Source organism: Ictidomys tridecemlineatus, chromosome 2 (genome assembly GCF_052094955.1).
Source record: "Ictidomys tridecemlineatus isolate mIctTri1 chromosome 2, mIctTri1.hap1, whole genome shotgun sequence".
NCBI classification, from domain to species: Eukaryota; Metazoa; Chordata; class Mammalia; order Rodentia; family Sciuridae; genus Ictidomys; species Ictidomys tridecemlineatus.
The window spans coordinates 144,436,083-144,579,814 of NC_135478.1; the positions used below are offsets into that span (position 1 = coordinate 144,436,083).

The window sequence follows — 143,732 nt, forward strand, 5'->3', positions numbered from 1 at the left end:
ACTGATATGTAGCCTAGGAAGGGGAGGGGGCAAAAATTAGGCTACCTGCCTTATGTGCAGAAGAAAAAAGAGACTGTAGGGACAGTTGAACCACTCCTTCAAGTGGTTCTTGAATACAGATAGTGCCATTGGAAACAAATGGATGCTATGGAAGTCAACTTTCTATTACTGTATAAAATATTTGAAACAGCAGCAGATATAGTTAAAAAGTCTATTTTTAACAAGCTTGGAGTTCTCAGTCCATGACTGGTTGATCCCATTGACTTAGGGTCTGTGGTGAGACAATATATCATAGTGGCAAAAGCCATTCACCACATGGTAACAACACAAAGAAAAAGAGAGATACCGGTGTCCCGCAATCCACTTTTGAAGTTACATCCCCAGTGACCTAAAATCTCCCAGTAAGCTCCATCTCTTAAAGGGTCCACTACTTTTCAATAGTGCCAAGCTGAGGATCAAGCCTTCAACAATGGGCCCTTGGGGGGAATTTCTAGATCCAAACGACAGCATGTGCATTTTTAGTTGTCGAAATGTCTGGTACTATCATTAATGAGGAGCCAGAAATGCCAAATAGTCCATAACAGACAGGGCTATTCTATTTCATTAAGATTGATCCAGCATAAAATGTCAATAATGTCACCAATGAGAAACTGTTGGAGAGACAGACTCTCAGCCAACTGCACGCCTCCCTCCACAACCATTTCCTCTCACACCGACTTTCATTCCCATCAGCTCCTCATCCTAAAAGACCTCTGAGTCTCCCACCTGCAAGCTGATGCTATCCAGTGTAATGGGCCCCTTTTGGATTTTCTGAGGTCTATCTTCCCTGATTTATTTTAACCATCAATGGGCTTCACATTTTTTATTATCCTGAAACTCTGTTGAAGTTTTGACCTTGTCACTTAAAAATTGATACAATAGCACAAATCTTACTGTTTCTTGCTTTATAAAACTTTTTTCCTCGTTTTTACTCAATATTTTTTAAAACCTCGATTCAAGATTGCTGAATGTGATTTAGTCCATTATTTCTAGCTGTTTCATGGCATTCCATGTTTTGCATAAAACATATTTTATTTATCCATTTTCCTATGTTTAGCCACCCAAAATCCTAACAAATGTCTCCATGTGACTATCAGAGGGCTTCTCTCAGTTATACATGTATAAATACAGTTTCTGGGACTCACTGGACATGCATACTTAACTTCATTAAGTACAAATATGTTGCTCTCAGCAGGAGCAGCAGTGTTCATGTTGCCAAATCCAAATGTCTAGTCTCTGTTTCCATCCTAAATCTTAGGCATTTACCAGAGTTATTGCCTCCATTTGGAACCATTTATTATTTGGGTTCCATAGAGCTACAGTTTCTCCTCTTTCACTAACCACCTCTTCTCAATCATCTTCTCCTTTTGCTGAACCCTAATAGAGGAAAGCTCAGACATCTGCCTGAGGAGTGGAACATTCTTCTTTATTATTAATATACAGACCACAGATGCTTGCAAGTACTTGCATGGCTTTTCATACCATCTACATGTTAAGTGCCCTCAAATATATGCCCAGCCTCGGTCTGCTTCCCAAACACCAGACTCATAGAGATGACTGCTAACTCCATGTCTCCATTTGAATTTCTGGCATCTAACAACGTTACCAAGCCCACAACTAATTAAACCAATCGAACTCTCGGTTTTCCTCTATAATCTGCTCATCACCTTTGTTCCTCCATTCAATAAACCAAACCGCAACTCCATGTTTCCCGGTGCTCATGCCAGAGTCTTTGAGCATCTTTGATTCCTCTCCTGTCCTCATACTCTGCATCCAGTCTATTAACCAAACCCTGTCAGCTCTACTCTCAAAATATGTCCCAGGGCACCCCTGCTCTCCGTCTCCTGCACTGCCCTCATGGGGTACCATCTCTTCCCAGAGCTGTAACAGTTGTCTCTAATGTTTCTTTGCTTCCCCTTGTCCTGGTCCAGGACAGTTTCCATCCAGAAGCCAGAGCATTTCTGCTGAAAAGCAAGTCAGGGAGCCTAAGTCCTTCTCTCAAAACTCACCCATGGTTTCCAATGCACTCAAAGAATGAGGTTGAATTCCTCAGTATGCCATGATACTGGACAGGCATACTGAGAAGTGGAGCACTCTTCTTTATTATTAATATACAGACCACAGATGATATACAGATCACAATCTGATCCTTGGTTGTGCTCAGCCTCTTTCCTACCTTTCCTGCCATCCTTCCAGTTCACCTTCTTCCAAGCCTCCCTGACCCTCTTGTGGATTCTCTAACAGAGCGACACTGCTCCATGATAGGGCCCCTGCACTTGCTTTTTCCTCTGCTACTTTGCAACTTTAGAATAAAATCTGCCCACTGAGAATACATATTTTTTTTAAGAAAAATACCTGTCAAAACACAGTAGAGAAAGGTCAACAATGGTCTTCACGGGCACCAATGGGGACAGAAGCTTTCTATCAGTCCTACGCCTCTAGGGCCCTGGATTCCCTTCCCTACTCCAGTCAGCCATTGCTGTTTTCTCTCCCCCTAGGGCCTGAAGCTCTTCACTGTTTCCAAGGGTTTCTCATGGTATTTGTTTTGAGAGCTGAAAATGGCAATGAACTCCAAAGCCTCTCTGCCTTTCCCATGGCACATTGTGGGACAGACCCCCAAACATGTGCTGATCAGCTATCTCATTCAGATGAGTATGGAGTTGACCCAGTCATTTTTTGCAAGAAAACGCTCCCTCCAATTGAAATGTTTTGCTGGGAAAATGAGTTTTTTTTTTCTGAGCAAACATGTATTTTATAGAATTAGAAGAGATAAGAATATGAAAGCAGTTTATAAACTGTATATATGTGTGTGTGCATATATATATGTGGGGGGGAAATATATATATATATATATATATATATATATATATATTAGATATGTTATTCTACCTTGAGATATTTGACAAAAACAGTCTCTACTGACCAACAGCCTTATGCAAAAATCAAGAACTATTGCTGTTAATAATTATAAAACCTCAATATGTAAAAGCTATACTTGGAAGCCCAAGCAGGTTATGTATGTAAGATTCCAGCAAGTTATGGTAGAGATGGATACTTAGGCAAAGGAACCATCCTGCCACAGTGAATGTGGGAATTAGCCAAGGGAAAGGAAAGCTGATTCAGAACAGACCTGCTCTTCTTCATTGGTTGAAAGTATTTGATTTTTTTTTCTTTTGGCAATACTTTTTATTTTGAAAGTATTATTTTAATTCCTTTAAACTATTCATTAAAGAGAATGAACTGTTAATAAAGAAATGATATTGGTATTTCATGTGGTGTTGCTAGAAATATGAAAATGTGGTCATTAAATGCATAATAGAAGACTGGTTGATAAAAGCAAACCCTCCCTTCTCTCAATAGCTTCTGCAGAAGTTTTTCTGCCAAAGAACCATCTCAACAGATAGTATAATTGAGCATGTGGTCATTATGCAGGGAGAGTTCGATTCTCCTGCAGTTATCTGGCATCCAAGGCATATAGTATGAATGTTGAGAGTGTCTTTGGATGCTCAGAGATGAATTTTTCTACTTGGAAATCTGACTGCTTATGATCTATCTGGTTTCCATCTTGCTGCCTATGTTTCTGCTGGCAGGTGATGCTTGGTGATGTTAGGCAAAGACTGCAGGCAGGAAAAATGCAGTGTTGTGGGAAGAAAATGATCGCTCAGAGACTCCACTGTTGAATATTGCAAAAGCTCAGGGGAGGGGTGCTTGAGAAAAGCGGGCGAGCAAACCTCATTTCCCCATCCAAGTCAGTTCCAGTGCTCTGCCTGCATTTCCCAATTTCCTTCAGGGAAAAAGAAACATCCCTTCAATGCCTCCTCGCACCAGGTCTGAAGCACCTAGGGAAGTAACTCCCAACAGGTTAGATCACAATGGCTTCTGCAGTCAAAATGAATTGGTTTAATAACCTTAATTGCTGGAGTTTTTGTTTTTGTTTTAAAAAAGTTGATTCCTGCATGTGAATGAAAGTTTATATCTGGGCAGTTCCCTTTCTCTGCACAGAAGGTGCAGGAGACCTTAAATCAGTGTTTCTTATGCTTTTACGAGGTTATGGGTTATACCTTTGAGCACCTATTAAAAGTTACAGGCTTTCTGCAGAAAGTAACAGGAGCACATGTGTGCACAGACACACAAATTTAAACATGTTTCACCTTAAAAACTCCTGCTCTAAATCATTTCCCACAGTGGCTCAATTTAGTTTGATAACATTTCGAACATGTTCCCATGTACTAATACACATAATAGCCACATTAAAGCTATCCCCAAGAATCATTGCAGTTAGCACTCCTGGCATGCATACAAGTACGAGTTAAGAAAGGAAGCAAGGTGTAGGTGAGCAGGATGGCACAGACTAGAGGACAGAGCTTGGTGTCCCTGCCACCATCCGCTGTGTGATTTGGAAAGGTACTTAGCTCCGTTATCTCTGCTGGGATAAGCAGATCAGAGAGTACTGCCTCCCAGGATCCGTACTGCCCACCACCCCAAGCACCATGCTGGGCATGGTGATGAACGCTTGTAATCCCAGAGGCTCAGGAGGCTGAGATGGGAGGATAATGCATTCAAAGCCAAGCTCAGCAACTTAGCAAGGCCCTAAGCAACTTAGCAAGACCTTATCTCAAAATAAAATATAAAAAGGTCTGGGGATGTAGCTCAGTGGTTGAGTGCCCTTGGGTTCAATCCTCAATCCCCAGCCAAAGGAAGGAAGGAAGAAAGGAAAGAAGGAAGGAAGAAAGGAAGGAAGGAAGGAAGGAAGGAAGGAAGGAAGGAAGGAAGGGAGGGAGGGAGGGAGGGAGGGAGGGAGGGAGGGAGGGAGGAAGGGAGGGAGGGAGGAAGGAAGGAAGGAATAGATTCATAAGAGAACTAAGAGTTCTGCCCCAGGATCTTCCAAACAGGTGGTCATGCAGTCTCTCCCAGAATGGTTGTGAGATGACCTCTAAGTTCCTTTAACATCTCCATTCTCCTGAGCCAACACTACAGGAAGCCTTGCCTTCTTCTAAGCAGCCCCTTCCAATTGAGGATAGGTCTATATTTAAAGACAGTATTCTTTTATTAAGTTAACTCTCCCTCTGTAACTTCCACTGTTGTCCTAGTTCAGTGTTTAAAAGCACATAGAATCGATCTTGTTTTCCTTCCAGCATGAGAAGAGTTTACAAGGCTGGGATATATTCATGTTCATCTCTATACACCCCCAGCACTATGCATGGTGCCCAGCTTGGAATTGATGCTCAGTTTTTATTTAATCCATTCAGGCTTTAAATACTTGGAAGCATCCATGAGGTACCACCATAACCTTAAATGTCCTATTGAAAGTTAAGTTTCCCCTATTCCTTCCAAACCCCCATGTGTTATGTTTCCCTGACTATTTATCAGCAGTCCTTCAGTTGAGCACATAGTGTAGGGGCCGGCTGATCAGGTCAGAGAGCACCGCCACATACCTTCCTCTGTTCACTCCATTCATTCACTCATTCTTCAGCTCCTTCAGCCAATGGAGCCTGCTATGCTTGTTTTGACCCTCCAGATGGATAACAGTCTGTGTGCTTCATTTTTGTCACTTGCAAAGTAGAAATAATAATGTCCACTCCTACAATCATTGCAAGAAATGAATAGGATATATAGATAAACTGTTTAGGACATAGTAAGTACCCTCCACATAGTGATTTTTAAAGAATAAAAAAAATGTTACTTTCTGGCTTACATATTTCTGTATTGTTTGAATTTTTATAATAACTCTATCTAATGCAAACTAGAATCCTGGCAATTGTGCCTGAAAGTCTTGCACCTCTTAAATGTTAGTCTGTGTTTTCCTTCCCTTCCTGTGCCAGCTCTTCTACTTTGCTAAAGTCTCATACATAGGAGTATGCTGTATGGAGTCTTGTGAGCATGATCACTGCAGGAATTGTTCTGAATTAAAGATTTAAGAAATGCAACAACCAAAGGCAAGTGTGATTTCTAGATTTAAACAAACCAGCTATTAAGAGCATTGAGGATATACAAAGAACTCAAAAAAACTGAACACCAAGGAAACAAACAACCCAATCAATAAATGGGTCAAGGAGCTGAACCGACACTTCTCAGAAGAAGATACACAATCATTTGAAAAATATATGAAAAATGTTCAACACCTCTAGTAATTAGAGAAATGTCAATCAGAACTACTCTACGATTTCGTCTCACACTAGTCGGAAAGGCAGTTATCAAGCATACAAACAACAATAAGTGTTGGAAAGGATGTGGGGGAAAAGGTACACTCATATATTGCTGGTGAGACTGAAAATTGGTGCAACCATTCTGGAAAGCAATTTGGAGATTTTTTAGAAAACTTGCAATGGAACAACCATTTGAGCCACCATTTGACCCTCCTCAATCTATATTCAAAGGACTTAAAAATCAGCATACTATAGTAATGCAGCCACATCAGTGTTTATAGCACTGATATTAATTCAGAATATCTAAACTGTGAAACCCAACCTAAATGTCCCTCAAAAGATGAATGGATAAACAAACTGTGGTATATATACACAATGGAATATTACTCAGCATTAAAAGAGAATAAAATTATGGCATTTGCAGGTAAATGAATGGAATTGGAGAATATCATGCTAAGTGAAGTAAGCCAATCCCAAATGTTCTCTCTGATAAGTGGGTGCTGATCCATAATGGGGGGTGGTGGGCATGGGAAAATGGAGGAACTGAGATTGGGCAAAGGGGGAGAGGGGAGGGGAGGGGAGGAGGCACAGGGAGAAGGAAACATGGTAAAATGAGATGGTAGGCATCATTACCTTAGGAACATGTATGACTGCACATAGGTGTGACACTACATTGTGTACAACCAGAGAAATGAAAAGTTGAGCTTCAATTGTGTTCAACAAATCAAAATGCATTCTGCTGTCATATATACCTAATTAGAATAAATGAATGAATGAATGAAAATTTTAAAATAAAAAATTGAGGAAATTTGAACATGACTGTTTTAGGTAATGGTATTATATCAACATTAAAAGTAATGATTAGTTTGTGCTAATGTAAGAGAAAGTTCTTGTTCATAGAAAAATGTATGAAGAAATATGTAAGGATGAGGTATCACAAATCAACAAATTGCTCTCAATAGTTTTGGCATATATAAATGAATAAATAGTACACATTCACTTATAGATGAAAATATAGACCAAAGGTAGTTTTAAAAAATGTTAAATGAAACAGACAGATATTCACTTTAATAGTCTTTTAATTTTTCTGGTCACTTGGAATTTTTTCCAAATAAAAAGTTTATTATTTTTCCAAATAAAAACTTTATTAAAATAGTTAATATATTTTAAAATATATATAAAAATTATACTGAAAGGACACACTGATGTTGGGAAAACTTACCCAAAATGGTCAACACTAAGATATATAATTTCATTAAACCTTGAGGAAAACAAAGGTAAATTTTGCTTATCCAGACCAAAAAAAAAAAAAAAGTCACTGACGAGGGAAAGAGAGGCAAATTGGCGTTTTATTTTTGATAAAAATCTGACATGCCAAAGACTATTGAGTAACAATAATTCATAATACTTAAGAAAAATAGATAAACCTAAGATTCCATTTTCATGTGGCAAACTGACCTAAGAAATAAAGGAAATATAAATTATAAGGGTTCGTTTTGACATAATTTTATAGTTTTACAGAACAGTTGGGGGGGGGAGAGAGAGAGAGAGAGAGAGAGAGAGAGAGAGAGAGATTGATTCTGCATATCTGTTGCCCAGGTTGCCCTTTTGCTCAAACTTTCTAAAGGGATAGTGTAATTATCAAAACAGAGAGTTAATACAGACACAATACTGTGAATCCAACTATAGACTTTGTCTAAAATTTATCGTTTTCCCCATAACCATTCTTTCTCTATTCTGAGTTCTATTCCAGGATCTTACATTGCACTTAGCTATGACTTCTTCGTGTCCTCCAATTTTCAGCAAGTCCTAAACCTTTCCTTATCTCTCATGGCCCTGACATTTTTCAAGAGTCTTAGTTAGTCTGTTATTTTATACAAAGTCTTTCAACTTGAGTTTGACTGGTTTCTCATGGTTATTTTTAGGTTGTGCATTTGGGGCATGCACATAAAGACATCAGTGATGTTCTGGTTCATCAGACCAAGAGAGGCATGCCATCAATCTGTCTTGCTGCCTCTGATGTTAACTCTGGTTACCTGGTCAAGGGTCTATCTACTGGGTTTCTTCACTTTAAATTTGCTATTTTTCCTTTTGTGACTAATAAATATCTTGGGGGAAAATACTTTGAGAATAAGTAAAAGAGTTGGGGAAATACCATATTTCTTTGTGCCAGGAGGAGGCTCCAGGGCAGTGAACACACAGTGGGTTTCTTGTCAGCAGCTGTTTAGATGGAAGGAGGGGGGTGCATATTGAGTGTGACAGGTCATACACCCCTGCCGCAGTCTGGCTGGGCACAATTAACCGAGCCACTTGTCAAGCACAAAGGAACTTTATTTTTAGAACACATGCTGGACCACAGGAGCTCTTCAAGAATTCCCTCAGAGCCCAACTGCCACCACTGGCTTCCCATGAGCCTCTCAAGCCCCTACTCCTCCTGCTCTTGAGGCCGATTGGCTGGGTCACGTGGGCGGAGCCAAAAGAGTCCCCCAATGAGCAGCTCCGTGGTCTGAAAGGGCGGGGAAACAGCCCAATGAGCATCACTGCAGAGGAGCCAATCAGCTGGCAGCTGGAAGTTTGCTGGGGCCGCTGTGAGCCAATCAGCTGGAAGTTTGCTGGGGCCCCTTTGGCTCTGGCTCTCAACACACCCCCATGGTGGAGAGTAGCCCTCTGTGAGGAAGGAACAAGAGAAGAGTAGAATGAGAAATATGTCCAAAATCTCTTCTAGGCTCACAGTCTCTGAACCTTTTAACCTCCAGGCCAGCTCCACCTGTAATTTCCACATCTGGGTAAGTGTCCATAAGTCCTGCTTCCTGGCTTGAGATAATTGGTGCTGGGTTTTTGTCTCTTGCAACGAAAGAATCCTGACTCACATAATTGAGACCCTATCTTTTCCTAGTACTGACAGAACCCTTAATTCGTTGATACTTTTTTTGTTTATACATTTTTTAAAACCTTAATTTAGTGAGGGAATTTTTAGAGTCATTTTTGTTATATAGTAAACAAAATTTGGCAAAAAGTGAATTTCTGATTATATATGGAGATTTTTATGTATCTATTAAATCAATCAGAATAATTTTGAAGCCATAGAGACCCTCCCCGTATTCTTGCTTTGGGATTAGGGATCTATCAGAGGCCAAAGAAGGCTTATTAAACTGTCCAGTGCCATTTCATGTCATTTGTCTTCCATATTTTTAATACTATATTTATTTTATATGATACTGTGTCATTCTGTACACCAATGTTCTGGATCATGAGCATATATTTTTATTATGGTTGGGTCCTTTATCAATGTACTGATTCTTGCTTTATTTTGGATAAGGATTTCCTGATGTATTTCTATCTATTACTTTCCTGGTTCCCATGGGTTTAGATATTTCCTTTGAATATCGCTCATGGTGGGTTTCTAGCTTACTTTTTAAGCCAATCTGAAAGTAATTGTTAAGGGATTAACTTGTTTAGATTAATAATTAAGATGTTAGTTACTTGATTGAGTATTCTGCCTTGAGATTTTTCTTTTATTCCTAAGTTATTTCTTTTGAATTTTTTCTTTTATGCTGCTGACTCTAGAGTTTCTGAAATATTAAGCGTTAAATGTTATAAATCCTCCCTTTCACTGTGTCTATTCCTCTGAGATTTTTGTATGATACCATTTTTAATGTATAATGTCACGGTGTGCTAAGTATCTTTTAATTTCTACTAGGTTTTCTACTTTGATCTATGCATTGTTAAAAGGTATGTTTTTTATTTCAAATGTGAGATTTTAAATTTCTAAAACAGCTGATGTCAGAGAATAAAACGTTCTTATTGAAATGACTGTAAATGTACATATTTCATTGTATTTGAGAAGAAAGCATGCTCTCCTTATCAGATGCAGAAACTTTTACAGACCCTGTTAGTTCAAACTTATTAGATTGTGTTGTTCAAATTTTCTCCAGATTCACTCATTTTTTTTGTCTGCTTATCCCTAATGGAATGACCTGTGCTGTCTCCCATGATGAGGCCGACTTTGTCCACGTCTCCTTTCTGACATACACATTGACATTTACATAAGTTTATTTCTCTAGAATTATGTCTATAATTCACCTGGAATTGCTCATATATTTATATTTTTCTAGAATTATTTTCTTAGATACATAGAACCTGTAATGGTTATGTTTTCCTGACAATTAAGATTTTCATCCTAGGGAGTGAACCTCTTTGTCCTGAATTATTCTATTTCACTTGAATTCTGTTTTGTCCAAATTTAAAGTTGCCACTGAGCTTTCATGTGGTCAGTGTTGCAAGGTTATCTATTTTTCTATCCTTTCACTGTCAGAGTTCAAGATTCTTCTTTTTTTTATTCTTTTTGAAGGAGACAAATGGCCATATTTTTAAACTTTAACCCAGTTTGACAAATTTCGTCTTTTAACTGGTGAATTTAGCTTATTTTCATTACAATTCATGATATATTTTGATAGTAATTGATCCTTATTTGCCCCACCTTTTTTTTTTTCTGTACCAGGGATTGAACACCCAGGGGTACTCAAATACTGAGATATATCCCTAGCCCGTTTTTGTATTTTATTTAGGGACAAGGTCTTGCTGAGTTGCTTAGGGCCTCGGTGAGTTGCTGAGGCTGGCTTTGAATTCACAATCCTCCTGCCTCAGCCTCCCGAACCACTGGGATTACAGTCATGTGCCACCACGCCCACCTTGTTCCATTTTCTCTGTGCTTCGTTTCTCTTTTATTTTCCCCACCCTTTTATATAATTGGTGAGCCTTTGTTCATTCTTAATTCATTTTGCTCTTCTACTGGTTTGGAATTTTACACTCATATTTTGAGTCTGTCTTTCATTAAACTCCATAAATTATACACTATTATTTATTTAAATAATATGTGTTTGGACTTATAAATTTATTTATTTATTTATTTATTATTCCTCCTTTCCTTCTTGTATCTTAGACTAGAGTCATTCTAGTATCATTTTCTTTCTGCTTGAATCAATGTTCTTTTAATGGATGTCACTTTAAGCAAATTACTTCTGTTTTGGCTTATTCGAAAATCTCTCGCAAGACAATCTTGTAGGTGGTACTTGTTTTCTATCAACAAATTGAAAATATTCCATTACTTACTGTCTTCTACTGTGGCTGCTAACATCTGCTGTCAATCAAATGGCCTTTCTTTTGTAACTCATGTCTTCACTTTCTAGCTGCTGTAACAGTTACAGAACACAAAGCCCCTGACCTCATGTAGGTCACTTTCTAAATCTACTAGGCCCACCTAGTAGATAATAAGAAAAAAAAAATGACATCACAAGATTTAAGTGCTGAGCTGAGGATATTAAGTGATGTGGAAAAAAAAGGATTTAAAAAAAAGCTCAGTGAGGGGTCTGAGGCTGTGGCTTAGCAGTAGAGCGCTGGCCTGGCACATGAGAGGTGCTGGGTTTGATCCTCAGCACCACATAAAGATATCGTGTACGAGGAGAAAACATCTGGTGAGGTAGCACTGAATCAGAGTATATGTATCCTCTTAGGACATTATAAGGATTTTGAAGCGTTTTACAGTGAGAATACCATGAACTGAACTGTGTCCCCCCAAATTCATATGTGGAAGCACTAAATACTACTGATTTGGAGATAGGATTTCAAGAGGTAACAGGGTTAAGTGAGATAATAATAGTGGGACCCTAATCTGATATGACTGATGTTCTTCTAGCAAGAAGAAAAGACACATGATATTTGCATGCATGAAAAAGGCCTTTAAAGACAGCAAGAGACATCCAAATGTAAATCCAAAGGAAGAGGCCTGCAGAAAACCAATACTGACCACGCCTTAATCTTGAACTTTCAATCTCCAAAACCGTGAGAAAATGAGATGATGAAGCCATTCAGTGTGAGATACTTTGTTATAGCAGCTGAAAATCCTAATACAAGAAATGACATGATCTGACTCCATTCCCTCGCTCAGTCTATTTCTCCCAGTTTCTCCTCTTAACCTATGGTAACTTACTGTATTTCTCTCAGAATCTTCATCACTCACATCCAAAGATCTTGAATTTCTTGGAATGGTTGAAACCAACTGATTCTATTCTGTCTTCTTTAAACTGGCATTTTAAATCTTGCGTACAATTCCTGCATGCTTCTGGCATAAAGAGGAAACTTCTCTAGTTCCCAGTATTGCTGAATTTTTGCCCCTTTTAAAAAAAATATTCAATAGCCAATTCATTGAGAATCCGAAAAGGTGCTATTATATAAATGCACTTACTCCTCTTGGAACCCTCATGAGCAGCCTTCTGAAATGAACCTGGCTATAAGGACAGGTTTGTTAAAGGTTTCTTGATGTATCAAGGTGATGCATTTAATAGTCTTTCTAGTTTATGAAAATCTTCTAACCTACCTGGTAATGAAGCAGCAGACAAACAACATCTGGGCAGATATTTATCTTGTTAAGTTAAACATGCACCTGGCCCCTTAATTATCAACTGTAATTGACAACTTCATCATTGCAGAGCACTTTTCTGTCCATGCCACAGTGGTGCAAGTAATTAGGTAATAATTAATGATTCTTTAAGTGCACTATTTCCTGTGAGTTCAATTTTCACTGTACGTATATTTAAAGAGCAACAATTCTGTTTGTTTTCCCCGTATAGACAAATGTTAGAATGAATGAACATTGCTGTACTTACCATGCCCCTCTCCACGGTTCATCTATAATCATTTCCAACCATCTTTTCAACTCCCATATAGTGCTTAGCTTTATTTTCCTTTACTCCATACCAAAGAGTCATAAAGTGTTAAAGCTGATTAATTGTAGGGGCTCAATGTGTATACAGTCACAAAAATTCTCATAACTATGTTTTATATTCAAAGGAAATATTGCAATATATAAGTGGCCAATATTTGGGGAAATAGCAAATGAATTAGGGTACATGAACTAAACAAAATAATATGTCAATTTTAAGATAATAATTTCAAAGGCCATATTAAAAAATATGAGAAATATTTTCAAAATTTCTATCGTTTGAATCTTACTATCACCCAAGGATATAGGTGTTAAAGACTTGGCCCCAACGCTGCAAGTATTGGAAGATTATAGAAAGTGTAAGAGGTGGAGTCCAGCAGGAGGTCTTTAGATCATTGGGGCATGACCTCAAGAGAATAATGGGACCATAGACTCTTCCTTCCTCTTCTCTCTTTTGCTCCATGGTCATGAGTAACTGATTCTGCTCACTAATCACTGTCACCTTACCACCAACACAAAAATAATGGGGCCAGCTCATCATAGATCAGAACCTCCAAAAGCCAAAATGAACCTTTTCTCTTTATAAGTTGATTATCATGGTTATTTTGTTGTAGTGACAGAAAGCTAACAATATCAAGAAACCACAAAATTTTCTGGTTATAATTTTATAAAATATATACTTTAACAAACAAGAGGTAGTATAGCAACGCTCACAAATGAAAATTATTTCACGTAGAGCAGTAAAATGCATGTTCTTTAAAAAATACTTTGTTCACATTTTGAATAGGTAATACATGTCCACAATACAAGAGCCAAAATACACAGAAGCATATGTGTGAAAAGTTAACATTCAGCTTAGTGTGGTGGTGCATGCCTATAATTCCAGCAACTCAGGAGACTGAGGCAGGAGGATCCCAAGTTCTAGGCCAGGTTGGGCAACTCAGCAATACCATGTCTCAAAATAAAAGGAGCTGGAGGTAGAGCTCAGCCATAATGTACCCCGGGGTTCAATCCCCAGGAAAAAAAAAAAAGTTAATGTTCTTCTTAGACCTGTCCCCCAGTGATTTTGTTCCATTCCTTGGAAATACTTTCTCTAGAAACTGGTAGCATTTATTAGTTTTTATACATTATTCCAAAGATAGTTTATGCATTTATAATAATATGTATACATCTTCTCTTTCACACAAATGGTAGCAGTGATACCACACACATTGTTTTACATCTCGCTTTTCTCACTCAATAAGTCTTGGAAGAGTTCCATGTCATTACACAGGAAGCTAACCTAATTATTTTTAATTGCTATGATGCTGTATTAAATGAATTTATCATAATTTATTTAACCATTCTGTATTCATGTACATTTAGATTAATTCCAATCTTTTTGCTATTTGAAATAATGCTCCCCACAATAGCCAGGGCGATCCATTTTAAATGAAAATGAGATCAGACTTCTGATTTGAAGACAGCCTTATAAAGGTAGAATTTCTCCATTCACTTTCCTAGAAATCTTTGTTCTGTTAAAAGTGAGAAAGGTAACTATAAACACAGAAACCACAAACACTTTCTTTATACCATTGGAGAAAAAGAAAAATCCCACAGATGTCTGTCCAGTTTATAGAAAATAAATGAAAGTTATATGAACTTACTACCAAACCCTGGGTCAACAACAATCTTATTTTTACCTAACTTGATACCAAGCCCTGATGATTACTCTACACAAAGCTCTTCTAAAGAGCTGGTCGTTGAAATTTGTATATACGTCAAAAATTAGTAATCAGAAATGTATGCTTCTGGTGACGATAGAGCAGCTGTCTCACTAAACAGAACTAGAGATGCTTAGGAATGCGTTTTTTAAATATGCACTTGAAAGCTAAAAAGGCAAGGAGAACTTGAACCAAGATCCTGGAGAGAAGGAATTTATAGAATTGAGGTTGGTGTTAACTTCATACTGCTTTAACATTATTGGGAGATTTGTGGTAGCAAATATCAACATACAGAAAATCAAATTATTGTAAAAATCACAATACTGTGATAAGAATACAAAGCAACAAATAGGACAATGAAATAAAACACAAAGTCCAGAAATGCATGTATGACATTTGATCTATAATAGTTGGTGACAGTGGTGAACCAAAAAATATTCCTCCAAAGATACCAGATCCTTATCCCTGGAACCTATGAATGTCACCTTATATTATAAAGTTTTTGTGATGATGAAAAACACTGAGATGAAAAGATTAGTAAGTGTTAGAGTGTTCGGGAAAGCTCTGAATGCCATCACATGTGTCCTTAGAGAGGCAAAGGAGTCTGGGGAGATGATAGTCACACGTTGCAAAACCAAAGTTGAATGAGAAAAATAAATGCAAGAGATCTATTGTGCATCAAGGTGAATACAACAGTAACTATACGACAGTCTTAAACATTGCCAAGAGAGTAGATTTCAAAAGTTCTTACCCTACCCCCCCACACACACACATGATTGTAGGCACATCAAGTAATGTATACATCCATTAGCTTGATTTAGTCATTCCACAATGTATGCGTATTTCAAAAAATCAGGGCTGGGGTTGTGGCTCAGTGGTAGAGCGCTTGCCTAGCATGTGCAAGGCCCTGGGTTCCATCCTCAGCACCACATAAAAATAAATAAATAAAATAAAGGTATTGTGTCCAACTACAACTAAAAAAAATATGTATTTTTTAAAAATCATGTTGTACTCGATAAACATGCAGTTTTCATTGTCAATTAACTAAGTACATAAAATATCCAAATGAAAAATAGAGACAGAAGGGAAGGGAGATGACACACACAGAGGAGACCACCCAGAGATGGAGGCAGAGAACGGGGTGTTGGGATACAAGCAGGAATGCTGGCAGCCTCTGGAACCTGGAAGCAGAGGATGGATTCTTCCCTAGAGCTTCTGCTGCGAGCACAGCCCCCCAACACCTGGACTTCAGCCCAGTAATGCTAACTGGAGACTTCTGACCTCTAGATGGTAAGTTTCTGGTGCCTCCGTTCAACAGGGGTTACAGCAGCCACGGGCAACCAATAAAGCGGCACAGTGCCGCGTTAGGAAAAAGATGATCGTTTTTCCTTAACTGGTGCTGACCAACTGAATGGCCACACGGAAAACCACAAACATGGGTCTTAACTTCACAACACATGCAAGAATTCATTTGAGCCCAGCTCAAATGAATCACACCTGTAATCTCAGCAGCTCAGGTGGCTGAGGCAGGAAGATCGTGAGTTCAAAGCCAGCCTCAGCAAAAGTCAGGCACTAAGCAATTCAGGGAGATCCTGTCTCTAAATAAAATACAAAATAGGGCTGGGGATGTGGCTGAGTGGCCAAGTGACCCTGAGTTCAATCCCAGGTACCAAAATAATAATAATAATAATAATAATAATTTGAGATGAGCCAAAACCCTCAACATAAATAACTTTAAAAAGACAGCAAAAGGATAACATAAGGGAACATTTTCATGAACTTTAAGTAGACTAAGATTTCTTAAACAGAACCCTAAAAGAAGAAAGATTGATCCATTGGACTATATTAAGATTAAGATTTTTTTACTCATCAAAAGATTGCTTTGAGAGTAATGTTGAAAGTCACACAGAAATGAAGATCATATCAAGTATATATAACCCCCAAGAGACTGGTATCCAGAAAGTATTGTTTAAAACATTGTTTAAAAGTTTTGTTTAAAACCAATACAAGAAACACTTCTGGTTCAATAGAAAAATCTGCAAGAGGTTTTAGCAGATGTTTGAGAAAAAGGAATATTCAAATGTCCAAGTAAACATCCAAAATTTGCCTAATATCATTATTCACACCTGGAATTAAGCCATAATGAACTAAGTCATGCCCCTGCATACTCACAGGAAAAGCTAGCGTTGAAAATACCAATATAACTAGGTGCTGGTGAGAAAATAAAGCACTGCTAATGGAAGTGTGTATTTGTTTGGCCACTTTACAACCAACCAATTCCACTCATATATATGCCCAACCAATACATATGCATGCAAATATACTAAAAGCTGTGTGTGTGAGTGTTCATATTGGTATTTTTTTATGGTAGTCAAAAAGTGAAAACAATATAAAAGGGGTATTACACAGCAATGAAAAGGAACTAACAATTTGCACATGGAAACATGGATCTAGGATATAATGTTGAGTAAAACAATCTAGATATTAAATAATATCTATAATATGCTTCTGTTTGTTTCAATTTCCAGGCTGGGGTGTAGTTCAGTTGTAGAGGAAGAGCTTAGATGTGTAGGGTTCTGGGTTCAATCCCAAGCACAGACCCACACACAAAAACTCTAAATAAGGAAAAACTTATCTACTGTGTTTAAAGTCATGATAACAGATTCCTCTGAGGAGGAGAGAAAGTGAGGTTATTGCCAAAGGGCACAGGCTGTTAATATTCTTTTAGATAATCTGAGTCAGCTTTTTATTGCTGTGATCAAAAAATCCAACAAGAACAATGCAGAAGGCTCATGGTTTCAGAGGTTCAATCCGTGATCAGCCAACCCCATAGCAATGGGCCCAAGGTGAGGCAGAATGTCATGGCGGAAGGGTGTGGTCGAGAAAAATAACTCAGGACACGGCAACCAGAAAGTAGAGAGAGAACTCTGCTCACCAGGAACAACATATGACCCCAAAGGCACAGCCCCAGTAACCAACTTCTTTCCATCACACTTGCCTACAGTCACCACCCAGTAAATTCATATCGGTGGATATGAAGGCCTATTCCACAGCAGTGACTAAAATGGGACCTGCTTGTTCTCTGAAGGTTTGTAAGCCTCCAAAGTGCCTGCCGATGGCTCCCAGTGCAGTCAATGGCCCTTAGTATGCGGTCTTCAGAGCTGCCTGTCCCCAGGCTCCAGGAGAGAGTCCCAACCCGTGAAGAGACTCTGCACACTCCGTCTCTGGTCACATCTTCCCCCGCTCCTTCTCACCCTAATGGAACTTGCCGTCCCTCAACAGAACCATGCTGCTTTCTCTGTCAAGGCATTTCTCAAACTCAGCCCTTGACACTTGGGGTCTGAATAACTTGCATTGTAGGATGTTTAGCAGGATCCTTGGCCTCTCCCTTGCTAGACTCCAGAAGCAATGCCCCTTCCCTCTCCAGGTTTTCACAACACAAAATGTCCACAGACATTGCCACATGTCCCCTGGGGGACAAAAATGCCCTCATTTGAAAACCACTGCTCCATCGAATTCATTTACCCATTCGCCTGGCCAACCCCAAATCATCCTTAAGATTTCTACATCTACTGTGTTCCTAGTGACAATGTCAGAGCTAGTGTAATCAAATAGGCGGTCACATAAAAAGTATTAACCCCCCGAGGCGATGAAAGACGTGAAGGGCAGAGATGAAGTAGATCCCATAGGGCAGCAGGTTGGGTTGGGGGTGAGAGTTGTATACCCAAAGACGATAGATTTTAGGTTCAGTAAATAATTGGGTTAAACGGGTACAGCTGTGGTTTGATAGGGTGTCCCCCCAAATCATCTGGTTAATGCAGGAAGGAAATTATTAGATTAGGAAAGCTGTGGGTTACCCCATTTTTACGGATGGAGAATCTGAAACCGCTGCCACAGTGGTGGTAACTGTGGGCAAGTGGGGTAACCGCAGAAAGTGGGTCATGGGGGGCATGCCCTTGGGGATTATATCCTGTCCCTCTTGCTCCTGCCCTCCTCTCTCTTTGCTTTCTTACCGTGAGCTGAGCAACCTTCCTCTGCCACGTGCTTCCACCATGATGTCCTGCTTCACCTCCTCTCGGGTCAGGCAGTCAGCTGACCACGGGCTGACACTCTCCAATCCTGAGCCCCAAATAAACTCCTCCCCTAGGTTGCTCTTGTCAGGTATTTTGGTCACAGCCTGAGAGATGAAAATGGAACTATATCAAGACGAGTAGGTCAGAGTAGGAAGGAGAGGAGAGAAGGGTGCTGGGAGCTGAATTTTTAAGTGAAAGGTGCAATGCTTGCAGACCAGCCTGGTAGGGATCTCAAGAGGGGCCAGGCAGGAGATGAGAGAGGAGGCAGCTGTTGTAACTTTTCTTGTCTAGAGTAAACTCTGGGCCCTTAGAAATATCTCCCAACATTCTGGTGAACCCACAGTTTCCCTCACATTACCCCTACCACCACCCCATACCCAACAAGCACGTGCCCACCCAGATAGGAAAATAACCTCTACCTTCAAAATCGCCCAAAAACCTGCTGCTGGAGGGAATCTAGTTTTAAACGGGGTGGGATGGGATGCGGATACAGAAAAAACACACTTGAATAAGAGGGCGGAAGAGATTGGCCTAGAGGGGAGCTGTCTTCTGAGCCTCCACGCACCCAGGGCCTCGGGGCTCGGGAAGGCACTTTACTGCGAGTGGTTGGCGCCATCTAGTGGTGGTTTCTCGTAATCAGTGGGACCGTGTCCTGCTGTGAGGACTGAGGGGGACCTGGCCGCCAGGAGAGGAAGGAGGGACTGAGGGAGGAGGAAAAGAGATAATGATTGGAAAGACGGACGTGAACTCTTCTCCCGGGACGTCCAGCTTGGAACAGAGCACGTGACCGGCGTCCTCGCTGCCCAGTGGCAGCCCTCACCAGCGGCAGCCCATGGGGGGGCTGTCTCCCAGGACCCTGTGACAGCCGGGGTCCTCCCCAACCCCCGAGGCCCTTTCCATTCCCTCATCAGAAGATCCCTCGGGTCTGGTTGGTGTCATCCCTTGTTGACGTTTTTCTCCTGATTATTAGCAGTCTTTATTACCAGTGCTCGGGTACATTATTTCTTATTTGGAAATCCAACAAGCTTTTAATTAGAGAAGCAACAGGAAGAGATATTAAGCTATATTAATGCATCTGAAAACCCAGCACAGCTAAAAGAAGGATAACCGCATAAATAACAGCACTGTTGAAAATTACGAGAACAGCTTCCAGTAAATAACTAAGTGGAAAATCCCAGAGAGGGTCAGTTGTTGTCGGTTAGTATTTGTAGTAAAGCACAGCACTTATTAACACTGGTGTTTCCTATCCTTGTGGGAAGCAAATAACAAGACTTGGGATTTCCACTTTAGGTCTCAGTTCTGGTTCATTTTTAAGGTCCCCAGATCCTGCCAAAGTGAATGTAATAAAAATTGATGTTAGAAATAGTTCCTTTAACTGCACATCGGTGCGACCACTCTGGAAAGCAGTATGGAGATTCCTCAGAAAATGTGGAACAGAACCACCATTTGACCCAGTTAACCCACTCCTCGGCATGTACCATAAGGACTTAAAATCAGCATACCATAGTGATACAGCCACATCAATGTTTATAGCAGCTTAATTCACGATAGCTAAGTTATGAAACCAACCTAGGTGCCCTTCAATAGATGAATAGATAAAGAAACTGGGTATATATACGCGATGGAATATTACTCAGCCTTAAAGAAGGAAGAAATTATGGTATTTGCCAGTAAATGAATGGAGCTGGAGATTATCGTGCTAAGTAAAATAAGCCAATCCCCCCAAACCAAAGGCAGAATGTTTTATCTGATATGCGATGCTGACTCACAATAGTGGCAGTGGGGAGGGGAGGTTCACTGGACTAGACAGGGAGAAGTGGGGGGAAGGGAGGAGGGATGAGAATAAGAAAGATGGTAGAATGAAATGGACATAACTTTCCTACATTCATACATGAATACATGACCAGTGTAACTCCACATCATGTACAACCCCAAGAACGGAAAGTAATACTCCATGTATGTATGCTTTGTCTCAATTCATTCTACTGTAATGTATAACTAAAACAAACAATTTTAAAAAAAAATTTAAGAATTCCTTCACCATGACCTCCAAGAAGGGTCTGTAGGATGCTTTTCTTTCCAAGCCATGTCATAAAGAATGACCTTATCTCAGGCCAGAAGAGAGGTACTAAAACACATTGTTTACAACAGTGGTCACAGTCATTTCTTGTACTTACTCCCTGAACCTGGGCTGCTTTTTCTTACTTTGCCTAACAAAATCCAGGGGAGACCATTTGCCATTTCTGAACCTGAACCTCAAGAAGCCTTGCCTGCTTTACTCTCTTGGAACACTGCTGGCCACTGAGCAAATCACTCAGGGCTAGCCTAGTTCCTGGGCTGCCTGGTAGAGCTAGCAAACACACAGGGAGCAGAGACAGCCATCCTACCCAATGCTCCCCGACATGAGAGAAAGCTCCATCAAGGTCAGCAAAGCTACCCACAGCCGCATGAGAGGACCCATCAGAAGACAGAAGAATCACCCAGCTGATCCAGCCCTGAAGTCAGTACAGAATCATGAGCTAAGTAACCGATGATTAAGACCCTGAGTTCTCGGGTGGCTTGTGATATAGCAATGGCTAAAAAATACAGGTTGAGTAATCTTTATCTGAAATGCATAGGACCAGAAATATTTTGGATTTTAGATATATTTTGGAATTTGTTTTTGATTAATTTTAATTGGTGCATTATAATCATATATAATAGTGGAACTCATTGTGACATATTCATACAGGCATGTAACAGAGTTTGTCAGTTCATCCCAGGACCTGCCCTTGCCCTTCCCTCTTTCCCCCCTGTTCCTCTTCTTCTAATTTACTTATCTCCCTTCTATTTTCATGAGTTTCCAACTTCCCCTATTTATTTTTCTTTACTCTCTCTACTTTCTCCATATGAGAGAAAACATATGACCCTTAACTTTCTGAGGTTTGCTTATTTTGCTTAACATAACGATCTCAAGTTCTGTTTTTCAGCAAATGGCATAGTTTCGTTTTCCTTATTACTGACTAAAACTCCATTGTGTGTACAGACATTTTCTTTACCCAGTCATCTGCTTCTAGAAGCCTACTGTGGTTCCATAACGTGGCTATTGTGAGTTGGGCTTCTATAGACATGGGTGAGTGTGTATTACTGTAGTAAGTGACTTTATTTTGAGCAAATACCAAGGAGCGTTACAAAAGGCGATTCCATTCCTACTCTTTGGAGAAACCTCCATACTGATTTCCATAGTGGTTGTACTAATCTACAATACCACTGACAGTGTCTTAGGGCTCTCTTATCCCACATCCTCACCAGCATTTATTATTAGTTGCATTCTTTTTTTCTTTTTTCTTTTTATTTATATGTGACAGCGGAATGCATTACAATTCTTATTACACATACAGAGCACAATTTTTCATATCTCTGGTTGTATAAAAAATATATTCACACCAATTCATGTCTTCATACATGTGCTTTGGATAATAATGTCCATGACATTACACCATCATTTCTAACCCCAAGCCCCCTCCCTTCCCCTCCCACTCCTCTGCCCTATCTAGAGTTCATCTATTCCTCCCATGCTCCCTCTCCTATCCCACTATGAGTCAGCCTCCTTACATCAAAGAAAACATTCAGCATTTGGTTTTTTGGGATTGGCTAACTTCACTTAGCAATGTATTCTCTTTTTTAATATTTTTTATTGGTTGTTCAAAACATTACAAAGCTCATGATATATCTTCTTTCATACATTTGATTCAAGTGGGTTATGAACTCCCATTTTTACCCCAAATACAAATTGCAGAATCACATCGGTTACACACTCACATTTTTACATAATGGCATATTAGTGACTGTTGTATTCTGCTACCTTTCCTATCCCCTACTATCCCCCCTCCCCTCCCCTCCCATTTTCCCTCTCTACCTCATCTGCTGTTGTTCAATTCTCTCCCTTGTTCCCCCCCTTCCCCTCACAACCTCTTCTGTGTAATTTTGTGTAACATTGAGGGTCTCCTACCATTTCCATATGCTTTCCCTTCTCTCTCCCTTTCTCTCCCGCCACTCGTCTTTATTTAATGTTAATCTTTTCCTCATGCTCTTCCTCCCTGTTCTGTTCTTAGTTGCTCTCTTTATATCAAAGAAGACATTTGGCATTTGTTTTTTAAGGATTGGCTAGCTTCGCTTAGCATAATCTGCTCTAATGCCATCCATTTCCCTGCAAATTCTATGATTTTGTCATTTTTATTGCTGCGTAGTATTCCATTGTATATAGATGCCACTTTTTTTATCCATTCATCTATTGAAGGGCATCTAGGTTGGTTCCACAGTCTAGCTATTGTGAATTGTGCCGTTATGATCATTGATGTGGCAGTATCCCTATAGTACACTCTTTTAAGATCCTCAAGGAATAGTCCGAGGAGGGCGATAGCTGGGTCAAATGGTGGACCCATTCCCAGCTTTCCCAGGAATCTCCATACTGCTTTCCAAATTGGCCTTACCAATTTGCAGTCCCACCAGCAGTGTACAAGTGTACCCTTTTCCCCACATCCTCGCCAGCACTTGTTGTTGTTTGACTTCATAATGGCTGCCAATCTTACTGGAGTGAGATGGTATCTTAGGGTGGTTTTGATTTGCATTTCTCTGACTGCTAGCGATGGTGAGCATTTTTTCATGAACTTGTAGTTTGATTGTATGTCCTCCTCTGAGAAGTGTCTGTTCAGGTCCTTGGCCCATTTGTTGATTGGGTTATTTGTTATCTTATTGTTTAATTTTTTGAGTTCTTTGTATATTCTGGATATTAGGGCTCTATCTGAAGTGTGAGGAGTAAAAATTTGTTCCCAGGATGTAGGCTCCCTATTTACCTCTCTTATTGTTTCTCTTGCTGAGAAAAAAACTTTTTAGTTTAAGTAAGTCCCATTTATTTATTCTTGTTATTAACTCTTGGGCTATGGGCATCCTATTAAGGAATTTGGAGCCCGACCCCACAGTATGTAGATCATAGCCAACTTTTCCTTCTATCAGATGCAGTTTCTCTGATTTGATATCAAGCTCCTTGATCCATTTTGAGTTAACTTTTGTGCATGGCAAGAGAAAGGGATTCAGTTTCATTTTGTTGCATATGAATTTCCAATTTTCCCAACACCATTTGTTGAAGTTGCTATCCTTCCTCCATTGCATGCTTTTAGCCCCTTTATCAAATATAACAAAGTTGTAATTTTGTGGATTGGTTTCTGTGTCCTCTATTCTGTACCATTGGTCCACCTGCCTGTTTTGGTACCAGTACCATGCTGATTTTGTTACTATTGCTCTGTAGTACAGTTTGAACTCTGGTATCAGTATACCTCCAGAGTCACACTACCTGCTTAGAATTGCTTTTGCTATTCTGGGTCTTTTGTTTTTCCATATGAATTTCATGATTGCTTTATCTATTTCTACAAGAAATGCCGTTGGGATTTTAATTAGCATCACATTAAACCTGTAGAGAACTTTTGGTAATATCGCCATTTTGATGATGTTAGTTCTGCCTATCCATGAACAGGGTACATTTTTCCATCTTCTGAGATCTTCTTCTATCTCTTTCTTTAGGGTTCTGTAGTTTTCATTGTATAAATCTTTCACCTCTTTTGTTAGGTTGATTCCCAAGTATTTTATTTTCTTTGAGGATATTGTGAATGGAGTGTTTTTCCTCATTTCTGTTTCAGAAGTTTTGTTGCTGATATACAGGAATGCCTTTGATTTATGCGTGTTGATTTTATATCCTGCCACTTTGCTGAATTCATTAATTAACTCTAGCAGTTTCTTTGTAGAGCCTTTTGGGTCTGTTAAATATATTATCATGTCATCCGCAAATAGCGATAATTTAAGTTCTTCTTTTCCTATTTTTATGCCTTTAATTTCTTTTGTCTGTCTAATTGCTCTGGCTAATATTTCAAGAACTAAATTGAATAGAAGTGGTGATAGAGGGCATCCCTGTCTTGTTCCAGATTTTAGAGGGAATGCCTTCAGTTTTTCTCCATTTAGGATGATGTTAGCCTGAGGTTTAGCATATATAGCTTTTACAATGTTGAGGTAAGTTCCTGTTATCCCTAGTTTTTCTAGTGTTTTGAACATAAAGGGATGCTGTACCTTGTCAAATGCTTTTTCTGCATCTATAGAGATGATCGTATGGTTCTTGTCTTTAAGTCTATTGATGTGGTGAATAGTATTTATTGATTTCCGTATATTGAACCAGCCTTGCATCCCAGGGATGAATCCTACTTGATCATGGTGCATAACTTTTTTGATATGCTTTTGTATTCGATTCGCCAGGATTTTATTGAGAATTTTTGCACCCAAGTTCATTAAAGATATTGGTCTGTAGTTTTCTTTCTTTGAAGTGTCTTTGTCTGGTTTCGGGATCAGGGTGATGTTGGCCTCATAGAATGAATTTGGAAGAGCTCCTTCTTTTTCTATTTCTTGAAATAGCTTGAAAAGTATTGGTATTAATTCTTCTTTGAAGGTTTTGTAAAACTCTGCTGTATACCCATCTGGTCCAGGGCTTTTTTTGGTTGGTAGTCTTTTGATGGCTTCTTCAATTTCTTCCTTTGTTATTGGTCTGTTTAAATTGTGTGTGTCTTCCTGACTCAATCTGGGCAGATCGTATGACTTAATAAATTTATCGATATCTTCACTATCTTCTATTTTATTGGAATATAGGGTTTCAAAATACTTTCTAGTTATCTTCTGTATTTCTGTAGTGTCTGTTGTGATATTGCCTTTTTCATCCCATATGTTAGTAATTTGAGTTCTCTCTCTTCTTCTCTTTGTTAGCATGGCTAAGGGCCTGTTGATCTTATTTATTTTTTCAAAGAACCAACTTTTAGTTTTTTCAATTTTTTCAATGGTTTTTTTGTTTCAATTTCATTGATTTCTGCTCTAATTTTAATTATTTATTGTCTTTTACTACATTTGCTGTTGTTTTGCTCTTCCTTTTCTAGGTTTTGAGGTGTAGTGTGAGTTCATTTATTTGTTGGTTTTTTCTTTTTTTGAGGAAAGAACTCCAAGAAATGAATTTCCCTCTTAAAACTACTTTCATTGTGTCCCATAGATTCCAGTATGTTGTGTCTGTATTGTCATTTGTCTCTATGAATTTTTTTATCCCCTCCTTTATGTCTTCTGTAACCCACTGATCATTCAGTAACATATTGTTCATTTTCCATGTGATGTAGGATTTTTCCTTCCTTCTTTTATCGTTGATTTCCAGTTTCATTCCATTATGATCAGATATGGTGCATGGTATTATCTCCACACCTTTATATTTACTAAGAGTTGCCCTATGGCATAATATATGATCTATCTTTGAGAAGGATCCCTGTGCTGCTGAGAAGAACGTGTATCCACTTGATGATGGTTGATATATTCTATATATGTCAGTTAAGTCTAGGTGATTGATTGTGCTGTTGAGTTCTATAGTTTCTTTATTCAGTTTTTGTCTAGAGGATCTGTCTAATGGCGAGAGCGGTGTGTTGAAGTCACCCATAATTATTGTGTTGTGGTCTATTTGACTCTTGAACTTGAGGAGAGTTTGTTTTATGAACGTTGCAGCTCCATTGTTTGATGCATACAAATTGATAATTGTTATGTCTTGTTGGTGGATGGTTCCTTTTAACAGTATATAGTGTCCTTCTTCATCCCTTTTGATTAACTTAGGTTTGAAGTTGATTTTATTCGATATGAGTATGGCCACTCCTGCTTGCTTCCGAGGGCCATGTGAGTGGTATGATTTTTCCCAACCTTTCACCTTCAGCCTGTGTATGTCTTTTCCTATCATATGAGTCTCCTGAAGGCAGCATATTATTGGATTTGTTTTTTTGATCCAGGTTACTAGCCTATGTCTAGTTTGGCTAGTTTTTACTTTTTGGTTATTTTCCTCCCCCTTTACTGAGATACCTTCCACTGTTAGTTTGGGGCACTATTTTTCAATTCCTCTTCTTGTAGTATTTTGCTCAAAATGCTTTGCAGTGCTGGTTTTCTGGCTGCGAATTCTTTTAGTGTTAAGGTCTGTAAACAAGTCAAAATAACACCTGGTATTTTGCCAGAGAAATGTTAGAGTTCGTAAACAAGTCTGGATGGTGCCTAAAAAATGCCAGAGGGAGTGATTTGAAAAGTAACAAAAGCGAGCCATTAAGTGTAGAGATTCCTTATTGGTTGACTGATGTATCTAGTTTATGTTAATTAGATAAGCTGTGTGGAATGTATAAATAGCTCTGCTGTCCTACAATAAACGGCTCCTACTCCTGCTGTATCAAAGTACAGAAGTTATTCGTCACCCCCGGTTATTTTGCTGCAGCTGGACCCCGGCAGATGGTGGCTCGTTACGGGGAGCCCCGGGACACTCAGGGGTAAGTGACCAAAAAAAGCTGTCCGTCCATAGATAGGACGGGAGCAATCTGCTCGTCCCTAGGCAGATAGGGCGAGAGGAAAAATGACCATTTCGAGAAAATGGAGAAGATTGATGCAGTATGTTTGTGTCTTGTTTTGTCTCAGTGTATTGTATTGTCTTTATGATGAAAATATGGAAGGGGTGAGAAGTAAATTGATAAGGGAAGGAGGCACCCCAGTGGAACCAAGAATAGTTAGGGCATGTGTTGATAAAAGCCCAGGAACTCTAGTCAGAAAGAAAAAGAAAGTTCAAAAGAAGAAGGATTATCAGGAAAAAAGTTGCAACAAAGGCTATTACTGAATACTTTTCGTTACCGGAGGGTGCGTGAATCTGTGCAGCATCTGCCACGTGTGTGAGCAGGTCATGGTGCAGCAAGTACTTTCCAAGCGGTGGTGGCAGCCAGCTCTTCCACTGCCGGGAGCCCAAATCTAGACCTGACCTGGAGGCACAGTCTCCCAGGCTCTTGCTCCCTGTGTCCAGTGGCAGTTTGAGTCCAGACACTCCCCGGACTCTCCCCGGGGCCATCTGGGGCTGCCCAGGATGCTACAGCCGGCAGAAGACGCTACCAGCATCCCTGATGTTTGGTCATTTTCAATGCCAATAACTAAACTACAATGGCTCTCCCACACCTGGAAGCTAATGAGTAATGAGCACTATTAAGGCTTATTTCAAATGTAAAAAACCTTGAGATAATGTACTAAATTGTTCAGAAGGTTGTTTTCTTAGTGGAATACTACAGGATTTTCTGTAGCCATCCGGAGTTCCTGTCTTCATCCCAGTGCTGATAAAGACAAAGGTGGAAGAATTTCCAGTGTTGCTGAGAACCGGAGGAGAATTTGGATCAAGCTAGCTGCCTGCAGAACTTACCTGGACTGTGATTTTAAGCCAGCTGCCTGCAGAACTTACCTGGACTGTGATTTAAGCTAGCTGCCTGAAGAACTTACCTGGACTGTGATTTACCTGGACTGTGAGTTAATCTGTTGAGATACTGCTTTATCTGGACTGAGATAACAAACTATAATTTACAACAAATTGTAACTCAGTATCTTTGCTAAGGGTGTCATTGCTGGTATAATTTTTCCAAGGGCTTCTTGCATGGAGCCATCAATTGGCTTAATATTGTGACATTTTGTATCCTCCCTTTCTATTTGTAGCAGGTTATTTATGGTGTTTCTGTAAAAACCACTATGGTCGTTATTTAAATTAAACAAAAGAGGGAAATGTTAAGGTCTGTAAACAAGTCAAAATAACACGTGGTATTTTGCCAGGGGAATGTTAAAGTTCGTAAACAAGTCTGGATGGTGCCTAATAAAATGCCAGAGGGAGTAATTTGAAAAGTAACAAAAGCGAGCCATTAGTGTAGAGATTCCTTATTGGTTGACTGATGTATCTAGTTTATGTTAATTAGATAAGCTGTGTGGAATGTATAAATAGCTCTGTTGTCCTACCATAAACGGCTTCCACTCCTGCTGTATCGATCTACACAAGTTATTCGTCACCCCCTGGTTATTCTGCTGCAGCCGGACTGCGGCATTTTAGCTTTTGTTTATCGTGAAAGATTTTAATTTCATTGTCAAATCTGAAGCTTAATTTTGCTGGATACAGTACTCTTGGTTGGAATCCATTATTTTTCAGCGTTTGAAATACATTGTTCCAGGATCTTCTCCCTTTCAAAGTCTGTGATGAAAAATCAGTCGTTAACCTAATTGGTTTACCCCTGAATGTAATCTGCCTCCTTTCTCTCGTAGCTTTTAATATTATCTCCTTGTTCTGTATGTTGACTATCTTCATAATTATATGTCTTGGAGTTGGTCTATTATGGTTTTGAATGTTTGGGGTCCTATAGGCTTCCAGGATTTGGCAATCCATTCCATCTTTCATCTCTGGGAAGTTTTCTGGAATTATTTCATTTGATAGGTTGTCCATTCCTTTGGTTTGATTCTCTATGCCTTCTTCTATCCCGATGACTCTCAAATTTGGTTTTTTTATGACATCCCATATCTCTTGAATAGATTGCTCGTAGGATTTAAGCATCTTTTCTGTGTTGACTCTATTCTTTTCAAGTTGATAAACTTTGTCTTCATTATCTGATGTTCTGACTTCTACTTGATCTAGTCTATTTGTAATATTCTCGTTTGAGTTTTTAATTTGGTTTATAGTTTCCTGCATTTCTAGGATTACTGTTTGATTTTTTTAAGATCTCTATCTCCTGGTAAAGCTCATTCTTTGCCATTTGAATTTGTTTGTTTAATTCATTTTCAAAATATACTTTTATTGCTTGGACTTGCTGTCTCATGTCTTCTCTAATATTCCTTTCCATCTGAGTTAGGTATGCCTTGAGTTCTTTCCCTATCCCTGTTTCTGATGCTTCTAGGTCCTCCTGTAGATTTAAGTTGTCCTGCATTATCTGTAATCCTTTTTTCCCTTGTTTTTTTCATGATGTTCACGCTACTTTCCAGCTCTATTTGATTTCTGTGTTTCTGCTCTCTTCTATAAATTTGTTTTGGTTTTTTATATCTCTGTTGTCTCTCCTTTGTGTTGGTAGACTATGCTTGCTAAAGTGGATTTCGCTGGGAAGGAATTCCGACGGCTGAGCTCCAGTGACGTCACCTCTCTGCTTTGGTGGGCCCCAGACTCCTTACTGGGGTGTCCGAATGGAGGGGTGGGACTGGACTGTCTCTGGTTGGTTTCAGCTCCCGGACGCTGGCGGCCGGGCAGACTCCAGCCGCCCAGTCCCGCGGACAGCGGGTGGGCTGTCGCTGGAGGGCGGGTGATCTCTAGCCGCCCAGTCAAAGGGCCGGTCACCAGTGGGCGAGCGGTTTCTAGCCACCCAGTCTTGCCGGCAGCAGGCAGATGATCGATCGCCGGTGGTCATGTGGTCCTCAGCCGCCTAGTCGCATGGGCAGCGGGCTGGCTGTTGCCGGTGAGCGGGCGATCTCTAGCCGCCCAGTCGCAGGGGCAATGGGCCGGCTGCTGCAGGCAGGCAGGCAGTCCCCAGCTGCCCAGTCGTGCAGGCATCCAGCGGGCAATCGGTCACCTGCGGGCATGCGGTCTCCAGCCACTCAGTCGCAGGGGCAATGGGCTGGCTGTCGCTAGTGGGCGGGCGATCTCTAGCTGCCCAGTGGTGCGTTGGGTCGCCAGCGGGGGGCGGACTACAGCAGCCCTGTCTAGCGGGCCTGGCCTCTAGTCCCCTGGTTTCTCCTGCTAGTCCTGGTTTCTCCTGCTATACCAGATTTCCCCTGAGTGATGCCTCTTGGCAGTTCAAACTGTACTCTGGGCCTGCCGTTTGTTGGGTGTGGAGGGTGGCTATTGAGAACCCCCGGCACTCTATTGTTTGGATTTTTTCTGCTTGCCCCTCCCCCCGTGCTGGCAATACAGGTTTTGTTTTCCCCGCTGATGGGAGGGGGAGTTGAAGGTCGGGTGTCTCTAGTTTTCCCCGCATCTTTATGCAGGCTTGCTCTGATAATCCCTCCCCCGGAGAGCCTAGGAGAGATTTTATGTTAATTCCCCCGCTGTATGGGAGATGAGCTGAGTAACACGCACCTGTTTTATTGTTGCAATCTGTTGGAGAGTGGCGGTGATTACTTCAGCTCTCCGAGATGGTGGCCGCTGGTTTCCTTGGTGGAGTTTCCATTGTTGGGGATAGAACTGTTCCACTTCCTTCCCCGTCTGAAATCCTGAACTCAGTCCGGGGCTCCGTGAGTGCTCAAGCGGCAGGATTCCACAGCATCTGCAGCAATCTCTCTGCTTGTTGGTCGCTTCTCAGCGGCTCCCTGTCATCTGTAGCCACGGGGCCGGCCGCGAGGATCAGTCAGCCTGGATCTCTGGTCGCATAGTTGGCTTGTGTATGAGACTCAATTACCGGACCTCAGTGCTGGAAATTATTCCTCTAGGTTTCAGTGCACCCCCATTTTGCTGTAAGTTCCTAACAAGATGGTTTTTTGTCATTCTAACTCGTTATTCGTAGTGGTGCGGTACATGGGGTGTGATGCACTCTATTCACGGCCATCTTCTCTCAGCAATGTATTCTCTAACTCCATCCATTTATCTGCAAATGCCATGATTTTATTCTATTTTATTGCTGAGTAATAGTTCATTGTGTATATATACCACATTGTTTTTTATCCATTCATCCACTGAAGGGCATCTAGGTTGGTTCCACAGTTTAGCTATTGTGAATTGTGTTGCTATAAACATTGATGTGGCTGTGTCCCTGTAGTATGCTGTTTTTAATTCCTTTGGGTATAGACCAAGGAGAGGGATAGCTGGGTCAAATGGTGGTTCCATTCCCAACTTTCCAAGAAATCTCCATACTGCTTTCCATATTGGCTACACCAATTTGCAGTCCCACCAGCAATGTATGAGTGTACCTTTTCCCCCACATCCTTGATAACACTTATTGTTTTTTGTTTTCATAATGGCTGATATTCTGACTGGATTGAGATGAAATCTTAGAGTGGTTTGATTTGCATTTCTCTAATTGCTAGTGATGATGAACATTTTTCATATATTTGTTGATTGTATATCCTCTTCTGAGAAGTGTCTGTTTGGGTCCTTGGCCCATTTATTTATTGGATTATTTGGTTTTTTGGTGCTTAGCTTTCTCAGTTCTTTATATAACCTAGAGATCAGTGCTCTATCTGATGTGTGAGGGGTAAAGATTTGCTCCCAAGATGTAGGCTCTCTATTCACCTCATAGATTGTTTCTTTTACCAAGAAGAAGCTTTTTAGTTTGAGTCTATGCCATTTATTGATTCTTGATTTTAATTCTTGTGCCACAGGAGTCTTATTAATGAAGTTGGGGCCTAATCCCACATGATGGAGATTAGGGCCTACTTTAACTTCTATTAGACTCAGGGTATCTGGTTGTATTCCTAAGTCCTTGATCCATTTTTAGTTGAGTTTTGTGCATGGTGAAAGATAGAGGTTTAATTTCATTTTGCTGCATATGGATTTCCAGTTTTCTCAGCACCATTTGTTGAAGAGGCTATCTTTTCTCCAGTGCATGTTTTTGGCACCTTTGCCTAATATAAGATAATTATTATTTTGTGGTATTAATTATAATACCCTCTTCTCTCTTCCTGCTAAGGATTGCTTTATCTATTCTGGGTCTCTTATTTTTCCAGATGAATTTCATGGTTGCTTTTTCTATTTCTTTGAAAAATCTCATTAGGATTTTTATCGGAATTACATTAAATCTGTATAGTGCTTTTGGAAGTGTGGTCATTTTGACAATATTAATTCTGCTTATCCAAGAGCAAGGTAGATCTTTCTGCTTCTAAGGTTTTCCTTGACTTTTTTCTTTAGTGTTCTGTAAATTTTATTATATAGATCTTTCACCTCTTTTATTAAATTGATTCCCAAGTTTTTTGGTTTTTTTTTTTTTTGAGACTATCCCTTGTTTCCCTTTCTGAGGATTTGTCACTGATATGCAGAAATGCCTTTGATTTATGGGTGTTGATTTAATATCCTGCTACTTTGCTGAATTCATTTACTAATTCTAGGAGATTTATGGTGTGACTTTTAGGGATATATATATATATATATATATATATATATATATATATATATATAAAATATACTCTATTTTGGAGAAGGTCTCATAAGCAGCTGAGAAGAAAATGAATTTGGATATCATTTGATGAAATACTCTACAGATGTCTGTAAGGTCCATTTGATTTATGATATATTTCAGGTCTGAAGAGTCTTTACTGATTTTATGCCAAGATGACCTATCTATTGGTGAAAAAGGTGTATTGAAATCACCCAATATTATTGTATTGGGGCCCATTTGTTCTTTGTTGAGTAGTGTCTGTTTTCTATAATTAGGTGCAATAATGTTTGGTAGAACATAAATAGTTCTTTTTATCCTCATGTTGGATTGTTCCCTGAACCAGCATGAACTAACCTTCTTTGTCTCCTCTGATTAATTTTGGCTTGAAGTCAATTTTGTTGAATATGAGAGTAGCTACTCCTGCTTGTTTTCAGGCATCATTTGCATGAATTATCATTTTCCATCCTATCACTGTCAGCCTATTGCAGTCTTTCCTTTGCAGAATGAGCCTCTTGCAAACACATATAATTGAGTCTTGTTTTTAAATTTGTTCTTCCTATATATATGTGCTTTAATTGGAAAATATTACTATGGAGAGATATTCTTGAAATCCTCCCATTTTATTTTTATCTAATCTGTGATTCAGTCCAATTTCTCATTTTCTTAGCTACTATTTTTGTTTTTGTTTGTTCTTTGTTTGGGGGGGTGGGGTTAGGGTTTTTTTGTTTGTTTTGTTTTGTGGTGCTGGGGATTGAACCCAGGGTCTTATGCATGCTAAATAAGCACTCTACCAACTGAGCTATACCCCACTCCCTCTTGTTTTTATAGCTACTCTTCTAATGAGATTTGGCCTTTCATGAGCTGTGGGGTTTTTAAAAATTTCTTCTCTGTGTAGTACTTCTTTAAGTATTCTTGGTAATGTTTACTTAGTAATCACAATTTTTAAAAAATTTTATCCTTATATTGGAAGCCTTTTATTTCTTTTTCAAATTTGAAGGATAGCATTGCTGGATATAGCCATCTTGGTTGGCAATTATCTTCCTTCAGGCTTGGAATAATATTAATCTGGGATTTTAGAGTTTTTGTTCTAGAAAGTAAGAATGAATTCTGATTGACTTACCTCTAAATGTGACCTGACATTTTTTCTTGAGGCTTTTAAAACTCTATCCTTTTTATTTATTTATATTAGGCATATATCACAATTCTAACATGTCAAGGAGAGGTTTTCTTCTTGTCTATTTGGGGTTATAAATGCCTCCTATATCTGTATGTTCGTCTCATTCTCAAGGTGTGGAAAATTAACCATTATTAATTCCCAAAAAGTTTAGCCTATTCCTCAGAACCTGTTTGATTTCATTGATTATTAAATTTGGACTCTTAATATCCCAGAGTTCTTGTTTTTGCTGATTATGTCTACTTTTCTTCATTTATTTTGTATGAATACTCAATGTGGGCCAGTTAATCTTTCAACTCTGAGATTCTGTCTTTTACTTGGTCTACTGTTTTGGAAAGACTTTCAACTGAATTTTTTATTTGATTCATTGCGCCACTTATACCCAATATATCTGTTTCATTCTTGTTCAATAATTTTTCTCTATTTATTGAATTTCTCATTTATATCCTGTATTGTTATGGTTTGGACCTAAAAATATCCCCCACAGAATTTATGTGTTAAGAAATATAGCAATGTTCAGAGGTGAAGATTGGATTATGAGAGTTGTAACCTCATCACTGGATTAATCCATTTCATAGATTAATAATTTTAATGGACAACTTGGTGGTAATTGTAGGCAGTTGCGTTGTAGCCAGAGAAGGTAGGTCACTGAAGGCATAACCCTAAACTGTATCTTTTCCCTGGCCCTTTTCTTTTTGTCTCTGTCTGCCCTCCTCTCTCTCTTTTTCTTGGCTGCCATGAGCTGACAGCTGTCCCCTATTATGCCCTTCTGCCTCATCTCAGAACCGAACCATGGAGTTGGTTGACCTCTCAAACTGTGAGTTCAAAATAAACATTTCCTCCTCTAAGTTATTTTTTAAATTTTTATTTTATTTATTCTAATTAGTTATATATGATAGCAGAATGCAATTCAATTCAACTAGAGCACAATTTTTCATGTCTCTAGTTGAAAACAAAGTAGAGTCACACCATTTGTGTTTTCATACATGTACTTAGGGTAATGATGTATGTCTCATTCCACCATCTTTCCTACCCCCATGCTCTCCCTCTCCCTCCCCTTTGCCCTATTTAAAGTTCATCTGTTCCTTTCATGCACCCATCCCCATTATGAATCAGCATCCTTATATTAGAGAAGATATTTGGCATTTGGTTTTTGAGGATTGGCTTACTTCACTTAGCATTATATTCTCCAAGTCCATCCATTTACCTGCAAATTCCATGATTTTATTCCTCTTTAATGATGAATAATATTTTATTGTATATATATATATATATATATATATATATATATATATATCACATTTTCTTTATCTGTTCATATACTGAAGGGCATCTAGGTTGAATCCACCATTTAGCTATTGTGAATTGTGCTGCTATAAACATTAATATGGCTGTGTCCCTGTAGTATGCTGTTTTTATGTCCTTTGGGTATAAACTGGGAAGTGGGATAGCTTGGTCAAATGGTGATTCCATTTCTAGTTTCCCAAGCAATCTCCATACTGCTTTCCAGATTGGTTGCACCAATTTGCAGTCCCACCAGCAATGTATGAGTGTGCCTTTTCCTCACATCCTCGCCATCACTTATTGTTATTTGTATTCTTAATAGCTGACATTCTGACTGATGTGAGATGAAATCTTAGAGTAGTTTTGATTTGCATTTCTCTAATTGCTAGAGATGTTGAACATTTTTGCCTATATTTGTTGATTGATTGTATATAAACTTCTGAGAAGTGTCTGTTCAGTTCCTTGGTCCATTTATTGATTGGATTATTTGTGTGGGGGGGGGTTTGGTGTTAAGATTTTAGTATATATCCTAGATATTAGTGCTGTATCTGATGTGCATGTGGTAAAAGTTTGCTCCCATTCTGTAGGCTCTCTATTTACTTCACTGATTCTTTCTATTGCTGAGAAGAAGGTTTTGAGTTTGAATCCATCCCATTTATTGATTCTTGGTTTTATTCTTGAGCTATAGGAGTCTTATTAAGGAAGTCAGGGCCTAATCCCACATGATGAAGATTTGGGCCAACTTTTTCTTCTATTAGGTACAGGGTCTCTGTTTAATTCCTAGGTCCTTGATGCACTTTGAGTTGAGTTTTGTGCATGGTGAGATATAGGGGTTTAATTTTATTTTGTTGCATATGGATTTCCAGTTTTCCCAGCAACATTTGTTGAAGAGGCTATCTTTTCTCCAATATATGTTTTTGGCACCTTTGTCTAATGTAAGATAACTGTATTTATGTGGGCTTGTCCCTGTGTCCACTATTCTGTACTATTGATCTACAAGTCTATTTTGGTGCCAATATCATGCCATTTTTGTTACTATACCTCTGTAATATAGTTTAAGGTCTGAGATAGTGATGCTACCTGCTTCACTCTTCTTGCTAAGGATTGCTTTAGCTATTTTGGGTCTCTTATTTTCCAGTTAAATTTCATGACTGTTTTTTCTATTTCTATGAGAAATGTCATGGGATTTTGATTGGAATTGCATTAAATCTGTATAGTGCTTTTGGAAGTATGGTCATTTTGACAATATTAATTCTGCCTATCAAGAACAAGGTAGATATTTCCATCTTCTAATGACTTCTTTATTTCTTTCTTCAGCATTCTGTAGTTTTCACTGTACAGGTCTTTCACTACGTTGATTTCCGTGTGTGTGTGTGTGTGTGTGTGTGTGTGTGTGTGTGTGTGTGAGGCTGCTAAATGGGGTAGTTTTCCTCATTTCTCTTTTAGAGGATTTGTCACTGATATACAGAAATGCTATTTATTTATGGATGTTGATTTTATATCCTGCTACCTTGCCAAATACATTCACTAGTTACAGAAGTTTTCTAGTGGAATTTTTTGGGTCCTCTAATATAGAATGATATCCTTGGCAAATAGTGCTAATTTGAGTTCTTTTCCTATCCATATCCCTTTAATTTTTTTGTCTGTCTAATTGTTCTGGCTAGTGTTTCAAGATCTATGTTAAATAGAAGTGGTGAAAGAGGGCATAATTGTCTTGTTCCAGTTTTTAGAAGGAATGTTTTCAATTTTTCTCTATTTAGAATGATATTGACCTGGGGCTTAGCATAAATAGCTTTTACAATGCTGAGATAAGTACCTGTTATCCTTGGTTTTTCTAGTGTTTTGAACATGAAGGGTGCTGTATTTTGTCAAATGCTTTTTCAGCATCTATTGAGATGATCATATGATTCTTATCTTTAAGTCTATTGATGTTATGAATTACATTTATTGATTTCCATATATTGAACCCACTTTGTATCCCTGGGATGAACCCCACTTCATTGTGGTGCATGATCTTTTTGATATGTTTTTGTATTCAATTTGTCAGAATTTTATTGAGAATTTTTGCATCTATGTTCATTAGAGATATTGGTCTGAAGTTTTCTTTCTCTTATGTGTCTTTTGCCTTGTTTTGGAATCAGAGTGATATTGGTCTCATAGAATAAGTTTGGAAGTGTTCCCTCTTTTTCTATTCCATGAAATAATTTGAGAAATATTGGTATTAGTTCTTCTTTAAAGGTCTTGCAGAACTCATCTGTGTATCCATCTGGTTCTGGACTTTTCTTGGTTGATAGGCTTCAGATGGCATCTCCTATTTCATTGCTTGAAATTTTTGTGTTTAAACCATGTATATCATCCTGGTTCAGTTTGTGCAAATCATGTGACTCTAGAAATTTGTTGATGTCTTTGGTATTTTCTATTTTATTGGAGTACAAATTTTCAAAATAATTTCTAATTATCTTCTGTATTTCTGTAGTGTCTGTCATATTTCCTTTTTATCCCATATGTTATTAATTTGAGTTTTCTCTCTCCTCTTAATTAGCATGGCTAATGGTTTATCAATTTTATTTATTTTTTTCAAAGAACTCACTTTTTGTTTTGTGAATTTTTCAACTGTTTGTTTTGTTTCAATTTCTTTGCTTTCAGCTCTAATTTTAATTATTTCCTGTTTTCTATTGCTTTTGATGTTGGTTTGTTCTTCTTTTTTCTAGGCTTTGAGATGTAATGTTAAATTATTTATTTGTTGACTTTTTCTTCTTTTAAGGAATGAACTCATGCAATGAACTGCCTTCCTAGTGTCCCAGAGATTTTGTTGTATCTGTGTTCTCATTCACCTCTAAGAATTTTAAAATTTCTTTTCTGATGTCTTTTGCAACCCATTGTTCATTCATATTATTTAGCCTCCAGGTGTTGGAATAGCTTTTTTAAATTTTATCTTTGATTTCTAATTTTATTCCATTATGACCTGATAGAATGCAGGGTAGTATCTCTACTTTTTTGTATTTGCTAAGAGTTGCTTTGTGGCATAATATATGGTCTATTTTAGAGAAGGATTCATGTGCTGCTGAGAAGAAAGTGTATTCACTCGTTGAAGGATGAAATATTATATATATATATATATATATATACACACACACACACACACACACACACACATATATATATCAGTTAAGTCTAAGTTATTGATTGTTTTATTGAGTTCTATAGTCTCTGTGTTCAGCTATTATTTTTTTTCCAGGCATTTTGGTCACAGTGACAAAAAGCTGACTACCACATGTATGGATTTGATTCATTCAATTGTTTTTCTGTGTTCTTAGAAATTATTGATCTACTTTGTAATCATTATTTTGCATTCTTTATCTGCTGTTTAATCTACTTTGTTACCTTTGGAGTCATTTGCTAGTAAATCGTGAACTTTAGGATTCGTGTCATGTTACCTTGTTTTTTCTCATTTCTTGTATGTTGAGATTTGTGCATGTGTTGGAATGAAGTTTTCTCCATTTTTATGTGAGGGCCTGTTTATTGCCCAGCCTTCCCTGGTGAAGTGTTCTGGGATATCAGGTTGTGAATTATTGAATACATTTCCAAGTGGGTTTCATTGTATGGTTTCCCTGCTAGGTTTTTGGTGATGATTAGTGAACTTTGATACAGTGTGTATGGTGTTGAGCTTGCAGATCCCACTTTTTCTTTAGGTCTCACGGGCATGGGATCCTTCTAGTAGATCAACCACTTGCGCTTTATGCAGCAGATTATATGGATACACCCTCCGTGGCTGCTCTTCTAGACTAGACAACTGTATGTTCTGAAGCAATGTGGAAGCAATCTAGGTTGAGGTCCCTCATGGGTGTGGTGTCCAATCTTATTTCTCTTGCTTTTGCTGTAGGAGTGGATATACACGAGTGGAACCTGAGACTCCTCCCTATCCATTCTTACCAAAATTAATCCAATTTGGTGATTTTGCTTTCCATATTCTTTGAGCTAACATATTATGCAGTTGGAGCAGGGTTAGGTTGTACGTGGAGCAAGGTGTGCCGTCTCTTAGCTGGGTGGGAGTGAAGCTCATCAGCTCAGTATCTTCCTCATGGACTTGTGGTGCTCCAGTAGATTCCCAGCACCCCCCCCCCCCGCAGAAAGAGGGAAATAACAGAGAACAATAACACAGCATAAAAGTAAACACCAAGAGCCAGATATGACATAGACCACACCAATAACCACAGAAACAGAAATGGTGGAACCAGAAATTAACAATCACAAAAAAACAAACAGCCATAAACTGGATACAGCACTTAGGATACACCAGGTGACAACTACAGTGTCCCCAGTGCTGACACCCATAACAACAGGAGTGGTGGGGGCTCTCATTTTACAAATTATAGAATTTTAAAAGGTGGTAAAGTCACAGTTCATTTAGAGAAAAGAAAACGGGGTCAGAAGGCAAAAGAACATTCCAGAGGTGAAAAGAGAGACAGCAGAAGAGAGGAGACAGGTGGAAGCCATAAAGGAGGAGGAGAAAAAACATCAAAAGAAATAAAATAAAGACAGAGAAAGGCAGAAACAAGAGAATTTGGCTGTTGGAGGAAGAAGAGAGGAAAGAGCAACAAGGAAACAAGAACAAAAATTTAAAAAAAAAAACACTAACCCTCAAAAGACAAGACAAAATAATAAAAGGATTGTTGAGAGCCACAGCCGAGTGGGAATGGCTCCTGGCATTTTGCCAGAAGGAATGGTTGAGAGGTGACGCCAGCCATTAAGATGATGATAAGTAAGTTAAGCTGTGTGTAATTGCTGTGACTGGATGATGCTGGATTGAAACAGGCTGTGTATTCAGTTGTATATAGACCCCTGCTGGCCAGCAATAGGGCGGCTCCTGCTGCCTGGGGCGCCTACTTTTGAGTTCTCTTGGAGTTCCCATTGAGTTCCTGTTGAGCTCTCATGGGGATTTCTGGAGAGTTTGTGTTGGTTGGTGAAGTTCCGGTGGAGAGAGTTCCGGTTGGTGTGTGGTGTTCCTGGAAGGGCCGCGTGGGAGTTTGGTCAATAAACTTCATGGGAGTTTGGTCAATAAAGGAGTTCCTGTTTGAACCTACGAGTGCCTCCATGGCAGCTCGGTTATCTTGGGCCCAGCCAGACTTCGGCAAAGGATAATAAAAAGAAAAAGTGATATAAAGAAAAGAATCAAATATATATGCACATATGTACACACGTGCATCCACATACATGAACCAATCAGCAAATGCAGTAAGAATAACAACAACAAATTCATAATGAAAATGAAAGAACTGTCTCCACTTGAGAAGGTTGGAACTGTGGACTAGGATGGATGCTCACTGCTGAAGCAAGGCTGCTCTCCTTCCCATTTCTCCCTTAAGGAGAGCAAGCGCTGGGGTTATCAAACCCTTCCTTCTGTGTTGCTCACCAAACTGCTGGCTGGAGCAGCCAGTAGCCCAGGCTCATTGAAATGATTCTCAGCTTCCCTGAGGCTGGGGTCTAGCACAGATTGGAATTTTGAAACTTTGTTGGGTGGAATCTACTCCACAGATATTAGATCAATACACTCCTAGGGCAGGGTAGATGTGAATCTCTGCTGGTTGTCTGGATTTCAGGGTCCTCTCAAGAATTTTGCTGGTAGTATGGGGTAACCAACAACTCTGGGGGGTGTATATCAGGTCTCATGTACTCAGAACATTTGGAAAGGTCCTAATAACAAATACAGCTTTCCAAAGCTCATTCCCCAAATGTAATCACACCTATAAAAAGATATACATAAACATGTAGGCATTTGTATACACAGACACATGTGTATTATCAATTTCATTTTAGATTATATTTGTCCATCTTCAGTTGCTATAGCAAAATACCTGAGGCTATGTAACTTATAAGAAAAAAAAAGTTTTACTTAGTTCACAGTTTTGGAGACTGCAAGTCCAAATAGCTGGCTCTGGTAAGGGTCTCCTGGCTACATTAATCACGCTGAATGGCATCATGGCATGAGAAATGTGTGTAAGAGAGAGGTCACATGATAAAAGGAAACCAGAGTGAATGGGGAGGAACCAGTCTTGGTCTTTTATAACAACTCTCTCTTGTGAGAAATAACTGGGGAATCCCACGAGAACTATATTAATCCTTTCCAAGGGCAGTACCCCCGGTGACTTCCCTCTAGACTCCATAGCAAAGTTTCCAACAGTTCTTACCTCACCACACAGGGAACCAAGCTTCCAACACAGGACACTTTGGGAGACAAACCATAGCAGAGAGTAAAATGGACACATTAGTCACAAGGAGCTACATTGCAAAGCAGAAATCCCCACCCCTGCCTTAGTCCCTGTGATGGAAAACAACAACAAAAAATCTTTCTGGCTCACATTACATGTGTACTTTGCACTTTGCTCCAGCAGAGGGAACTAGAGCATGGCAAACCTTTGCAGGCTTTTTAACATCTCAATGGCAAAGTGGCTGGCTCACTTCTTTCCCAGTGCAGTAGCCAGTGCCTGACTTCAGGGACCTTGGGTGAATGCCATCCCACCCTGTTCCTAGAAAGAGAAAGATCAAAATGTTTGGAAAGGCCCTAATGACAAATCAGTATTGAAAGAAAGAGAAAGAAATAAAGAAAGGAAGGAAAGAAGGAGGGAGGGAGGGAGGGAAGGAGAGAGAAAAGGAAGGAAGGAAGGAAGGAAAGAAAGGAAGGAAGGAAGGAAGGAAGGAAGGAAGGAAGGAAGGAAGGAAGGAAGGAAGGAAGGAAGGGCAAAGAGAAGGAAAGGAAGGAAGGAGAATTTCCTAGAAGTGTTAATTCTTGCCTTAGGAAGATGGCATCCCTCACAGATTGGAGCTAACTGGGACTACCAGGTCAGTCTGCAGCAGGGTTGCTGTGGGAGGCGCGGTGGGCCAGGTGAATGAGGAGTGGGTGCTATTGAATTACAGGAACAGAGGACAGTTTTCAAAAGTGGACCAGCAGGAAGAGAGGTGTCTTGGTCCATTCAGGACTTTGTAACAGAACCCAGAGAGTGGTGGCTACTAACTGATAAAATTGATTCTCAGTTCTGGAGTCTGGGCAATCCAAGAGGAAGGCCTCGGCAGATTCAGAGCCTGATGAAGATCCATGTCCTGGTTTGTATCTTCTTTCTGTGCCCTCCCATGGGGAGAGGTGAGACAGCTCTCTGTCTCTGGCCTCTTACAAAGGCATGAATCCTATTCATGAGGGTTCCTTCGTAACATGATCACCTCCTAATGACATCACCTGGAGAATAGGTCTCAACATAAGTTCTTAGGATCACAAACACCTGGCCTATGGCAGCAGGAGAGCTGGACCATGCAGTATATTTATAGCCTACTATGCATAGGCAGGAGCTAGGCACGGAGTCAGGATTCCCTTGTGGAAGCCACTTGCCCCAATTTAGACCCTTTAGATCATCAACTTGATTGGATTAACAGATGTCAATGATTAAGAGGTTTCTGGATGTGTCAGTGAAGGTGTATCTAAGTGTGATTGGCATGTGGAAGAGCCAACTGGAGACCTTACCTAAGCATGAGCAGCGCTGTCCAATAGGCTGGAGGCTTGGATGGAATACAAGTTGGAAGAACAAGGGAGCAGCAGCTGATGAGCAGATGCAAGCTCCCTTCTTCTTGAATTAGTTCTCGATTGCTGCTTCAATTGTCTGAGGATATCAGACTCTTGCTTCTTCACTCTTCCAAAGCCGACTCTGCCAGTGATTCTCCAGGGAGTTTTCCAGAAGCCTCTGGTCTCAGGTAGCACCATGGATCCCTCTTGCTCTGAGGCTCCAGCCTCTTGGACTGCTCCTTGTTCTTCCAGCTCTCCAGCCTGCAGACAGCCATTGTGGACTATCCAGTTCTGGTCGTATAAGCCAACCTAAAAAATCCCTTGTTATAATCATACTTCCATTTGGTTCTGTTCCTCTAGAAAACTGTAACTAATACACTCTCGAAGAACAGAACCCACAGCTGTGCAGGAAGAGTGCACCCTAGGCTCCCTCAAAGGCCTGCTTCCCCTGACCCCAGCCACAGGTGTGTGCTGACAACAGGGCTGGCACCTGCCTCCTGTCCTGTCCTTTACACAGCCTCTCTGCTCTGAACCCAGAGCCTAAACGAAATACTTCAATGCTTTTCATGTAATTTGGAAAGACTGGAGAACGTTCTGAGATCCTAAATGGAGTCTTTGGAAGTGTCTAAAAAATGTTTGCTGTCAACACCGTGGTTGAAAATGAGCGTCCACAACAGAAACTCAATAGAAGTTGGCATTGACTGAAGTTGTAATCCTTGGAGGTAAAGAATTATTACAGTCTTACTCCTGGGAGAAAGGCTGGACTAAATCACCCTTTTCCCCATGGGCAAGTGTTTGGAGAACTGTAAGAAAGAGAACTGACGACATTAACTTGTTGCAATATTTTATTTATACTCAAGAGCCCAACGAAGCTCTTTGGAGTGGGCATTATTTGTTTTCTTTTCCTTTCCCTCTCCACTGGAATACAAGTGCCAGGGATAACAAGATTTTGTCACATTTGCTGCTGTGTCCCCAAGGCTTGAGAGAACACATGATTTCCGGAAGGCTGTGTGGAAGGAATGAGTATTTCTGAAGTGCCTGAATCTGGCAGGTTTTCCCTGATTCTCAAGCCGGACATGATCTTGTCTGGGCTTGCTCAATGGCACTTGTTTGTATCTGGATTCCCAAGCAGCAGAGCCTGGCATGGAGATTCTTGAGCGCATCACTTAGGGAGGGAATACTTTTTGGTGGTGCTGTGGAGACACAGAGGGCAAAAGAAGGTGGAGCTGTCTAAACATCCTGGCCCTACACGGAGAGCTGGTGTGTGTGCACTGGACCACAGAGGCTGCCCTTCCCAGAGGTCAGGGCCATCCTTCCTATCAGTCTAGACCAGGTGTATCTAAGAGTGATTGGCATGTGGAAGAGCCAACTGGAGACCTTACCTAAGCATGAGCAATTGTCTGGGTGGGAGGAGGGTGTGAAAGCCATAGCAGCCCACACCTGCAGCAATCAGATGACCAGATGGAGAAGGGAGCTGGGTGGCACCAACAGCATCTGCTGGGCATGCCTCCCCATTTACCTGAGTCTATAGTCCCCTTTTCTGCAAATCCATGGGGCACTGGTTCTGGAACTCCCATAGATATCAAACTACCGATGCTCAAGTCCTTTTTATAAAATGGTGTATTATTTGCATAGAACCTACACACATCCCCCTTTATACTTTAAATCTTCTAGATTACTTGCAATACCTAATACAATGTGATGTAATGTGTGTGTGTGTGTGTGTGTGTGTGTGTGTAGTTGTTACACTGATAATAAATGTCAAGAAAAAGTCTGTACATGTTGAGTATGGGCACATTCTTTTTCTGCAATAATTTCCATCTGAGATTGGCTGAGTCCACAGACACAGAACCCACAGATATGAAGGGCCAAGTGCATTCACTCATTTCCCCACAAGCAATAAGCTCCTGAGAGAGACTCCTGTCTCTTACTTTGGTATCCACATTGGATAGGTATCCTCACTGGAATGAGGACTTAGCTGATTATCTCGGTGAAAAATCTAAGGAGTGAACAAACTGGTGAATATTAGTATATTGGTGTTTACAATTAAGTGTGAAAATTCTTAGACGCACATGAACTTCCTAAATGACATGCTTCTTGTATTTGCTCGGTTTCCAGATTTAAGGTTTCTATAAGGTCAGACAAAAGTGCCATTGTTGGGTTTTATCAGCAGGAAATGCGTAGGGTTGAATCACTGCAAAATCCTCTGTGGGTCACATTCTTTCTTAAGCAACTCAAGATATGTTTCTCCTCCTGATGTTAATTATAGTAAATATTTTAGCTAGTTCTTGCCCCTCATTATCTCATTTATGAGTCACTGTGTGGAAACAAGCCTGATGATGGGCTGGGAGGACTCCCTGTGACTTCCAGAAGGGAGCGCCCATGCCGCTGTTGTCCTCAACTGAGTGGCCAGCAGAGGGCACTGCAGACCTGTGCTCTGATTTTTGCCCTGAAGAAATAAAGGTCAGGGAACTTGCTGGTGGAAGAAATGGCTGTCACTTTCCAGGTATATTATATTGGCTGCTGGCTCTCTTGTCTGCCTTTCAGATTTAATGCCTGTGGTTGTGTCCTGGTCTGCTTGAAGACTTCCTCTGTCTTTCATGTAAAGGATAACAGAATGAAGAGGCAGGACTCTCCCCAGGCCACTCGCAGAGCCCACCAGGCTGTCCTCTGCACCCTGTTGACCTCCATGTTTGCTGCCCACGGGCCTCAGGCCTTGGTGTCACCGGGAGGCTGTGTGCAGCCTGCGTGTCATTCAGGCCCAAGAGCATGCAGACCCTTCAGAACTGAGTGTGGGGTTCCGACAGTGTGGCCAGCTGGGGCAGGTCTGTTAGCTCAATGGGAGAAGTGGACCACAAAGGTCAGGATTTCCTTGAACTTGCTGAAAGACAGAAATCACTGCATCTTCTGCCTCTTTGACTCCAGTGGAAGGGCTCCTTTCCAGCAAAAGTCATTCTTGGGGAGTATGATGGATCCCTTTCCAGGCAGAAGCCTTCCTTGTTTGAGGGCATGATTCAGAGGCCTGAAAGCTGCCCCCTCCATCCTCCAAAAGCAGGGATGAGAACTGGGTTCTCTTGGGAGAAGTCCCAATAGTTTCTAGAGTGATCCCAGCCAATCTTGGAGGTAAGAGGATGCTTCCAAATGAGCCACCCCCTCCAAGCCAGCTGCAGTTCTTCCCTGTGGCCAGTTCTGTAGCCTGGTTCTCAGTTCTGGTGTGATGCCAGATTCGTGGGACTCCAATAGACCGCCAGGAGCCGAATCCGATGCAATCACACAAGAGTCTTTATGGCAAGCTGGAACCTGGACTCACAATCGTTTCCGACGCATCGGTCCCAAGGAGTGAGTCCTGATTCTTATTTCAGTGAAGATTTATAGGTTTTTTTGGGGAGGATGCTCTATGGGTCACAACATCACACAGCAAATCACTTCATACCGAAGGAAAATCAAACAACAACTCTTCACATTGATTAGCACATTCACTGGTGGGAACAATCTGAGTAAGGGTGATGGGTTAGTTCAAGTGGTGGATACATTTGAACTGATTGGTTTAGGCCTCAAGAGTGTATAGGCTAAACTGCAGGGTGGCCTAATCATGTTATCCCACTGAAACTACTGGGAGCGTCCCCTGGCATTTCAGATATTTTCCCTGTCTTATGCCGATTGGTGGTTGCTAGGGGTCCTCACCTAGCCAGGAACAGCTGGCCCAGATCTCTCCGGTTATTTACAGACAGACAACTTAGCAGGGTGAGTATATGCCTATGAAGGCTCTGTGGGTTTTTCCAAGGACAGTCACGCCCCCTCTCTCTGGACAGGCCTGGAGGTAGAAGCTGGTTTCTCAAAAATGGAATCACATCAGTTTCTCACTGGAGCCACAAGGCAGGCTGGTCAAGACCTGGGCTTTGGTAAGAGAGGCCCATGTCTCTTAAATGTGCTGGAATCTGTCCCCAAACAGCTGAAATAATGAGGACTACAAAGTGGCCAAACCACCCGGTAGGTACAATGATGATACCGTCGGTTCCCATGAGGAGTCCTTGCTTCCCCGAAGGCTGAAGTATAACACCAGAGAAGCACAATGAGGCAAGTGTAGAGTGGAAAGAAACTATTAACCATTGCAGAGAAGCCTCCCGCCCCCACCCCACCCCCAGGAAGAAGGGGATCCGAAAGCCAGAATCCCTGGGATGGGGAGGTCTTATCCCTTTGATATCTAAGGTCTTCTTTTGTCCTCCTACACTCCTGTCCTTTATCTCGCTTATTTCCCTCTACCCTGCAGGTGCTGGGGGTTGCATATGGCAAGGCCAAAAGGTAGAAAGCAGGTGGACCTTGGGGCTGGAGGAGTGATCCCGCAGGAAGGGCCTGGAGTGATTGAATCAGCACCTCCCTATTTGCTGGGAGCTACTTCTAACAGTCCTTTAGGATGGACGGGGCCTTGGGGACAATGACATTTCAATCTCCCAAGTATAGTTCTGGTTTCCCCGGGCTCAGATCAGACTCCATTTTCCTTATTAGACCCCATCTCAGACCCGTTTTACCTAGCTATGCTAACTACATACATATCTTTAAATCTGGCTTCAGCGGCACATACCTGTGATCTAATCCCAGGCACCTGGGAGGCAAAGGCAGAAAGACTTCAAGTTTGAGGCCAGCCTGAGCAATTGAGACTCCGTCACAAAATAACAGCATAAAGAGGGCTGGGGGTTGTAAAGCACCCCTGGGTTTAATTCCCAGTTCTGGAAAAAAAAAAAAAAAAGGCCAAACCCATTTGAGCTGGCTCCCTGTACTACCACTCTTAAGTGACTTCAAAATCTGGTACTCCTGGGGTGGCCAGAATGAGTCACCAACATTGATTCCTACAAACACTGAGACCTAACCCATCAAACCCAGGAAAGAGATGACCTATAACTGAGCTTTCTGTCCCGATCTTCATAAAAACTATTAGCAGCACTTGATTCAGATGACCAATCCCCACTTCTTGGAACTCTGTTTGGCTTTTCTGTCACTGTACTGCCTTCTTCATCAATGTCTTGGAATTCTTTTGTCCACTGGCCTCTTTATCACTTCCTTGGTGGCCTCCTCTGTATCACAGAGGAGCCATGACCTGCTATCTCAGGATCCACCCCCCTGTAAGAGAGGGGCCTCTGGGCAAGGTGTGTGGGGCTGGGGATGAGGAGGGTCCATGGTTCCCCAGGGGCCTCTGCAGTTTGGCAGTGGAGGGACTTGAATAGGAGCTGAGAGCCCCAAGTCTTGCTGGACAGTTCCTGAGTGAGCGGGGGCGGGGGGGGGGGGGACCTGCTTCTGCACCTCTGCACCATGGACCACTGAGGAGACTGGTGGTTCTTGGGAAGCACAGTCCTAGTGCTGCAGGCAGAGATGGTCTGCAGGGTCTCCATGGGTCCCGTGAGGTTGGGATTCAATTTTAAATGAGCTCTCAGTAGCCACCCAGGTTGCCAGAAAGCATAGATTTTGAGTCACCATGTGATTAGATTATATTCCAATGCTCTATATAGAAACTGGTAGAAAATTGTTGTCTGCTAAAATTGTTGTCCAACTTAGGTGGTGAAAAAATATAGGCAAAAACTATCATGAATTAATCAATACAAATCATGTTGCTTTCTGGATTTTGTGATGCTTATGATAATTTTCAGCATTTCTTACTATTAAAAAGCCCTTTTTTGTATTTTTATATTAAATTTTGTATTTTTATATTAAAGAGGGTTCCCAAAATTACATGAATTTCAAGCCTAAAACCGACATCGGCACTTGTTCATGTCAGATAAATAGGCCTCATAGATGCCCCAGAAGGTGGGGTATCTCAGAACTGTCTGTGGTGCTGGATCTGAAGCTTGCGGGGCTCTCTCCATGGTACTTACTGCATAAGCCCTTGGCCAGGAGAGTAGATTGTGCCTGGAGACAAAGAGGGGAGTCAGCCGAGGCATGGTTAATACCATAGCAATGGATGCTTTTGCCCATGGAGATAGGGTCTAAAGAGAAGAGGGTAAAAGAGAACCACATGTGACTCCCAAGTATCAGAGAACCCCCAAGAAGAGGGGCACAAGAGTGTCAGCTCAAGGAAAACGCAGACCATAAGCCATGCACAAGTCTAGGGCAGGAACAGAGAGGAGGTGAACCTTATGTGAGGCAAAGGAAGTAGCTAGAATACCATGGGTTGGGATGGGGCTGTCTGGAAGGGAGGAGTGTGACTGAGAGGAGTGGCCCCGAGAGAACCCTGAGGGACAGAACCAAGACACTTCCTGTTGAGTTGGTGGAAGATGAGCCCCCTGAAGCTGAGGTTTCACCCCCAAATGCCCATCCACTCAAGAGTCTGCATGAGTCAGAACAGATTTACACGATGGCTTTGTCCAAGGCTCCTGCCTCTCATGAGTGTTCCTGTCTTTTTGTGAATGTTGGTCAGCTTTTATTTTTTTGTTTGGAAAGAGACACTCAATTCCTTTGAAAATTAGGCTTGCTGGGGCAGTAAGAAAAAGTCAGTGTCCATCCCACTTGAAAGAGTTTAAAATTTCATCTGACTTCACAGCTGAGCCTGGGTCCCCTGAGGGTGTACATGCTGCTGTGATGGAGTAGGTCACAACTCAGGCACTACAAGTTTACACAAGAAATGTGGAAAATGTTTAGACAGGACCATGTGAGAGCCAGGGTGAGAGGGTTTGGGATCAGAGTTGTTGCACTTTATTTTGGACTTTACTTAACTGCATTGATGGTGATTGTGGGTGACTGATGGTAACTCACCTCACATATTCACGTCAACCCTCCATCTCTTCCAAATAAATAATCTCAAGTAAACAGGAGTGTGCCTGCTCAGCCAGTGACGCTCCAAACCTCCTTGCCTTTTACTATAGATTGAGTTATGTCTCCCCCGATGACATACTGATGTCCTAACTGCCTGTGAATGGGACCACATTTGGAAATAGGCTCTTTGCAGATATAATGAATTAATTGAGGCTGTATTGGATTACAGTAGGTCCAAAATCAAATGTGACTATTGTCCTCATAAAGAAGAATAGAAATACAGAAAAAGACACACATGGAGAAAGTCTTGTGCTAACAGAGGAAAAGATCAGAGTGGGGCCTCTATAAGCCAAGGCATGTCAAGAGTGGCCTGCCAGCAAGCCTAGAAGCTAGAAGAAAAGCCTGGAAACTTCTCCCTCACCTTTAAAGGCAGCAGGGCCCTGGCAACATCTTCATTTCAAATTTCTAGCCTCAGAGTTGTGAGACAACAAGTTTCAGTTGTCTCAAGCCACCCAGTTTGTTATGGTTTGTTAAGGCAGCCCTCGGACACTAACACAGATTGCATCCTACTTCATTTCATGTTCAAGTGTGTTTACTCCTGGTGGTTTCTCTGCCTGGGATGTTCTCACCATAGGCTTTTGCAGAGGCCTACAGGAAGGGGTCTAATAAGGCTGGGAGTCTCGGAGTGTTCAAGCACACATATGTCTGCATCCCAGGCCATCTCTGTCTGGGATCTGGAATCCTAACCTTGCATCTAGGATCTGGAAGGGAAGAGCCATCTCCATGTTCACATCAGAGCCACTCCAACAGGTTGTCCAACGAGAGGGAGGCTAATAAACCTGCGAGGCTCAGAAGCATCCAAATTGAGTTCACTTGGGGATAACTGATGATCATGAATTAGAGGACCCTAATTCTGCTCCCCTCCAAAAAACTAACTCAAAGAATCCCCCAAATTAAAAGGAGATGAATTCATATGGAAGTTTCTGGAGCACAGAACCCACTTAAGAAGTGCAACTGTGAGCAAAATTTCAAAGGATGAAGGAAATCAGAAAGGACATGATCACATTCTCACCCCTTGAAACTAGACTGGGTTTCAGGGGTGGGAATAACTGAGGCAGACGTAGAGGGGCTTAGGCAGTCAGGGCAGGATGGCTAGTGAGGAGTTTGGGGGCAGGGCCAGAACAAAGGAGCATGGAGAGGGTCTTCTAATGAGGTCAACTTCCTGCTTGACCAAAGTGCTTGTGGACACAAGTGGGGGACCCAATCAGACAGATACAATCAGACAGACACTTCTGTGCTCATGCTCCTAAGCAGGGGAATCCATTAGAAAAACTAAAACAGACTGTGGACACAGGAGGGCACCAATCAACAATAGTGAGGAGCATGTAGACAGGGGCAGAGATGAAAAAAAAAATAGGAAATTCCAGAGACCATAAAAAGAACAAGCCAAAACTCTCCCACTAGATTCCCAGCTCGGGACCCCTTCTCTTGGGAAAAGTCTACCTCTGGATCTCTATCACTTTTACAATAAACCTACTTCTTGTTTGCTGTCTCTGGGTCTTGTTCTCCAATTCTTTGCTGAATAGAGACAGTGAACCTAGCACCACTAGATGGTAATATAACAAGTTTCCCCAGTTCTGATCCAGGGATCCTTCAAAGTCGTTCTATGGTCAGATTGGAGACTGCACCCCCTCGTTTGTCATTTTCAATAGAGTGGAGCATACATATACCTCTCTCTTTTTGCACAGATGTGAGATGAGCCCAGTGACCACCACGAGATTGCCCAATGATTAGGGGTTGAGATTATGACACAAACCACTCTTTAGCACTCAATATCCACTTTCTCCTTTCAGTTTTATTAAGGGGGGATTACACTGTCTGCCTTGCAGTGAGTTATGGCCAGGAGACTAAACACTAAACATTGGCTGAGACATGAAGGAGATACAAGGCTTCTTAAAAGATGATGACTAACGAAGGAGGAGAGAGCTTTATCCTTCTCCCACTTGAGTTCATTGGCACCCAGAGCTCCAGGAGCCACCTTGGACCATCAAGTGTCCCTAAGACTCACATGCAAAGGATGTGGAAAGAAAGAAATTTGAGTCCCTAGAGAGACCATAAATACAATACCAGTTCTGAATTTTCTGTTTTTGGACTTAGTATAAGAAAAACTAAACTTGTCTTCTTTAAGCCATTTTTAGTGGGAGTCTCCTATCATAGCTCACTGAATTTGATCCTGATTGATTCAGAGATGGTCCAAGGATTCAGAGATTCAAGATGATTTGAATTCTTGGACCTGGATTCTTGGGCCATCTTTGAACATCTATAAGCCGATTGCCCCTTGAACCCTTTTGCCTCATGATCTTAAGACATTAGCCTGAAGGGAAATTAAATTAAATCCCAAGCTGCTAATGTCTGTATGTTGTTAGCCTCCTAGGGAGCAAATCACTGGCCAGGTCCAAGAGGCTGGGATCAGAAATTATGGGAGAGGGTCCAGCAATCTGTATTTTAACAGATGCTCCCTCTAGGCAAGCTTTTGGGGTATATTATATATATTTCATATTCACTCCCATAGAATATGAAATACTTAAAGCATCAAAGACTATAGAGTGAGTTGCTTCCATTTACAGGACCCAAAATATAGATGTGATACTGATTCCACTCAAGTTCCATGAAACATCCTCAAGGGGTTCTGATACAGGCTAAAGCTAGAGAATTACTCAGTTCCCAAGAGGAATTACACTTAGTGTTTGTACCCACAAATAATCAGGAATTGTTACCTAGGAATAACCAGGATTCAAGACATTCTTTTAAGGGGGTTAGGAGAAAAGAGGACTCGATGTTGAGGAGTAGATGTATGAATCAGGACTGAACTCACATGCACTCAGTAGCTTGATCTTCACAGCCACCAAGAAACTCAAGCTTAATATGTAATTCCAGCTTCTCGACTTGCTTTTGACTCTTTGCCTTTACTTCTTGAATGTGACCTCTTTCTAAGAATGAAATACATGGGACCTCAATCTGTCATGGTCACATCAGTGAAAATAATGTTTGTCTATACTCTAAGAAATTCTCCTGTGAAAGCAGCCAGCAGAGTCTAACACCCAGGATTCACAGCCTCTAATTCATAGTTGCATTTTCGAAGCAGCTGAAGTTGTCTGCTAAATGAGCCATAGGACATAAGCCTGATAATATCTCTAAAGGAAGTAGTAGCAGGTTCAGCCTCAGGGAGCAGCACCTCCCAGGTTACCAGCTTGGGATATCCCCACTAGATGCCCGGATGCATTGGTGAATGGCCTCTCCGGCCTATCCAGTTGTAGACTCATATCCTATTGGATTAGGATGCACCTTTTCATTGACCCAATTCTGCAGTGGCCCATCTGGCCACCAGAGGAAGCTAGCTTTGTCACTTTTTCCATAGACTTCAATCATGTGGACATTAATTATTCACAGGACTTTTTAACACCATTGGAATATTTAGAAAATCTCCAGACTTGTGAGCTGGACCTCCCCAAGGTAGAATCCAGAGAAGTATAGTTTCCAGTCTCCCCTGGGTGAAACCCAGGGAATCCAAGGGAGTCATGGAGACCGTGGGATCTGGATCTGATTTGTTGGTGAGAATGGAAGCAATGCTATGTGCTTCAAGATAGTGGTAATTGGGACACCTAGTCCCCAGCATGAAAGATACATCACTGGGCTGGCTGGTGGCAGTAACAGGGGCAGTTAAGTTTCACCAGCAGTTTGGGAACATAGTATGTGGTTTTAGATAACTTTTTTGGTGTCTCCTGTCTTACAAGAATTCTAAGACCTGCCCAACTTTTTTTTCTTTTCACAAATTCCTTTCCTGATTTATCAGCCCAAATTATCTGCTAGCAACTAAAGCTCATATGACTAATATAAAAGTGGGCACCGCACTTGTGACCATCAACAGAGCCTCTAGGAAATGAGATTAGGCACCTAGTCAGGCAGGGACTGATGACTCTGATGCTGCAGAGGGTTAGGGGATGGGACTCCTGGAGCCGAGGGCACACCTTTGGCTACCTGGGATAAAATGCCTCCCTGTACGCAAGACATTTAGGGGTACCTGGTGGCCACTCCTCTTGAACAATATGAAGGACATAAAGCATCAGATTACAGAGTAAGCTGCTTCCATTTCCAGGAACTCAATATATCCAAGTGATCCTGAGTCCACTCAAGTTGCACAAAGATTCTTTTGAGGCCAAGACTTTTCCTTTTGTTTTCCAAGACCAACCTCAGCTCATTGAGCCCAATTCCCATATCACTTGCTTGGAATCCCAAAAGACACAGGATTTTACAGACTGGATTATTCTAGGGTGATCAGTCCTCCCCTTCCACCTCCTCTTCTCCATGACCTCCTTTTGGATCAATTACAGCCACCAGGAAAAAAATGATAAAGACATTTATTGAGTCATCTACAGCAGTTTGACATCCTTAAATTCCCGGACAAGGTTGTGAGCACAGCATTAATGGCAGCAGCAGTAGCAATAAGGTCCATGGGGCTCATCTATATCATGGGAGATGAAACCCAGGCTGATCCAGTTCCCACAAGGGAGCCTGGATTGCATCTGGGATGCCAGGGACTGCACCACTCCAACCCTGGCAGGTGCAAAGCGACAGAACACAGACATCAGACAAGACACACGTGGCTGATTGCAGACACATTCCCAGACCTGGAGTTCAGGGGAAGGAGAAGGGATGGGCATATGGCCCATTGGAGAACTTTCCCACATCCTTGAAGGATTCCCAGGAGGGGTAGCATCGAAAAGCTCAAAACACCCACGTGGTCCTCTCCCCATCCTAATCCCAAGTGCAAACAGAATTAGTTGAAGATAAAGCTAAGACTCTGTGTCTGCCAGAGCCCTCTGGCTTCCTCCTCATCCCCAGTGCTGGTGGTTTTACAAATGGGGTAAAAGTCAACCCAGGAGCACTCAATGCAGTAAACAGACAGCAAAGAGCCCCTTTCAGGGGACTTCACCCCAGTAATGAGACCAAATTTGTGTCATTTCCAAAATTCATTCACATGCAGAGGGTCTCTCACTTCAACCTCATCCCTGGCCTGTGCAGATGATCCAATCACAACCGTCCATTTCTCAGATGAGGGCAGAGGCCTGGAGATGGTCTCACAGAGCAGGTGGCGAAGCCCAGCAGGTCGACTCCACTGCTTCTCCTGCATTCTGGAGTCCTAAACAGCTTTCAGTAGCCAGAGCCCCTCTGCTACACAAAGCCAAGTGTTTATTAGATGTAGATGCTTTGGGCACCATGTTCTGGCTCATGCGCAGGGATGTGTACGTACTGGTGGGGCCATTTCCTCATTCAGATTTATGCCTGGCCCACCTGTTTCCTCATCGGTCTGAAGGTGACAGCCGATCTGTCAATCTCCAAGTTTCTCCTGGCTCTAGTCTTTTGTGTCTCCCCAAAGCCACAAGGGAATGAGACAAGGTTAAACAGCAGGTCAGTGGCAAAGCAGGGAGAAGCCCAAGTCCCTGCTCCCTGCTTGGGGCTCTTCCAGCTGGTTTCCATGCTGCCTGGACTCAAGTGATTCATATGACACAATGCTCACTACTTTCACTCTGGAGTGGCCCTGAAAGGGATAAGGGTACTCAAAGAATTAAAGAGAGAGTCTCTTCCAGGAAAAGAGAGGGACTGATCAAGGAGCAGAGGCCTTGGCATATAACAGATGCAGGTCTATTTCCAGCCTCAGGCCAGGCTGTGGCTCCCCAGTCTTATTTCCCAAGGACCCAGCTCACAGAAGATGGGGTTAGAGAAAGACAGACATGCCACAGATGGTCACAGGGCTGCCTACTGAAACAGAGAATGTATTTTGGCCCCAAGTATGATGGAGGTCCTGAGGCTCACAGTGCTGGGGACTGTGACAAGGCTGCGGAACCCCTAAATTCCACTCTCTGGCTCTTCACTGGCTCCACGGCAGCCTCAGCTTCCCTAATTTGTGCCTCTCCTGACACTGCCTGCCTGTCCCACACCTGGACAGTCATGTCAGGGGTGAGATTTCCCTATCCCGAGAAGAATCTGGCCACCCATGGGTGAGGTTTAGAATTGCATAGAACAAAAAAAAACCCTTCCCAGGAATGAACCCCTGCAGGCATGGAGCACAACAAGTCTGTTCTTCTCCAGGTGAACATTTCCCAAGTGTCCCCACCCCTCTTCACACAGCAGGATTCCTTATCTTTTGGGAGTCCAGGCAATGACACAATCCTTACTTGGGGCCCCTTCCAAGGAGATGGCTGGTATTTAGAGAGAATTCCAGGATGTGTCAGGGTACGTAAGAATCATCTAGTCTTATTGCCCATGCTATAGATTTGAAAACAGAAGATCTGGTCCCAGGCCTCATGCCACCCTCCCACTCCCCATGACCCTAAAACAGAAACTTCTGGAACATTCAGAACACAGCAGGTACATCTTCTCACAAGACTGGCAAAAATCCATTCAAACAGAAAACAAACCGAGAGAACCTAGAACCTCTAGGAGGACAGAGGCCCAGGGCTCAGCAGTAGTGCAGAACACGGGACGCGGGGTGACTTGTTTTCGCTGTTTCGCAATGATGTAGCTATAAAGTCAGTTTCTTCTTCCACAGTGACATAGCGCTGCTGGTGAGGGCGGTGACAAATGAATGAGGTCCATATAACTGCTCCTTGGATCTGTTTGCCACCTAGTCACAGCACCCTGCCCAAGCCAAGTGGAGCGCTGGTCTGCACATCACACCCAAGGCACCTGTTCAAATGTCCGTGACCTGAGCCTCCCTTCCGTTCTACTGGCTTCCATCATGGTGTCCAAAAGGAAGGGAAAGGAGCTGGGTTTCGAAGAGAAAATAAACAGCATTCTTCCCTCACCTACAGACCCCCCCCCTCCTTAAAACCTCAGATGATACACACATCATGCATGCATGCCCTTTTACCTGCCTTCGTTTTGAACTGGAAAACTGAACAGTACAGGGCCCAGAGAAACATTAGATGCCACCTCATTTCATGAATGGAGAAACTGAGGCCCAGAATAGGGAGGATTGCGTCCATAGTCACAGCCGTGAGAACCCAGCTGGGGCAGAATCCTGGTCTCTGAATCCCAGGCCGGGGCTTCTTCCAGGCAACTCAGGGACTCCAGCAGTGACCCAAGTGCAAGGTGATCAGTAGACACTTCTTGGGCAATGCACCTGCCTCCCCAAGCAGGGTGAGGGGATCCGGAGGTCTGGCTCAGGGTAGAAGGGACCACTGCACACCCCACGGCAAGTCCAAGTCATTTAACATGCTGAGGAAAGGGCAGAGTTCCTTTCCGGGTGGTTGACAAAGACCCAGGGACTGACTTCCCTGTGGAGGACGCAAGACTCATCTCCAAATTAGAGCAACTACAGCCTTCTCCAGTCCCTCTGAAAGGGTCTCCAGAAGCACTGCCAAGCCCCCCAGGGTTCCTTCCTCTTTGTGAAACCAAGACAAAGCAATACCCACACCCACCCCAACCCCCAAGCATTTCAGAACATGGGCAGGAAGCAAGTCCACAAACGCAGAGACAGGAACAAGACCAAGAGCTGAGGTGGAATGAACTGGGCCCCGGGGCCATGGCACTCTAGCACTTTTCTCAACCTTCCCTGAACCTGGTTCTGCCCTATTTGAAATTCGTAGGTGGTGGCTGTGCCATTTGCAGCTGGGAAGCCAGAATGAGCACTGGGTTGGGGGGGGGGGAGGCAGGGGGGCATCAGCTCCTCCCACCAATAGCTTCTGCTAATGGGTGTGTAGGCATGGTGTCCCCTCAAGCTCCCTAGCAGCCCACAGTGATTCAATGTCAAGGGCACACAGGGGGATGTAGTACAGAGGTCTCAGATAGAGTTCAGTAGTTGAGTCCAGGTCGGAGGACCTGGTGACTGGGGCTCTTCGTTACCCATGGAGGCAGGGCCTGGAGGAGCCCTGGGCCCAGGACTTGGGCACATTGGAGGTGTGAGGTGCTCCAGGATTGGCTGACATCACAGGAAGTCGGCTGGTTCAACCTAGTCATGGCTTTGACTTAAGGGGAAGGAGGGAGGAGGGCTTAGGGACTCTGGGGCATCTACTGGAGACAGGAAGGGCAGAAGGGGAGCTACCAGATGAACCCTGCCTGTCTCATGTCGGGGTTCAACAATGGAGATGGAGGAAGTCTTCTTGAATGGGTCTTCCAAACCATTCTATCTCCTTTTCAATCATACTCACATTTCTGGCTCTCAGCTCTTCTTGGATCAAATGAAAAGCACCAGAACTTTTCCTGACCCTCAAACCCCACCCCCAACTGAAGTCTCTGATTGAAAGAGTGTGGAGTTTTCCCACAACCCTGATACCCAGAGGTTGGGGACCTGGACACCAAGATGCCAGGTGAGCATGAGGGAGCCTTGGGGCTGGCCTGCATTGAAGGATCCCGCCACCCCAGCTGGACCTCTGGCTAGCCTCAGGGACTAGGCTCAGACAAGAAAAGGTCCCATATCTGAAGTCAAAACTGAGGGGGTTGTTGAGGCGGACATCAGACCAGACACTCCAGAGCAGGGTCTCTTCAGCCTCAGCTCACGAGGCCTCGTGCCTGGGCTTAGGCCATCACTGAGGCTGGCCAAGACGCAGTGCAATGGAACTGGGCTGGCTGAAGTGAGCGGGGACATGGGTGGAAGGGAAGAGATGGGACAACTTTCCAAATTCAAGGAGTATTTACATGTCCAATCAGGGACCAAGGGACCATGGTGAGCAGGACCAGTACCCAAACAGGAGGGGCAATAACAATCTGCGCCCCGCCACCTTCTCCCCACTTGGGGAGGAGCCAAGCTGCCAGCCCAGGGCCTGCCCAAAGGGAGGGAAGAGGCGCGAACGTGCACAGCCCCTGCCCGCAGTCCCAGCCTGTGTAGGAGGAAAGGAAGAGGGGAGGGGGACTCAGGTGGCCAGGTTGTCGGCCGGAAGGCTGGACATGCGGAGCTGGGAGCTGCTCTTGCTCAGGATGGAGAGCTGGGTGCCCCCGTTCACCCCACTGCTGGCCAGGGATGGGTGCCTGTGCTTGAAGTCCATGGTGAAGTAACGGTTCACCTTCCAGCTCCGCCATTTCCTCTTGATCTCTGCCTGCACCTGCAGGGAGCAACTGGGGCTGTTACCTCTGGGCGACATCCTCTCCAGGCACCAGGTCCCACCCTGACTGCAGGCCTTCTGAGGCTGTCACCTCCAGTACTCCTCCTGGTACCCCCTGCAGACATCCCCCTAGTCACTGCCTGGGGAAGGCCTTCGGACAGCTTCCTATTGTCTCTGGCTCACTCCAAAAAGAGCTGGGTGGGTCTTTAACAAGCAGTCCCTCAGGGCACATGCATCAGGGTAAGGATGCCCATTCTTGCTGACCATTCACACTGGGCTGCCTGAGAATCACCCAGAGAGTTTTCAAAGTCTCAGATCCCAGACCATATGGATAATTACATCCCATCTCTGGCTAAGATCCAGATGGCAGTAGCTTTTACAACATCCCAGGTGATTGCAGTGTGCAGTCATGGCTGCGAACCACTAAGCAGTCCTCTGGCAAATGCACTCCCATGTAGCCCTTACTTAGTACGGCAACTGGGGGGTCATGCCAAGTGAGTCTCAGCTTCCATTTGCCCTTCAGCCAAGTTATCTCTGTGCAGTGCACAAAATAGGACTAGAAGCAGCACCCACACTCCCCCTCTCCACGTCCAGCTCCCCTTCCACTGCAGGCTCTTGACAAGCTACACCTACTCCCGTGTCTGCTCTCCCCGTCACTCCTGCAAGGCCCTCTCTGTCGCTCCTCATTTGTCCTAATCTGACCCTTGCTCTAGGTCATTCCAGTGATGGCTGAGCCCAATCACCTGCTGAGGTCACGGTCACACAGAGAGCACTGTTGCTCCCTCTCCAAACCCATCCCACACGTCCAGCCCGGGCCCCATCCCAGCACCTGTCTGGGTTCTCTTCAAGAGCATCACTCCATAGGTTAGCTCTGGAAGTGGAGCATTACTGGAAGGTTCCAGGTCTCTCCCTGAGGTCTCTTCCAAATCCTCCCATTCCTTGCTCTACCAGGGGATGGATTTGAGTGAAGCAGGGGGTTCTGCTGGGGGGAAGTGCTGAATGCTGGACAGCTCCTGGTCTAGAAATCTTGCCCATCACAGCCTCCTGACCTGTGGTTCCTGGGCCTGTGTCCTCCCCTGCCTCGCTGTCACCTCCTCCTCACTGAGTTGCCTCTCACGAGTGCAAGTGCAGGAGCTCTGGACTCAGCAGAGCTGCTGTCTTCCTTTGGGTAGAGCTCTGTGCTCAGGGTGGGCCTCAGCGGCCAAGTGGGAAAGGTCCTGGCCCAGGTGGAAGTTGTCAGGAGACCCTGACAAGACAGGACACTTGCAGCTGTGTGACCAGCTCCTCCCCTAGGTGCTGAGAGCCTAGCAAAACTCTTGTCAGGGGGATCTATCCTGGTGTTTGCTCCCCAGCAATCCCCACTTCCACTGGTGAGAAGCCAAATGGCCAGGGTCTTACCTCCCCATTCAGAAAACAGTAGAGAACGGCCACCACAAAGCCCTGGGGAAAGAGGAGAAATAAACCTCAGAATGCCATATGCAGAGGGTGTGGGGGAGGGCAGGGGTGGGAGCATAACAACAGGAAGCAGAAAAATGCCAAGACCTGGATAGGGGACCCTGCCCAAGGCTCTGGGATGAGACAGGTGTGTTCTGCTCCACCAAGATGGGCAGTCAGGAAGCCAGGTGGCTGGTGGGCGAGAACCCACCAATACACCCAGGCTTTGAATCCCATGTGCCCTTGGTAGAACCCTTCCCAATGCCTTTTTGCGCCCCCCTTTTTTTGTGGGACCAGGGATTGAACCAAGGGATGAGTTATCAATGAGCTGCATCCCCAACCCTTTTTTTATTTTTTATTTTGAGACAGGACAGGGTCTTGTCAAATTGCTTAGGGCCTCACTAAGTGGCTGAGGCTAGCTTTAAACTTGCCATCTTCCTGCCTCTGCCTCTTGAGCCACTGTGATTACAGGCTGTATCCCACTTCCCCTGAATGCCCCAGAACGTTCTCTGGGCTCTCCAACTGGATGGCAGGCTCCTGAGACAGGAGCCCTCCAGGATACAACAGAAGCATGTTTTCTTTAACTATTACTGTCTCCCCACTCTCCCTCCACCCTCCACCCTTATCACAGCGAAGCCAAATACCATGTAAAGTCAGTCCTTGGCATGGAACATGGGTTTAGCCACTCTATATGTACACAAAAAAAAAAAAAACGAGAACATTCTCCTGAATGCTGCCAACAAATTTCTTGCAATCCCTGTGCCCTAGGTGGTCATTTGAAGGTGTCAGCAGAATAAGGACTGGAATACATCAGCAAGTCCAAACATGGGAGCCCTGGGTTCTGATTCCTGGTTCAGAACTTGCTCTATAAAAATCTGTCCCAGTCTGAGCAGGTTCAGAAGCTGAGCCAGGTAAAGTGGCCTTGAATTAGAATGCAAAACACCAGTCAGATGTGCAGAATAATGTCCTGACCACCAAGCTCAAATGCTATATTAAGCAGATGGCTCAGGGACAGACACTCTACCCAGCACACCCCAGGGAGCCATCCCTCCCCTATGAACCCACTGTTACTGCCCACGCACACTAGGACTCACAGCCCCATCATTCATCCCTCCCCATGTGGACTCATTACTCCACTGCTCCCTGCATCTCCTGGCTCACTTGGATATGCATCTATTTGCTCATGTCCTTGCCAAGCTCACTCAGCTCCTGAGGCCAGGGCCTATGCTGGGGACTCCTGTGTCAGGGACCCTAACTTGAGTAAGACAGAACTCCAGCCCGGCAGGGGTGCAGGATTAGAAGGCTGAAATCAGGATGTGGACACACAGGGCTCTCAAAGCCATCCACCCTGCAGCCCAGGCTGATGGACAACTGTCATCTCAGATTGCACAAGGGGCGTGGCACAGGAAGCTCAGTCATAGTGATATGCGGATATTGGCGTGTCATCCTAGAGCTTTCACAGAGTGCTTCTATTCTAGTACTTATTTCAGAGACAGAAACACTGAGACCTGGAGTGAGGTGAAGAGGTTCCAGAACTACCCCTGGTTCTGGGGAATTCTTCCCTCCAATTGTGCCATGCCTTACCTGGAAGGAGCCCAGCCCCAGCTCAAACACGAGTCTTTCCCTCTTGCTGACGTTCTCTGGGGAGAAGGCGAATACAGTGTAGTGGATTCCAAACAGCGGGATGAGCAGCAGGGTGGACCGGGCCAGCCGTCTGTGGAGAGAAAGTAGCACATGTGCTCCAGAGACTGCCAGGTCTTGGGACCAGAGCCACAGAGGATCCAGTCCCAGCCCCTGGCTCTCCCCCAGGTCCCTGTCAACAGTTCTGCTCAGCATTACGTCAGTGCAAGGGACCTGGGAAAGAAGGGAACTGACCAGGGCCCAGGCTTCCAGGACTCCCTGAGCTATTATGGGGCAGGGCTTCCTCAGTCTGCAAGGCACCCAGTCAACATCCTGCAGAGCCACTAAAAATGTACACACTATTTATAGGACCCCCCTGAGCAATGTGTAAAACCCTTGGGGGTAAATAAATTCAGAGCAAAACACAGGACTGGTATTCAGGAGGCTGGAGGCAAAGCAAAGCTTCTCCTGTTCTGGAAGGAAATTCTATGTGCCACAAAAGTTGCTCCTGAAGGCCACAGAGTTTCTGTGTTTCTGAGTCTGGGGTGAGTGGAGGACATTCCCAGAAAGCAACAGGAGTGCTGAACACAGGGAGGGAAGGCATTGGCTGGACCACAGCTGGATTCTAGGAAGGACCTACAGACTCTGGGCATAAACCATCTCTTCCCAGGCAGGAAGAAGCTTCTGCCCAGGAAACTGGGTAAAGGGGAGAGAACAATCTTGGCTCCAAGGTGGGACAGACAGGGGAACCACCAGATGGGTGGCCCACTTTCTCCCTGACTCTCAGCCCACCACTGGCTCTCAGGTCAAGAGTGGGGTGGTGCCCTGTTCTAAGGGTGCAGAGGCTTGGAGACCCAGGATGGGGGCACCAGGCAGCTGGGCTCTCTAGGGAGGAAACTCTCCCAGGAGCTCCCAGGACCCCAGCTCCACCTGCTCCAGCTTACTGGCTCCCTGTGGACCTCCCCAAAGAGTCCTGTCCTGCAGATGTGTTCTGTCCCTCAGCTGCACCCAACCTGGCTCTCTGGAGGGTCAGACCATGCTCTCCCCACAGAGGATGGTTCACAAAAGTGGACGTGAAGTTTAGGGTGCCTGTTTGATAGGGGCAATTGTACTCTGTGCTTCTCCTTCCTCCCCATCCCAGACTTTCTAGGAAAGAACATTATATTGAATATGGAGGCTCCACACTTCTAGAAAATTGAAACCATGAGATCTGTGCAAGGTCTTGGTATCTTGGCTTCTGTGAGGAGAAGGCAGGAGGGAGAAGGCAGGCAAGGAAGAGGAAGAGACACAGGGAATAAGGAGGAGGAACAGCCTGAGAAGACCTGCAGGAAGAGGAAGCTCAGCCCAGAAGGGAAGAGGCCACTGGAGTGTGGCCAACCTCCTCCCTGCTCACAGCCTGTTCTGCAGGCCCTGAGGGTCCCTAGACCAAAGTAGGGCCAACAGGAGCTGAGCAGTCCCTGCTGGGAGTCCAGGTGCAGCCCTGAGTAGCCTGTCCTCTCAGCCTTCCTCTTAGAAAGTGCCCCCTGAAGAAGGCAGAGAGGCTCCTGTTTGTCTGTTATGTCCTGCAGCAAGCACCTCTGGGCTTGGACCTGATGCCCAGAAATGCCTGCTCCAGGGAGCAATCCATGGACCACACAGGCACAAGAGCCCGGAGTCCTTAAAGCCAGACATCTGGGCACATGGGTGCTGCTCATCTCTGGGTGCCCAGAGTCTGGAACCAGAAGGCAGCAGAGGGTGACAGATTAAGAAGAGCCAAGGAAAGGGGCTGGAAATGCAGTGTGGCCCCCCGGGGGCTTCACTCTGGTCCTGTCTAACAGGCTCACTTTAAAACACACAGGAGCTCAGGAAGGGAGGCTGCCCTGAAACAGGACTGGGGTGCCTGCCTCCCTCCCTCCTGTCTTCCTGTCCTGCAAATGGACAGTTTCCAGGAACTTGGCCTTATCGTCTGAAAAGAGCCCTGGAAACCAAGATGTCAAACCTCTCCAGTGTCAATGGTGGCATGAGATGCGCTGGGTTCACAGTGGGGCTTTTCATGCAGGGGCTCAGGCTCTTCCCAGGCCCAGAACAGAAGTGGTAGCTGCACCGAGGGTATCCCATGGATAGGCCATGGGCAGCTTCCCTCCCCAGCACCCTGCAGCAGCCTCAGCAAAGTCAAGGACTTTAGGCAGGGACCAGGTGGCTGCAGGGGCCCCTTTGGCAGACAGGGCACTGAGGACAGAGGAGAAGGCCTCTAAAGCTCAGGGGGGTGGGGCTTGTGGACCTGTGACCTGCCTGGAGGCCCTACAATTGGAACTTAGGATATAAGCCTCACACTATAATCACCCAGAGAGACAGTGACACAGGGCGTAGCAATGTCCTACTGCCCTGAGAAGACTTCAATAGGCAGAAGAATCCTAAAATGCCAAGAAGAACTTCCAATGATTGGAGCTGCATCAACGACAAGGGGCTGCCAAGGAGGCAGTGACACCCCCAGTCCACATGGACATCCAAATTGAGGCTGACCTGGTCAGAGTCAACCTAAGCACAGTGTTCAAATCCTGGGTTCAAATTCTCACCCTGCCAATAAAGTGGCCTCGAGTGAGTCACTTCACCTCTCTGTGCTTCAGTTTTCTCATCTGTAAAATGGGGACAATACAAGGACCCACCTCATAGAGTGGCTGCCGAAACAAGTGACTTGCTACCAACTTGCACATCGAGTGCTCTAAGTATCAGAGTGAGGGTCCCCTCCTGTGTGCAGGGGTTTGGCCTCGATAAACTAAAGTTCTCACCCTTATTAGAAATAATTTTGCAATTGCAAAGACTGAAGCTCAGAGAAGTGGGGGATTTGGGGAAAGGTCTCACACACACAAGGCAGCAACCAAGACTGCAGAGCTTCCTCCTCAGCACCAGCCAAGCCCCCAGGATGCTGCTACCATGACTGCAGCTCCGTCCCCACACCTTGCCCTCCCGCCCCAGGACCACAAGATTACAGAGAACTCACAAGACACGGGGACAGACGTCAACATGCAACAGCCGGGGATCAGGGCCAGGCTGGGAAGCACAAGGTGGCTCTCCACTCTCCAGCCTGCCGCCGAGACGCAAGCTCGAGGCAGTGGTGGCATGCGTCCCCCTCCCCTCCAGGACACCCGGCCACAGCCACGGCCACGCACACTTACAGAGTAATGGTGGACAGTTCTGACATCTTGCAAGAGTGCTGCTGAGCCCGCTGTGGCTTGCAGTAGCATTTCTGCACGCAGCTGCTGGGTGTGACAAGATTAGCACTTCTGTCAGCTGGGGACACCGGGCAAGGAAGAAACTGAGGCAGGACTTAAGGAGGGAGGGCAGAGGAACAGGGGGGTGGAGGCAGGGCCAGGACATTCCTGAGGAGAACAAGGAAGCCTAAGGCCAAGACTCAATCGGCTCTGGACAAAGAAAGGCACGCCCACATGTGTAGGTGTGTGCTTAGTTGCACACACACCCACAAGCACTCACTGGGACCGCCAACAGGTTGATGATCTTAGGGGGAAGGTGTGTGTTCAGAAGGTAGGATGTGGGCAGGGGCCGAGGCAGGGAGCCCGAGGCTCAGCCCCAAGCTATTGAGCACACAGTCTTGCTGCAGGTCACTCAGTGAGACAGACAGCTGGAAACTCACACCACAGACCTCATCACACGCTGCCTGGTCTGGGCAGAGTGAGCTCTGAGCTCGGTTGTGTGTGTCACCTTAGGTGTCCTCTGGTCATCCCCTCTATCCCTCTCTCCTCCAGCCCCGGCTGGCCTTCCTCTCAGGGTCAAGAGTGCTGTCTACAGAAGACCAGACTGAAAGCACTGCTCATCCGTCTAGTCTGGACTTGCACCGTCCACTCTGAGAGTCACTACCCATAGGCGGCTATTTGGATTAAAATCAATTAAAATGAAATCAACTTAAAAATCCACCTCCTCAGTTGTCCTAGCCATATCATAAAAGCTCAAGGGCCACATGTAGCCAGGGGTGACCATGCAAACAGCGCAGGTGCCAGGCATCTCCCTTGCCGTGGAGAGTTCTGGATAGTGCTGGGAATTCAGTGGGCAGGTGCTGAAGACTGAGAGAATGGCTTTGGAGCACTGCCCCCTGTCCTGCAGAAACAGGCAACTTTAAGAAGGTGGGCCCAGAAGCCAGTCTAGCTCTATAGCCTGCTGGGTGGGCACAAGCCTCAGGGTATACAGACTCCATCTCTTTCATTCCTTCCTGTTCATGCTTGAGTGGGCACAAGCTGCGGACATGTGTTCTCCTCTCAAGATGGGTCAACAGCTGCATCATCTCACACATAGGAGCAGCTCCTTCAAAGCCCTTTTCAGGAGCCACACACGTGGCCTTGAGATTCCTAGTACTGGACGGTGAACTGATATATTAAACATGAATCAGATGTCCATAAAGTCAGATAATTTGGGAAAGGTTAGATCCTTGGCATTCATAGATAATGCTCTTTTTTGACTCCACCTCTTTGAGTACAAGTCCGAAGGCACGTGACATGTGGGGATATGTCATTCTGCTGAGGGAAGAATGTGTATCATGCACTTCTGATGGAATATTATTACTCAGCCATAAAGAAAAATGAAATTATGGCATTTGCTGGTAAGTAGAAGGAACTGGAGACTATCATGCTAAGTAAAACCAAAAACCAAAGGCTAAATGTTCTCTCCGATATGCGGATGCTAACACACAATGGGGTGTGGGGGGGTAGAAGTTCATTGGATTAGACAAAGGGGAATGAAGGGAAGGGGGGAGGATGGTAATAGGAAAGATGGTAGAATGAATCAGACATAACTTTCCTCTATTCATAGATGAATATACAACCAGTGTAACTCCACACCTTGTACAACCACAAGAATGGGATACTAATTAGTATAATGAGTTATACTCCATGTATGTGTAACATGTTAAAATACACTCTTCTGTCATGTGTATCTAAAAAGAACAAAATTTTTTTAAAAAATGTGTGTCATATGCTTCAAAGATGAGACCAACTCCAGCCTGCCCAGCATCTGTGCTGTGCCTCTGTGGGTTTGTGGTTCTCATTTTATAAATGGCCCCTTTCTGTTCTCATTACTTGCAAGGTGGTTACTGTGAGCCCATTTTTGAAGAAGAGAAATGTGTGGTGTGGTTTGATGCTTTGCTTTCCCCAGACCAGCAGCAACAGGATCCACCTAAGAACTTCTTAGAAATGGCAGACTCTTGGGGCCACCCTGGCTTGCTTGACTCAGGATCTGCTTTTTAATTAGAGTTCCCAGCTATTCATGCATCTAAGTTTTTCCTGTGTCCTCAATGAATGCCCAAAGTCTCCATTACAAATATACAAGAAGACACACAGATGCAAATAAGGACTTTTTTCTCAATAATTAAAAGGGCTCATTAGGTCATACAGGAATGGTAGTTATTCATTCTATCCTTATTATCTCCCTTGCATGGACTGAAAGGCTGACTGGTCTCCCCTAGATGGCCTGGTCTCCCCTAAATGGCCCAGAAACCAAGGTCAGAAGCCAGAGACCTACCCACAGCAGCAGAGCCTGCGCCAACGCCATCACCCTGAATTCTAAGCTTTGGCCGTTCTCTGAGATCCCTCTATGTTTAGCTCCAAAGTGTCCCTGATCTTCCAGGACTCCAGATATTTCTACAGTAAACATGGCATCCTCTGATTATTTCCAAGATTTTTAAAATAATCTAAAGACTATTATGTGACAAGTTAGCTGGGACGCGGCACGTGATGGGGGAAGAGGAGGACAGACGGATGAGCAGTAAAGGGGGGTTGGAGGCATCTCAGGGGAGATGGATCTAGGGGAAAGGGGAAAGGCCCCTTTCCCTAAATATGTCCTTCCCCAGACCTTCAAGGACTGTGCAAAAGAACTCACTGAAAAGAAGAAAAACAAGACTGCAGCAGGCTGGCCAGAGTCAGGAGCGTGAGAAAGAAAGAGAAGGCAGAGTCTCAGGACAATTAGTAAAAAGAGAAAAGGAATTTCATTAAAAGGAAGAGATAAGGCTAGGCAGACTGATGAGATCAGTTCCGAGTTGGCTCCAAGGGAGACCAGAAACTCAGATGAGGGTGCTGGGTGGGGCTGCCCGAATCAGAATGCAGGAGGCCCCGGCTGCAGGTACAAGACCCACTCTGCAAGTCAGGGGGCCCTTGACTTCCGGACCCGACTCTGCCATGGCTTTGCTGTGTCTGCTGGAAGGTCAAAGCCATCCCTGGTCTCAGAACTCAAGGATCTGGCAAAAGGTGTCTACAGTAGCCAAACTCCAAGAGCATTTCAGTGGTCTTTGTTGAGAGGCTGGTTGGACTGCAGCCCCAGAAAACACCCAGGTTGCTAGACAGAGACGTCTGTGGAGGACCTTTGCAGGCAGAACCCCCATCTTCTTCACTTCTGTGATCCTAGAGATCAGTGTGGTGCTGGGCCCTTGAGAGGCTTCAGAATGTGGTGGTCTGAGCCAGACATGCCTCAGTGGGTCTCTTCTGATGCTAAGGTGCTATGTACACCAGCACCCTGCCCATGCCCAAGGAAGTGCTCCCCAGCACACCAGCACCCCAGCTCTGCAGATCTTGGAAGCTTTCCTGCTCAACACCATGTCTCCCCTCTTCTCTGTGCTCCCTGCCAGCATGGAGAGGTGTTAGATGAGGAGTCGGGCACTCAAGCTCAAAGCTTTGTTCAGCCACTAATGTGTTGGGTGACCCAAGTTATATCATATTCCTTCTTGGGGAATCAGTTTCTGCAAAATGAGGGTAACAATTCCCTGCTGATCAGCCTCCAGCAGAACGGTGAGGAGGGGACACTCCCAGGCAGGGCAGGGCAGGGGCACTCTGGAGTGGAAGATGGAGCCCCACGTGAACCAGAAACCTCTGGCTGTGGGTGAAGGCCCTGGACTGAGCCCCTGGCTGCACAGCGGCCTTGCCACAGCAGGACCAATCTTGGGAGGGGCACACCGTCTGCCCTGATGGGGCTGAGGAAGCCCCAAGAGGGGTGCACATAAGCTTTCCCACCCCTACCCTATACCCAAAATGCAGCTTCCAGTGCCCATCTTCTGGCTAGAGGTGACTGGGAATGAAGTCACCATGCCAGAGCAGGGGCCTGAGGCTCTTCCTGTACAGAAGGTGTCTGCCTTAGAAACTTCACCCCTCCCTTTCTGGAACCAGGTAAACTCAGATCTGCAGCCAAAGGCAGGCTGACCCTGCCGGCAGAATGCTCAGCCCTAACTTTAATGCTCAGCCCTAACTCCGGTCTGAGACCAAGCCAATTGTGGACCCATGCTGAGCCCTGACCTAGGCCCTGACTCCATCCCTGGCCATTGCCAAACCCTGATTCCAGCCATTCATTCTACCAGGAGCATCAGGTAGGAGTGTGGGTGGCTCAGCGCCACTGGCCCCTGCAGGGGCCCCACACCCCAACAGGTCCTTCTGAGGCTGGGTCAGGAGCGCCGTCTTGGTCTACGTAGGAAAACCCTTTATCATCTGAGCAGCTGGAACCAACCTACAGGAAAGGGAGTGAATGCTGGTCTGAGGGCACAGGCAGGGGGTCCTCTCGGGTTTTCTTGGGGACTCCCAGGCTTAAATTTGTTCTGGAAACAGAGGAAAAAAAACCAGAGAGCTGTTGTGGGCAGATATGAAGAGGCTTTGCAGCCCAGCATATACTTCTGGTGCCCCAGAGGATGGGGCACAGTCCTGGCCTCTCCCTTTCCCACCAAGCCCGGTCTTCTCCACCTTCCCCCCAAGCTTCTCCCCTCCTCCCCATGCACACACCTCCCTGCTCACAGCCAGCCCCTCTTCCACACCCTCTAGCTGGGGACAATTTTACGCAAGGCTGGAGCCCATTAGGAGCCTCTTCATCCAGGAAACCTCATTGTATCAGTTAGTTGGACACCACCTGCTGGTCTGCGAATCAAGGATAAGAATAGCCTGGAGAAATGCCCCCCACCCCCTGAACTGTACCTACACATTGACTCTATCCTGCAGGACTCATCGTACTGGGAACTAATTCCCTCAGCTCTAAGGTGGGGAATTGCTTACCTAGCCCGTCAGATGCGCTGGGTGTTTGTGAGCATAAAATGTGCACAGGCCAACCTGCAAGTGCTTTAAGTGCTCTGCAGTTCTTAGCAGCATTGTCACTGGATTATTGCTCATGTTCATGGAAAGGGTGTCCTTGACCCTGGGAACACTCCAACACGTGGCTGATGTCAATGGGATCAAACAGATTCCTTGTCTATCATCAGCCCACCCACCTGGTTCACAGCCCTGAGGTTTTCATCTTCCAGGCTTGAAACTAGCAGAGGTTTGGCTTTCTCTAAAAAGGATTTATTGAGTAGGCAAGGAGATGCTTTTAAAGAAGGAAACCAACTGTCTCTTCAAATGTCTTGGATCAACACTTAAATGGATAAGCCGTGTGCTAATGACAAGTGGTCCTCACCTATGCATTTGTGCCAGGACAGGACTCCACAGCGCCTACAGTGTGGACAATTTAAAACCCAGGCCCACGATTCTTTCCCATCTAACCCTGGGGGCTCTTGTTGCCTGGGGCAGGATGTCTGAGTCAGCCAGGGTTCGGAGCATCCTTCCTTAGGCTGAGCAGCTGGAACCAAGCAGCCTCTGTGGGTATCCCTGCACAGGCAGAGTGAGGGGAAGCTGGAAGGACCCCCACCCCTGGCCTGCAAACAAGAGGTCCCAGGGGCCTTAGAGGAAGAAACAGATCCTACCAGAAAGGGGAAGAGATAAAGCTGCTCTTGCTCAAATGGGAATGAAGCTCACTCAACAACCGGCCCAGCTACTGTGGATTTCCAATACCAGACATAAATGTCAGTGGGTGAACCAATTCCCAACCAAGCAGGAGAAACTGAGGCCACACAAGGACATGGTTTCCAACACCACAGGGAGGGGCGGGGAGGAGCAGGGCCCTATTTTGAGACTCCTGAGATAAAAGTAGGAAGGATGTCTCTAGGGCAGGTTGGGTAGTGGCAGAGGGCTGGCCCTAGCAGACATTATAGCTTTTATCAATGAATAATTTTCCACTATGTAATAGACACATGTAAGTAAGAGCTGGCAAAAACCTATAAAAAAATGACAGTAAATGGACAGGAAAATAAAAGTTTCTTTTCCAATGTGATGTAATAGTCCCCAGCCCCCATGGAAAGGGCTTCTCCAAGGGGAGATACCAGGGGGGATAGACAAGCCAAGAACAAGACTCCCAGGAAGTCCCCAAGGAACCTTCAAGAAGGATCTGAGACTTGGCCTCTGAGCAGTCCCTCCCTCGGCCTCTCTCCAGGAGAAGCTGGGGTGCGTGGAGCCCTCTGCTGAGCCCTCCCTGCGCCTCTCTTTCCCCTGGGCAGGGTCAAGGTTGTGATCTGAGGCTGGGGTCTCTGGTGAAGGCAGGACCAATGATGGCCACAGCTCTTTCTAACCTGCTCATTTCGAAAGGAACAGAGGAAGCAACACCCTTGGCCTCCACTGTGTCCCCCAGTCAACCGCAGGGGATCACCAACCTTTCTCTTCAGCATGGAAATGCCCCCCTCCCCAGCTCAGAGCCCCAGCTGGTCCCGCTCCATTCACAAGGCCAGAAGGGTGAAGGGGCAGATGCCGAGTCTGATTTCAGATAGAGCAAGGCTGGGAGAGGCAGCGGGAAGATGCTATCAGGGACATGACACAAAAATAGCTGTAGGAAGCCAAACGGCCACGAAAGAAGAGAAAGTCTTGGACTCAGTGGAAAGAGGCTGCACGTGAACCCCCAACACAGAAAGCGATCAGACATTCCCCTTCTCAGGAAGGAGGGAACTGAGGAAGAAGGATCAGAGAGATGCAGAGGCAGAGCTGCCCTGAGAGAAAGAACCCCAATTCCAACACCCAGGCCAGTGAGAATGACCACCTGTGTCACCAGGCACGCTGAGCAAGGTCTACGTGTTGTCCTGGGGGTTGGGCCCATCCAATGTGCTCACAGGTTTCCCACAGACCAGCATCCCCACAGGAAACCCAGCTTCTGAACGACCAAGTCCTGAACTACCTAAGGGAATCTGGTGTTCTCCACTTTGATTTTTCTAGTGTCACATAGGCTCTGTCACTCTCTCTTTTTTTTTCTTCCTTATGTGTAATGGCATGGAAATTAGGAGCTCCTGGGTTGGCTGAAGCCCAAGAGGGAGGGCAACTATGTTTTCAAGGCTATGTTTCATTCAGGAAGAAATTTTGGCAATGCCCATTATGATATAACCCTATCAGCCAAGCCCAAGCCTTCTCCTGCTGGTGACCTGAGCGCCGGGCCTGTGTGGCTGATGCAAATGGCCGTGGCATCCACATGGTGATACTTACAAGTAGATGCTGGACTCGTTGCCTCCCATGTCTGGAGATTGCAGCTTCTGCACAAGGATTACGATGATGCCGATGAAGAGCACAAAGTTAACCTGAGGGCCAAAGAAAAGGCAGACAGACATGACTCTGGGCAAAGACTTTGTGCACTCCTGCCCCTATACAGGCTCCTCTTCCCCACAGGTACCTTCCCCAGCTAGTCGAGATCCCCTCTAGACTTCTAATCCAAGATGGTGGCAGGAGAGCGCTAATGTAGCTCCTACCCACCACAGTGTCACTGCAATGAAAGAAGAGATTCGAGAAACAGAATTCCACAGGAGTTCCGGAAAATAGGGAAGGGTGTCATGAGTAAGTGGGGAAGGTGAGCCATGTCTAGAAGAGAAAAAGAAAGTAGGACCAGGCTGGTGGGAAAGCTACAACTTAAGAGAAAAGAGTCAACTGCAGAGGTGAGAGCTCTTCTCTGGGAAAACTCCAAGATGAGCGTCATGGAATATGGGGAATCTGTGTGGCCATAAGCCTTGCTAATTACAGGACTGCCTGGGAACAGCAATAGCAGTATTTGCCGTCAGATAAAGATCTTTAACAGATGCTTTCTAAACAAAGTGGGAAGCTGTGTGTATGTGAGAAAGGAGGAGGAAGGAGAGCAAATAAATAAATGAGGACTGTTCAGGGATGTCTTGGAGCTAGCCAAAGCAGCCTTGGAAGAAAAAACAAAGAGCCTCAAGTTAGTCTATTTAAAAAAAAAAAATCATAATTACTGAAAACTAATTAGGCCTTCAAATCAAAAAAAAAAAAAAAAGCTAATAAAACCTCATAGATTACCTACGAAGTTAACAAAATCCTGCTACAAAAGCCAGGGGAATACAGAAAACACTTTCACAGGCACATAGACATAGAAGACCACAGAATTTACAGAGAGCAAGGCAAAAAGTTAAAACAAATATTAATAAAGAGAATTTAGCAGTGTATTCAATGAACAAACAGATCATGACCACAAAGGTTTCAAACTAGAAATGCAAAAATAAACCTAATATTTGTTACGACAACAGATTGCAGTAAGCTTCCATTAAATCCCTAAAGACTGGTGAATGAGTTGGTCACAGAAACATCAGCAAAGGTAGGGGAAATACCAGAAATGATACCTTGCTCATAGAGGGCAATTTTTGCTATCTATGAAAATGTACAATGCACATATCTTTGTCCCAGGAATTCCACTCCTAGAGATTTACTCTAAAGAAATATTCACATATGTTCAAAGAAAGGCACAAATATATATTCCTTGTTCATAATGAAGTTAGATTGGAATACTCTCAATGTTCATCACTATGGGTATGATCACTTCAATATCTCCAAAATGCATTTGATAAAATCCAATATCCATGCTTGAGATATTAAGAATTCATACTAAAACAAGCCAGGAAGAGAAACTTCTCCAGTTCCATGCAGGGTAATTGCCAAAAGCTAGAGAAAACATCACCCTGTACAGAAACCAGGAATAAAAGGGACACATACTGAAAAAGAAGGACAAAAACTGTTTTCATTTGCAGATCATGTAATTTCTACCTAGAAAACCCACGTGAACCAACAGAAAAGGGACAAGAACTAATAAAAGAGTTCATAAATGAAACTAAAAAAAAAAATGCACAAAAGACAAGAGCTTCCCTACACTCCACCAGTAACCCATCAGAAAGTAGAAAGAAAGAATGATTCCTAGATTCAGTAAAAGGCCAAACTGGGGAACACCTTAGAGGTGAACATAACAACAAGAAAGAAATCTAAAAAAGTTTACCAAAATAACTCTGTAACAAGGACCGAATAGGTGGAGAATCATGTCACACTCTTGGAGAGAAAGACTCCACCATTTAAGCAAACCAGTTCTCCAAATTAGCCTATAAATTCAGTGTGATTCCTACACGATCTCAAACATACTTTTTTTTTTTAAATTTTACAATTTTGCAACTTGACAAGGATATTCAAAAGTCCACCTGAAGAGTAAATGGGCAAGGAATTTTTGAAGAAAAACAAAATAAGAGGAGAAATCTGCTACAAAGCATGCTACAAGGTCTCAGTAACTAGGAAAACGGGGAATCTGCCTAGGGAATAGACAAATAGATTAGCAGCATAAAAGTGAAAGTCTGGATCCAAAAATAACATTTCAATAAAAAGGATGCAATAAAAAGAATTGAGAATGTGGAATGTACATCCATTAGAAAGATAAAATTAAATACCATTTCAGGCCAGACAAAAAAATTGAATTTCAGCTGGATTAAAGGTGTATACATAACAGTACAATTCACAAAAGTATTACGAAACAAGGAAGAGGCGTATTTTTATATCTTAGGTTAGGAAAGAACTCTATAAACAAGAAGTAGGGCTCAGAATTTATAAAGCCGGAGGATTCCACTGCAGAACAGCTATGCTGTCTTAGAAACACAACACATATAACAAATGAAGGGTTATTATCCTTCACCGTAATAAATATAATCTGATAGAAAACTAGGCAAAAGAGATAGATGGGAATATTCAGAATTGAAAAAAATATATGATTAAATGTTCAGAAAAACTGGTCAATTAGCTAACAATATGGAGAAATGTTTGTGAGATTACTATTATCCTCCATAAGAATACGTAAAAATCTAGACGATTGATATTGGGGAAATGCACCACCCTTCCAGAGGAAGTGTGAATTGCTAAAGGAATTTTGCAAAACAATTTGGGACCTAAAAATTTTAGATGTACACCCTTTTTGACCTATTCCTCCCATGTTTAGAGATGTATTCTAAAGAAATATTTGCAAATGTTTAAAATTATGCACAAAACTATTCTAGCAGCACCTTTCATAATGAAGAAAACGTAGTAAGATACATGTCCACCCCTAGGGGGACAGCTAAATAATTTGTGTGTCTGTGCTATGGAGTATAATGCAGTCACAACAAAGAAGAAGGCCAGTTTGTTCAGTGACTCTTTCATGTCCCCTTCTTGTTCATGTGCCATTCCGCCCAGGCCCCGTCTCTTCTCTTCCTCTTTTTCCCAAGGACACTCACCATTATCGAGCCAACCACAGGGCCTTTGATCACCCACCACAGAGCTGTGCTGTCATTCATATCCCAGCAGCTGAAAGATGGACAGACAGAGAGAAGAGAAATCACATCCAGGGGTGAGCCCAGATGCCTACAGGACACTGCCCTGGCTAGCTGAGGGTCTGGCCCTTTCTTCCCCTGGAGCTCCTGAAGTAGGGGTCAGCTAGAAGGAGAAGGTGCAGAAGCCAGACCCTGGTTATAGGAATGCCCTTCTTTTGAGCCTTGCTCTTTCCCTCTGCATCCCTGTCAAGACAGGATTTGGGGTCAAAGAGTTATGGTCACCAGTGGGCTCCTGGGAAAGGTCCCTGTGTCCCTTTCAGACCCAGAACTCTTAGGCATAAGCTCACCATCACCATCTTCCTACCCTTCCCAAAGGGAGGGCCCAGAGTTGGGCCCAGAGCAAAGAGGGTTCAGAAACCTTTCCTATTCTCTTCCTGGGCTGCTGGCTGAGATGGAGCTGACCTGCATGGGGTCTGGGCTCAGGTGGCCCCTGGCACTGGGCTTCAGTCTGGGCCCAGTGTTGGATGGTTTGCTGGGAAAGTTGACAGCCACTGAGAACCCATCTGTAGGAATCTATTCTGCTCTGGCCCTGACTCTTGGGCGTGTACTCACCCTGTGTTATCGAAGTAGACCCTCAGCGTAGCCCACACGGTCACACACACAGTTGGGGTCCCTAGGAAAACAAGAAAAAGAGGCCCCTGATAGCAGGAAAACCAGCGTGTCCACTGTTCCCTCAGGCTTGGGGCTCCCAGAGGCCACCATGCCCCTCACACTTGGAGTTCCTGGGGACTCTTACTGTCCCTCACACCCAGGCTTCCTGGGAGGTCGACATCTCCCCCAGATCTCAGACCACCTTGTCTCTCAGGAGGACTCCTGGGCAGTACGTCTCCCTCAAACAGGGAGTTTCCCACAGGCAGGAAGAGAAAGGCAGGGTCCAAGAATGAGCAGTCAGCGTCTGCCTGGGGCAGTACCAAGGTCACACGCGACTGGGAGGCCCGAGTGCGTCCAGGCCCGGCCAGGGACCTACCCCAGCCAATGATGGTGTACCAGTAGAAGTATCTCCTCTCTGGGAAGAAGGTCTCCACCAGCAGCGTGAAGAGGTACAGGCCCTCGATGAACAGCCAGAAGTAGTTGGACACCACACAGTAGTGGAAGAAAACCATGACAGCCTTGCATGCCACCTACAGGGACAGCCACCAGGCGAGGAACGTCTCGTACTCCCTCTCCTGACCCCAGGCGAACCCCTGAAGCCCAGGGGAGTCCTGAGGACCTTCAGCTCTAGTCATGCTGGGTGGGGCCCAAACACGCCCAGGATCCGGGACAGTCAACACTCCCCAACTGTGGCGCTGAGATCTGCAGCATCCTACGGGTCTCAGTCCAAAAGGCCTGCGCTGGCAGGAGAGGGACGGGTACACAGGTGTGGAGCCCACCAGGCCCACCTACCCCCTCTTCAGCTCCCACAAGGAAGATGAGCAGGGAGAAGCACCCAGAGGTCCCCCCACAGGGAGCTCCTGGTGAAACAGGGACCTGGATCCCTCCCAGATGGAGGGAATGCTCACCCCGGCCCCAGAGATCCCTTCTCACTGAAAACCTTCAAGTGAGCCCTCTCAGTCAAGGGCTGGACTCCAGACCATTCTTCCCACCTGGCACCTCCTCCAAATACCGGGGGCATGAGGAGGCACATGGAAAGACCCCGAGCCACCCAGCACGTGGGCTCTGGCTCAGCTGGTTAAGTGACCAGGGCCCACACCAGCCCTCTGGGAGCCTCCGTGGCCTCCAGAGTCGGTGGACCTTCCTCAAGTACTCTGAGGGACTGAAGAGGATTTGTCTAGAAGTGACCCTAGGGACATGTTGATTCCTGGGCTTCCATGTGAATGGGGGACAACGCCTTCATCCCAGGAACACACTCGAAGGGCTCAGGCTGAGAAACAAGTCCCAGGCGGTGGTGCGGGGAGGGGGACTTCCTGGCAGCAGTGGCCTCGGGTCCTCTGGGCTCACTCACGGTGGAGATGAAGCAGTGGTTGCTGTCCTGCTCGGCATAGAGGATCCAGTCTTTGATGAAGACAGAAATCGCCCTCAGCATGAAGGACACAAACAGGTTCATGTGGATGAAGTTTCGGGTGCAGTGCAGCTTCCTGCAGGAGCGGGCCAGGGGAGGAGGAGGAGGACTTGACCCCAAGCAAGCAACCCCAAAAGCACTCACACCCTCCACCCTGGGCTCTGCCCTGGACCTGCTCTGGCCATTGTCTCAGTGGGGTCTGCCACCGAGTCTACCTGCTTCTACCCACCTCTCTGATCCTGGTTTCCAGGCCCCTGTCACCTGTGCCCCTTCTCCCTCCTATGGCCTCTCTATCTACACTAGGAAGATGAAAGTGAGCAATGCAGGTCTCTTGCCCAGCTTCTGCCTGGCTGTGTGGCCCTGATCAAGTCGGCTGCCCTCTCTGGGGTCAGGTTTCCCATCTGCTACCCCAGGGGTGAGGGCTGACATCCACAAGGAGGGGACGGGAGGCACTACTCTCAGCAGAGGTAGGTTGTGTGGGCTCCAGTGTCACTGGAGTCTCACCGGAAGCGACACAGGATGACCATGGCAGTGGTGAGCGTGACGAGGGAGGTGCTGTAGCCAACAGTGTAGAGGGCCTTCACCGACAGGTAGTAATAATCCTAGAGCAGGACACAGGATATGCAGGGATCCACGTGGGGCAGGCCCTCCCACCCCCACCCCCAGACCTGCACCCTCTGGGCCTAGCTTCTCCCTGTCTCCTCCTAGCGATCTTACCTCCACTCCCCTACTCCCAGCTAAGCTGCTTGTTCCACTCTGCAGGGTTCCCTTCTGCAGATGTGGCTGGGGGTGTGGTGCAGAGATGGAGCCCTTACCCAGCATGCACCAGGCCCTGGGTTCCATCCCCAGCATCTGCTCAAAGGAAGAGCACTAACCAGTCCGCAGAGACAGCATCCTTGAGTTAGATGTGGGAGGTAGGAGGGGGAGCCCCCATGTGGGGCCCAGAATTAACTCCTCAGGTTCTGGATCCTAGGCAAGACAGTGTCCCCAGAAGGGACAGGAAGTAGGGGCTGGAGGATAAGGCAGCATGACAGCTGCTTCTCGCCACAGCAGCTAGCTTGGATACACAGTAGGTGCTCATGAATGTCATCTAGAGACCTGTCTTCTCCGCTGTCCCACCACTTCTGGGGAACAGGGCACAGACACTCACCTGGTCCCCAGTCTCAGTGTCATAGTCGTCAAAGCCACAAGCATCGAAATAATGAGGGAAGGGCTCTGACCAGCCATACTCCGTGCAGTTCCGGCTCACCACACCCATGTCTGCAGAGAAGAGAACACTCAGTGAGGCACAGAATGACTTCAGAGAGCCCCGAGATGCAGATGCAAACATTACTGCTTAAGTAGGAACCAGAAACCCATGTGTCCGCTGGAAGACATGAGGTCCAAGGAGTCAGTGACAGCTGATGGCCTGCAGCTCAGTCTTTACTAAGAACTATAGGGCTGGGATAAGGGGACTGAGCCTGTGAGTCCAGCAGCCCTGCAGCTCTCCTTCTGGAATATTCCCAAATACCTGCCAGGAAATGCTCAAGTCTCTGGATCAGTGCTTCTCAAAGGCCCATGTGTAGAAGAACCATCCTGAGACGGATCACAAATGCAGACTCCAGTCCCTGCAGCTCCAGGGATTCTCAGCAGGACATCTGAGTGTGTCCAGGAATTGCCTCAGGTGACCAGAGGTGTGTCTTGAGCCCACGCTACAGGTGAACTTTACCCTAGCAGCTGACATTCTGCACCAATGAGACACCTTGCTCAATTAACAAGGACACTGAACTAGCTTAGGACCTTTTTTAAGACATATACTCCAGTTTGGTTTTTGGTTAAGTTTTGCCTTTCAGGGTTTGCTGGTCTATTTCCTGTTACTAATGTACTTTAGTTTTTCTTCTGATGGCCTTAAAAGGCCATCTTGTGTGATACCCAGGGGAGGCCAGGGTAAGACACAGCCATTGAGCCATTTGCTAGCTACAAAAAAAAAGCATTCAGCCTGGTTTTCATTATTCGTGGGGCTGTTTTAGCATCCCATGGTTGCTTGGTTCATTTCTCTCTCCCATCACCAGATGGTCTGTAAGGGACAGCCACAAATGATCAGGGGAGGTAAGCAGTCCCCTTTCCTCCAGCGAACACCTCGATGTGACCCCGGAGAGACGTCAGTCCTCAGAATGGCTTCTTGGGAGTTAATTACCTGGCCTCTTAGGACACATGGGGATGGTTCTTCCCCTCAAAGGACTCAGTGACAAGGGGCATGGGGCACAGATGGCTGGATTGAATTTTCCCCTCTGTGACCCAGGCTGCCAAGGTGGGTGGGCAGTGGTTCAAGGAGACCCATGGCCAGATGCAGAGGCCAAGAGGAGAGACTCCTCTTCCAGCCCACATCCTTGCTGGTTGAGCTGGAAGATGGAAGGCCAGTTCTCTTCACCTACGAGAGTCAGAAACATCTTTCTTGGGGCTTGGAGACATGAGCCTGCAGGGAAGGAAGAGTTCTGCCCAGCAGCGGGAAGGGAGAGTCTGGTCTCTGTCACCTCTATCATTTCTCCAGTGCTGAGTTCTGTGGACAGGCTGGGGAGAAACCTGGCAGGCCCAGGCCAAGCCAAAGAGCTCACTTCAATCCCACAGTGTGGTGCCAAGCTGCTCCTCCTTCCAGAAAATCTGCTCAGGCTGCCCCTGGCCATCTCTGGCAATCTCCTTCCAAGTCCCTCTAAACACTTCTTCAGAAAGTCTGACTGTCCCAGAGGAGGCAGCGCCTTGCCCAAGCCGCTCCCCCATCAGGGCTTCATCTCCTCCCGACTCTGCCCTTCTCAAGGTGCTGAGAAGAGGAAAGGGAAGTTGTTTTGAAAAACAATTTTTTTATAAAACTGTCCTGGAGAGAAAAGCCATTTCCTCTCTTTTCTTTTCTTTCTTTTTTTTTTCTTTTTATAGCCTAATGTAGGCACAGAAAAGTATCAACCTTTTTGTTCCAGAACTGTTCCTTGAATATTGTTCTGATAGAAATCTCCGGAAGAGCGTTCTCCAGATTGTCAGAATCCTGCAGTGACTGCGCCCACATCGCCAGGCTGCTTTGCCCCAGCAGTTTCATAGAAGCCGGGAATTTTAGGGTTCCTGAATGAGCACCTGCCCGCATTAGACCATAGAACACCTGGGTATCCAGCTAGCAATGCGCATGCTCATCCTGAGGCCGAGGCCGAGGCAATCAGAAGACTCTGAGGGTGAGGCCCTGGAATCTGTGTTTTAATAAGCCCAGGAGAGGACTGTGATGTGCAAGTTTAAATTTGGTTTGAAAACCTCTACCCTACGTATCGGAGTTCAAAACTATCAGGAACCATCTAAAACAAGGGTTCTTTGCTTAGAATCCACAAAGGGGCTTCAAGAGATCTCCAGCTCCTATGAAATTGTAGGAACCATGTTCTGCCTTTGCACCTAACTGCCGTTTGCCATGGAGACAAGCTGTACCTGTACCTCGAAAGTGACCAACCAGTCTCAGATCTCAAAGCCACAGAGGGCAGAGCTCAGCCTGCAATGGGGCTCTCAAAGCTCCCATGTCAGCAGACGCCCTCCGGTCAGCCAGTCCATGGTGGGTCCCAGCCTGTCCCTTACCTGAGAGACCCAAGGAGTTACTGCCAGCAAAATCAAACTCTCCTGTAAAACACAGATGTGGGCATGTGTCAAAATGCCTGGTTCATCAACTTGACGCATTACCACTGCTTCCTTTCCCTGATGTGCCTGGGTCTGGAGGGCCTGGGGACAAGGTCACCAGACAGCCTCACACACAGTGGCTGCACACCCTTCTGACTCACAGCACCTTCTGACACCCATCTCCTTGGGTTTGCATTTCTTGGATGCTAAGGATGATGCATGACTCAACCACCCACCCCACCCCTCAGGAAACAGGAAATAGGCACTGTCAGGAGGGCAGGAGGGCCTTCTGCTGAGTAGAGAGGAAGGGGAAGGAATGGAAACGAGCAAAGAACAGCAACAGGGGTCTAGGACTTGGGGTTCCTTTGGTGCTCATCTCGGTCTCCAGACCCACTCTTCATCAAAGGGAACCCAAAACTTCAAAGACTTCATGCCCAGAATTTTATCCTTCTCTCTTTACTCTTTATTCCCCTTCCCACGCTCTCCTATGCCCAAATCCCATGCTAGCCTAGCAATGGACCCACATTTCATCTCCATTTCTCAAAAATCCAGTTTCCAAGCTGACATGCCACCTCCTCCAGGAAACCTCCCATGACCTCACTGCTCTGCCCATATGCTGCATCATCAGCTCTCTTCTATTCTCTGGCTTCCCGTACATTCCACCTTCTCAGCAACTGGGGATATGAGCATCTGTACGGATTCACTCACAGGTCAGGCCTGCGTGTGCATGTGCACATGCCTATGCATTGGTGAGTCTTGTCTTTCCAAACAAGCTCATGATGGCCTGGAAGCCAAAGGCTGTGTCCTCCATTGCTCCCACCTTCAGGGTGGCGGAACAGAGGTGTGGGGAGGGGGAGAAGGAGAGAAGAACCTGGTCCCTGAAGAGCCTGCCATTCCACCCAACCACATGCTGATCCCGGCAGTCAGAGCCTGGGATCTCCTGAGGCTAGGCTCCTGCTACATACAGAGATGGACAGATGGACAGCGGTCTGTCCTCACCAAGGTTCCTCTTACCGATGGTTTCCGTCTCCCAGACTGCAACAGAAAGAGAGAGAGAGAGAGAGAGAGAGAGAGAGAGAGAAAATGCAGAGGTAAGCAGGGGTGTGCAGTGGGGGGTCTGCTCTCACTGACCACTTCCTCCTCCTCCCCACCCTCAAACTTCGGAGAGAGTTCTGCAGGGGGGTGCAGAAAGCAGGACTACACGCTGGGCACCATCAGGCATGAGAGACTTCTACCTCCACCTCCGGAACAGAAATGCGCAGAGGCATCTGGGAGGAGGAGAGAGGGTGGAGCTCCCACACCTCCAACATCTCTAAGGTCCTGCCCGGCTGCATTACCCCTGGAGCTTCCTGAGAGCTGAGAAAGCAAAGGAGACATCCAACCCACCAACCAAGCCTGTGAACAGAGGTGCCGGAGTCCCCGCCTTAATGAACCATTAGGAATGGGGTGTCACCTCACCGCCTGCCTGCTGCTGAGGGAGAGAAGCTGGAGGAATGTGCATCTCCAGGAAATCTCACTAGACTGCAGATTCTCTTTGCCTTTTGTGGCAAGAAGCATTCTTGGCATGGAATCTGACCCAGAGAAGATGTTCAGTAAACTTTAAATAAATGACTGAATGAGAGCCATACATTCATGGGGGAAGTGACTAAGTTGGTTTCTAGAGGAATGAATGAGGAATGGGGCTGAATCACAGGCTGTCACTGTGCCTCACAGCCCTCCATTCACTGTGCTCCTTGCTCCAGCACTTCCCTGCCAGTCTCCTTGGCCAGAATTCACTCTCTAGCCTGTTTGGGGGTCACTCACTCAAAGTCCCCAAGCCCTTGGGGGTGGGGAGTTCAGTTGCCACCCTCCTTCTGAGCTGGCAGAGGTCTGGAGGTGTGAGGGATGTGGACAAAGCAAGGTGGGATGTGTGGGAGACAGGCCCCACCTTCTTGGGATGGGAGCCAGAGATGGGGCTCCAACATGGGTCACTACCTCTCTTGGCCACCTCCAGCAAATCCCTTGCTTTACGATATTGCTGGAACGTGAGGTTTGAAAGTGAATTTGCCTTTTACCTCTCATAATAGGAACCCCCCAGTGGATATGCAGCCATTTAGAGTTTAATATATATATATATATATATATTTTTTTTTTTCGATACCAGGGATTGAACGCTCAACTACTGAGCTTCATCCCCAGCTAAGTTGCTTAGAGCCTTGCTAAATTGCTGAGGCTGGCTTTGAACTGGCGATCCTCCTGCCTCAGCCTCCAGAGCCATTTGGACTTTGTCTTGCCCCTGCCCCATATCTTTGTGTCCTGCATCACAGAGCTCAGCCACCATGTCTATCCCACAGGCTGCTAAATCAATCTGGGGCCCCCAGAACTCTCCACAGAATTTCAAAGGCCCCCAGAGATCTCAGACTCAGACATGCCCAAAATTGAGTTCTTGTGACCCCCCCCCCCACTTCCCTGGCAGGAAGAGTGCCATCATACACTCACCCTAGAACCAGCGTCCATAAGTTACAGACTACACTGTTTCCACTGTGGATAGGAGCTCCTGGAGGCCAGGACCCCCAGCTTCTCTTCTCCTGAGCCCTCATACTACCTAAGGGCAGTGAGGGCCAAGGAAACGCTTTGTTAGCAGACGTGCCTGCCTGCCTGCCTGCCTGCTGTGAGGCCTGGGCACCATGCCCACATCAAGTGGTCCATGAGTGTGGACGTGGGTGAGCGTCATGAGCCCAACTGCACCCTTCACACTCCGGCTCTGCCTGAGGGTGTCTAACTGCTGGTCCCTGCCCACGCATTCCCCTGGGCCTCTGAGAATCTCTGTGACTGTGTGACAGCAATGACAACGTCAGTTACCACTGACCACTGAACATTCAAGACGTGCCAAGTCCTGCACTACACGATGATCCACATGCATGACCTCACTTTATCCTCAGAGACACCCCATGAGGGAGCCACCATGCCACATTCTCACCTGGCAGACCAGGGCCTTAACTGGGAGGAGTGAACTGCTTTGCTCTAGTCCTTAGGAGGGTGAGAGATGGAGCTGGTATCAACCCCACACCAGTGCACACCCAGGTGTCCCTAGGGACTGGGTGCCATGTTGAAGGAAGGCTTGTGCACCCCTACAAGTGCTCTGGAGCAAAGACTATCTGTTCACAGGGAGCCAGTCCTTAGTGCTTGTCTTTGGGAGCCTGGGCTAAGCTCAGGGAGCAGGTTAGATCAGCGTGGCCTAAAGACTGGGCTCTACCCACCTTGGTCGGGGTTGAAGATCCGGAAGACTTCGGGGCAGCTAACGAGGACCATCTCCCCTACATGGGCTGGCTTCCAGCAGGTTATATTGTCCCACATGCCAGGGCAGCCTGGGGGAAGAGAGCCATGGTGAGCATGGGTCTACACACACACACACACGCACACGCACACATGCACACCATCTCACACAAATACCACTTTAGTGCACACGCACCACACCACACAGAACCAGTCACAAACACGTGCATGCACACGTCCCACAACACACGCTACACTATGGATGCCCACAGGTACAGCAGACACACCACACTTGGATGCTCACACCTATATTCCCCCACCGCCCCCCACACAGAGGCAAGGTGGACCGCTCATGAGCCAGGCTCTTGCTGAGTGGGTGGGAGCAGCTGCAGAGGAAAGTGGACTTCCTGTCTGAGGGAAGGCCAGGCCTGTACCTGAAAAGCCCCTCCAAGACTAGGTGACGCCCGAGCCTCTGCAGGTGGTCCTGAGGTAGAAAGGGGGCCTCACCTGATGTTACCTGGCCCACAGCCCCGAGTCCTACAGGGTTGTGGGGAGGGGAAAAGCACCAGGCCAGGGCACGGCCCTGCTGGGTCTCTCGAGCAGCCCCTCCCACATGACCTGCTCCAGGCTTCCTGCCCCGGCAGCAGCCTCCCAGGGCCAGCACGGTGTGGCCTGGCCTCAGCTCTACCTCCTCAGTGGTGGTCAGTGGTCGCTCACCCTGGGGGTGAGGGCTGGAAGAGGCTGGTCTGAGGCTGCTGCCTGGCCCCCACCTGCCTCGCAGGGCAGGCCTGCATGGAGCCCGCAGTCGGCCCCCAACTGGCACTTGGAGGAGGAGCACAGATTGATCAGATGAGAAGGGAAGGCCATCCAGGCAGCAAGCTGCGTGTGCCACGGCTGGAACTGGGAAAGGACTTGGAGTCTTGGAGTGGGATGACATGAAGGAGGCAGGGACCATGGGGGAGGCCAGCCTGGTGTCACAGGGTCAGGCGGATGGAGAGGATGGCAAGGAGGCACTGAGAAGTGCCTAGGAATCCTGAGGATCTGGCGACTCCCTGGACCTGAGTTGTGAGGAAGAAGAACCAGATTTTTGGATTCGGGGAGCTCAGAGGCCCCTGCCCCCCTCTGCTGTACTCTCTCCTTCCAGCCACAGCCAGTCTCCTGTTTATCACCTCTGTCCCTCCTCTATGCTGAACTGATCTCACCAATGTCAACACTGACCTCTTTCCTGCCGAAATCAAAGGATGATTTCAGCCGTCTGCCGTCTGCCGGCTGCTCTGACCCGAGCCACCGGCCACACTCCCGGAATGAGCTTCCCCCACTCAGATACTTGACATGCCCAGTCCTCTGTTTCCAGCCACTCCCTTAGGGCTGAGTCTGTGGCCAGTTACCTTGCTGGACATTCCCACCTTGGGGGACCCAAGACCAATCAGAAGCAGATGAAGCAGTTGGTGCCTCTACTCAGCATCACCCACTAAACCCTCATCTCTCCCAGCCCCAGAAGCGTGACAGCCACCCCACCTTGTTCTCTCTCCTCCTTTGTGCTCCATGTCGAATCCTGCTGGATTTCCCTCCAGATGATCCCAGAATCCTCTACCCTTCCCTGGGACCACCGTTACAGCCTCTTCTTGAATCTCCATCAACCCCACACAGCTATGACTGGTTTTCAAAATGAGTCTCCGACTGGGTCACACCCACCCTGGGAGCAGTTAAAAGCTTTCCGTTCTCTTAGCGTCGTCCCAGTTCTTCAACAGAGTCCCACAGTCCCCCTGCCATCCTTAACTGCAGTATAGGGGAAGTCATGAGAAAAGGATGTCAAGTGAGAAGATCATGGAGGAGGGAAGCCCAGGGACCCTCACTGGCATCTATGGGGTAAGCCAGCGAAGAAGTACACACAAAGACGCAGTTAGACAGCGTGCAGAGGTGCAGTGGGGTGGCCGAAGCACAGCACATCAGACTGCAGGGTAGCTTCGGGAAAGGAACCTGGTCTGCAGAGAGACCGTGGGCCACGGAGGCGGCTCCCACATCACAGCAGGAAAGCAAGTGACCTCCGCACTCCACCTCACCGGGCCGCTAGGAGCACTAATGAGTTCCTTCATGGAAAGTTCTCCAAATAGCACCAGGCTCCCTCTATGCAGACACACTGTTGTCATTAGCATCAATTTCACTGTTTTAGTCAGGTGTCCCTGGACAGATGCCAGGCAGGGGAGAGGGCTTGGAGCATGAGGCCATGGTCTCTGTCAGGGTCCACACTATTGGGTGCTGTTAGGACCAGGAGATATCTATGGCTTCTGGATGTAGAAGACCTCTTCTCCCAGAATGCAGATCCTGCCATTTTAGAATCCACACCCTGACCTATAGCATTCTGCCCTTGGAATGTCAGAATTTGGGAGCTGGGAATAATGCAGCACTTTGCAATACTCGGAGTCAGCACACCAAGAGGTCAAGGACACTGAGGATCATATGAGGGGCGCCAGCCCTGGGTCCCAGCAATAGGCCACTGTCAGGGATACCTGTCTATCCACTACAGCCAGACATCTAGCCAGCATGTGGTTGGCTGTGACATGATGTCCTTGAAAGAGACCCAACAGCACATCTCTGGCCGCCACAGTTTGTGTTGACCGTGAAGCAGCCATGGAGCGTGACCATGTCTGGCCCACACTCCAGGGACCCCAGCCAACAGATGTTCCTGTTATGCGGAGCATTAGGCCCTAGCATAGCCAGCTGCTGCTGCCAGCAGGGCAGGGGACGTGACTTCAAGACAGCAAGCAGAGATGTGTGAGGGCTGAGAGGCAGAGGGGATGCAGGAGCCAAGTAGGTGGCACGAGGGGTGACAGGGGATCCTGGGATGGAGGGTAAAGAGGTGGTGGCAGGGAAAGGGGTCCATTCTCCTCATGACCACTTAGAGTGTCTGCCATGTGCCAGGGACCCTCTAGGCACCAGGATACGGGGCTGGAGGAAACACACAAAGCTACAAAGCTCACAGCGGGTAGGGTCTTTCCTCGGCATCTGCACTGGAAGCCCCAGACTTGTGTTCTGGCCTCCTCTGCCAGGGCTCATTCCTGAGGTGCCCATCAAGGGCCTTGTGTCTCTTGGGACGTCCAACTCTGAGTGACCAGAGCTCAAATTTGGAACAGAGATTCCCCCAGGGACTTGCTGGTGCCTTGGAGATGGCCGGGGCAAGCAGGAGCTGCCCTCCAAGGAGCACTGGACACGGCACCCAACCCCACCCCACCCCATGACCTGGAAAGGCTAAGGACCCTTTAGCACAACTCTCAAAGTCCTCCTGGTGTCTTCTTCAGTCCCCATCCTGGGTCCCCTCCAGAGTCCTAAGGGCAACTCCTGTGGCATCGGAGTAGACACCAATGAGTCACCCCATGTCCTAATCCCAGTGTCAGTTTAGTGGACATCCTTGAGCACGGGAGCTCACAGCCTTGGAGCCGAGGAGAGCAGGAGGGGCTCTTGAGAGGGCCTTAGGTTTCTCTAGCTAAGGACAGCAAGATACTTTCCTGCCACTCAGGTAAAATGCCACCTGTTTCCACATTCCCATTCATTTCACACTCCAGTCTCAACACACCTTAGTTTTGGTGAGATTGGAAGCTCAAGGATGCCTTTTCTCCTTTCTCCTCTCCCTCCTCCTTTTATTCTTTTTTTTCTCTTTTCCCTGTCTTCTTCCCCTCCCCCTCCCCCTTATGATCCATACTCAAGAAATACGAGTCAGACCCTGCAGAATGCTACAGGAGTGAAGAGAAAGGACCCTGTCTCTGCTTCACAGAACTTACAGTCTGCCAGATCCTGCTAATGATTTGGGATGTTATGCTAAATGCTCAGATGCCGCCAGATGGTGGTGTCTTAGTTTCCTGTTACTGCTAAAAGTTTGTAAGGCAACTTACTGTCTTCAAATGGCACAAATTATTAGTTCTGGGGGTAAGAGGTCTGAGATGGGTCTTGCTGAGCTGAAGTCAAGGTGTTAGCAGGGCTGTGCTTTTAGAGGTCCTAAAAGAGTCCTGTCTCCTTTCTTTCCAGATTCTAGAGGCCACCTGCCCTTCTTGGCCTATGGTCCCCTTCCCCTGTCTTCAAAGTCAGAAGCTGAGCCTTCTCAACTCTCCCTTTCTGACTCTTCCCTCTTCTTTCACTTATAAGGACTTTCGTGCTTACACTGTCTCTGCTCAAGTAACCTGGGAGGATTTCCCCATCTCGAGACCCTCAACATAACTGCCTACGCAAACCTGCATCCCTCTGCCATGTAAGGTCACATTCACACAGTTCCAGGGAACAGGATGTGTCTTCTATCTCTGGACAGTGGCAAGGGTCCTTATTCTGCCTACCAAAGGGCTTTGGATCTCATTCCGTGGTGTGTGAAGACAATATATTTCAAGAGCTGAAAGCAGACATGAAAGACTTGTCAGGGCACCCCTGACACCCTGGGGAGGGATGAAGGAGTCTGACAGGGAGCAATGGCCGCAGAGAAGAGTCCTGTATAGGACAAGGTGGAGACAGGGATGACAGGGCTTAGAGGCAGACCAGCTGGACATGGCTGGCCAGAGTGCTAGAGGTGGTTAGTGCTCACCTATCTCACGTGACTTATCATCACATCCTGAGTTTTTAGCCACAGCAAGAGGATAGAAACGATGGACTAGTCTCTAAAACGCCCCTCACAGGATTCCAGAGCCTTTACCTCTCTTCCCTCTCTGTTGGACCCTGGCATGTCACATGCAGAGTTCACATGGGGGTGGCAGTGTTCCCGTTTGGGAGGTACCTGAATAAACTGTGTGAAGTGGGACTCTGCCCCCATCTCTGCTGACCCCACTGGCCTGTGACATAGGCCAGCAAGAAATGTCACTGTGCTACATCTCTGAGAGTATACAGTTGATTTGTCACTGCTGTGTGGTCTAGACTATCTTGAGTCATACAAGGAAGGGCAGAGAGGTACCATGATGTCACCCAGATTTCTGGCTTGGGCGTCTGGATGGATGGATGAATGAATGAATGGATGGACTGACCGAGAGATGAACAGATGAATGAACTATGCTATTTACTATAGTGGAAAGGGCTGGGTGAGCAGCAGATAGAGGGGATTTTTTTTCTTTTTTAAATTTTGAGAACAGGGTCTTCCTGAATTGCTTAGGCTGCTCAAACTTGCAGTCCTCCTGCCTCAGCCTTCCAAGTAGTTGCAATTACAGGCCTACACCACCATGCCTGGCTGGAGAAGGAATTCGGCAAGTTGGAAATCAAGACTTTGGTCTGGTACACGTTTAGTTTGAGAGGCGCCAAGAGCAGAGTGGAGACAGGTATCAAACAGGCAGCTAAAAAGTCTGGGGTGTGGTGTGGTTGTGGTGTCTCATGCCTGGAATCTCAGTAGCTCAGGAGGCTGAGACAGGAGGATCCCAAGTTCAAAGCCAGCCTCAGCAACTTAGCAAAGCCCCAAAGCCAGCCTCAGCAACTTAGCAAAGCCCATAAATATCTAAATAAAATATTTTAAAAGGCCGGGGAATTTGGCTCAGTGCTTAAGGGCCCGTAGGTTCAAACTCTGGTACAAAGAAAAAATAAATGTCTGGGGTCCACAGAAGTCAGAACTAGAGATGAAGAGTGGGTGGGGTCAGCAGGGATGCTATTTGGGCCATGGACTGGATAGTCCAGCAAGAGAGCGGAGCTCAAAGAAGAAAGAAGAATAGCCTGGTGCTGACAGAAGAGAGGATGCCAACGTTTAGAAGAGGAGCTGGCAGGGAAGTCGGAGGAGGGACACCAGGACAGGAAAGCAGCACGCCAGCCAGGAAAGCATGTCTCAGGGAGGAGACAGACAGTCAAGCGCAGCTAGCATCAAGTACCCCTCCGTTTTCTCCTCCAGAGAGGCCAGATGTCAGAACAGGTCTCCATCCTTCAAGAGAACGCTCAGCTCTCGGCAGCCCCACCGCCCCAGACTCCCTTTCCACCTCCTGTCATCCCCCAACTCTGTGCCACCCCTGCCCCACGCCTCCTGGGCTGGTCTGCCCAGACCCCGCTGTGGAACTTGATCAGAGGAAGCTGGGTGGTGGGCAGCTGGGGATACTGCACACTCTCTGGACTATTCCCACCTAGTAGCCAAGGGATGGTAGCGAGTTGTGACAACAGGAAGGATAGAGACCACTTAGGCAGGTCAGACTGAGGGAGAGTACAAGAGCTATTAGCCTTCGGCTGGAACAAAATATGGAGCTAATCTCAGGTTGTCATGGTGATGATTTTGTCCAGTTCCACACAGTGTTCAGAACCCCTAGACCAGGGACACCAGAGCGACAGACAAAGCGGTGGTCGTTCCCTCCAAAAGCCACCCCAGAGTCTCAGGTATTGTGAGAACAAGGCCCCCTACCTGAGCATATAATTCAAATATTAAAAAAATGATTCAATTTACTGAAATTCAAACAGTGAGGACCCCCACCTCGACCCGAGGGAAGTGCCAGAGTGGAGAGGAAGGACCAGAGACACAGCCCTCCTCATTCAAATCCAGGGGTCCCTAAAGTGTGGGCCCCAAGCCAGCAACACCACTTGAGAACCAGGTGGGAAACCCTGGGGATGGGTGTCAGTGACCTGCATTTGACAAGCCTCCAGGAGAGTCTGTTATATGCTTGAGTTCCAGAATGACCCAGCTAGGAAGACAAGGATCTGGACAGAAATGGAACCCTTTGTCAGATATGGCATCCAGGCCCACAGGGAATACTTCCCTCTGAGCAGAGCCAGAGGCCCTGCAGACCCCTGTTTCCCCACACCTAGGGCCTGCTCACCCTTGAGCAGCTGAGGGGACCAGACAGCAAGCGCATCCTGCTTCAAGGGTGGGGGAGCCCCAGCCTGGCCCTGAAGTGGTTCCCTCCTGGGGGCTGAGGAGGGTGGAGGGGCTGAGGCACCTGGCCTTCTGGACAGGATTCAGAAGACCTCCCTCTTCCATGTCCCCCAGCAGGTGGGACCCCATGGAGAACCACACCTGAACAACCCTGCCAGGATGCAGCATGGCTTCCAGGCTGAGGGGAGTCCGCAGCCCTGGGAAGAGGAGATGCTGGCTGGCCCTGGGCTGGCAGGATGCCCCAGGACAGCAGAGGGAACAAAGTGTCTCCCAGCAGGTGCTCCCGAGGGCCGCAGGGGCACCGGCACTGTGTGATGGAGCAGCCGTTCCCACGCAGAGCCGTCCTTTCTCCACCTCTTCTGGCCACAAGAGTCCTGCAGCAGAATGGCAGCCCCTGGCTGGGACGGCAGACCTGGGCACTGGCCCGGAGCTGGCTCTCACCCTGGGTGAGACTCGCCAGTGACCACCACCTCTGACCTCAGCAGCTCTGTGTCACGTGAGAGCTGCACTGGGGTTGGTTCCAGACTCATTCAGCATTCAGGGGTTTGGAGTGAGATGAAAACCACTAAATGCATCTCCAGGCCTCCTCCTCTTCTTCTCCAGAAACTCCTTTAAGACACGTAGAGGGTGTTCAAAAACCCAGCCAGAAAGCAAGTTGCTGCTACTGTCCATGGCCACCTCCCTGTCGGTACCTTCAGCCTCTCCCAGCTGCCTCCACTCTGAAGACCACCATCCGCCTGACCATCCCATGTTCCCTCTGGGCAGCGGTCCCAGAACGAGTGAGGAGCCAGAGCTTGAGGGAATGCAGATGGCTTCCCAGGAGCCCCTCAGCCCCCACCACACACACAGGGCCACGTGCCTGCCCCTCACCTCTACCACACCAGGACCAACTGACCCACTTTACTAGATCTAAAGGATTATAGGGAGAAACTCAATGTACATAAGCAGGTCATGTACAGTCACATGCCATAATGACGTTTAAGTCAGTGATGGGCTACACACACACACCACGGTGGTTCCATAAGATGACAACAGAGCTGAAAACTCCCAAAGCTCAGTAATATCACAGTCACTGTACTGCTGTACATGACACAGTGCACCACTCCTGCATTTGTGGTGGGAACAAACCTGCACTGCCAGTCATTTAAAGGCATAGCACAGGCAATGATATACCGTACACAGTACCTGATGATAGACAGCTGTGCTACTCCTTTTCGTATTTGCTATACTATAATCGGTGTCACCATTATAGACTATTCTTCTACTTATCAAAGTTTACTGCAAAACTGTATGCCCTGCTCTGCAGCCTCATACGTCCTGTAGTCTCCTGGTGGAACCAAGGGGCCACGTGGAGTGACTGCCCTATAGCACCCACGTCACACCACCCCCAAATCACAGACAAGGCATTCCTCAGAGGGTCTCACTTCCACCAAGTGAGCAATGCTGGTAGATGTGTGTGTGCTCACATGTGTAAAAGCACTGCCCTGAGTTCACACTCGTAGACACCAGAACAAGCCATCAGGCTTTGTTTCTCCATGTTCAGTTGTGTTTCAAGGGCATCTGCTGCCCTTGGGCCAGCCTCTCTGCAGGTGTGCTTGCTCAGGGACAGTGCAGCAGCGGGAGGGCTGGCCTCTCTCAATTCATCCCCAGCCCAGGTTAATAGCCTAGTGCACAGCTGTCAATCATGGTTACTCTGGGGTTTGGTATCTGCGGGGAATGGGCTCCCTGCCCGGCCTGTGCCATGGGAGCTGCTCTCCGGCTTCACATTATAGCACACCCTGGAGGGTGCTGTTCTCAAATAAAACTAGTGGTTCTCAACCTGGGTACTCTTCAGAATTAACTTAGAGGATCTTAACACATACCAACGTGGAGTAGCCCGTACAAATGCTGATGAGGCTGGGCCTGGGAAGTTCTGGACATCCGCATCTTGCAATCTCCCAGGGAGCTTTAATGGGCTGAACCACGAACAGGGGTTGCAGTTCATATTCCACAAGTGTGTTTAATTTGGAGCCACGAAGAAGCCCAGCTCCAGCCAAAGGCACTCCTAGGAGCAGGCCTGAGGCTCCCGTGGGGACTGGGGGGGGGGGGGAATTAAGGCCCTTGTTTGGCAGCTGACAGTGGGATAACACTGTCCTTGAACTTAAGCCCTGGAAAGGAACCCAGAGGCTGCCTGATCTAAAGCCCCTTGAGGAGGGTCCTCCAACCTCAGTCTGCGGAAACAAGCTTTTCAGACCACAGGCCGGATGCAAGCTCCTTGGAGGTCAGCCTTCCGCCGTGGGCCTCCCCTCCATCTGCCCACTGCCCCTCTCCTTCCCAAGCAGGTCACTGGAGGCTGAGAACCTGGCTCTTATAAAAACAAACGCCCTCCAGCCTTCACTAGCTAAGAAAAGGGCAGGCCTGGGGCACACACCCAGGGCCCTCCTCTCCTCCCAGCTCCACTCTCCAGCTCCAACTTCCTCCGCAGCTGTCTGACCTTTCCCTCCAACAAGGAGAGAAGGGCGGGTGCCTCCTCACTCCTGAGCTGCAATGCAGCGCCTTGGAGTAAAAGGTGGCTCTGGAACCATCTGAATGCACACCGCAGCTCCGCCCTCTCTGTGTGGGCTAAGATGTGAGCAGGCAAAGAAATGAAGGCTCTTGGGAACAACTTCATCTGTAAGCAAGGGGTAGAAACTGCCCAGACGTGGTGCTGTGCACATGGAGAACCCAAGGACTGCCTTCTAAGTGCTGGCTGTGACGCTCCCTGCCACCTGCCACCCACCTCTTTCCCTTCCCACCTTTACCTAGGCCATCCCCACCTGGTTCACATTCCTACCTCTTCCCTCCTTCCCTCCAAGGCCCAAGCTGGCCCCCAGTCCCTCCCTGCTCTTCCAGAAACCCTTTGTGGATTATTCCAAATGGCATGCCTAGAGGAGTCTCTGCACTCCCCAGAACTCAGACCTAGAGGAAGACGGGTCACCCTGGAGGCCCCCATGTTGTGACATGACGACTCGTAATAACCACTGTCTCTGCTGAGAGCTCAGTAAAGCCCATCACCATCCCCTGCCCTTCCCACCGATTTCGTCACTTAACCCAATATTCCTATGTGATAGGTATTATTTTTTCCTCCATTTTGCAGACAAGAAAATTAAGGTTTTTGTACTTTCCTAAGGTCCCACAGTTGGTGATCTGGGAACCCGTGCTAGGTTCCAAGCATGTGGTTCTGAGGCTTTATGTCCCAGGGGCTGTCTGGGTTCAAGGTCCACCTCTGCCTCGTAATGGACGGCAACCTTAAGCCAATTGGATAACCTCCTTATGCTTCAGCTTCCTTATGTATCAAATAGGAGCAGTGATAGACCAGCCTGCTAGGTTGCTTTGGTGATTGAATAAAACACACACACACACACAGTGACTGGAATAAAGGAAGTCTATATAAAGTATGTGGCCATTAACATGACCCATGCCACCATCTTCATTTTATAAAAGGAGACCTTTTTATAAAAGGTCCACAGCCACAGAGTCGGTGGTCTAGCTGGGCCCTCAGAAAAGTGCCTCCTCTTTCCTGATAGCTCTTCTTTCCTTCTGCTTAACTTAATGTCAGCCCTATCCAGTAAAGCTCTACCCCTTGACTCAGGGAGGGCAAAGAGAGAGATGTGAGATCCTCTTCTCTCCTCTAACAGGCCATGGGAGGGCAAAGCCTTCTTTCTCTCCCTTTCTTTGTCTCTCTCCCTTTCTCCATCCCTCCTTCCCTCCCGCAGAAGAGACCTGTGCCCTCCTCACTCTTGAAGAACCCTTCACACCCTGCCCCCTCTAGGCCTAGCCTGCCCATCCCTATCTTCACCTGCCCGTGAGAGGCGCCGTCTCCTCCCCTGAATCCCCAGTCCACGGGCTCCAGCTCTCCCCACTGACTCCGACCTCTCTGAACTTGACTTCAGGGCTCTCCTGTCTGCCTGCATTCCCTGACCCTGGCCTTGCCCTCACTCCACCCAGGCCAGACACCTAAGATTCCAGCTTCTGTGAGTCCAAGAATGCAGGAAAGGTGAGAGAGCAGAGCGGAGCCAGGGAGTGGATGAACGAGTGAGCTGGGTGCGGGGGGGCCAGTGAGTGTCCTCCACGGGCTTCAGGTCCCCCACCCAAGTTCATGTCTGGGAGTGACCTGTGTCACTGCTGCTCCACAGGGTCCCTGAGGAGGGCCCAATGGGGTCCTGGGGAAGGATTCTTGCCCAGTGGGGACTGGCCGTTCCCCTACCTCCGCCTCCAGTGGAAATGGACTTGAAATGTGCAGACACCCACTCCCTGGGATAGCCAGCCCCCAGGGTGGCTCATCCCCACACCCTAGACGGGGTGCAAACAGGGGCACTCCGTCCCCGCAGAGGTCAGGCACCTGCCCCCTGGCCTCTTGTTCCTATGACTCTCTTCGTCTGATTCACCCACTCTCGGGTCTCAGCTGCAGTCAAATGCCCACCCATCCTGGGGGCCCAGCTCAGGGGTTCTCAGCTTTAGCTTCTCACTTGAACTTGACGGGAGCTTCTGAACCTGACAGAAACTGCGTGAGGTTCTGACTGAAGCTGCAGGATCGTGGTTTGAGCACCTTCTTCTAAAAGCTCTCCTGGCAATCCTGACCTGCAGCCAGGTTTGGAAACCAAGGATCTCGGTTCAACGCCACCTTCCCCAGCAGCCCCTCCCCATCTCATCACGGAGGACTCACCTCTTTCCCATCCTGAGCACACTCCCCAGCACTAGACAGCCCGTCCCAGAATGGTGACTGTCCCCACATCTGTCTCTGTCTTGCTTCAGCCAGGTCACCGCTATGGGCAAGCCTGTCTTGTCCTCTCTCAGCCCAGGTCTCGATAGATGGGTGTCATCTCCCTGCAGTCCCTGCCCTGGCCCCACCCTCAACCTCTACCCTTACCTCCTGGACCCCTGTGCTGCTCCACCCTGAGACCTGGATGCAGGAACAATGGCTCTGGGCTGGGAGGCAAGACACCTGCAATCCAGACCCCCACATGGGCTCTGAACAAGGCCTGCCCTCAGTAGCCCACTCTCCATGGAAGACTGGGTCGGGACAAGTCTTCATTTCTTTGAGTTTCCTCCAACCACACCCATCTGGAAGAGGGTCCCATCTGAGGTCCCTTCCTGAGTGTCCCTAGTTGGTGGGGCCCAGCATCCACTTTTGCCATCAATCAGGGCTAAGCAGTGTCCGCTAGTCGGTGGGGCAGGCAGGCCCAGCCCGGAGCAGTGCCTTCCCAGCCAGTCTGCATGGAGAAGCAGCTGGCTGTGGAGTTGGGCCCAGTGGGACCGCTACATTTAACTGGGCTAGAGATTAATAAAGTCTTCAAACAGATGGTGCTCAGAAGAGCTGGGCGGATCTGGAGGGGAAAAGCGCATCCTTCTGGTCTGAGCAGACACCCTCACCCTTGGGTAGACCAGCAGCCAGCCCTCCAGCAACCAAGGCAGGAGCGAGGCTGGAAGGGCCGCTGGGATGCCCCAGCCAGCCCCTGAAAGGCCCTGAGACAGAAGGCAGAGGGAGTCATTGGTCCTGGGATCCCATCTGCAAAGCAGGGGAGTTGGGAGGGGAGGGTGACATGGGACCACTGGGGCTCATCAGGGCTGCATCAGTCCCTGGGGACATGTGAAATGTTGGAAGGCACTTTTTGTTTATCTTTGGGATCAGGGGTGTTATGGACATTTAAGAGGACAAGCTAAGGATGCTAAATGTCTGGCACTATATAGCTCCATCCAGCACAGGGCATGGTACCCCTCCCCAGATGAGGCCACCTCTGCACCAGACAGTCTCTGAGACTGGGGAGCTTGTTGCCTTTCCCCCTGGCTTCTGATGGAATGAGCAGAGAAGACAGGAAATGACCCTATGCTCTGCCCTAAGCTGACCAGGTGCTCTACAGCCCAGATGCCAGCAACAGCTGCGTCCCTGCTGCCACCAGGCCCCTGTGGCCTGCTAATAAGCTTTCTGACAGCCACTGCCCGGCCCAGCACCAGCTCTATCATAGCCTCTAGGTGAGAGAAAGTGGTCACATCCAGCCACCAGAACAGCCCTGAGCCACCCAGGACAGACTGGCTCCAAGCAGGGCAATCCCTGCCGCACTGCTCGGAGCAGATGAAGGACACCATCTCCCAGAGACCTGCACTCTCTGCCACCCCGTCCAAGGTGGACCTGGGGCCAGGAAGCTGGTGCTAAAGGCCAGCCTGCATGTTCTGGGGGCACCGTGCCCTCCCAGCCATCCGGCTCACCTGGGGAGGAATCGTTGAAGCCCAGCAGGTCATTGGCCCTCTGGATCTTCTCCAGGCACAGGGCCTGCTCCTTCTTGAAGATGCAGTCGGAGTGCATGGCGGTGGCCTGCAGGGGACACATGGTATGGGTGGTGGGAGGCCCACCCATGACACCTCCTACCTAATCCCAGGGGCGTGTCCTGGAGAACATGTGCGGGTGGGGGGGGCGGGGGGGCAGAACCAGGAAGAGGAGAGTGGCAGAAAGACCTCAGGGCAGCAGGGGGACATCCTCTTAGTCATGAGGGCCACGAGGGCTCTTCTCAGTCACCAACTCAATGCCTGGCCTTGGACAGATCCCACTCCCCTCCTGGGTCTCAGTTTCCACATCTTATAATAATTTTAGCAATCCCATATGTAGCACTTTACTTAGTACATGCTTTATTCTGAGCGTTGTGTGTGTGCACACATGCGCACACAGACACACATATTTGTATGCAGATATCTTAGAAGTATTAGGAAGTAGGTATTATTTTTTATCATTGTCCATATGTGAAAACAAGTAAAGAGATATGAAGTTACTTGCTCAGTGTCACATGGCTTAGTAGACCGTGGAGTCGGGATCTGAACCCAGATGTTCTGGCTCCAGAGACCACAAGGATCTAACCACTTCAGGGGCAAGCAAGGGGTGGGGGCGAGCTCAGGGTCTCTTTTCTCGGGGCTGGTGAGGAAGTGGCGCCCTCTAGCTGCTGCAGGTGGAGGAGCAGCGGCTGCAGGCCACCACTCTTCCTTGACTGAGAGAGAAAAGTGAGGCTCAGAGGAGTTAAGGAAGCGCAGCCCAAGGTCAGGCAGCGGTTGCTGGCAGATTTGGATTCTAGCTCGGGATCAAGTAACTTCACAGCCATGCATGCTATCATGACAGCTGCCTCTGCACGCTGTCACTTTAACTCAACCCCCAGGCAGGATGGTTTCCCAGGGGACTGTCAATGCGTGGAGAAGCAGTCAGCAGACATCGGAGCTGCCAAGGGCCATGTTCAGGGACATTTCCAATCCCAAATGCTCACAGATATGCAGGCAGCTCCCCCAGAGAGGGATGCGCTTGTCTGTAGTCACACAGGGAAGCAGAACAAAGACCTGGACCTCTGCTGGTCCAGGTCAAATGGAGGGGCCAGTACTTGGGAAGCCTCCTTTTCCCACTTTCTCTCCTTATCCTTGCTCAGAAAAGACATGAGCAGAGAGCAGCCTCCTGGATTCAAATCTGGCCAGGCCTCCTAAGCTGGAGAAGATCAAAAGACCCTTCTGCAGCCCTAACCAGGATGCCTGCATACGGCTGAGCAGGCTGTGTACTACACAACTCCAAAGGTGACCATACATGACCACTATTGTAATAAATTTGAAATTTCAAATTTATTTGGGCTAATCAGTCCAGGATCCTAAGGAAGGGCATTCTTCTAATTCACACAAAGGTGCTAGATGGTCCAGTAGGGTGTTGGCAGAGATACCAGTCAAGTATCTCGGCTTGGATGAGGACACAGAAAAGTCATAGGTTCTCTGGGGAAAGACTCAGGTGAGCCTGAGCTGCAGATTCATGGAGGGGAGGGTCCCGGGCCTTACCACAGGCAGCAGGAGGAGTGCAGCCAGGGGGACCTGCAGGACACTGGCCATGGTGCTCCTCAGCCGGCACTGCTGGCCTCCCACGCCAGCAGCCGCTGCTCAGCCCCCAGAGGTCCACAGGCTAGGGAGGAAGAAAAGGCGTGAGTCCTGGGTTGTTCCCCCACCCACCTGCAGCATGGTCCCCAGCCTCCCATGCAAACTCCCTCCAGGCCTGCAGCCGTCCATCCTATTCTTTCGACTCCTACAAACAGGAGAGGCCCAGGGTCTACATCCTCTAGATATTGAGGATAGAGTGGGGTGCAGGCTGGCTCAGCCCCGACAGTCTACTGGAACGGTCAGTCTGGAATGGCCAGACCGTTGGAGACCAGTTGTCTCCCCGACCTTGGCATGCTCCCCTTGCTCCACAACAGATGAACAGCTTTGCCTAGCATGGGCCTGCCCACCCAAAGGTGACACTTCCCTGTCTCCCCCGCTCCTGAGCATGGGATCAAGCTGGCATCTAAGGAATGCGGCTGGCAGCAGGAGAGCCTCGTGGGCAGCATCCCATACACAAGGGCTTGGCATGCTCTCCTCTCCTATTTTCTTGCCCTTCCCGAGTGTAGACAAGGATGCCAGCTGTGGGCGGGGAGAGCAATGCTCTGAGAGGAGCCAGGACCACTGAGTGCAGCTAAGCAGCCTGGATGGCCTACCTCGCCCCAGACTGCGCTGCAAGGGAAATAAACTTCTACCTAATTTACTCTCTCTTAAGGACCCATTTGTTCCAGCCACTTAGGCTGGCACCTTATAGAATATACCTTCCTTTTGCCTTGCCTCACCCCACTTTGTCCTCAAGAAACAAGTGACACAGAAAGCACAGTGACTACTAAAGGGTGTGCTCAAGCCTCAGAGCTACCCGGACCCCCCAAGAAGACAAACATGCAAAGACTGGGACCCTGGCAGGGACCAGAGAGGTTACACGGAGTCAACTGAGGAGCTGCAGGGATCCAGCTCACTCCCAACAGAGGATATTCTGCTTCTGAAACTGATGACGAATACATATACCCTGCAACCCAGCAACTCCACATCTGGGAAATTTTTGCAGTTGAACCAAAAGAAGGATAAGCAAGGCTATTTACTACGGCATCATTTAAAATAGCATCTGCGACAAAAAAAAGGGGGGGGGGACAGAGCAGCAGCCACCCAGCATGCACTGCTAAACAGGCTCTGCAGGGCCACACAATACCATACACTCAGCTTAAAATCATCATTACCATTATTATTAAATTGCTATAGAAAAGGTTGAGTAGGCTCAAATTAGGGGCACCGCTACCTGACACGTGTCTGGTTTGGGACAAAAGGGGCTGGAGCAAGCGCTGCCCCTGCATCGCAACCACTAGGCCTTGCAAGTGCATGCCCAGTGTGCACAGCTGCTGTCACCCCTGGTCCCCTGTGCCCAGCTCTCGACCTAACCATGTCTCTGTCCATCTCTTCTGGCCTCCCCTACAGCTTCTCCAAGCTCAAGCTGGTGATGAGCAAGCACCCAAAGGAGAAATAGAAGCTGCTGCAGGAAGGCTCAACAAAAGGGGCCCCCATGTCATCCCCAGCCCAGGGCTCACTCAGAGATGCTGAGACAAGCCTTAGGTACCTCAAGAGACACCCTGAGAAGTCCAGTGCTGACTGCGGGTCAGGGAGGATGGAAAGCACTGGCCCCAGCACTTGCAGACATCAAGGACTGGCTACACCAGACACCCAGGCTTCCACCTCCTGTACCCTCTCCCAGCTTCCTACACACCCTTGGTGGCTACAGGCTGCCTCTGACATGGCCCTGGGGGGTTCCCAAAGGACTCAGTCACCTCCATCTGCCCTGGAAAGTACAAGATTCTGCTTAAAAAGAGATGGCCTCCTGTCCTTCCTGCTGGGATAGAGCAGTGCCTGGTCCTAGTGATCCTCAGCAGAGGCTGGAGGCCATCTCTCCCGGACAGCAGAGCGGGGAGAGAAGTTACTGCAAGGCAGAAGCCTCTGAGATCAGGGGGTGACTGCCCTGGACCTTGGACAACCTCAGGTCAAAAACAGAAAAACAGAGCTCCTTGTCCTCAGGGACCGCCCGAGCCGGCACAAGCACAGCCCACTATAGGACAGAGCTGCCCCCACATGGTGGCCCATGCCTCCTCCCCAAGCCGTGACTGCTCAGCCCAGTCCGTGTGCAACCTGGGCTGCCCACTGGAGTCACCTGCAGAGCTTCAAAGGACACCTCCGTGAGAGAAATCAGAGCCTCTCCGGGGTCAGTCCTGTTCTGTGTTCCCAGGTGGCATCGTGCAGAATTAGAACTCTAAGGGTTTGTCTTAACCTTTAGTAGAGGCCAGAAGTGTGCCCACAGAGCTGTGGCTTGAAGGGTTCCAGCAGGAGGCCTACGGCAGCAGGGGCAGGTGAGGGCTGGTTGATCTCCGAAATTCTCTTTCTGATTCACACACTGTGCGCACACGCACAAATACACAGAAACAGGTCCACGGAGATGACAATAAAGACATGTCAACCTCACAGAGACAAAAGAGACACGGATCCCCAGGGCTCCCACTTGAAAGTCTCAGTACAAACTCCCAAGATGGGATACACAGGGTGGAACAGGTCAAAAACAGGGAAACAGAACTCCTGGTCCCCCTGAGGACCAAGCAGACAATGCCACACACACACACACACACACACACTCCTTCATTGTGACAGACTCACACTCTTAGAACCAAGTCACGTGCAGAAGCAGCAGCCGAGACTGGGACATTCAGACACATCTATCAAACAGGACACGTATGTTGATGCTCGTGCTCCATCTGTAGTCATCCAGACACATCAAGGCTTCGAGATACTCATGAATGCAGACCTGGGTGCAGGCACAGGCACAAGCGCAGGCACACACGAGCACGTGCACACAAGTATGGGAAGGCCCGGGCTTGCAGGGTGCGCGCCCTGCTCTGCAAGCAGCTCTTCCACCACAGCTTCAGTGGACTGAGAAGAGGGTCGAGCCCAGCCCTTCCCTTCCCGGCAATCTGCATCACCATGAGGCTGCTCAAGCCACCACAGGATCCAGCAGAGAGACGTCTCAGTCCAGGGGCACGGGGTAAGGGAGCTGGGGGCTCTCCGCACAGCACCTCCTCTGGAACCAGACCCAGAGTTCTTGACGCCGATGCTGCACTCTCCTGCATCCCTGCCACAGCCCATCCCCTGTGCAACTGGGCAGGCACTCCCCAGCAAAGACAGGGAGAGAGGACCTGGGGCTCTAGGGCCTTGATTTCCCAACCACACACCTCTGGGGACCTCAGATCCCTTTCTATAGCCTCCCCAGGATGCTAATACCCTCAGTCCCTCCAGGCGCTTCTGTCCCTGCAGACACCTTGCACTGGACCTGATTGGCAGAGCCTAGAATTTGCAAACTTAGGTCACCTGTCCTGTCCCCAAACCAGTGTTCTTCCAGGCACTTGTGTGGCTCCGCTGCTCAAGGACAGTCTTCTGAGGCCCCCAGTCTGCCACCCTATCAGCTGCTCCTGCTCCACCCCATCTCCACTGCCTCTTCCTCAGGTGACCCACTCCATAACGGCCAAGCCACCACAGCTCTGAGGATGGTCATCAGGTTCCTGGACCCAACCACTTAAAATGTCTCAGGATGATTTGTTTACCCAAGTCCCATGACCTTGCTCTTGGGTCTAGGCTCTGCAGGGCAGTGGGCCTTGAGGACAAACTCTGCCTCGGGACATTTAACGGGGCAGACAAAGGAATCCTTTTTGCTAGAGTTTTTAGCCTCAGGATCTTAGGGAAGCGGCTTGAGCCTTCCGTGCCTCCATTGTAACCTCTGTAAAATGGGAGTAACCGTAGTACCTGTCTCCTGGGTATTACTTCAAGGCCCTCAACTATTTACAAAAACTGCAGAGGGTACCAGAGCCTGGCCCCCAGCGGGGGCTCTCTGTATTATCAGTACTGTTGACTCATGGCTTCCTGGGCAGGCTTTGCGCACCCTGGCGGCTCTCCACCCCCAACAGCCTACTAAACCAACCGTTATTGGCCAATGGCTAATATCTATCAAACACTCAGTCTGTGCCAGGCTGTCTTCCAAGTAATAAGTGTGCAATAACTCCTCCAACCTCCTGAAGCCTCTTAAGTGGTTCCTAGCACCCTCCTCATTCTATAGAGGAGGCGACCAAGGGAGACTCAGCGACTCCCCCAAGGTCACACTGCATATTCATGGCGGACCAGGGAAGTGAGCCCAAGCAGTCTGGTTCCCAAGTCTGTGCATCCTGGGCTTCTGCTGCTCTGCTTCTGGCAAAGGAAGATAGCTCAGAGCCTTCGGGTGCCCCAGGGTGACCCTGACCTTCAGGGCTGGTCAGGCCCTCTCTGACCCCCTGCCCACCCATCTCTATCTGTTTCCCTCCTTAGGAAGAGTCAATGATCGACACAGCATCTCAGGTCTGAAGCAGACCTTAAAGGCCACCTCCTCATGGTCCAGCTGGGGAAACTGAGGTCAGAGAAGGGGAGACACTTCCCAAGGTCACACAGCGTGGTACCCTGGAGGTTGGCCTAGCGTGAAGGGGATGCGTAATAGATAAGTGAGCCAAGAGGAGTTTGAGGGGACCCAGTGGCACACCATCCCCCTTTAACTGGGGTTAGCCTGACCTCCTCTGGCCCCCTAAGCCCAGTGATGAAGCCTGGAACTGGCAGCAGCAGCAGCCGCCCTGTCCTCCTATGCGTCGCCGCTCAGGCAGCGGTGGCCCAGCACACGGAGGCCCAGCACACGGAAGACGCGTCATCAGTCAGCACAGGAGCAGGCAGTGACTCACGGGGCGCTGCTCTCCACATCTGAGCGGGAGGAGATTCAGAGACCCTCCAGCCACCCCCGCGCTGCACCAGATCCAGCGGGAGCCCTTCTGCAGCACCTCAGCTGTAGGCCAGGCTCCTGGCCAGTGTCTCTTGTCCCTCTCTAGCAGCTCGTCAGGACTTCAGAGGGAAGCTCTGATGTCTCCAGATCTCCTTGCAGCCAGCCCTAAGCAGCACTGGGTCTTCTGCCCTACAGATGCCCCTAGGCGGGTGTGAGGACTGCATCATCCTCTCCCTCTCCTCTGGCCACACAGCCCTTCCTTTCATAGAGCAGTGCCAAGCTTAGACACCAGACAGACAAAGATGGCCAGGAAAAGAGCATCACTTACCTCCCCTGCTCTCCACATGCTGCCTTTATTAATGAGACGAAAACAGGTCCCACCCCACTTGCTCCTCTGCCTCCTAGGACTGGAAACTTAGAGGGAAGGTGAAAGAGGAAACACTTCCTCCTACCCATTCCCCTCAATAGAAGGGACAGAAGTTGCTTCAGGGAAGAGGGAGGAGTTCGAGCACCTCTTTCCTCCTAGTAAGGTCGGAGCTGATGAAGGCTGAGCCCTGGGTGAGAAGCTTCCTAGCAATCACAAGATCAGTCATGCATACTGATTCTCCTCTTTGGTGATCAAACCAAGCCATCCTTTCAGAGCTGCTCAGGTTCTGTCCACAGTTGGCCACAGGAGCCAGGTCACCAGACAGACCCCAGGAATGATTCCACCCACACCCTTCATTTCCCGGGAGCAGGGAGGGGGCGTGGCTTTGGACGATGCTCACTGAGCTCCCGCCAGGCAGGGGGCGTGGCTCAGGACGGGAGTGGTGGCCAGCCCCACTGATGGCACTTTCCCTTAGCCCCAGCTCCGTTGTGCACGACCTCCTGGCCCTTGCACACACAGGTATGTGCCCAGAGTGCGCACATGAGTGCCTGCTGAATGGCCGGGGAAGGTGACCAGCTGGGACACGAGAGGGCTGGAACACAGGAAGGGATGGGCCCTGGAAGGGCTAGCAGGGGAGTGGGAGCTCTGCTTGCCCCCTAGAGAAGAGCCCTCCAAAGGCTGTTGAGCAGAACAGAGGGGGAGGTGCAGGGTTATGCTCTCCCGAGGCCCCTCTCTGGATCAGGGTAGAGCTGAGGGGCAGCTGGAATAGAATGGGGAGACAGAATCCAGAGACTCAGAAAAACAGAAAGTCTCCCTGGCTCATCTTGGGGGAGGTGGCAGGAAAGAAATGTCTCAAAGGGACAGCAGGGGGAGGAAGAAAGAGAGGGCAGGGCAGGTTCACTCCACAAACTAATAAATCAGCAGCTGGGAGACTCCGAGAGGCCTGCACAGGAGCTCTATGCTTTACTCTCTGCCAGCCCCCTGCAGCGCCCATTTGTCAGGAGGAGAGGTGAGGACAACCAGGGCCATGCATGGAGTCTGGAGAGCCAGGAAGAGCATGCCCAGCCATGCCTCAAGGCCAACCTAACCTCCTACACCACCTCCAGGAAGCCTGCCCGGGCTGCACCCACCCCCTCTGACCTCATCCTCCTCTGAGAACCCCCAATCCTGGGATGAAAACTCTCTCCTTCCTGCCCAGGCTGCTTCGGGTCTTGTCATGTTCACGGTGAGGTTCAAGTTGTATCTGGAAACAAGGAGCCTGCAGGTTTGAGGGTGATATCCCTCACAGTGGGGGTGCGCCTAGAGCTGGGCACAGAGGGTACACAGGAAAAGGGGCTCAGGAGCCCTTTGGGGATCAGGTGACATCAATTAGTTTTTCGTGACTGTTTTCTCCAAGTGTCCTCAGAGTAGAAATTTATTGTGTGGATGCCATGGGGGGCTGGTCTGGGGTAGAGGGCAGAGGCCAGGCAGGACCTCCCCTGGGACAGGCTCTTGTGAGCTCCATTTAGACTGGGTAAAGCACCACGGTGCCCTCAGGTGTCCTGAGCTCCCAGCACCAATCGCCTGCCTTCCTCATTCTCCTGGACGCCTTCTCTTTTCTAACTGTTGGTCCGGGAGTCGGCAAACCCTTGAGGCCTGTTGGATCCAGCCTGTCACCTGCTGTTGTACAGCCAGCCAGTGAATGGTTTGTACGTTTTCTAAATGGTCCGAAAAAAATTAAAAGAAGCATTCTTCCTGATACATGCAAGTGGCCCCAAATTAAAATATTCAGTGTCCACAAATGAAGTTTATCAGAACATATCCTCTAGGCTTTGTTTTTATTTACATATTTTCGACGGTTGTCTGATTGTTTTCAGGCTACATCAGACAAAATAAATCACTGCAACAGGGAATATTGGCCACAAAATCTAAAATATTCACTGTATTTACAAAAAGAAAAAAAGCTGCTGACCCCCGTTCTAGGTTCATACAGCACAGAGTGTATACACACACACACACACACACACACACACACACACACACACACTTTCTCCACTCAGCTCAACATGCATCTAGACCTTCTTTATGGTCTTTGGGCAAATGCCTGAGTCCCCAGGTTTGCTCAGGTCTGTGTGAAGACTCTCTCTGTTCATCTCCCTTACTCTATTTTGTCCAGACTCCTTGGTAGGTGTCATGGGAAGCCCACATGCCTCCCTGGCTGTGTGTCACTCCCTCTCTATGTGTCACTGTGGGGGTGGCTGTCACCGTGTGCCTCTGACGGCATCCACAGCTCAGTACAAACACATCACAGCTGAGGAGTTTCCAGCCTCCATGTTGCCGGGCAGCTGGACCACACTTCAGACCCCCTGGATTCTTCTATTCAGAGGTGACAGAGGGCTCCTGAGGCTTGTAGGCCTTTCAGGGTAGAAAGCCCCCGGGTAGCCCCCATCTGGAGCATTTGATCTCTGATCACAAGGCTCCTCAGGACAGGAAATTCACTGTCACCCCTGGTATCAGCTCCACAGTGAGGGGCTGTCAGGCAAGCAAAACCTGCCTGGCACAAGCAGAGCTGGTGCACTGCACTTGGCACACCTTGGTCCTGTCCTCTGGCAGGCAGCACAGGGTGTCTTCCACTTAATCAATGCCAGCCCTTGCTCAGCGAAATGTCCATCCCGGGAGGCCAGCAACCTGGGGCACTCAAGCCTCCCCAGGAGGAAAGCCACCTTGTGGCCTTAGCTGCTGTCTTTCTCAGCCTCTTTCATATACACTCGTTGCATAGACCTGTTTATTCAACGCGAATTGGTGAAGTGTCCCAAAGTAGGAGGACGGCAAAGAGAGGTGGCCATTTGAAAAAGAGTGGGTCCCAAAGTCTTTCTCCAGTCAATCCCACAGCAGCCTAAACCTTGCACAAAGCAGGACTTTAATGCGTCCTTGCTCAGATCAGTCTTTAACATGCAGGAAAGGGGCGTCCTAGAGGCTCCCCACAGACACCGTCCTCACTACACTCAGGGCAGACTCCTGGGGGTCTTGTCATAGACACCCCACCACCAATGAGCCAGTTCGGATGGCAGAAGAAGCATCTGGCTCCTGGACACACCACGCACACTTGTTGATGAATTCTTTGGAGGATCTGGCTCAGGGCCCACCCTGGTGAGTTCTGTCTAGTTTATACTGTTCAAATTCCTGCTTGTGCCCAGACTGATGCTCCTGCCTGCCCTCTCCAAGGTCAGTGAGGAGCAGGAACCCCAGACTCAGCTTGGGACTGGGCATTCCACTGCCTGGATGCACGTAGCACCAAACTCAGAGGTGGCTCCAGAGAAAACCTAGGAGCTGTCACTGCCCTGGCCCTCATGGCTCCAACACAATTCCCAATCCCCTTCAGAAGCCCACAGCCACCAAAAGCCTTTAGCCTGACCTTCAGGGTACCAGTGTGCCTCTGGCCAACTGCAGTCTGGGCAAATTGCCCTCCACATACTGTGCTTAGCCCCTTCCAATCCCCCCACCCCAGGGCTGTTCACAGGCAAAGCCAAATGCTGTCTTGTTTTTGTCTTTGTTCCAGGATGGGGGCTTGAGGTACACACCAGGAGGCTGGGGGAGGTAAAGAAAGGGAATCTGACGCACCTGCACTGAAAGACGGAAATGGTCTGAAAAATGAGCAGGGCTCCCCCACCCCACCCCCAGAATCTTCTGAAGGGGGCCTAAGCTCCTTTCAGGGCCCCCCCTCCTCAGCTCCACGTGTGAAATGCCATCACCTTCCCGCCGGGGCTTCTTCCTGAAGATTTAACTCCATTCTTTGGCACCCTGGTCTTTTCTGAGTCCCCAACCTGCTCATTTCCAGCTGAGGATGTACCCCCGACTCCCGCAGCTGGCGCAGGAGCCTGGGCCTTTAAGACTGCGGGCAAGGGTCTTGAATGGGCCCACTTCAGCCCCGGGGGGGGGGGCCCACGCGCGCGTTTGTCCCACAGGCCTCTTTGGGCGTTTCCTTGCGGGACCACGAAAGCCCTGGCATTCCTAATCCCATCCTTTGGTGCCGCGGGAAACCGGAGACTACTACGCTCTTTTGAATGATTCCGAATGTACCCCGGTATGGAGACATTCTCCACTGGCCTCCACCCCACCCCTTTCCAGCACACCACCTGCCCACCCCTCAAACCCCGTGCAGACTGCGGCACCTAGCCCCAGGGGACAGTTCAGCGTGGCCTTTGGAATCCGCGTAGGCGCGTCCGCCCGCCTTGGGGCTAGGAGGACAGGTCCCTTGGGGACCCTCTGGCCTCTGTGTCATCCCTGCCCTCATTGTCCTTTCTTGGCACCAGGATGGACGCTCGATGGCTAGGCTGACCCCCACTCCAGTGAGCTGCAGGAATGGGCCCCCCAAGCAATGGCCCCAGACACTAGGAGAGGGGTGAGACTGACGCGCAGGAAACAAGCAGCGGCTGGAGAGCTTCACCGATTCCGAAGCTTTGCCCCGCGCTGGCCCGCGCCAGTTCTCTGTCGCTGGAGGACGCGACTTGCGGAGACCGCCGAGCTGGAGGAGGGGGTCCCAGGTCCCTGCTAGGCGAAGGTTCTGGAGCTGGGAGAGGGCTGCCGGGAGTGGAGGGGCAGGGGCGGCGGGGCAGTCCTTACCTGCTCACTGCGGGGCCTGGCCGTGGGGCTGGGGGCTGCGGGTCCTCCGGGGCAGGCTCCGCGAGGAGGGCGCGCAGCCGGCGAGTCCGCGCCCGGCGCCGCCGGGGAATGCGGAGCGTGTGCGCCGAGGAGCGCGCGCGCGGAGCCGAGTCGCCGCGTCCGTGTGGCCGCGGGCGACCGGGGTCCGTGTGTCCCTGCGCGGCTACGTGTGCGTGTGCGCACGCGGAGGCCGCGTTCGCTTGGAGCCGCCGCCGCCGCGGTCGTTAGTCACCGCCCGGTGCCGGAGCGCGGCGCCCCCCGCCTGCCTTCTCCGGCCCCGCGCCTCACGGCCGCCCAGCGGGACTCGGTCTTGCGGGAGAGGCGCCGCCTCCGCCGCGAAGCCAGGCAGGGGACCGGAGGGAGGCGACCGGCCACCGCCTCCCTCCTCGGAGCTTGCAGGCTGGGGATGGGGTGCAGACCAATGAGCGCCCGGGGCGGAGTTAGGCCGAGGGGAGCCCGTACCGAACGCGGTGGGGACCCTGCCGGCTGCACAGACCTAGCTGGAGCTGTGGCGCCAGGACCACTCCGCCCTGGGCGCGAATGCAGAGGTGACAGCCTCCATTCCATCCCACCACCATCCTCTCCCATCTACCCCCCCCCCCAAAAAAAAAAGCAACTGTCTTGGAGCTTCCGGGGCTGAGTGGGGCCTTTCCCTGTCTCGCCTCCTTCCTTTCCACCCTCTGCATGACACCAGCGGGGGAAAGCCCTTTTCTCCTTACTCTGTCCCCTTGGCATGTTTTAGATCTTCTTTGGGCTCTTTTCTCACTTCACATCCCCGGTTATGACAGGGAATGAGGGGGGTTAGCTAGTTTTGCGGTACCAACCTGGAAGCCCTCAAATGTAATGCTCTGGAGAAAGTTTCTATAGCCAGAAGAGGGGTCGGGGTGCTTACACCACAGAGGTGTATTTAAATTAATCTGCTTGCCGGCCAGCTTTGTGAGCGTGCGGAAGTGGCTTGACCTCTCAGAGACCCAACTTCTTCATATGCATAAAGGAATGTTAGTATCAATTCCCAAGTTCATGACAACAGCAGTAAATTAGAATAGTATATGCCTAGCAGAGTAGTTTTCATTGGTTCACTGATGCTGAATAAATTACTATTGCTACTGTTATTGTAGTCCTGTTCCACAGTCTCCTAATACCAATGAGCAAACTGAGGCTTAATCCAGGGAACTACACAGATCAAGTTTGCAGAGCCAGTGGTAGTGGAGCCACAGCCTAACAAAGCCATTATACTCCCAAATGAGTACTTACTTACTCTCTGCTCCATCCGTGGGCCCACGGGGTTGTTGCTGCCTGCATCTGATCTCAGTTTGTGGTCACTACCCTAGGCTATGCATCCTGAGAACCTCCTCCATACTCCAAACCTCAGTTCTGCAACCAGGTCTGTCCTTACCCCATTCAGGTATGTTCTTGGCCTGACTCCCTGTGGGTCCAAGTCCTGAGTGTGGCCACCTAACTGGAGACCCCAAGGAAGGAAAAAGACACTTGAGATTTCCCTGAAGGGCCGCAGACTGAGAAGAGGACTGGAGAATGGAGATGAGCCCATACAGAAACCTAGGGGAACAATCTGAGGACCCAGAAAGGTGCATGGAGTTTCCTAGGTGAGGTGCAGGCAGCAAGCTGAAGGTTTTTCTTAACCCCCATCAACACTGGCCCAGGATGCCACCCCACACTGTCTGCATGGCTCATATCCCTTCAGTCCAAGAAAGCTTCCTGGAGGACCAATGTGTCAGCTGGGCACAGTAGCGCATACCTGTAATCCCAGTGACTCGGGAGGCTGAGACAGGAGGATATTGAGTTCAAAGCAAAATTGAGATGCTAAGCAATTCAGTGAGACCCTGTCTCAAAATACCAAAAAAAAAAAAAAAAATAGGGCTGGGAATGTGGCTCAGTGGTTGAGTGCCCCTGAGTTCAATCCCTGGTACCTGGGGGGGGGGAAGAATGAGTTGTATCAGAAAAAGGAGAGAAGAAGGTGAGGAGCTGTGCCATAGTTAGCATCACAGGTAAAACCTCCCTGTGAAACCCAGCTGGACCCCTTCTTTGCTTGTTGCCCCCACATTCTGGGAGTCTGCTTCCATAGTCACCTCCAGCTCAAGTTCTGAAAGATCAAATGAGGTGTTATGTGTGAAAGTGTTATATAAACTGTGAACCCTACTAGGGAAGGCAAGGCTGCAGGAGTCTGAATCAGGAAGCACAGAGCACAGGACATTCAGACCAGGGAGTGTGTGGACAGGTGGAGATCTGGGTAACCCACAGTAGGCTAGCTTACCTGGGAAATGTATGGTCCCTTAACTTTGAAGGTCTGACTTTAGTTCCTGACTTATCCCCTGTTCCATATTCTTTGTTTTCCAGGTCTACCCCAGGCTCCAGATCCCCTGCTTTCTGTTCTGTTCTCAGATACACATCTGGGTGTGGGCAGGTGGGCATGGTGCCCACCCCGGGCACACTTCCTCCCTGCCTGGGCAGCCAGTCCTGCAGGGAGGAAACCCAACTGCCCTTTGCTTACACCTGTTCCCTTCGTCTGTTCTGCCTTTCCATCAGGACCCATGACCAGAATGTTAGCCCTGGATGACCATAGCTAGAGGTCAACCAGGGCTCTGGAGGCTATTTGTATCCTGCTCAAAGGAACTTAAAACAGGCCATTGAGGGTAGAGACACATTGCTCACCAAGCCAGACATCCCCTGAGTCCAGCCAAAAAGGTTTTTTTGGTTGATCCACCTGAGGGGGCACCTCTCAAATTCTCTCCAAGGTTCTGGGTATCCTATTCATCCTTGTCCACTTGGATTCTAGCCCTAGCTCCATCTGGTAGCATCAGCCTGGGCCAGGCATGGAAAGACAGTCCAACCCTGGGGCCCAGGAGTGTTGTCTGGCCCTTTCCTTGTGAATGGGCAACAGGACTAGCCCAGATGGGCAACAGGACTAGCCCAAGGTGGCACAGGAAACTTTACTATACATCCAGGTACCTAGCTAAATGTCACCCTACCTTGTGAGCTGTCCCCATCATTCCAGAAGCCCAGGTCAGGCTTTTGTGTCCTGTACTATTCTATTCTCTGTCTTTCTCGGGCATTTGAAATTGAGTTTCCCAAACCATCTCAGCTGTCCGGAAGCAGGAGCTAAATCAATTCTGTTTTCCCAAACTGGGTCTCCCCCAAGGACAAGGCCAGCGTCTGCCACTTCCCTGCCCTCTACCCTCTCACCCCACCTCAAGTTCTAATGAATGACCTTGTAAGTTACCCAGGCCACTCTCCCCTCTCTACCTGCCAGGGTTTGGGAAGAATGGGGACAAGGGACCACACCTGGGAATAGTCTCCTCCCAGAGGCCCCCTTGAGCTGCCTTTTCTTCCCTAGGAAGACAACGAAGGGTCTCCACACCCACTTTTTCCTACACTGAGGTGCTCACCGCCTTGCCCCCTTCCACCACCCAGCCAGCCAGCCAGCCAGGCGGGCAGCAGCTGAAAAATATGGGTTTTAATTCAATTTTCAGAGACGTGACTGAGGGAGATGGATGCCAGGCCACCCTGCCCAGCATTCATCTCTCCTGAGCAGCAGTTCCCTCTGTGACTCCCAAGCCCCTGGCCTAGCTCAGGCAGAGCCAGAACCTCGGAGCACACAGGCTGACATGTAGGGAATGTTCATCCCACCCTGGGCCAGAGCTTCTCGATCCTGGTGCTCTCAAAGCCACAAGCTTTTGAAAAATGCCCCTGCCCAGGCCTTACCACCAGAAATAATTGAATAATTGGTGTGGAGGGGAACAGACCAAAGTATTTTTTTAAAGCTCCCCAGAGGGTTCTCATGTGCATCCAGAATGACAGGAATCACTGCCCTCTACTCCACTCTACTCATGCACCTAGAGCACTTTCCCTGTAGGACCCTGGTACTCAGGACCTTGGGACACCCTGAGAAGGCAAGAAAATGCAGGCTAAATTTCTGCCTAGTTCCATGATTTGCAAGCTGTGCTCCAGGAGTTTTAGAATGAAGCTGAAGCTGCCTCAGACGATGGCTGGGTTCGAGGAGGATGGGAGAGCCATCTTCAGAGACACGTTGGGGCCCGTCAGAGGCTGGGCCAGAGCCCTCTCCATCCCCAGCCCCACAGGGCCCAATCATGGACAAGGAGCAAGGGAAAAGGATCATCATAAGCAGAGCAAGCAGGAGCATGGGCAAAGTACTCAGAACCCTAAATTTAAAGGGTAGGCCTGACCACTTAGCTCCTATTTCACAGATGTAGAAAACGAGGCTCAGAGAACAGAAATGATGTATTCAGTTACTGGGCTAACTATTGGCAGGGCAGGGGCCACGTGCCAGGGCTTGGGGCTTTTCTTCCTGTACTTTCTTGAACCCTAACTCTTAGGAAAGACGGCACACTTCTGGGAAGTTGAAAACTAGGTGCACTGGGAGTAGGATGGTGAAAGAAGTAATTCCTTGAAGTCCAAAGCTGGACATGATTCATGTGGAGACCAAATGCCCCAGGTCCTCCTCCTGGGTACATAGATATTCAAATACATCCCCCACCCCACCCCCACCCCAGATGAGCATCTGCTCAAGTACGCATCCTTACCACCACACTTGCATAGTCTCTGCATGCACGCACACGTGTGTGCGCGCACACACACACACGTGCATTCCCATGCAATATGCATGACCAGAGGGACATCACATAGGGTCCAAGCATGCACTTGAGAGGGTGCTGATGCACACACATGCACACACACACACACACACACACACACACACACACACACAAGGGTGCCCTGGGCATATCTGCATTCTGAGAGCACATCTCCTCCCAGGATAGAGATGTTTTCTCTCCTGCAGGATCTCAGGCAGGCAGGGTCTGTCTGCACAGGCATAGCTTTATCACTCTCAGGCAGCTCTTGTCAGACAGTGAGTGACATTTCCCATTCACCTTCTGTAGTGCCCTCCCCGGGGACTTAGCTGTTTACTCATGGGAGCTTCATGTACTTCATGGTTGAAGGAGAATGCGGTGTTTCCATTTTCACCCCCACCTCCTCTCTCTGCACAGGACTTTCTTTGCTTATCTCTACCCCAGCCCCTCCTCCTCCTTCTGTATGACCTGGAGTTTGTGCAGAGTATTCTGCTGCAGAAAACACTCCTCTGAGTTATCCACAAACAGGCCACGTCGTCGTGTGTGTTGAAAAGCCATTTTGCACACATCCTGCCCTCTGCTAGGGGCAGGTTGGCTGCCTCTGGACTGGTTCTAGCTCCTTTCATGGTGGAGGCTTGCACCCCCCTCTCTGCCCCCTCTTCGCAGGTGCCACCGTCAATGCCAGGTCCCGCTTACTGTTCCTACAGCTTCCTGGAGCCTAGTTTGACTGCTTTGAAAATCACAGTGTGCCCCAGCGCCACACAAGCCCTGGCTCTACCACAGGGCCTCAACAAGCACGGAGGTGTGGAAATTACAGATAATTCGTGTGGGAGGAGGCAGCCTGCATGTGGCACAGTTACAGCCGTTCCCAGAAAAGCAGCTCAGGATAATACAGGGCCTGTGACAGGCTGAGCCCTGACTTGGTGTCGTGCAAACGATGCTAATAATTATATTAAAAGTAGGGCAAATAGAACCTTCTTTGACGACCAACTTTGGAAGCAGGTTGGCAGCTGATGAAATAATCCTTTGCCATGGCTGATGGGAGAATTGTCTGCAAGAAATTCACAGGGCACATGGGCTCCAAGCCCTGAGCAGGAATTGGCAAGTGGCTTGAGCTGGCAGGATGGGCTGACCCCAGGTCCTGCATACATTCAAGGGCAGGATTTGCAGAGTATTCGTTTTCTCTTGCAGTACAAGTTACTATAAACTCAGTGGCTTTAAACACTTACTGGCTGAAAGTACCTTGTTTTTCTCACAATTTCCGTGGTTTAAGAGTCTGTCTGGAATTTTCTCTTAGGGTCTTATAAGGCTGTGATCTAAGCATCAGCTGGGCCTGGGGTCCCATCTGAGACTCAGGACGTTATTGGCAGAATTCAGTTCCTTGTGGTTATAAAACTGGGGCCTCGGCTTCCAGAGGACACCCACTATGCAATGCTCCATTACTCTGTCACCTCAAGAAGGGATTCTGTGGTGTCTGTATCCTTGATTTCTAGATCCTCTTTCAAAAGGCTCACCTGATTAGTCCAGGCTCCCTCGGGATGATCTCCCTGTGCATAAATTTAAAGTCAATTCATGAGGGATTATAACAGTGTCTGCTCCTCTCCTTTGCCACATAACTGGACTATCAGGAGACGAAAATCCCACCATAATTATAGGTCCTGCCTACATTCAAGAGCAGTGGCTTGTACGGACTCGTACACCAGGGGCAGGAATTGTAAATTTCATTCTACCACAATCCTCATCTTCCAGAGCCTGGAATGTGAGGCTGAGGTAGGGCTGGGACAACCCACTGACAGAAGCTTCCCAAGGTCAGAGCCTACATCTATTCTTATTCCATCTCCAGTACTTCACATAAAGCCTGTGCTCAGGAAAATTTTCTTTTTTGTCTTTTTTTATGTGTGTGTGTGTGTGGGGGGGGGGGGTTTACCAGTGATTGAACTCAGGGGCACTCGCCCACTGAGCCACATCCCCAGCTCTATTTTGTATTTTATTTAAAGATTAAATCATCTCTTTCGATGAGGCTGGCTTTGAACTCTCGATCTTCCTGCCTCAACTTCCCAAACTGCTGGAATTACAGGCATAATCCACTGTGCCTGCCTGGATAGGAAAATTTTCTTGATTGAATAAGTGAGGCCCCCATATCTCCACTATGCCTTGTTGGGGAAACTAAGGTCAGGAGGAAAGAAAGAACTATTTAAAATCATCCTAAGCCACAGATGACAAGGTTGAAGTAATGATGCAAAGTTTATTGAGCACTTACGGCACATGCCTGATTCCCCACTTACTTATGGTATTTCCTGTCTCCTAGTCTCATCATCAAGTTGCGTGATGAGAGATATAATTACCCCCAGGTTTACAGATGAAAAAAAAAAAAGTCTCAGAGAGGGGAAAATAATTTGATGCTGCCAGCTCATCAGCTCGACCCGGTGTCCCTCTTCTATCACCGTCGCCTAGGCCCACAGGCAGGACAGCCTGAGAGCCAGGTGTGCAGGGAGGAGGGGGATGCTCTCAGCTTCCATCCTCCCCCCCTTTTCCTACCCGCTGGGAGAATTTAGCCCTCGCTCTGTTTTGTACTGGGATGGGCCACCCACCAGGGGGAGAGGTATTTCTAATTATTCATAATTAGTCAGACTAATCCTGTCACCAGGGGATTGTCTCTTTTAGCTCTTTCTTTGTGTTCTGAAGACACTTCTTCAGAACAGGGGAGACCTATCAGCAGTGTCCAGGGAAAAGAGGACTCCGAGGAATGGGACTGGAGTGGACAGAGTGGCCTTTGCATGACCACAGCCACAAGGATCTCTCAGAGGCTGCTGCTCCCATCAGGTCCCTTCAGAAAGCCTGCCTCCAGCCCCCAGGCACAGATGACACTGCTCTCTGTGACTGGAAGAAGAGCCCAGCTCACGCCCTGAGGGACCCATCTGCTCTATCACCCCTTCCCCAAGTATCCACGGGCACCTCTCCTGCCTCCTTGAACTCTGTTTAAGTGCCCCTGCCTGCCCTATGGGAGCTGGCACCCTCTCACCCTCCACTCCTTCACCCTGCAGTAGGAATCAGGGTCATGCAGAGACTGAGCTAGACTGCTGGTTCGAATCCTGGTGCTGCCATGGGGACAAGTTATTTAACCTTCTGTGCCTCAGTTTCCTCATCTCTAAAGTGGAGCTAATAAAAGCATCTACTCTTTAAGATTACAGTGAAGTTTAAAGATAAATAGACAGTAAGTACCTGGAGCAGTGCCTAGCACAGAGTAAATACAATGGCGTTATGATGATTCATTATTTGTTCTTTTTCTTCATAATACAGCACTGTCTGACCCATTGCATAGCATCTTCCCCACGGGAAGGCAAGCTGCTGGGGGTACAGGTGTATCCCTTTCTGTGTCCCTTGCTCCATCTCCAACACATAGGGTAGGTGGATAGTGTTTGCTGAAGCAGTGAATGAATCTCACCTTTCCTTTCTCTACAGAAACTTGAACCACTGAGTCATATCTCCAGTCTTTTTTTTATATCTAATTTAGAGACAGGGTCTCACTGAGTTGGTGAGGGCCTCACTAAGTTGCCAAGGCTGGCTTTGAACTCGAAATCCTCCTGCCTCAGCCTCCGAAGCCGCTGGGATTATAGGCGGGTGCCACTATGCCTAGCTGTAATGTAAAGAGAATAAAAATGCAGCTTTCATGTCCCCATCCGTTCTTAACTCTTGTCACCCTGATCCACACTCACAGACTCCATTTCTGGGTCAGGGACTTCCCTGGAAAATAATGACCAAACACTGGAATATAATCCACGCTACAGAGACCCACGCGATAAAATCCTGGTAAAATCCTAGAATCTAGAGTGCATGGCTTCCTAGAATGGACTCGGGGACTTGGAGAATTGCAGAATAAAACTCTGCAATCTTCTGGTGTGATCTGAGGATTGCTGATGGGACCTAGAAATCTTAGGAAGGAAGCCTGGAATTTCAGAAGAGACTCTTGGAATATGATAATCAGGGAAATCTGGTGAGACCAGCTGGCTCCCTTTCACTGCCTCTTTTTTTTTTTTTTTCCCTCCCAGCAATAAAAAGGCGAGTGGTGCTTGTGTGCGCTCAGAGCCGAGGGCAGGGTGAGGGGCCAGGACTGTGGTGGGAAAGGGCTCCCCTGTGAGGGTTGCTAGGCACTGGCCAAGCCGGGCAGGAGAGGATAATGAGCTGAGCCTGGCTGGGGTAGGTAGGGCCGAGGGCTGCATCCTAATCAGGACGCCAGGGCGAGGGAGGGAGGGAGGGAGGCTTTGGGGCGGCAGGCAGGGAGGTGGGTATAGCCAGCCTTAATCCCATTACAGCTGCTCATCCAGCTGCCAGGACTGGCAGGACACCAGGCCCAGGCAGGGCCCTCTGTTCCTCTGATTTCAGGCTCAGGCGGAAGAAGGCTTTGGACTCGGGTTTTCCATCTTGTTCTGAAGTCCCTTCCCTAGAGAAGGAGGATAACCATGCCTTGAGGCCCTGGGAACTAAGGGCTGAAAGGGATGATGGTGTTTTGGGGGCAGGAGGGCAGAGGAATCCTTCCAGGAAACAGATCAACACAAAATAAAATGATGGTACTTGGTGAGACATTTGGGGTATAATAACCATAAATATCAGTTGAATATTCAACCCAGCCAGTGCTGAGAGCCAGCCCAAACCCTGAATGCAACCCTGTCTGACTGGCCTCTAACCCTGGCCTCAGGTCAGCTTCTTCATGGGCTGCAGACTGACCTCGAATCCTAACTCAGAACAGAGACTAGATCCCAGCTATAGACTCCTCCTACACGCTTCAGGGAGCATCTCTGACTCTCTGCTCTCCACCCAACTCTGAAAACAGGAGTCACCTTAAAAAAAAAAAAAAAAAAAAAATATATATATATATATATATAAAAGACCAAGAGGCTTCCTTAGAATGGTCAATTCAAGTCCCTGACCCATGTTAGCTTCTGGAAGCCACAGCTGCAAAGGCCTCTACTGAACCCCCTCTCATGACCCCCAGCAAGCTGGCTCACCCCTGCTCGGTTGTGCAAGTGTCTTTTCTTCCAGAAGTAGCTCTGTGCTAATGGTCTACCCCAAACCCTTTCCAGTATGGGAAAGAGAATCTAGAGAGGTCGGTGGACCAGGTGCTGACCTGACGTGAAGTCAAGATCCAGGTGATGAACACAGAGTCAACAGTATTGCAGGTGGTGACGTCAAGCATGGCAAGTGGTGGGTAAGTGACTGCTGTGGGGAATGGAGATGCTGACCTTGACGGTTTTGATAAATGGAGGTGGAAATGCAGATGAAAACCTGGCCATAACCACAGTCTCCCAACTTTTCTTCTCTCATTGCTTTTCCTTCATGAGCCTGGAATGTGGCAAGGAAAACTCTAACAATCCAAAGAACACATCATCCTGAGCCTCTGCATCCCCTTCCTCTTCCTTTAACACGTCCAAGGTGGAAGGACTGCTGCCCTTGTTTACCATCAGAGGGCTGGAGGCCTCCTTTTGGGACATCTATATGTGTGTCCACTAACCATAAGGGGGTTCTCTCTAAAAAAAGACAGATGAACCCAAGACATCTCAGAGCTCCAACCCTGCAACTGGAGAAGGAAGATACTTTAGTTCACATTCCAGGATGGTTCTACCACAAAGGGACAGTGTGGCCAGCCTCACTTGGCCCATATGGCTGTAGAATGTCAGAGTCACTAGGAAAGACCCTCTGTCCTCTCAGCCATCTTCCTTGTCCAGGGCCTCTCCAAAATCTCTCCACTATGACTCCTTTTCTTGAGGTGAGAAGTGTGAATATGTAGTGGAGGAAGCTCTGGACCGATGGCGAAGAGACCTTCCTTCTAAGCTGGGACGCAACGCTGTGCTGCCTGATCCTCCTGCCACGTCACTCCATATCCTCCTCAAGGAGGCAGCGAGGCAGGCACGGGAGGCTGGACACCCATCTTTATAGACAGGCTGTCCTTGGCCTCTATAGAGCATTTGGTATTCTCAGTCTAGACTCTGGTTCTAAATGCTAGTGACATTGCTCAGCCACAGTGACGTGTCCAAACATCCCCACGCAGCTCCAAGGTGGCCCACCCTGTATGGCCTTGAGAACTCTTCTGAGATGGCCTGTGTAGAGATGGCAGAGGGAGTGGCCTCAATCCAGGCCAGCCATGACGAGCCTCCCACCCACCTCCAAGCAGAGGCGAGAGCTTAAAAAGTAAAAGCCTCTGAGGAGACATGTGTTGGGGACCCCCCAAGGCAGGCAGATAGGGGAGGGAGGGGTTGTTTCCCTCTAAAGTTGAACACAATGCCAAGAACTTCCAAATGACTGCCATCTTGGCAGCCTTGACCCGTGACAACCTTGGGCCAATTAGAAATCCATCGTCAGTGGATTCAGGAAGAATGGCCTCCCAGAGTCCCTGATCCATACAGCCAATAGCGTATATGGCGCAGGAAGCTTTAAAAGCAGCTCCAGCCGGCATTTCCAACACTGAACATGGGCTCCTGCTGCACTCTGAGCCCCCCATGTCCCATCTCCACGAATGATCCCACATTCGTCTCCTTGGTGAACCGGCGTTTGGAGATGAGGTATCACCCCAAAGCTCCTGTGTTAATCCTGAGGGGAAATGATCAATGATTGGATTGTAAGAGCAGTAACCTAATCAGTCCATCCTGGCTTGAGTGGCCTGACTTGAGCAGGTGAGGTGTGGTTGGAGGAGGTGGGTCACCGGGGTATGTCCTTGGGATTTGTTTCTTTTCTCCCTGGCTCCTCTTTCCATCTCTCCCTCTCCTCCCTGGCCCCCATGAAGTGAACAGCACTCCTCCAACATATTGCCTTTCCGCCCTGTTGTTCTGCCTCTGCTCAGACCCAGGTTAATGGAGTTGACTCACCTTGGACTGAAACCTCTGAAACCAAGAGCCAAACTCAACTTTTCCTACCCAAAGTTTTGTTCTTGTAGGGTCAAGTGACAAAAAGTTAACTCACACAGCCAGGAACCTGGGAGTCTCTTTACACCCTGCTCGTCCTCATGATTTGACAGGAAAACCAACTTTTAGTGAGGATTTTGCTGTGGGCCAGCCCCAGTGCCAGGCACAGGGAGGGATTCAAGGGTCCCCGCTTTCCTGGATTACACAGATTACACAGAACTGAAGCAATGATCACACAGATAATGTAGTACAACCTGGATATTGAAGCCAATCAAATGCAATACACCTAAGTAATAGGTCATCCTGGTCTCACCAGGAGTTCAGGAAGGCGTCCCAGACAAAGGTATGTTCAGTTCCTCTTCAATCTAAAGGACAAGTGAAGGGAACCAGAGTGGGGTGAGGTGTTGTTGGTGTAAGGACACTGCAGCAGAGGAGGAAACAAGAGCAAAGGCCATGAATAGAGTGGGGGGCACCATGCCCTCAACACACTGGACTCGTCCAGGTGACTGGGGATAGACAGCCAGGGAGGTGAACCGCACTCCTCCAACATACTGCCTTTCCGCCATGGCGTTGTTCTTGTATGGTCAGGACTGGACCTGAGGCCAGAGGGCCAGGTTAGATGATGAGGGTCTTGGGGGGCCCTTAAAGGTGAGGGGCTCAGAGCAGTGGGAATCTGCTGAGCAGAGGGACAGTGTCTCACTTGCATTTTAAAAAAATGTCATTCAGGATACAAAGGAAAAGCCAGGTTGGAGGATTCAGGAAGCCAGTCAAGAGGCTCACCGGTGTGGACTAACAGAACGGCAGGAGAGGGAGGAAGGGATGGAGAATCATCTTAGCAGATAAAGCCAACAGGACTCCTTGTCATCTCACAGCCCCTTGCACCAGGAGTGAGCATGAGACTGAATTTGGGTCAACAGGATGTGAGCAGGAGTGATGAGACCAGCGTGTGACCTTCAGGGGAAGGATATGGCTTCTCCTTCTGTCCCCTCCACCCACTGGCTGGGAAGGAGAGGTGATGCGACTAACTGGGCAAAGAGAAGAAAGCTGCCTCTTAAGGACAGCAAAGCCACCAGAGGAGCCAGGTCCCCGTGTCGATGGAACTCCACACAGCCCTGACTTGCCCACTCGAGCTCTCACCTGAGTATTTTGTTTGGACTCTGCTATTTCAGGTCCCTCTGTTAGGGATGCTACAGTGATCTTCACAGGGATGGGTTAGACATGAAGAATAGGAGAGGCATGGCTGGCAGGCTCTCTGGTCGACACCAGCTTATACCCCTGGGCACGGGGCATGGTGCTCATGTTCACTGAGACAGGAATCCTGGAAGGAGGAAGAGGCTTCAAACAGACGTGGACCTGACTTGGTTTGAGGTGCCCTAAGGAGAACTCAGGAGGAGATGTCAAGGGAGCAGGTGGGGAGCTCAGAAGAGAGGTAGGCACTGGAAGATCACATGATCTGAGGATGAACCAGGGCTTCTCAACATGGACTGCACAAGAGGACTTTTTACCTTGTGCTATCTGGGTCCAACCCAGAGATTCTGATTTATCCGACTTGGGATGGGGACTGGCATTTGCATTTTCTTTCTCTTTCTTTTTTATGAAGCTTCCCAGGTGATTCTGACATGTAATATGGTCATGCCCACCACAGTGTGGATGGTGATAAAACCCGCAGGAGTGGATGGGAAGGCCTGGGGAGGACATGCAGGGGGAGAAGGGTCCATCTCAGGTCCTGTTGACTGAAGTTCCCTCCCCGGCCCTGCTGGGAAATACGAGAAAGCAGATGACCCTTAGCAACTGCCTAGAATCGCTGCTGCAGTCTGTTGGGATTTGGATGTGAGTGTCCCCAAAGGTTCAATGCAAGAAGAAATGATTGGGTTACAAGAGCTTTAACCCAATCAGTGAATTACTCCCCTGATAGGGATTAACTGAGTGGTAACTGAAATGGTGGGGTGTGGCTGGAGGAGGTGGGCATTGGGGTGTGGCCTTGGGTATATATTTGGGAGTGGACTCTCTCTCTGATTCCTGATTCTCTTGTGAGCCACTTCCCTCTGCCTCACTTCCACGAAGGTTGTCCTGCCTCACCTTGAGCCCCAAGGAATGGAGCCTGCTCTCTATGGACTGAAGTCCTCTGAAACCCTGAACTCCCCCCCCAATAAACTTTCCCCCCTCTACAGATATCCTTCAGTCACAGCAGTGAAAAGGCTGACTAAAACACCGTCCCCATGCAGAACATGGCAAGGAAAGCCAAGTAGGAGGCATAGTCCTCTCAGCGGTGACAGGGCTATCACCCAGTCATGGGTGACAACCCTGGCTGGCCTCCCTCCTGGGACTGCTGTAGTCCACTTGGCCACTGGAGAACTTATGTGGCCTTCACAGCTGACTCAGCCACAGACTGCCAGAACCTGGTTCCTCTGGCCTCCTGGGAGGAAGCCCTTGCCTGGGGAAGGCTATGAGTCTATCCCCGCAGTTGGTGGCCCTGTCTGCTAGTGCCAGGCCAGTCACACTGCAAGCACACCACCGCACACTTGAGGATGCCCACAATTTTCTTTCTTCCCATTGTTTTTGTTTATCCAGACCTCCGCTTGCTCATCTATAAAATGGAACGGTGATGCTCAACCCCACCAGGACAGTGGAGGAGGGGGTGGTGAGCCACCAAGTGGGCTTAAGGAAATCATAAACAGGCACGAAGCACGTGGAACTAGACACGTCTCTGCTGTTCTCCAGGACAGGGTGGAAGAAGAATGAGGGAGGGAGTCAGAGGGATGAAGGCCTATTTGGTCCCCGCTGCTCTTGGGGGACTTACAGAAGAACACAACAGACACAAGCAAAAGCCTGGAAGGGACCAAGCCCACCACATTTAGGTCACGAGGAGGCCACAGTTTGTAAGGGCAGAAGCCAGTGGGAACAGAGGCCTTCAGAAGTTCCACCCAAAGGATGCCCCTAAGAGTCAGCCAGACCCTACTATTGCCACTTCCCAGGTGCCATTGGGCATGTCACTAAGAACTTAACCATTTGAGCCTGTTGCTTCAGTGAAGAGTAAATAGGGGTTACTTTGGCTGTAAACACAGTCGCCATCTTCAAAGGACTTTGAACATGCAAAAGCCCGGATCTAGAGCAGGTGTTTGATGTTCACTGGGTCCACTCCTTCCTTTAAGTGGAATCAAGTAAACTTCAATGCTTCGTGACCATGAGATGTCCCACAGTGTTGTGGGCTGCGGGGAGGGGCTCTCTGAGCCAGAACTGGGGTGTCCATCCACCAGTGTGAGAAGTCGGTTTGCCACCCAGACTGCTGGGATCAGACATGAGAGTTCCAACCCAGGGCTGGGAAGAACTTCCTGACACGAGGAAAGGTCCAGAGAGAGTGAGGTCCATCGTGTGGACAGGGGAGGCACCCACAGGAGAAGAGCTTAGTGGGAACAGGGAGGCAAAGGAAAGGCCACTAGAAAATGTTTCTCAGGTAGATGATGCTATGATCTGAATGTACCTGTCTCCCTGTCCTAACTCCCACGAGGAAACTTAATGGCCAGTGTGATAGAACAAAGAGGTGGGCTTTTAGGAGGACATTAAGTCACGAGAGTGAGGTTGTTCTGGGTGGGATTAGTGACCTTCTATAGGAGTGCCCTGGCCCTTTTGCTCTTCTGCCTCCCACCATATACAGATGCAGCAACAGTTGCCTCTGGAAGCAGGAAGCAGCCCTCAGCAGACATCACATCTTCTGATGCCCTCATTTAGTACTTCACAGCCTGCAAAACTGTGAGAAGTAGATTTTTATGATTTACAAATCACTCCGTCTCCGGTATTTTTGTTATAGCAGCACACATGGACTAAGACGCATGGATAGACACATATGGATGGAATCTTGGATCCCAGGTGCCCAGGCTTAGGAGGCCTGGCAGCCTTGGACAGTTGAATGCTGAGTCCCTACCCTGGTGTACCCTAGTTCTCTAGCTCCCCATCTTCTACTGTTGCTGCTCCCCTGGAGCCAGGTTGTTACTGTCTAGGGGTGTTGGGTTCATTGTCTCCTTTCAGCAAGGAGTCAATGCACAGGCCACAGGGATTGTAATGAAGAAGTAGGTTTATTGTAAAGGTGACAGAGATATAGAAATAGACTTCTCCGAAGAGAGGAGCCGCAGAACTGGGAATCCATTGGGGGAATTTTGGCCTGTTCTTTTTATGATTCCTGGAATCGTAAAAATTCTCTCCTTTCCTTATCTCCTCTCCTGTCCAGGCACTCCTCACTATTATTGATTGGTGTCCCCGTGTCCACACCTCTGTTTTAGGTTTTCTATTGGGGACCCCACTGAAGAGCACCAGTAGGGAAGTGTCTGACTGGGTCCCCTGCTCGTGTCCATGAGTACTTCTGTCAAACAGGAAGTTGACCCCATCAGAAGACCCTCTGCATGCTCCTTTTCTCTGGCCCTGCTGCCGACCTCCTCACTCGCCATCTTTCCTAGACTGCCTACGCCCTTCTAGATCACCCTCCCGTGGCTCCTCTTGCCCTGTGGGATTGGCCTTCCTACTGCCCCAACTGTGATCACCACCCAGAGTCTTGAGTTAGAGAGTTCCCCCCAGGGCTGGTTGCAACCTCAGATCCCAATTCCCCACGGGACATGCCAACACGACTCTTGCAACTTGAAGGCATCACCCAGCCACGGCTCTCGCCTTCCTTCCTCAGCTCCTGACCCGCCATCTTGGTGGTCACATTTCCCCCTCTGTGTGCACAGCCTCGCCACTCTGTGGAAGTGTCCTTGAGGAGACCTTGAAGTCCTCAGAGAGCAGAGATGCCAGCCGGAGCCCCTGGATGGCATAGGCTTCCAGACACTGGGGCCAGTGAGCTTGTTTGCTGGGCTGCTGTCTGAGCCTGGTGTCTGAGCAGTGGTTGTCCCTGAGAGGTAAGAGGAAGAGATTCTGTCTGTTTAATTGGGTCCCTGAACACTATTAGTCAAGGCTTCTGAAAATTCGGGAACATGGTTGGAGCTTTGTTCATATGGTTGAATAAATGACATCTGGAAGGGTCCTTAACCACCCTCCAATCCACCCCTCTCATTTTGTAACAGAGCATAATTTTGAACCTTCTGGCACGAGAACACATGATGGGTGGTTCTCTCTCATCCCTGCAGAAAGTCCTCCTCTTGGCACATTATACTCAGAATCTCAAAGCTTGGTGGGATGTGCCTTGGCAGGACAAACTCCCTCATAGCTGGCCATCCACAAATCCGCTCAAGGTGTCAGCCTTGGACAGCGGATCTGAAGGTCATCTCCTGCCAAGGACACCCCGGTGGCCCCATGGCATGAACTGTGAACGATGGAATCTGAGACAAAGCCCTTTCTTGTTAACATCCTCCCCCTGGCCAGCCCCCGCAGGTGTGACTGACGACCAGAAGATTCCAGGCACTCGGCAGAAGCTGAAGCCATCAGATTGAAGAAATCCATGAGAAAAAATGGATTTTCTTACTGGGCACAGAGTCTTTAATTTCCTGTGTTTGCCCCCGAAGGACTGTTTCATTGACAAAGCACTTGGTTCTGCGGGCAGAGAGGTTGAAGAGAAGCTGCTGGTGGAGAGATTTAGTGATCAAGGACAGCCAGGCCTGGGTGAGCTGGGATGGCAGTTCTGAGGAGGGACTGGGAGAGCCAAACCCAGGCCAGGCCAGGCGTGGGGTGTCCCAAAGAATGGGCAGACTAGGAGAGAAGCCAGGTGAAGTAGCACCAGCAAGCACATCGCCCAACCAGGAACAAGGGCTACCAGGAACAATAATTCCTGCACACAGAGACCTTGCAGATCAGCTCAGAGAGACAATTAGGGAGGTACGGATAGGGGCCCATGGGAAGATTTGGGGACTAGAGGCAGGATACGAGAAGCTCAGATCAGAGTTTCTACACTTCTATCCCTACATGTCTTGATCCCCAAATCTATCAGAGCCCAGAGCTGAACTTATGGTGCTGTTGTAAGGAGGAAAAACGTCTCTCAGTGTGGATGGCAAAACCAGATCTGGTTGTGAAATGAAATGATAAAATTATAATAAAAATTATAAAAACCATTGCCTACGGAAGGGGTCAGTTCCCCTCCCCTCTCTCAGCCTTTCTCCGGGAACCAGATTGACTCTGATGGGTTCTACCTGTTAGATGGTAGATAACTTCCCCTGGGCGTCTGACCACTCCTCTTTAAAGTGTAAGTGCACCTGTGGAGGCTCTGGGCCCAAGGCTCGAGATTTGTGGAAGGCCTTGTAAGAGGGGCCAGTTCTTCCCCATATCACACTCTGCTTCTGAAAACATGCTTCCTGCTAGAAACCCCATGCACAACTGTACATCAGGTAGACTAGAAAGTTTATGTCATTGTGAATAACTGTGGATAGGGGCTCAGAACTTGGAGCTGTTTTTCCTCTAGGCCTGCTGCATAAAATAAAGTTTGGAGTTCTCTCTGCTTGTGCTTCTCGACCAGTCTGTTTCCTGTAACACCAGAGGCGAAGAAAATAGGACTGGTCTAGTGAGAAAGGACTGACAGGCTTAAGAAAGGGTTGGGGGCATGCCTGTAATCCCAGCGACTCGGGAGACTGAGGCAGGAGGATTTTGAGTTCAAAACCAGTCTCAGCCAAAGCGAGGTGCTGGGCTGCATTATGGCTCAGTAGTAGAGCACTTACTTGCCTAGCATGTGTGAGGCACTGGGTTCTATCCTCAGAATCACATAAAATAAATAGATAAGTAAATTAGATTAAATAAAATTAGGGGGAAAAAAAGCGAGGCACTAAGCAACTCAGTGAGACCCTGTCTCTAAATAAAATATAAAATAGGGCTGGGGATGTGGCTCAGTGATTGAGTGCCCCTGAGTTCAATCCCAATTCCCCCCCCCCAAAAAAAAGAGGGTGGGGAGAAAAGGATTTTTCTGTCTTTACTATAAGGAGGATGTTAATCAGGGGGTGTGCTGAGTTGAGCTTCCGGCAGGACCTTGTATAGACTTAAGGAAGGCCTTCCCGGCTGCCAAGTGAATGGCTATGTGGGTCACCTGTGCAAATCTCAGGGCCTTCTTCTCACCTTAGCTGGGGCCACCGGACACAGCCCCTCCCTGGCTTTCGGGAATGGAGCACCCAACTCTGGGGGTCCTTGAAGCTGACTAGCTATCCTGCCCCGGGCCAAGGCACTCTGTTACCATTTTGCTCCAATCTGCCACGGGCTCACAGGCAGCTCCATGAGTCTGCACACAGACCACACCAGCCTCACAGGACATCTTCTTCTCCTGCCGGGTTGTCTTTGGACTCCCTGGCTTCTCTCTCAGCGCCCCCCAAACCTGTTCCTTCCTCATGGTTCACTCTCTGAATATTGGTACACTCCAGTGCTCCAACCTGAGCAGCCTCTCCAACATCTGTCCTCACCTTTTATGGCTTTAAATCCATCTAGGTCCTGCAGGTCCCCAAAAGTCTACCTTTACCCTGTTGTCTTTCTGCAAATCCAGCTAACTTCCTGACAGCTTAAGTTGGGTGTCCACAGTCATCCCCCAGGTAACGGGACCATCACAGAACACCTGAGCTCCTTCTCCAAGCCTGTGCCTCCCCCAGCATTCCAATCTCAGTGAATGGCCTCCCTCTCCATGTAGCTAGTCACATCCGAGTTCTTCTGATTCCTTTTCTTCCCTTATACTTCCCCAGGCTCACTCCCTGGGTGAGTTCTGAGGAGCCAGTGTAGATTCTGAATCATCTCTTCCCTCCATCTCCACCATTTCCATCATTGCCAAACCTTTATCCTCAGGGGAGGTGATTAAGCACTCAGACTCTGGAGCCAGCTTCATACTTATTACCTGTGTGGCCTTGAGCAAGCTAATTAACCTCTCTGGGCCACAGCCTCCTCATATATAAAGGGAGGATAAGAGCAATAGATCCCTGATGCGCTTGTTGCGAAAATTAAGTGATGTATGTAAAAATCAAGCAATGCTTGTGGGATGGGATAGAAGAAATAAGAAATGGAAAGGAGAAGTAAAGGAAGGACGAGGAAATAAAATCTTTAATTTAAAGTTCTACATACTTTTCCAGGTCTCTCACTCCCTCAGTTAGTCTCCCCAGGCTATTATTCCCAAATTCCTGAAAAATCTGTAAATCTACGTGTGCACTGTGAATCCATCCCCAATAAATAGATTCAGTCAGGAGAGATGACATTTTTAAAAAACTTGTAATTTAGGGAGTTTTCCAGCACCATCTACTGATCCGATAATGAAGACCATGTCAGTCCGAGGACTCAGAGATCGACCACCAGAACTCATCTTGAGACCACCAGACTGGTATCCTCCCAGCATACCGCCCATACCACCCCTCACCAAGTTTCCTTTAAAAGCGTCAGGAACTCCCAAAATGCACCTCCCCTCCTCAAAATGGCCCAGTATTCTCCCTTGAATGCTTATTCCTTGCTTTACCCCAAAAGACATCTGTCTTGAGATTAGCTGCATCCTCCCTTGAATATGTATCTACTTTCCAAAATAAACTTCAGTCTCTGCCTCTGGTGCATGATGAAATTCTTTTTCATCACGTTTGCTAGGAACCCAGCAGGTCCTGAATTGAGTTTCCCCTCCTCTCCAAGGACTCCTTGGACCCTTCCTCAGAGAAACCACTTTTCCCAGGACATTCACACACAGGAACCTGAATGATCAAGATTCTCAGCGTCTGACTCAGCCCTGTTCAACAGAAACACGTCGTGATCCACACATATGTGCAATGCAGAGTTCCTTGTAGCCACATTAGAAAGAGAAACAAGTGAAGTTGATTTTAATGATCTATTTTATTTAGCCTACTAGATTCAAAATATTATCCTTCCTAAATATCATCAGTATAAATTATGAATGAGATATCTTGCCTTCCTTGGGCTGTGTCAAGTCTGAATTCCAGGCTGTAGTTTTCATTCACAGCACCTCTCTGCTAGCCACATTGCAAGGGATCGAAGCTCACGTGTGGCCTGGGGCAACTATATGTAACAGCACAGGTCAAAACAGTCGGGATGCTTCCCTTCTTCCTCTACAGCTGAATTTCTCAACTTCTGCACCATGGGCTCAGAGGCAAAGTGAGGGAGAAAGAATTTGAACCCAGAGTATATAGAGAGAGCCAGATACAGGGGCACATCACCCTGGGTTATCCACAAAGAACAAGGGCCAGCACTGGGCACACTAACATTGATAGCATGGTTTCTCACACCCAGCTCCATTGACTTTGGGGGTCAAATAATTCTTCACTGGGGAAGAGGGCAGTCCTGTGCATTGGAGAATCATCCCTGGCCTCTACCCAACAGCACCACCCACATTCTCTTGACATTGCCAAATAGCGGGACAGGGGCACATCCACTGGGAATCACTGTTGGACAGTCTCTTCTGTGGAAATTCCTCCGATGGCTTCTCATCACATGAAGGGTGGAGTTTAGACTCCTCACCATGGCTGATGGCACGGAGGTCTGTCCTCTACCAGGGCCATTCTCTCCAGCCTTCTTCACCCACCGGCTCCAGTCCTCACAGCCTCCTTGTTCAGTTCCTGGATAGACCAATCGCATTCCCTTCACCTGGCTGCTGCCTTCACTTGCCATACTCCTCCCCTTGACCGTCACTCTGCTGGCCCCCTCTTACCATTCACTTCTCAGCTGAAAGCCCGGTGGGCCTTGCCAGTCACTTCCTGTCCCCTAATCTAACACTGCTGTCCACTGACCATCCATTCCTGGGTTGTCAGTCTCATCCTACTGATATTTTTCTAGTCTCTTCCCTCTAAAACGCAAGCCCCAGGATCACAAGGACTTGGTGCCTTTTCTTTCCGGCATCTGAAATAGTGCCGGGCCCAGGGTAGGTGCTTTCAGTTAGTATTCATGGAAGGCACCCATGCCCTTTCTGTTCTGGCCTCAGGGTCTCAGGCTCAAGGTCAACAAAGCCCTTCCCATGCAACTGTGCCAGGAATCTCCCTTGAATTTTCCAGTATTTGGTAAAAGAGTCACTACCTCTCCAAATTCTGCTTGGCAGGCTGCTAGGGACAGCAATTCAGGTTCAATGACACCCTGTGGATGTGTGAGGGACTGAAATCCGTGCTCTGTAGGGCGGTGTCTGCCAATAGAGGGCATCTTTCTAATTCATACTAAGGGGCCATGGAGGCTGAGAGTGTCCTTGCTGATGTGGCTACCTGCTGGTGCAGGCTCCCTAGTCCCAAGGGATTTCCCCTCTACAGCAGGGGCCCACCCTGGTGTCACAGGCCTGGTTGTGCACCCATGGGACCCAGTTGGGGAGCAGGATATGGCTGGATCTTTGCCCTGGATCTGGAAATCTGCTGCTAGAGGTGGGAAAGCACCTCCTCTCTCTGCCATGGACCCACTCACCTATTCACAGGCAGAAGCAGCAGTGCTCAGAGCTGCTTCTTCTCTGCACAGTCCTCCTTTGGTCCCCCCTCCCAGGAGCAATTCTAGCTTCTGCCTCTCTAGGACAGGGGAGGAATGGGGGCCGTAATGCAAAAGTGGCTGTGATCTAAAACAGCCTGTCAATCCTGGGAGAGGCTGGGAGAGCAAAGCCAGCCCCGTGGAAGGATGCTTACCAGCAGCATGAAGTAAGGAGCGGGAGGTGGTTTCTGACCTTGGAACAAACGGTCCTGGAGACATTTGTAATAAATGCCCTTGAGACATACAATCTCCAAAGAGCCGTAGGGGCAGTGCGGGCAGCTGTCCAATGGTCATTAGCCATCTGAAGGCTGTCCCATTCACAGGCCTCTGACATACAGCCTGGGCTCTTGTCTCAGGTCATTCATCTAAAAGGCTGAAGGCCTGTCCCCTCCGCCTTGACAGATGGGGAAACTGAGGTCCATGGCTGTACAACTCCAAAGAGAGCATTCTGGAAAGCAGGGGTCACTGTGAGGGCAGAGTTGGTTACATGAGGTGGGAGGAGTGCTGCTGAGGCCTCTTAGCTACTTTCCCAGGCCCCCCTGGCCCTAGCATCCCTCCTCTGCCAACTCAGCCTTTGTCTGGTTTGCTCTCTGCGACAGCTGGGGAGGCTGGGCCTCACCCTGGCTCCTGCCATCAGCCATCTCTGTGTGGCACTAAAGATGTGCTTGGGCGCCAGGCCCTGGCAGCAGGCTTGGCAGGCAGCTCTGTGTTGCCAGGGAGACCAGGGAGGAGGATGGCCACTCCACATGGCTACTGAGGGCCAGATGGCTGGGGCAGGGAGGAGGGCATCCAGAGGTGCCTTTCTTGGGGTCCACCACCTCATGCACACACTGCTGGGGTCTCACAGACACCCAGGAGGTGGATGTGAAGCCTGAGTGGAGAGAGGTGGAGGGCCTGGTACCCAGGGAGGGTGGTGAAGAGCTGAGGTCAGAGCCAGAGGCCATCTCTTCCCTGGGCTCTGATGGCCTCAGGAGCTGCAACCAGGAACACACAGGCAAAAGAGCAGGTCTCTGTGGCCTGGTTTCAGGTCCCACCTGGATTCCTCTGGAGAACTGAATCTCCCTCTTGGAAATACCTCAGGTGCCATTAAATGGCCCTATTAAACCTCACTCTAAGGAGCAGCCAAAGTTGTGTGGCCCTGAATCCCAGAAGACTCCGGTGTGGGGATGCGGGGGTGGGGGGGAGGAGTGGAAGAGCACCAGAGAGAGGTGGAAGGTGGGCTCTGTGATAGGTCTTGGTTGGGAACCCAGATGGTGGGCAAGGCCGATGGCCAGAGAACTGACTGATCTCTTAAAATGGGCAGTCCACACCTTTGTTCCACGGGAGGAAAACCAGGTGTATTTTGGAAAAGACCAGGGCTCAAGCTCCTCAGAAATGCTCTTTCTGAGCTGGTCTCACCTTCTTGAAGATAGGGAAGGGGAGGAGAGAACATGTATGGGGCCTGGCTGAGACCTCCAGAGACTGGCCCATGAGAGGGAACCCACTATTCTCTGGGTGAGGGCCTTAGGTCCTGGCCTCCGAGCAGGACTGTCCTCCAAGGGTCCCAGGGGTGGCAGGAGGGCTCTGCCCCTTCCCCCAGGACCTGAGTCAGTGAGGAGCCTAGACACAGGCCTGAGGAGGGCTAAAGTAAGAGGCTGGGAAACTCAGGGCTGGGGAAACCAGGGACAGGGGGTGGGAGACGACAGTAAGGTCTGGAAGTCTTGCTAGAGAAAGGGAGGCGGAGAGACAGCCGGGCCACCCTCCTTCTGCGCAAGGTCTGGAAATACCCAGAACAGCCCAAGGCATGGATCCTGAGAGCTTCTTCCTGTGGAGCAGGGAAGGCTGGTTTGTTGCTCTTCAGCTCTGACACTCAGGCATAAATTAAATCAGGAGAGGAGCTGGGCTGGTTCTCTGGGTTCACATAACTGAGTTAAATTGCTCCATAACCCGCTCGGCGGTTCAAACGGAAATCCCCACCTGCTCCAGGTTGTCACACAGGCAGCATCTGCTCCCAAGAGAGGGATGAGGAGCTGCCTGCAGCCCGGGGCCTCCCGCGCCCAGCCCCCGCCTGCTGCCTGAGCTGTCAGCCCAACTCGCAAACAGGCTGATTATCCCCATCTGGGGAAAACAAAACATGTCAGCCTCTGGGAAGAGGCTTGGCTCCTTAGCGAGAAGCCATCTGAGGAGCACTCCCAGCAATGATCTGCCAGAGGAAGTGAGTGGCCATCTCCGTTACCTTAGCATGGCTTTCTCTTCCACCAGCATCACCTATGCCCAGAAGCCTTCAGGGCCATGGCTGACCCTGCGCAGGCTCCCTGCTGGCTTCCCTGAACCTCCTAGGACCTGCTGTGAGATTTCAGGCAGGTTTCTGATTTCCATGCAGCTCAGAGCTTTGATCTCTGTTTCAGAATTGGATTCTTGGTTGCATGGCTTACTGCTTTGCAGGAATTTTGGACATGACTCCAGGCAAAGAGACCTGGGGACTCCTGCAGGAAGAATGCTGTTCCCCCTAGAATGGAGTGGCCCAGAGAGGAGGTCAGCAGTCAGCAAGTTACAGATCCAGAGCACCTCTGTTTGCAAAGAAAAAAAAGTATGACTTCAACCTCGTACCCCTCACAGTTTCCTGCCCCTGGGCTGCCCATGGAGTCTCTCTGCCTGGGATGCCCGTCAATCTATTTGGCATGCCTATATGTCCTCTATCTCAGTGTATTTACACCCCAATGGGAAAAAAATAAACACAATCCTCCCTGTTAAAAAGTCCCTTGTCCACCAGGTGACCCTTTCTAGTCTACTTGTCATGGTGTTCATTTGAGAGAACATTTTTAACCTGCTCTCCCCACCCTTGCAGGGACATTGTGGGTCATGTCTGCCTGCCCCAGGACCCAGCCCAGGGACCAGAAGTAGCTCATATCCAAGAACTATGTGAGCAAATGAAAATGAACGTCTCTTCCTTTAAGCCTGCCTTCTCCAACTGCTTCCATCTCCAGTAGCTGCAGGTGCTGCAACCTCCAAATTCTCCCCAAACTCGAAGGAGGAGTTGGTCATGATGCTTTACCCAGGGACTTCCTGCCAGTCCTCTTAGGGAGGGAAACTAACATTCCCTGAATCTGATATACCAGGGAAAGGGATAAACATGATATTCATCTACTTCATCTAGCACACACAACAGCAAGCTGTGTTTGGTGGAATGCTGCCCACTTTACAGATGCAAAAACTGAGGCTCAGACAAGATGCAGACCTGCCCAAAGTCCTTGGTGGCAGAATGAGGATCCCACTTCCAAGTCTCTTGCTTTCTGGGCCAGACACCTTTCCTCTGCAATAGGACACCCTATTTAATCAGGTTTTCAAGGACTCACCTTTAAGCAAGGAGGGCGCTGGGCAGTGCCCTCACATCATCACGTTGCACATGAAGAAACTGAGACACAGAGAAGTTAGCAAACTTGCTGACGTTCACAACCATAATGTGACAGTCTGTCTTCTTAAAGGACTCAGGCTGGGAGACAGGAAATGAAGATCACCTGCTCGCACCCCCGCAGCTGGCCAGAATGCCCCACCCCCACATGACCCTTGAGGCTTGCCAGCTCTCCTCCCAACCCTGCTGCAGCTTCCAGAGTGGATGCCTTACTACCTTCCTCTGTCCCCGGCCCCTCACCCTAACAGTGACCTTGTCAAAACAGGGGGCCAGATTCGCCCTCTTGTATTTCCTCCCACAGGAGAGCAGAGGCCAGAGTCGAGTGAAGGGGAGCCCGATGAGTTTACACTGCACTTTCACCATTTCCTCTGCCTGCGTCCAAAGCAGATGGAAGGTGGTTTAGAATATTGAAATGCATAATGAGGACAATAAAATTATTCTTTAAAACAGAGCTGTTGGAATCCAATCAGCAGGCAGGAAGATGGAGTTCTATCAGGCAGCTGGGAGAAACCAGGCCTGGATACAGAAAACTGGGTTTAGGTTCCTGGCTGTGCCGCAGGCGTCCTGTGGAAGCAACTCCTCCTTCTCCAGTCTCTGTGTGCGGGTCTGTACAACAGGAGGGCCAAACAGAGGAGGCAGAGAGTGAAGGCCCTGGATGTTTTTTCAAACCATGCTAGTCAGAGCCCCAGGGGTTAATCAAGGATATGCCAGTGGCTGACATGGGTGGACAGGGAGGATGGGGCCAATTAGTGGGCCCCAGGCCCACCACCCCCACACTGCAATCAGACCGACTCCACTTTGATCTGTTGTAGCTATTAAGCTTCTGAGTAAGATTCTAGCCCTGCTGCTAAAGATGGTTAGAAGCCACACTGGACAGCACATTTTCTGAAGTTTAAAGCCCTTAGCTTTCTTCATGCTTACTGTCGGCCTCCCTTGGTAGAACTTGGTAGAACTCTGTTCCGGCACAGGAAGTAATAGTTCCGGGGGGTGCTACCTGGTGAGGTTGCTATAATGGAAGCCAGGGCCTCATTTTCTCTCTAGGCAGGAGTTCACCCTCTGCCTTGAAGACCCAAGATTTGTGCATTGGTCTGGGGAACCAGGGATGTCAATGTCAGGATCCCTGAGGGCCTCCTCTCTCAGCTCTACAGGACCCCTGTGCTACAGGCAAGCACAGACTCCTGGAGGAGTCAGGAAGGCAGAGAGACCAGGCGAGCTGTCAATATTCCAGGCCCACCAGCTGCAAGGGTGATTTAGCCACTGTTCAGAGCCCCCTTGCCTAAACCAGACCCCCTACCAGATTCTGTTATCAGCATCTGACTATCAGGATGCTAACTGTCTCTATCAATCATGGGCATGGCTGTGGGTGCTGATCTTTGCTGTGGTGGGATGGGGCACAGAGCCACCCACTCTCCCCCATCCTGTGCCCTTCTGGGCCAATGTTGGTGGACTTTGTCACTACAGTCTACTCCCGGCCTGAGCCTCCCACTAGCAGTCTAATTGCCAAGCCCAGGCATCGAATACCCCCATTCAGGAGGTCTGCACCACAGCACACAACTAGGATCCAGCTTATATCTCTTGGCACCCCGAAAAAAAGAGTCCCGGGAGGAGGTCTAAGAGATGGTGACACACTCCAGCCTGTGGTGAGCTCATCCTCCAGTTCTGAATGTGGGAGGAAGAGAGGAAAGGAGGAAGGTGGGCAGAGGTAGGACCCAATGGCAGATGCCTTGGGAGAGGGTAGGAGCTGCAGAGTCAGCTTCAGCATCCCAGGAAGACAAGAAGAGCCTCCCTTGGGCTTTGGGGCCATAGGGTGCCACACGTTCCTTCCAGGACGGCTTGGAGACCTCAGCCTACCTGGGAGTGGGCAGTGTGATGGCAGGCCTAACTGGGCTTCTGGGATTTGGACTTTTCTCTCAGTGGATCCCTTGCTGTGCTGGGAGGTCCCATGGCCTCCTGGTCACTGGGCCTGCCGACTGGCCTCATAACCCTCCCTCCTCCTACTCCAGCCCCTCCTCGCTGCCCTGGGTCTCTCCCCCTCTGCCTCCCACTCAATAGGGGCTGTCCTTAAGATGGGGCAGTTGTATGAGTAAGTCCTAGGCAGCACCTAGACTGGGGACTGAGCCCCATTCCTGTGGAAGAACACTGAGTGATTGGAGATGTCCCCCTAGGGAGCTCTGATGTCCCCTCACCCCCTACGGCCACCGAATTGAGCAACATTCTCCTCTACCCTCTCTCTGATGGTTGTAAGACCCACCTATTTGTCAGCAGGCCCCAAATGCTCATCGGAGCCCTTCCTCTAGGCCTCCTCCAACATCTTGAAAGGCCACTTCATTCCGGCAGTCCGTCCTGACCTGGCCTAAATAATGACTTCTACTTTTCTCCGGGAAAAACTTCTAGTGGTCCTGGGCAGATTTTCTAGCATCTAGCCTGCATCTTGCAGATGAGAGGCCTGGGGCCCAGCTGGACCTCTGGCCTCCACTCCTCTCTACGGGTCTGCCTGGCGTGGACCGCAGGCTCTGAGGCCCTTCCAGGCCAACATTCCTTGATTCAGAAGCTGCTTTTTCCCCTCCCCTTCTGCTCATTGTGCCGTGCATCGCTCCCCCTTCCAAACTGTAGGATGAAAGCACCGGGCCATTTTAGTCCAATTTTCCCTTCAAGCAGACAGGAGATTGTGGCATTAAGAGCTGATCCCTGCTGTTCAAAACCAGCAAGAAGCAATAAGTGGGACAAGTCATGAGGGTTGTGAGGAAGGAACTGAGGCTGTTCCCTGTCTTCCTCTGTCCCAAGCCCTCCACACCACCTAGCTCTCTTCCCAGAGCCGGAATTGAAGGGGGCTTGCCTGAACACACCAGGTTCCCGCTGCCCCAGTTGGTCAGATCCTCCATGTGGCCCTGGGCAAACCACCTATCTTTTCTCCATCTTGGTTTCCTCATCTGTACAATGGACATTAACACCTCCTTCAGAGAATGGGAACATCTTCAAAAGCCAAGGAGGAAGCTGGTCATTGGGAGCCGTTGCTATCCCACCATGTTCTTACCATCACCATCCTGAGCCAGGATCATAAGGGGACAGGTATGCAGAAGGGGACAGGTATGCAGACGTGAAATGTTTGCCTGTTGTCTGTCTCAGCATCCATTCAGGGAACCCCCATAACAATAGAACATAGAAGCTGAGTGCGGTGGCACATGCCTGAAATCCCACTGGCCTGGAAGGTTGAAGCAAGAGGATCACGAGTTCAAAGCCAGCCTCAGCAAAACTGAGGTGCTAAAACTGAGCCACTCAGTGAGACCCTGTCTCACAAAGTAGGGCTGGGGATGTGGCTCAGTGGCCAAGTGCCCCTGAGTTCAATCCCAGTACCTCCAAAAAAGAAGAACAATAATGCCTATCTATGGAGCTCTTATGTTGCCCGGGGCTTGGCACCCTGCTTGGATCATCTCATTTAAACCTCACATCAACTCCCTGGGAAGCCTCTCTTATTATCCATGGTTTACACTGGGCAAAGAGTCACATGATGAGCAGCAGGCAGGTTTTTGAGCCCCCCCAAAATCTGATCCCCCATACACACTGGGCCGCACTCCCTCACAGAGTGCCCAGCCCCCACCCTGCCCACTCCAAGGATCTGACACTTGAGGACAGAGGATGTGAGCCTGAGTGGCCTTGCTCAGCCTTGCCCTGGAGCCCAAGGGGGAATCAACAAACTAAGAAGTTCATGGTCTCACTCTAAGAGGAAGGGGGCCTGATTGGTGGCCCAAGAAGTCGAGTCGCTTTGGCATGCACTAGGAACATGTCAGGCTAGGGGATGAGAAATGGGGAAAAGAAAGCTTCCGCCATCCCGTTCCGGTCTTCCTTCTGCCTCCCACCCTCTACCACCGGGATTTGTCTCTGGCTCTCTCCTCCTTGTTCTCTCCCATTTGCTTGTTCCCAAGTCTCTGTGTGACTACCTGCCCCTTCACACACACCCCAGCTCCCCTTCTGAGACCAGTGCAGGATGTGAGGGTGGTTGAGCGGCCTGCTACAGAGACGCACTTTGTAGGTCAGAGATGCCCCACTGTGACCTGCAGATCTTTATCTCAAACGTCCTTCCCCCATCTCCTACAGAGAAGCAGACTAGTCCCCGCTGGCCAGAAGTGACACCTACAGGGAGTCCCCTCTCAGTCCTGGCCCTCTGCTCCCTCTCCCGCCCCAGCATTGGACCCTTCACTCAGCAAACATTAATGCAATGTCTGTTTTGTGCAGGTACAAGGTCATGGGTCAGGGGTTGAGGTGAAAAGAATGTGACCTGTGCCCCAGGTGGCCAAGGAGGGGACAGGCACAGTGGTCCTTTCTCCAGCTGCCCCAGAGGCTTCGGCAGGCCTGAGGGATCCCAAGGAGTGGGCCTGCTCTCTGGAAATCATGGAGAGGGGCCAAGGGAACCCTGGCCTGATCCATTTCCCCACAGTGTGACTTCCCACGGGTAATGACATTGGTGCTGAGGCTTGAAGAGAGAACAGGGACGCCTAGTGATTGCCATCCCTCTGCCCAAAGCCAGTATGGCCAACCTCCAGAGTTTAGGAACTCCAAAGAGGAGGGACAGTGAGTGACCACCTCCCCAGTTCTCTGGGACAGAAGGAAGGTGCGGGATCCTCCCTCACCAGCTGGGGACCCCCCACCCATTCATTTATCTCCCACAGCAAATTCCCCTCCACCCAACACCAGCACTACTCCCCAGCTGCACCCTTCACCCTGCACCCCTGAACCCCACATCCAGTCCCCCTCCATCATCCATGGCCAGTTCCCTATCAGCTGGGCCTAGGGCTGAGTGACAGGCTGGTGTCAAGTCCAAAGGTGTACCCCTTTCCGTACAACCCCCAGGGGGTCCCCACCCTCACCACAGCCAGCTGCTCCTCTGGCAAGTGCTGTTGGCACTGGGGGGGGGACATGCAGGTAAGGATGGGGGCCAGGACATTCTGCCTCCTCCTGGCTCATAAAGGGGCAGGAAACAGGAAACCACAGGAGCTGGGAGGGGACCCCTTAGCAGAAAGAGGAGCTCCAAGGACTCTGGTGGGACATGGACTCAAAGTCCTCAGCAGCTCCGAGGTGGCTTTGGTCTTCTGCTTGGGTCCCAGTGGCGAGTCAGGTTCCTACGTCTCTTGGCCTGCCTCCTGCCCCTCAGAGGACCCGGGTGCTCCCTGTCTTCCTTACCCAAGGCTTCATTTTAAAGAGGAGGCCGACTCAGGCCCAAAGAGGTTCCACAGGGTCTTAAGCAAGGCCACCCAGTAAGCAAGCCACCAGGGATAACGCATCTGACACATCAAGGTTTCCAAAGGCCCAGACGCTGCACGTCCCTGTGGCTGGGAGTTGGTCTGTGACTGGGCACTACTGCCTGTGTTGGATACCATCTCCTTCCCTAGGGGGTCAGAGTAGAGAGGCCCCCACTGGACTCTACAGAGGAGGAGCTGATTTTACCCACTTGCCAGGTCCAGAGAGTGCAAGGTCAGTTCCAGAAGATTCTTCTCTTGCCAGCCCTCCTGCCCCAGCCCGACCCAGGAAGGATCAGGAACCGGCTATTAAAGCTAGAGGAGGGGAGACGGTCAAAGAGGATAAAAGAGCCATCCCACATCAGGTTCCAGACCCAAGTGAGCGAGGGAAAAGATGTGCTGTTAAATGGATTCGGGGTGTTGATTACCATCCTGTCTGTGGCCTAGGAGTGAATAGAGAAGAGAGATCCTGCCTCAGACTTCATCCAATAAAGCAGGCAAAGATTTCTCCAGTAATACATGGTAAAATGCAATCTACGGACTCCAGCCCTGCTTGCTCCACTGTCCTCGCCCATACTGTGAGCTAAAATGATCAAGCTTGAGCTCCCTTAGTCCTCTCTTGTTGTGCACTTTAGGATCCTGTGCATTCTTGGGTGGACCTTTCGCTTGCCTGCCCTAGGTACCTCCAGCTGCAACTCTAGCACTGACCTACTGGATATTTTCGGCCAGTATCTAACCCATCTGGGTCTCGTTTCCACATAGGCCGTAGCATTTGGCAAATGGGGTCATGTCTAAAGGCTTGGTCCATTTTAAGGGATAGCAGGGGTCCCCTCGTCTGTGATCTTGAGGAGTTCTGATCAAGGTGGGCACAGGAAACTGGAACACAGACTGGACGACGTAGAAAGGGAAAAGGCCGGGAAACTCGATCCACATAATTTGGATTCTGGCGTTTTCCGAATGTCTGACAATCTGGCAGCACTGGGCTGGCACGGCCACCCAGTCATCAGCAGCTCTGTTCGTCAGAAGGCAACCTCCCCTTGGCCACGGTCCTCCCCACTCCCCATCACCTCCCACCCCGGACACCAGTTGCTACTGATCACGGGGCTTGTGCGTCATTTTAGTAGAAAATGATTTCTCTGTCACTGTTTCACTCTCATAAATTGGAAATGGCACTGGGGCAAGAGAGGACATGTTTTTTTGTTTTGTTTTGTTTTTAAACAGCCAGAGGAGCCTCTTCCTGGCACTGTAAAGTGCAGCAGCACATTGGAGGACCCCGGGCCTGGCCCTGTCTGTGCTCTTGTTGGACTTCCTTGTTGGAGGCTTCTGGAGGTGAATTTCTTCATTCTCAGGCCACTCAGAGGACTTCCTGTCCCTCTTGCAGCTCCCTGCCGTCCCACGCAGGACAGAGGGCTCTACACCAGTCCCCAGTCTGTGGACGCTTCTCTGGGGGTCCTCCTCACCCCTTTCTCACCCCAAACCTTCTCTAGACCAAAACCTCAGGCGGCTGCCGGGGAGGCCCATGCCTCACCCCCCAGAGGAAGCACGCTGCGAGGTGCAGAAGTCAGCGTGGAGCTGGGCTGGGCGGGGACGAGGTGGCCACAGAGGGGCCTTCCTGGGCGAGGGTCTTTCTTCTCTGGACCTCCAGCCTGAGTCCTCCGCAGCTCCCCACTTGGAGAACCAGCTGATGAATCCAACCCCCTCGGGCCCTCTCCTCCTTCCCTCTGCTGGAGTTGCCATGGCAACCAGAGTTCACCCTTTATACCAAAAAACACTGCAAAACAACAGTGAAGACTCCACCCTCCTCCGAGAGGGAAGGGGGATGAGGGCCAGGCATTGGGACCATGGCAAGGGGGAGGGGACGAGCCCCACGTGCTGCCCCTTCTCTCACATCCCCCCAGTAGAAGCACAATAACTGCAAACTTGGGGACTGTGCACCAGGCCAGAGGCAAAGAGTAAGTGGGGGCTGATGTTCTGTGGGGACTTCATTTTCCTTCCTGGGGCAGCAGCTCCTTTCTACCATATATACTGACCCCTTACAGGTGTCCCCGCAATGTCCCCATTATTCATATCTTTCCAGAGGTGGCAGGCAGAACACAGGTGGAAGGGGGTATTGTGGCCCAGGGGACAAGCTTTAGTCCTGGGCCATGTGTTCACCAAGAGTCCAAGCTTCCTGGCTTTGCCTGGCTCCGGCTGTGTGACCTCAGACAAGAATTCCCTTCTCTGGTGCCCTGTACCTTCCCACTCCACTCCCTGCACCCCGTCCCCCAGCACGAACAGGAGGAGCACTCAGGATCTCGTTCACATTTAGGGACACATGAATGATGAGGCTTCAATGGCCTGAGGAGCAGGTCTCTGAGGGTGGCACTTCAAGCCTCCCAGAGCCAGGCTGGTGTTGGGGAGTATTTACCACCCCTCTGCAACCCCCCAAGTGAAGAAGGGAGGGGACACAGACTCCTTGAGCAACCCTGGACACAGCCTGTCCTGGCCGCAGCACGGTCGCTGCCTGCCGCTCGGCCTGTTAGCTCAGGGCGTCATTCTCCAGCATCTTGCCCTCCTGCCCATCCTTTTAGGGTAAAAGGGCCTGAGCATCCTTAAGGATGGAGACACAGCGGGGGAAGTTCAAGGTCGTTGGGCGATGGGAGAAGGCCAGCCTCAGGGACTTCCTGTGTGCACACCTGAGCAGAGAACCAGTCTTAGCTCCACCTTGGCTCCTGTTAGCAAATTGTTTCCTTCTCTGGTCCTCGGCCTTCTCCCCTGGAGAGGTGCCCTGGGTGGTCGTGGAGAGCATGTTGTGTGTGATGGCCCTTAGATTGGAAGCTCCATGGGGACAGGACACCTCACCTCACCTTTGCCCCCAGAGCTTCAATTCAAAGGTGTGCAATGAAGGAAGAAAGGGCCCGGGCGTGGAGGTGGTGAGTGGAGGGAGACATACCTGGACCTGTGCCCAGGAGGTGCCCAAGGCCCAGCCAGCAAGTCAGACCAAAGAGCTGCCCTCCTGTGCCTCCCACCTGTTCCCATGCCCCTGCTACATGTTTGGGGCAGGAAGTAGAACAGACTGAAAGAAGCCACTAAGCCCTGTGTGGCTGACATCTCTTCCTGAGGCCCATCTAGGGCTCCAGTTGCCCACTGACTAATGGGCAGCTCACAGGTAAACTAACAATTCTGGTCTCCGGGTACCCCATGCTAGGATGGGATCTCCTCAGGAGCTCTGCAGGAGAGTAACCAGGTGGGGAGTATGGTGGGGCACTTGTCCCTCAACTGAAATTAGCTAGGAGATGGGAGCAGAGGGGGACACAGGAAAGGCATGTTTATGTGCACACGTGTGTGTGTGTGTGTGTGTACACATGTGCAAGTGATTGGGGGAGGCAGGGATCAAGACAGGTACAGGCTCCTCAAACCTCTGCAGAGGGCAGATAAAGAAGGGTCAGGGGAAGCAGGGAGACCAGCAAGGAGGCTGCAGGTGTCCAGAGAGCAGAGAGGACCCACCCCCAGCACCAGGTGCACTTCCACTCTGCAGATCGTTCCTGAGTATCCGCTTCATGATCACGCGTGCCAGACATACATGTGTTCGCTGGGTTAATCAGTACAGCAATGAGCTCGTATTGTTTTCACACACACTTTATAGGTGAGAAAACAGACCCCGAGGAGTGAGGGGCTCTGGTTCCATGACGGGGCAGCCACTCCAAAGCCCCTGGTCTTTAACATCCTGTGTTCCTGTGTCGTGCTCACCCAGCACAGGCCATGTGCCAGGTGTTGGGAACAAGTGAAACCTGGTCCCAACAAGACCCCAGGCCAAACATGCCGAAGCCTAACTTCCTGCAGCTAGGGATGGTGGGGTTGTGAGAGGTGGGTGGCTGGGGTGTTGGGAAGTGATGTCTATTTTAGAGACCCCGCGGTGGGGGCAGGCAACAGGGAGAAATGAAGGAAGAGCTGAGGGCACTGACCAGGCATGCTGGTCCCCCACTATGGTGGCTCCACCTCTCTGAGCATCTCTCTGAGGCCTAGGTGGAGGGGCAGGAGTAAGGGTCGTGCATGGGGTCAGCTTCCACCCCAATCCCTCCGCCCTGGATCTGCCTCTCTTGGGTTTGGTCACAGCTGTGATGGGAAGATGGAGAAGGACCAGGAAGGGGCAGTTGCCAGCCCATCAAATGTAGCAGAAATGTCATGGCTCACCTAGACTCCTCTTCCCATCAGTCTGCAGTGACGGGCAGATCCGGGTCCCCCCAAGACCAGAACGGAGCGACTTACAAATTCCAGAGCCTGTCCCTCTTCAGACAAAAGGCTCACCGACCCCTGCCCAGATCAGATGAACTTCACTCATTCATGTATTGATTCATTAATTTAGTAAGTATTTCACATGAAATAAGTAAAAACATTCATCTATAGCTTACGTAATTCCACATGAAACATATCATTTATATAAAATCATTCACAAATGATGACATTAGTTTATAAATTCAACAAATCTGCATGCATTTGACGTTAGCACTGAGCTGGGCTGGAGAGTCGGGGAGTTGGGTGTACGTAGCCCTGGGCAGACAGTCCTGAGCCAGCCTCACGGAGCGGACGGTCCAGTCTGGAAAGACAGACAGGTAACAACAGGTAAGGACCTTGAAGCAAGATGGAGACAGAGTTGGACGTTTCCTCCATCTTGGTGAGGCAGGGTGGGGACAGAGTCAAGGGAGGCTTCCTGGAGGGAGTGACATTGCAACTGAAAAGTGACAAAGAAGAGAGCCCAGGAAGAGGAGAGGTGAGCAGACGGCAGAAGACAGAAGAGATGGGGAAGAGCCAGAGCAAAGAGCTGGGCCTAACTCTAAGGACATGCAATATTTTGAGTGTTGTGTCCTCAGGGTAAGAAACAAGGGATGGGCAGGGCTTGGTGGTGCGTGTCTGTAATCTC

The 143,732-nt window shown here is 48.4% G+C and overlaps 1 protein-coding gene across 7 annotated transcripts; it reads right to left on the bottom strand.

The window, feature by feature from the left end:
* Positions 1 to 53,786: 53,786 nt before the first annotated feature.
* On the bottom strand, positions 53,787 to 108,816 carry Adcyap1r1 (ADCYAP receptor type I). 7 transcript variants are annotated; one of them, XM_078039888.1, is made up of 17 exons: positions 108,286 to 108,816; positions 98,477 to 98,597; positions 96,887 to 96,992; positions 83,835 to 83,942; positions 81,610 to 81,630; positions 80,557 to 80,598; positions 78,122 to 78,231; positions 77,476 to 77,573; positions 76,915 to 77,047; positions 75,940 to 76,093; positions 75,525 to 75,585; positions 74,877 to 74,946; positions 71,836 to 71,927; positions 69,021 to 69,104; positions 61,505 to 61,634; positions 59,885 to 59,926; positions 53,787 to 58,486 (listed from the first exon to the last, which is right to left on the bottom strand). In XM_078039888.1, the coding sequence occupies exons 2-17, from the start codon at positions 98,525 to 98,527 to the stop codon at positions 58,298 to 58,300; spliced, it is 1,491 nt and encodes a 496-aa protein (XP_077896014.1). In that variant the 5' UTR covers positions 98,528 to 98,597; positions 108,286 to 108,816; the 3' UTR covers positions 53,787 to 58,297. The 7 variants fall into 7 exon arrangements, with proteins under 7 accessions (XP_077896014.1, XP_077896015.1, XP_077896013.1 ...); XM_078039889.1 differs by lacking the exon at positions 69,021 to 69,104 and adding an exon at positions 64,696 to 64,776 and having other exon boundaries at positions 108,286 to 108,813; XM_078039887.1 differs by lacking the exon at positions 69,021 to 69,104 and adding an exon at positions 64,696 to 64,779 and having other exon boundaries at positions 108,286 to 108,812.
* Between the last annotated feature and the right edge of the window lie 34,916 nt (positions 108,817 to 143,732).

Bases quoted from the DNA above. Each gene is read 5' to 3' on its own strand.
- Adcyap1r1 (XM_078039888.1), bottom strand. From the start codon at position 98,527: ATGGCCAGTGTCCTGCAGGTCCCCCTGGCTGCACTCCTCCTGCTGCCT. The intron at 96,993-98,476 runs GTAAGGCCCGGG...TGTCCCCTGCAG, and splicing joins CACTCCTCCTGCTGCCTGTG to GCCACCGCCATGCACTCCGA. The intron at 69,105-71,835 runs GTAAGTATCACC...CTCTGTTTCCAG, and splicing joins AACGAGTCCAGCATCTACTT to AACAAATTTAAGCCTGGGAG.